At 38.9% G+C, this 144,179-nt stretch overlaps 1 protein-coding gene and 1 long non-coding RNA gene across 6 annotated transcripts; one reads left to right on the forward strand and one right to left on the reverse strand.

Annotated features, from left to right (window-relative positions):
* Positions 1-7,944: 7,944 nt before the first annotated feature.
* pcdh19 (protocadherin 19) lies at positions 7,945-81,931 on the reverse strand. 4 transcript variants are annotated; one of them, XR_008301960.1, is made up of 6 exons: positions 78,727-81,930; positions 74,328-74,673; positions 41,564-41,622; positions 40,182-40,354; positions 11,030-11,139; positions 10,313-10,444 (listed from the first exon to the last, which is right to left on the reverse strand). XR_008301960.1 is itself a non-coding variant. In XM_026917661.3 (5 exons), the coding sequence occupies exons 1-5, from the start codon at positions 80,856-80,858 to the stop codon at positions 9,891-9,893; spliced, it is 3,264 nt and encodes a 1,087-aa protein (XP_026773462.1). In that variant the 5' UTR covers positions 80,859-81,930; the 3' UTR covers positions 7,945-9,890. The 4 variants fall into 4 exon arrangements, 3 of the variants coding, with proteins under 3 accessions (XP_026773462.1, XP_026773464.1, XP_034161996.1); XM_026917661.3 differs by lacking the exon at positions 11,030-11,139 and having other exon boundaries at positions 7,945-10,444; XM_026917663.3 differs by lacking the exon at positions 11,030-11,139 and having other exon boundaries at positions 7,945-10,444; positions 74,328-74,655; positions 78,727-81,929.
* A 27,521-nt stretch (positions 81,932-109,452) lies between these two features.
* On the forward strand, positions 109,453-122,624 carry LOC128318567 (uncharacterized). 2 transcript variants are annotated; one of them, XR_008301962.1, is made up of 3 exons: positions 109,453-115,378; positions 115,944-116,102; positions 116,483-122,624. It is a non-coding gene; the product is annotated as an uncharacterized LOC128318567 (long non-coding RNA). The 2 variants fall into 2 exon arrangements; XR_008301961.1 differs by lacking the exon at positions 115,944-116,102 and having other exon boundaries at positions 116,483-116,525; positions 122,116-122,624.
* The last annotated feature ends 21,555 nt before the right edge of the window (positions 122,625-144,179 follow it).

Consider the following 144,179-nt stretch of genomic DNA (forward strand, 5'->3'; position numbering starts at 1 on the left):
TAACGTAAATCCGACATTAGCCGTTGAAATTCAAAAAAGACCGCCAGCTATCATGCACAGCTCTCACTGCACATGCGTGCAATCAGTCTCCACAAGACCTCAGATTGGGTGTTGCACTGTGTGACTGCATGATACATTTCCATCAAACTTAATTAGAATAATCTTTAGTTGCCTAATCATAACATGAACCTAATATTAAACTTCTTATGAATAAAACAGCTTTGATCCATTTTGAATTTCATCAAGTGTGTAAGTGATAAAAATAAACTTGAGAATAAAAAAAGCAAATTTGAAGTATATGTATTTAAACGTATTGAGATATAAGATACACTGCCTGGCCAAAAAAAAAGGTCACTGAGTTTAAATAAGCAAATACTTAAGAGCCTATGATTGGATCATTACTGCAGTGATTGTTGATATGTTTCAGCTGGCAACAGTTCTTTTAACCTTAACTGATGCAGTGTGTAGCTTCTCATTTCTTAAACAACCATGGCAGATTATGTATCCCATGGTCGTGGAAAAGATGTTACTGAAGGGGAAAATTGTTGGCCTGTAGCAAGCAAGGAAAACAACTAAGGAGATTGCTGAAATTACTGGAACTGGGTTATGAAATGTCCAGTGCATTATTAAAGCCTGGAAGGATATTGGTGAACCGTCAACTTTACAGCAGAAATGTAGTCGGAAAAAAATCTTGAATGATCGTGATCGGAGATCTTTAAAACGTTTGGTGATGTCACAGCGTAAAAAAATTGACAGGAGAACTCACGGCTATGTTTAATAGTGAAAGTAAGAGCATTTCCACATGCACAATGTGATGAGAACTTACAGGATTGGGACTAAACAGCTGTGTGGCCACAAGAAAGCCATTTGTTAGTGAGGCTAATAAAAAAAAAATTACTTCAATTTGCTAGGGAGCATAAAGACTGGACTGTGGAGCAATGGAAAAAGGTCATGTGGTCTGATAAAATCAGATTTACCCTATTCCAAAGCAATGGGCGTGTCAGGGAAAGAAGGGAAATGCATGAAGTGATTCACCCGTCATGCATAGTGCCTACTGTACAAGCCTCTGGAGGCAGTGTTCTGATCTGGGGTTGCATCAATTGGTCAGGTCTAGGCTCAGCCTCATTGTGTGGCAATAAAATGAAGTCAGCTGAGCACCTGAATGTACTGAATGACCAGGTTATCCCGTCAATGGACTTTTTCTTCCCTGACGGCACAGGTGTATTCCAGGATGAAAATGCTAAGATTCATCAGGCTTAACTTGTGAAAGAGTCGTTCAGCGAGCATGAGGAATCATTTTCACACATGAATTGGCCACCACAGAGTCCCGACTTTAAACCCATTGAAAGTCTTGCTGGAGAAGACTTTACAGAGTGGTTAGACTCTCCTTTCCTCAATGCAAGATCTCAGCCAAAAATTAATGCAACTCTGGATGGTAATAAATGTTGTGAAGTTGCATAAGGTTGTTGAAACAATGCCAGGACGAATGCGTGCCGTAATCAAAGCTAAATGCAGTGCAACAAAATATTAGATTCTGCAACTTTTTTTTGGCCAGGCAGTGTATTTAAAACAAATAGTGATAGTTGTTCATGAGTCCCTTGTTTGTCCTGAACAGTTAAACTGCCTGCTGTTCTTCAGAAAAATCCTTCAGGTCCCAACCCTAGGTTATTTTGTCTTCTGGGAAAAATGTAACTATCTTCTGTAGCCTCTGAAGGGCAGTACTAAATGAAAAAATATGATATTTAGGCAAAATAAGAAAAATGTACACATCTCCATTCTGTTCAAAAGTTTTCACCCCCCGACTTTTAATGCATGGTTTTTCCTTCTGGAGCATCAGTCAGCATCTGAACCTTCTGTAATAGTTGCACAGGAGTCCCTCAGTTGTCCTCAGTGTGAAAAGATGGATCTCAAAATCATACAGTCATTGTTGGAAAGGGTTCAAATACACAAAAATGCTGGAAAACCAAAGAATTTGTGGGACCTGAAGGATTTTTCTGAAGAACAGCAGGCAGTTTAACTGTTCAGGACAAACAAGGGACTCATGAACAACCATCACTAAACAAAAAAACACAGCTATGGATCATTCAGGTAACAACACAGTATTAAGAATCAGGTGGATGTAAACTTTTGAACGGGGTCATTTTTATAAATTCAACTATTATTTTCTCTTGTGGACTATATTTAAACATCTTTTATGTGAAATATCTTGTTCAGGTCAGCATTAAATAAACAATAACATGCATTTTGTATGATCCCTCTTATTTTGGTAAAATAATTAACATTTTGCAGATTCTGAAAGGGGGATGTAAACTTTTGACCTCAACTGTAGGTGGAGGTGACCTTCCCTTGGTTGCACATAGGGCAGGCTGCCACAAAGGACTTGACATCATCCTTGATGGTTGGTCACCAAAACCACCTCTGGAGGAACTCAAGGGTGTAGGTGGTGCCTGGATGACAGGTAAGACAGGAAGAGTGACCCCACTGGAGAACCTGGGAATGAACAGACTTGAGCACAAACAAACGATTAGCAGGTTCCCCCTGGGTCAGGCTCTCGGGTTTGAGCCTTTTCTTCAACAGGTGCCTGGGAGCAGGTTGATGGTGCAGTCATATGGACAGTGTCGTGGTAATGTGGTGGACCTCTGTATAGTGAACACTGGTTTGAGATTGTGGTACTAGGTGGAAACTTGAGATAGGTCTAGGAAATCTAGTGACTCGGGAATGGGATCTGGGGAGCTCAGGAAGAGATAGGTGGGGCCCCACTCAAGGATGGTACTAGTGGACCAAACGATATGTGGGCTGTGATGAATGAGCCAAGGGTGGCCAAGGATAACAAGGAACTCAGGATACTGTACTACGTGGAAATTTGGCTTCTCCTGGTGTTGGAGAATGTAGAGACATAGGGAGGAAGTTTGGTGGGTTACATCAAAGGTCTTTCATCCAGGGCTCTTATCACCTGAGGAGAAGAGAGGGGTTCAGAGGGAATTTGGAGGTTCTTGGCTAGAAAGAGTCCATGAAGTTACCAGCCATGCCTGAATCCACCAAGGCCTGTTGTTGGTTGTTCCAGGATAGCATGGCTGTTAAGTACAGCCCTGAGCTGGTGGTTGGGGAGGGCTGGGTAACTCCCATCACAGTCCTCCCCTGGCTGCATGGGCCAGATCTTTTCCTGGAAACTCAGGACAGGCAGAATGAAAGTTCTGCAATATAGGCAGCATCATATTCAGCCAGAGAGATTCAAGTATTCCCAAGCATGGGGCCGGGGTTGCTCAAGACAGTCGTAGGCTATCAGATCTCTCAGCACCTTGGGGCTTGCAGGGGGCATAAAGGTGGACTTGTGACTCTGCTCCCTCTCTCTGTGTTAATTGTCCAGATGAACTGCCAGTTTTATGAGGGACTCGAGGGACTCAGTAGGTTCATGCGTGGCAAGTTCATCTTGGAGGGCCTCCGAGAGCCCATTATGGAAACAAAATGAGGGACTCATCATTCCAGTGACTCCATGCCATAATGGTGTGAAACTGGATGAAACAACACTGTGCCTCACGACTAATGCAAAGGTGGAGTAGCTGGAACAGAAGGGACTCTGAACCTGGGAAACTGAAATTGGATGGGGGTAACTATCTGAGCATCTCCTGGAGGGAAGTTCATTCATCATTTGACAACATGAACATTTAAATGTGAACATTTAAACACCAGGGTCTCATGGCACTGAACAGAGAGCTCATACTGAGCTATGGTGGTGAAGAGCTCTTGAGTGCTGGGCATCTCTGGCTTGGTGTTTCTGTCAGGGCCAGGTCTTGAACTCAGGTCAGCAGCTTGAGAATCAGATGCCCTGTCAGTGAGCCACAGGAGAGTGCAAACACAAGGCACAAAGGCAAAAACAAGATGCAAAGGTTAATCCCAGAGTTCAGTCAAAATCCAAGAAATAATCCAAAACAAATTCCACAAAGAAAAATGTCTCCTCAACAGAGTAATCTAAAATAAAAATCTTATAGGCAAAGGTAAAAATCACAAAAGATTTCAAAATCCAAAAGATTTCAAAATCCAAAAGAAACTTACATGAGACATGAAGGATTGAAGATTGGCCTAGCAACACTAAACACCAAGCAAAGAAACTGCGAAACAGGGCAACTTAAATACGCACAAGGAAACTAGACACAGGTGGCAGTGATGACAATTAATAGACAGTGGGAAAACAATGTGGGGGAACAATGGGGGGGAACAAAGACTTGAGACAAAGTCCAAAGACCTGAGACAGTTAATCGTGACAGTGGCAGTCTTCTACCATTGTAGCCCATCTGCCTCAAGGTTGTGTATTCTGAGATGTTTTTTTTTTTTATCGACTGCAATTGAAAGAGCGGTTATTTGAGTTACCATAGTCTTCCTGTTTGCTCAATTAAAAGTCCTAAAAGTATGTATTTTCACATTAACATTTCATGGTAGTGCAGGTGTTATTTTAAAGATATATCCCTAAATTGTTATCTTTATGTCTTTTATCTCAACTGGTATATGGTATGGTTTTACTTAACAAGTCCATAAAGTCAATTACTCACAAAGTAAAGCTATACTTAAAACAAGTACAAGGTTTGTAGGTCAAGAAAAGAAAGCAGATTATGCTGTCTATCATGAAATAAATGTTAAAATAGCATAGGTAACCTGCACAGACATACTTACTTTGGAGCTAACAACTTATGTTACCTACAGTAGATAGCTAATGATGTAAGTAAAATATAAATATTTACATATTTATTCAAATTGTAGAGCATATTAAAATATCTTAGTCATTGGAATACAGTACCAACTTGATTCTGGGTCTTGATTATGTTGTCAGATATAGAATTTCATTAGCTATGTTGAATGAGTAGTCCAATCAGAGGGGATGCATATAAAAGGATTTTAAAAATTGTGGATTTTCAATGAACTCATGAGAAATATTAAAGAAAATGAAGAGAAACAAGAGTAGAAGCAGAGGCACTCCTGCATGTAAAATAGATAAAGTCTGAACTTTCACAAAACGTGGTATTCAAGAAGCAGGCAAATGAGAAATTCACTTAAAAAGCTACAACTTCCAGCTGAATATGTTGATTGTTGCTCCATTGTCCACAGGCCACTTCTGCAAGCATTACTCAGACAATAGATCACAGGAGGTATTACCTCAGCATCTTAAGACCTCTGGTTTGTATTCTCCCAATGTTCTTCACTTTTAAACGAGTTTGACCTTCTAGTAGAGAGCCTCTCTGCTACTGACCTGCTGTGCACTTCAGGCATCCACACATACCATGCAGATGGTCTGTGTGACTGAATATGAACCTCCACTGCACTGGCTTTAGGTCGATCCGATTACTCTCCTGCAGGGATGATAATGGCCTTGCCTAAAGGTGTGGATCTGCAGGGGAGACCATTATCTGCCTGACATTTCAGCCTTACTCTTCACTCTAAAATTCTAGGGTAGACAGTCATGAGATAAGTGTTAAGAAGTCAGGCTCATGAAACTAAACAACGATATAAGATTTGTAGACATGAAATTCTGAATAAATGTAAAATAGCCTAACTTTGTTTTAGAATTAGAATAAGAATCTGTTGCAAACGGTACAAGTCAGAAATCCATTTGTTCAATAATGATGCATCATTTATTGAGCATTAGTTATGGTTTGAGATCCTGTATGTGCATTCATTACTGTATCTTTTAATGCATTACATAATCGCATAGTCCACTTTCATTTGGGCGAGTACAAGAGGTGATGCAAGTGTTACTGATGAAACATGAATGACTACAGATGTTGGGGGAGTGGAATAGGGTTGTCTCATGCACCCTTTCCCAAGCTGATCACCATGTAGTCGTGATAAACCCAGTCAAAATATTATGCAATGGAATCCATATATGATTACAAAATGTAGTAAATCCTTTCTTCTCAAGGCTTTGTGTTCTATACAGGCAAGACATCTGTAAATCAAAGGCATAAATCAAAGGCACTCATCATTGTTTTTTCTCCTCCTGGTCTTTATGCTGGACTCCAGTATGCTATTCTGGCTCCAGCTGCTTTCAATATATGGAATTAAGCCAAGCTCTAACCCAGCCCTCTTATTTGCATCTCAATACCATGATAGGGTTTTCAATCAGCAACAGAATTAAGGGTGTAAAATAGAACATTAGTCCTAAGATTTACTACTCACTCCCAGAATGATCATCCAAAAAACAAATAGCAGGGTGAATTGTGCCCACTATAAACAGAGCAAGATAGCCCCTGGCGACCACCAAAAGGCTAATATGTCCCTTCTACCGTATACAACAGTTCACCATGAGAGCACAATCAAGAGAACTGGCAAAAATTGTCATTTACTTTTGCCTGATTGCTGTGCTGTTCGTTTCCAACTCATCGCCCAAGAGTTCCCTAAAAATCTGAACACTCAGATCATTACTCATTACCCATCATTACTGAAATTACTTGCTATTACCATACTTAAAAGTATACTTTAAGGCTTTGCCTCTTTTGGTAGACTAATAGTGTCTGCTTCCAGTCATTGATTCTTGAGTTGCTATACTGGAACCAGAGGTTGGCTTATGTGAAAAAAAAAGGTCAGAATGAGGCCTCTCCTTCAGCAGGAACAGCTGCAAGCCATATGAAAGAATGAGGTCAGTGCAAATACTAGAGATGGCTTCAACTGAGGGAGAGAGATAAGGAAGGGGCAATGTATAAATTACATTGTATTGGAAGAGAGTTTAGTTCCCTGCCCCTTCCAACCCTTGTCACTCTATACTTTGTAAGTGTTAAAAATTTATTATTTTAATCATTCTTATATTCTCTCTCTACCTTTTTAAATGATTGGAACATCAGTAGTCTATTGATGGGTCTTATTTTCTTATAACATTTAATATAATGCTCATGGAAAGAGGAATTCACCCTAAACATTTGGGTATGCCTTATATATCAACATATATGGCACGGAAGTAGACCAGTCTACTTCTGTGCCATATATATATTTCAACATATATGGCACAGAAGTAGACTGGTCTCCTGCTAACCACATTTCATGAAAAAGAGATGAGTACACGTATTTGTAATTGAATGCCAACTAACCCTTTTTTAAGTGCCATGTCATGACCTTACAGAGCATAAACACCCATACAGTAACATGAGTCAATAGTGCTTCATTAGAGACAAGGCTAGCAGCTTTGATTAGCAGTAACCAGCTTATTTATCAAATTAGTAATTATAGCTATCATGATTTTGACTATGCTCAATAAGGCTAGGCTTGCCCAGTGATTGTTAAAATACAAAGGAAAATTCTTCCAAGAAATTAAACTGGTCTCAGCCCATTACACTGGCCATTAGTAAAACAGGGGTTTATCTTTCCCTCTGAGCTTTCTCTATTTTTCTTCACAGCATGGATCCCTTTACACATTTACTTGTGCAATATCCTTCATTTATAAAGGACTAAAATAATTAGGTTGTATTAACATATGTATGGTCAACAGGTTATTGTAGTCAATTCATTTTTCTTCTAGTATTTTGGTGAATATTTTATATTGCTCTTATAGTTAGTTTTGGCCAAAAATGGTGTTTTATAAATAGTTAAAAAATCCCTGCCAATAAGCACATAGCCTAGAATCTTAACGCAAACCTTCAGATAGAGCTCCAGGTGCTACGTTTAATCTTAGGTCATGTGCATTATCATATAATTTTCAAGAACGCATTCAGTACATATTCAGAATACATTATAGCGTTCACACTTTTATTTATGACAAATGCTCACTTAAGAACGGATAACTGCAATATGCATAGCTTAGATCATGCTTATTACTTTTCAACAATGCATGTTCACTCACTACATTTCCAGTTAAAGCAGATGAAGCACTCATTATTAGCCATGTGATGCGAAATTAAAAAGAGTGTTACAAAAACACGCAGCACTGATACAATCAGAAAAGGAGACAATAAGGAGACAATATGGACAACATTTAAAAGTTTAATAATAATCTGCAGTGTACATTCAGTGATAATTCAGTTTTTATGTTGCCAGACACTGTTGGTGAGACCAGAAAAAAACATTCAGGTACAGGATCTATATCATTTGCATTTTAACCATCTGACTATCTTAACACAGTCAGTTTTCAAATCTTGAATTATATGACCTTCCATTCCTCATACCAACATTTCCATGTAATCTATGTAGTCCTGTCAACAATATACATACTGACATCACTGTGCTAGTCATAACTGGAATGCTTTTCAAATCTATTCAGACGCATGTAGCTACAGAAAGCTACATAAAGCTATTACCCACAGAATATATCGAGTGCCTCAAACAGTGCTTCACAAACGAGTCGAGTACCTTTCCTTACTTCAGAAACAAGTGTGATCCTTGTCCTGACTTAAATTTTAACCATGAGCAACAATCTGTTAACTTGTGATATTAATGTTTGCCTGGATTATTTATTTCTTTTTAATGTTTCTTTTCCTATATCACTCTAAGCCCCTTGTACTGACACACTACTGTTGGTGCTGACATTTATTTTTTTTGTCTTTTCCCTGCATTTTGCCAACACAGAAACTTAATGGCACAAGAACTGACCAGTAAGAAACTTTTTACAAGAAGACTGAAATAAACAGTTACCAGGGGTAACACATTAAACAGAAATCTAAGATCAGTTGAAAACAAAAGTAATCAGTCATTTAAAAAAGCCTGTTAATTTCAGCTGTATCTTGGCTGATAAAAGAACAACAACAGAATTAAATATTTTCATTATATATTTTTAAATTATTTATAAAATATATTTTCACAATTCTTTCTTTTTTGTGTTTGTGTAACAAATGCTACTGTAGCTTTAGTTGAACACCAGTGTTTGTTTATTTATTTTTTTGTTTTTACTCTTGCAACAAAACATTAAAGGGATTGTCACATAACAACAGGTTATTAAAAATGATCATAGTAAACCCAATACAGAGTTTCACAAGCAAGACATGAGTGACGACCCCTTCTATCCTAGTCCCATAGATAAGTAAAAAAAAAAAAAACAACAACAACAACAACAACAACAACAATTACAACAAATAAAAAAGCAAGGAAAAAAAAAAACAAGACCAAAGCACAATGCTCCATTGGCTACAGTCAAGAATGGGCACAAAAGATTTCAAAGGCAATGAGTCTTTTTTCCATGGAGCATGTTTCATCAACTTCAGAGGATTGTGAGAGTTAGCTTAATTTGTGGTAATAAACACATATATCAGTTTTATTTACTTATTACATTAAACAAAGTCTTGAGGAAACCCGAAGAGCTTTGTCCTATCTGATGAAGAAAGAAATAAGTAAATGAAATGAGATCTGCAGAGCACTCCCACACATTCATGTATAACTAATGTTGGGAAAGCTGAGCTGGGCAGTGTAGAACATGGGAAAGTTCTCCTCCAGAACAATGGATTATTCTCTCTGGGTACAATGGGACCATTCGGCAGCTGAAGCAAACTGCACACTGAAAAAGGCATTATCCAAAAGCAGTCTATTATGAGTCTAAAAGGCAATGCGTGTACTCAGATGGCACCCTGGTCCTCCAAAAGGTCTTTCCCCCTTAAGGATAAAAAAAGATTGAGTGAGACAAGAAGGGGGATGGGATTAGCATGCACACAGCTAACACTGACCTGCTTGTCCACTGTTTTCCAAAAGAGAAACAGAAGAAAAACAAACAAACAAGACAAGAATTCCTGTTACTATGAAGCCCTGGCTTCTGCCTGAGCCTGGCAGACATATTTTTTGTCCAGCATACTCTTCCTTGGTGCCTAACTAAAGTATGCAACTTCTCTCTCTAGAGACAAAGCTGTGTGCCCCTTCTTTCTGTCTCATATAAACACACACTCAGAACAGCACTTGCAGTCTAGGTGGAAGTGTCTGTGAGCTAGTTAAAGCACAATGTCCTTCAAGCGCCTGCTACTAGGGGATTCTTTCTCCCGTCCATCCTGCAGTTGTGTGTTGATCTCACGCATGGCCGGCTCGCTGTCTTTGCCCTCTGGCTGGCGCAGCAGACTACGGTTTGCGATGCGCTCAACATCGCAGCATTTTAATGTATTGTAGCCAGTGGGTGGCTTGGACTGCGGGCTCTTAAGGTGTGCCGGTGATGTGATGGGGCTGATGGCCTCACGCCCGTTTCCGGCCTCACGAATGCCACTGTTAGCTTTAGGGCTGCAGATGCCTGTGGTCATCTCATTTGTCCTCGTGCCTTTAGGCTCCTCATCTGGACCGTCCTTGCCAAAGGTGGCAAAAGTCCTTTTGCTGGTTCCACAGTCCTCATAATGTGGCACATCCATGCCAGTAGCCTCAATAGACAGGGCGATGACGTCACGACTGTGCTCGGGTGACTTGACATGTGCTGACACTGGCACACGTGGCATCCAGCAGCGGTCTGAGTGGCCCAGGATCCGACACTCGTCCTGGCAGTGGAAGCCTTCTGAGGGATCTGAATGGATGAGAAATAGGAAATTAGTTTTGTTTCTTAAATTGATGACAAAACTGTTGTTCTTCTTTGTTTACTATTACATTTTTCACTCTTTCTTCTTACATGTCAACGCAGTCATAAAAATAATGCAAAGAAAGTGGCAAGTTCAGAACATCCACTCTAATTTCATGCAAGTAGCTTCTCTCATAGACAATATCTCAGCATTGTAATTTTCATCACAGCCAATTTATTCCAGTTAAAGCTAAAGCTTAATAAACAGTCTTGTGAAAAAGAAAGTAGATCCTGTTTCAGTTCTTTGTTTTAATTTTTCAGGGCCTAAATAACAGTTGCGTGGTCTGCACAAATGTCTTTATACAAACAAATAACCTCAGGTGACAAAAAAAAACAACAACAACAACAACAACAAAAAAAACAGATTTCAATATGTAGTATTTTTTCCCCCAAAACGTAAACTAACATTCAGAAACCAGGTGGCAAAAAATAAGAACACCCTTCCTACTTCCACACTCATTAAGAGAATAATTCGCAGCCAGATGTTCCTAAAAAAATGCACAAGATTAGTTAATCATCAAAAAGTGTGACTACCTCCATAGAAGCTTTTGGCCGTTTGGTGTTCTGGAGCACTCATGTTATTATTCCAAGAAGAAAGGACATCAGCCATGACCTCAGAGAAGCAACTGTTGCTGCTCATCAATCTGGGAAGGGTAATAAGGACATCTCCAAACAATTGGAAATTCATCATTCTACATTGAGAAGGATTGTTACAAATATAGAGCCTTCAAGACAGCTGCCATTCTTCCCAGGAGTGGGTATCCCAGCAGATTCAGTCCTAGGTCAGACCAACAGGATAATGATCCAAAGCACACCAGCAAATCGACATCTGAATGGCTAAAGAAGAAAAAATCAAGGACTTGGAATGCCCAAGTCAAAGTGCAGATCTCAAACCCATCGAGATGCTGTGGCAGGATCTTAACAGAGCTGTGCATAAATGAATGCCCTCAAACATTAATGAACTGAAGCAATATTGCAAAGAAGAGTGGGGCAAAATTTCTCCAAAATGATGCAAGAGACTGATAAACTCCAACAGAAATGTTTACTTCAAATTATTGTTGCTAAAGGTGGTTCTACATGTTACTGAATTTTAGGGTGTACTTATTTTTTTCCCACCTGGTTTCTGAATGTTGGTTTACTTTTTGGAAAAAAATACTACATATTGAAATCTGTTGTGTCTTAGATCAACTTAGACAAGAACTAATTATTTTTCTGGGAATTAATTCCCACTGCCATAATCCACAGATGTTGTGAGAAGTTACAAAATGTTTTTTAAGGGGTAACTGCATTTCATATTCTTCCAAAGTTAAGGCCTCTAGGAATAAACGGTTCAAGGCGCTAGTAAAAAAGATTCATGATCTAGAACACCAACTGGCCCGGGTTTTTTCTGACAAGCTTTATCAGGAGCTCTCTTTATTGAAAGCAGAATATACTTCTCTATCTATATCTAAAGCTGAGTTTATTATTCACAGAACAAAGCAAAAATACTATTTTAATGCAGATAGGTCTAGTAGATTGCTTGCATTGAAACTCACAGTGCGAATCCAAAGCCAGCACTGATGTAATTAAAACTAGCTCTGGTGAAATTACTACGGACCCAAAGGCTGTTAATAATGAGTTTAACTTATTTTACTCTATGCTGTATTCGTCTGAGGTTTCCCTTGACAGAGGAAAATGCAGTGATTTTCTCAGTGATCTGGATCTCCCCACTTTACCAATATCTGCTCAAGAATCACTAGATGCACCTTTAACACTGGAGGAACTCCACAATGCAGCTAAACTGTTACAGAAAGGTAAATCACCTGGCCCTGATGGAATTCCTCCAGAGTTCTATCTAGCCATCTGGGACATTGTGGGTCCCCTAATTTTGAAGTCCATGAATTATGCCATTGATCACGGTACACTTCATAGAGATCAAAATGTAGCCCTCATTACCCTGTTGCTTAAAAAGGATAAAGATCCATTAAGTTGCTCTAGTTATCGTCCAATATCTTTGATATCAGCCAAAGTTAAGATCCTAGCCAAAGCATTGGTTTTACGATTGGAACCATATATTGACAATTTGATCCATTATGACCAGACTGGCTTTCTGAAGGGCCGTCTAGCATCGGATAATATGCACCGATTGTCACACATTATTGATCATGCGCGCACCAGTAATGTTACCTCTGCCATTTTTTCTTTGGACACTCTCAAAGCGTTTGACAGACTTGAATGGGACTATCTATGGGCTGTTCTGGAGCGATTTGGATTTGGCCCCAAGTTCCTAAATATTACACAACTGTTATATAAATGTCCTTCTGCCTCCGTAATGACAGGTTCCTGTCAATCTCAACCTTTTTCACTTCAAAGGGGTTGCCGGCAAGGCTGTCCCTTATCACCACTTTTATTTGCATTTTCACTAGAGCCTCTTGCATAAGCTCTTAGACAAAGCCAAACAATTACACCTATAACTATCAATAACTCCCATCATCACATCTCATTGTATGCTGATGATATTATGCTTTATCTTTCAGATTTAAATACCTCTCTACCAGAGGATTTGCGATTGTTCAATTTCTTTAGCACTATGTCTGGATACAAAATAAATTGGGATAAGTCATCCTTAATGGCACTTAATAGTATCACTAAAGCAACCTCTCTACCTAGTGGCATTGTCTTTGCTAATTCATGTACTTATCTTGGTATTAAAATTGTTGATTCTCTGTCTAGGGTTGCTCAGACAAATTTTTTTGAAATCAGTCAGAAAATTAAGCGGGATATACAGAGGTGGGACAACTTAAAAATGTCAATGCAAGCTAGAATCAGTACAGTTAAAATGAACATTTTACCTAGAGTTAACTTTTTATTTTTCATGCTCCCTTGTTTTCCTCCCCCTACATTTTTCAAAGAAATTAATTCATTAATTTCTAAATTCATCTGTGGTGGTAAGCGTCCTACAGTCCGTTTTTCAGTATTACAGCGTGCAAAACTGCATGGCGGTCTTGCTCTCCCTAACTTAATGCTTTACTACCTTGCTTTCCAAATTGGGGCCATGCGTGTCTGGGTGAACACCCACTCCAAAGTACCCTGGAGGAGTATTGAGTCTGACTGTGTTCTCCCCTATAGGCTTCAAGATCTGCCTTTTACTGCTGTAGGCTCAAGAAGCTTACATCAGAAGTTCAGAAACATTATTTCAACTACTTTAAAAGCTTGGTTTAATGCAGAAAAGATCATACAGGTAATGTTAAAAAAATCTCATGTCAGTCTCCTCTCTGGAACAATACCCGCCTATTATGTGGTAATCAGCCTTTCAGTTACCCTCCCTGGTCCTTAAAAGGTGTGCTCACATTTGGTGATATATTCAATGGTAGTGGACTGTGCACATTTCAGGATATTCAAGCAGATTATTCCAGGTACCTCCTTTTTTATGTATTTGAAGTTAAGGTCTGCAATGAAAGCATATGGGGTACCCTGGAATTCTAGCTTAGATGATCACCCATTGTTAAAGTGGATCAAAAACACTGGAAACTGTCAGGGCACAGTCTCCTTGATTTATAAGCAACTACTTGAATGCTCATATAAGTCCTTGAAGATACTAGCGGTGTGGGAGAGAGAACTAGCCCAAGCTTTAAAAGAATTGTTTTAAATTGAAGATGCATTATTCTGTGTGGTAATTTGCTGCCGTGGTTTATTTGTATGTTCCTTTTAAATTACCCTGAAATATTATTCACTGTACTTATGTGTGTTTTTTTTTCCTTTTCTTAGTATTTACACTGTCATTCAAGCTCTGCAATGTTATTATTTAAAAAAAAAAAAGAAGTAATTATCATACAGCTTTCATCAATGAAATTGTTCTGATTAACCCCAAATAAAGACCAGCTGTTTCTGTAGGATTTTCTTCACATCTTCTTGGTTTCATCTGACTTCTGAAGCCACGGTCTGCAAAGAGACTACAAACCCCGTACAAAGCCACTGCTGAAAGGTATCAATCAGCAGAGAGGTACAAAAATTTTGCAAAACATTAGATGTATCATGACACACCGTGAAGGCCATCATCACCAAGTCGAGAAAATGGAACACCACAGTGACATCACCAAGAACTCCACACGCATCAATGGACCACTTTTGGTTGGTACTAACCACTGCATACCGGGAACACCCCACAAGACCTTCCATTTTGGAGATGCTCTAACCCAGTTTTCTAGCCATCACAATTTGGCCCTTGTCAAAGTTACTCAGATCCTTATGCCTGTCCATCTTTCCTGCTTCTAACACATCAACTCTGAGAACTGACTGATCACTTGCTGTCTAATCTCTTGACAGGTGCCATTGTAACGAGATAATTACACTTAATCACTTCACCTGTCAGTGGTTTTAATCTTATGGCTGATCAGTGTATACTGTATCCAATTTTTATCTCAGAAAATTAGACTCAGAATATTAGCTAAATTATGGTCTTTTTTATCTTCCATTTGCTTTCACAAAGAATAATAACTAGGAGAATTCCAAACTGTGTGCTGCTGGTATGTTGATTTTCCTGCTAGGCTCTCCTTCTCACTTCGGGTCAACTTCTCTCCATGCGCGCACACACACACAAGCATACACACTCCCTAAAGCACTTTCCGTGCTTTAATGTTTCCCCATAGAGCATATGCATGATTAACGGTTATGTGCAGTGCTTTCTGTACGTTAGGGGTAAAACACAATGCCATTATCTGTATCTATATCTGTTTAGTGCTCCTAATATTCATATCTATTTTCACATTCTGATTTAAATCAGAAGTGGGTGTGGTCTATACCGGAAGCTTTTTTATGTTAACCCTACCACTATGTAATGGAAACTCTGGAAAACACTCAAATAACAGGGCTGCTGGAAAAAAAATCTCATTTTTCATTCACAAAATCTAACAACAAATAGCAATTTGCAGAGCATAACTTAATTTAACTCCTGTGGAACATTCCATAAAAATCTGAAAAATTCACTGGACATACTATCAGAATCTGCTGTAGAGCTGTGACACAGTGCTTCTGTGAGTCAAGCTAGGGTCCTTGAAGTAGCATTTCATTATAATTGTCATCTTAAATGATAGAGAACAATCATTATTATAGAAAATCTTCTTTTAATAACAACGGAGAATGATCATTTAAGAATGATGAAAAACACACAATGAACGTACAAGTTTTAGAATGAATTAAATGATTCTTTTTTGGAGAACCCAGCAGAGATATACTGCTCTGTGCATAGTGCACAGCTATATGTAGTGCCAACTCAATGTATTAAATCATATTTTTTTTACTTGTACAGAAATATGGTAAAAATCTGGCTTTATTTTGTAACTCTTAGAGATACAGGCAAATGGATGCCCACACATGATCATGAGGCAGAGAGTAGAGAGAAATGGGAAAATGGTGAACATCACAGCTATCCTTTGCTTTAACAGCAAAATGAAGATATCAAAAAGGAATGGAAGGTTAGCCTCTAGGCTAAGGTTGGCTCAAGTGACTTACATTAGCTCGTAATAAATAGGCCTGGTGAGCACACACAAGCTTGAAAAGGCTTTTTATTACTAAAAGTCAATGCCATCACCATAGCAACATCTGCGATATCCATATATATATATATATATATATATATATATATATATATATATATATATACACAGCAGCAGTGACTAGCTAGAACACCTGGCAAAGCACAATATCTTTCCCCAAAATGCTCTTCTCATCTGAATATGCTTGGCTTTTTTAGAAACATTGATTTGTTTACATCCTGTACTTCAATATGTAGCACTTTAAAGAGCCTCACAATTTTTATTCATGAATGATCTGAGGATAATGAAAGTCCTTTTTAAATATTTGTTTCCTTTAGTAGGAAGGACACGCTTATGTCATGTGGCAATCTTTTGCCAGGGTCCTTTTTTTGCGGTCTCCGGTGGTGCCGTTGTAAATTACATCTTTCTGAAAAGGATTAACAGCTCTCTCACATCCTGCTACCACTTTATCCTCAAATCACAGATGTTTCTGTCAAAGGTCTGCACTAACAATAACAAATGGCAACAGAACATGCCAGCCTGCCAATCCCAGATAAAACTATATCTCTTGCTTTTTTCGGCATGCAAAAGATAACATGATGTTAAAAGTGAAAGCAATTAAATGCTCAATACAGCTTAACTTCAAGCAAAGCCAGAAAAAGAGCAGCACAGGTAGAATACCACCCAACTACTCCCCCTCACAGAGAAGGTCTATTGAAATTCATCAGGAGAGTAAGCTTGCCAATCACTTGTATTAAAAAAGATGTAAAGAACAGTTCGCTGCTTCAGAGTAGTATGTCAGCTCTGGGGTGGGATATTTTTCACTGCTCTGTAAATAAAGTTGACTTACAGAAATAATACATTAATATCCAAGTCTCACAGCATTGCTGACAAATCAGAAATGTTGCAGTTTAGTACTCTAATGTTTTGGATCATTTGAAATATGTGTACCTAGATATGCATACTACAGAGGCTAAATAATAATACATATTGCCACACATTGCCAAAAAAAAATTCTCTTGATGTTCTCATTTTGTAATCAACAAAATAAATCGATAAAATTTGTTGCCATTTAGACTGCCCTTACAAAAAAGAAGTTTATTCAAGTGTGCTGTTAGTATACATCTTTTAAACTAAAAATAAGATAGTATATTTTCTACATTTTATGTACTTATCAGAGATATACTTAACAAAATTATACTGAAGTATGCTTGGCTTAGAAAAGTCTATTTGGCCTATACTTGTACTTAATCTTTTGATCGAGATATACTTAGAAAAGTATAATTAAGTATTCTAAGTATATGTGGCTTGTAGTTGTGTTTACTCTTTTGATAGAGTAGCCTATAAAATACTTTTTTTTCACACATATTGGCTTCTTTGAGGTAGTACTCCAGCATATGTTTTACATACTATCTTATAAACTTACAAGTTTATAGTAAGAAGTCAGCTTTAGGGCAGAATAGCTTAGAGTAAATAGTACATGGGTGGAACGGAACATAAATGCTAAATCTAAATGCTGCATTTAGAACTTTTGAACACTGGTGTGCTATCACAATTCCAAATTAGCATCAAGATATCTTTTCGAAGAACTCCATTGTCACATAACTTTTGATGTTCTTGCAGAAGTTGCTTAATTAAGTTGCATAATTTTACAGTAGTTTTCAGGGTTTTTTTTTAAATAATATACAAAAACTCTGTAAAATGAAAGACATTATCCGTAAATTAACAACCTAACTGTTATTTTAAGTATTATACAAATAATGATAAATTACATTTATTTCTCTTTTTTTAAATAGAGAAATTACTATATTTTTATACAGTAATTTTTCTGCTTTCTTAAACTACATACAAATTTATGTAAAATGGCAATAATTATGGCACTTGCATTTACATTTACATTTATGGCATTTGGCAGACGGTCTTATCCAGAGCAATATTTTTTAAATTATATTTAATTATCTGTAATTAAATATGTAGCTCATTAAATTGTTAGTATGCTCATAAACCTTTATATAATGTTTTTCTTTCTGTAATTTTAAGGTAAATCTTATTAGTTTTATATTTATGTGTACTTTTACATTCATACTCAGTAATTTTGGATACAAATTTAACAAACATTTTTCATCATCAAACATAGCGCATAGTTTTTTTTTTTAAGGTGTACAAAGCTGGACTGCACTTACATGCCACTGAATCTGAAAAAAGTAAAATGATTAAAGGCAAAGTCAGGAAAACAATGCATTGCAGTAGTCCAAGCAGGAAGTAGTAGGAAGTAGTAGAAGCAAGAATGATAAGCTTTAAGTCCTTTAGAGCAGCAACATGCTTGAAAGTTTCAACCTCGAGAGACCAGTGAAGCAGAAACTTTTTGCCATATGTGATTTGGTGTGGACTTACTATTTAAAGTGTTCACAATAGGCAAGGCTTCAGAACGGAGAATAACAGAAATGATAGTGAACCAAAAAACACCCTTTATTTTTATTCAAACCCAAAGGCATATTACAAAACAAAGCCTTCTTATATGAACATTTCTTGATGTTAACACTCCTGGACAAACCAGGAAAAATCAAGGAACATGTACAAACGTCAATTTCAATTTACATTGTCCCATATCAGGGATGGCTATTGGCTTAACCACCAACACCTTGGATCTGGCTGGCCCAGAGCTATGCAGAAAAATAAAGGCAAGAAGAGGGGGAAATGGCTTTGCAATGGACTGACTCACTCCATGCAGTTAATTAAAAGTCTGAAGACAAATGTAACTTGTATGGAATTATGGCAATGTTAGCAAATGGGTGTTTGCCAACTGTGGGCAGAGGTTTACCCCTAAACTAACAGGTCGTGTAAGACTGTGACACAGTAAAGGGGAAAATGTCACTGTTGTGTGCACAGTTGGCATTGTGGCATAGGAGTGGTTATAAAGGAAAGGTCAAGGATTTGTTAAAATGCAAGAGGGTCATTCTATGGGCCACATGAATGTAACAGTAATGTCACCATGATGTCAATCCAGCCATTAGCTTTTCATATAGGCCTACATACAGTATGTCATATGGATACATATGCAGTGATTGCTCTGTAGCTGTTTTGTAGCAGTGGTGGATGTAGGAGATTTTTGTTGATTGTTCCATCTCTGTTGCTGTCAGTCCTTATTTTGGTTCTTGCGCAAGCAATGGCATGAAGTTTGGGTGCTTGATTTGGGTGCTTGATTTTGTTTAAAGAACCAGTTCTAAACACTTAATAATAATAATAATAATAATAATAATAATAATCCACCACTGCTGATAGGCTAAATGTAGAAAAAACATTGCCTATGGATCAGTGTGTTGGAGTTGTGGTGGATCAACAGACTGAGAGACAGATGGACTGATAGACTGGTAGATCTGCATAGAAGTGGAATGACCAACCGTCTACACTTATTGAGTGTGGAAATATATATATGGTATATACTGTACTCTGTGTGTGTGTGTAAGCCTATAAGTTTTAATAAAAATTTACCATACGTTATTAAATTTTTTATTAATACACTGCATCGAAAACACAGTTTGACCAATTAATTAAATATTACAGCCTACAAATAAAACTAAATACACACATTTCTTTTCTTTCTTTTAAAACAAGTAATCTTTTCCTATAGTTGTTGCTATGTTACCATGTTGAAACAATTGCTATTGGCTGTCTCACCATGTTGCTTTGAGAATGATTGGTTAATCTGACTGTCATCCAGGAAACCGGCCAGTGACAGCTGGTGCGCACCTCTCACTGGTCAAATTTGAAAATGCATCTATTTGAGTGGGTGCTACTCGGATGGTTCACTAGTAACGGCTGTTACCTGGATTATCACCTGGATTATTTTACATCTGCCTGCTAAATCCTTATTTTGAGCAAATTTGAGTTATGGGATGTCAATGGAGAGCAAACAACTATAATATGGACACAGAGGAATAATCAGACGGGATCTATTTGGCCACTTAAGTGAAGTTAAGTGAATTTATATCCTGCAAAAATATTGGCGATATTAGGTAAGAAAACATTTTCCTGTTATTTTCTGTAATAACCTATCGTAACATTATGTTTTGTGTTCATGTCCTCAATTTACGTAGCCCTGTGTGTGTATGTTTTTGTACTGCTTCATCAGGATGTATATGGCTAATCGCCATATATTCCTGCCTAGTTGAGCCACCAACATATATTTGTAATTATATATTTTTAGATATATTTGTAACCCTTGTTAACTTGATATGGTTAGAGACGACCTATTTCACATTAACACCTGGTTTTACCATCCAAAATGTGAACATCCACAAATATGGTGTATACTGTTAGACAACTTAGGCTAATCCTGTCCTTGACTAATGAATATCTTATTCAATTAATGAATACAAAGCAATACACCTAAGTTGGAATGAATCAAAATTTATGTAAAGTTCCATGCACTTATATACATAATATATAAATTCACTGATAGTTCTTATTCTAATTGCAGAGACATGCTCATCAAGGTAAGATGATGACTGTCAGAGGGAAAAGTAGGTAAAAAACATACTACAGGTTGTTCCTCAGAAGATGTATGTCACTTTTAAGAATACAAAAGATGTATGTTTTCTGGGTGTTTATTGTAATATAGTTCATATTATTTGCCCCCTTTTTTAAAAAATCCTGATCAATCCACAGATTGAATGATACTGCTCTTATCATAGCAGCCATCTTCATCTCTCATTTGGTGTTCCTTGAAGTAAGTTACCCACAATGTAAAAAAAAAAAAATCATAATTTTATGGAAAAATAACTAAAGTAGTCTTTTTTTTTAATTGTATACAAAACCCTGTGTGGAGCTGTTGAGTGATATATTGCATGCCCATGTCTCTGTCAGTAAGCCAGTAGTTAATATTGTTTTTTTTTTTTTTTTTTTTTGTGTGTGTGTGTGTGTGTGTGTGTGTGTGTGTGTGTGTGTGCATGTGTTTTCCCCTCATGATCCAGATGTTTTGGGAATGAAAAGTCTCCTGCCGTGAGATCTTCAGAAGCAGTGAGTATTCATGTCATCCTGACATAAAGACAGTGAGTAGATACCATGCACACTAGTGGCCATATTATTGCCAGTTTGTTGGCACATGTTCATTTTATCTGTTTTCCTAAGAATTGACAATTACCTTTTGTGGGAGGAAACACATGTGAACACAGAGGCAGAACATGCAAACTCCACACAGAGGCACCAGTCTGGCTCAAACCCTTCAGACAATATTTTACACATCTATGCTGTTCTTGAGTTTAAAGACATAGCCAACCATCCTGACACAGCTGTACAATGAGTCCAGTGGTGCCAAATCAAAACAAGTGTCAAACCTCTCCTTTCAAATACATAGTGCCTCAAACACACCATGAGCATGTATCTCTATTTTCTAAGACTTTTTCCATCATGCTGGCCGGTAGGATTTGTAACACAATGGGGATGCGCAGTAATGTAAGTTGGCTGGTCATTCCCACAAAATTATCCAGGCAGTAGCTCTGCAATCCGAGGGCCACTATAATATGCATTCTGGATAAAAAACATTTAACTTTGTTTTAAACTTCAAAATATGCATATTTGATTGCTAAATTAAAATGGACCTGATAAAACACTCAGTTAACGTGGCACCAATGGATAATAAAACTATCAGGCTGGTAGTCGTGTCAGTAAAATATTATCTGGTCATCAATAGAAATAAGAACCAGGTTATAAAAAATGAACTTTTTAGTTTGTTTTACAAATTTTTCCTTTAACTACACAGAAATATATGATATAACTTATGCTTGTTTTGGAAAGATGTTAGAGAGATGCTATAGTTGGCCCAAACCAGTTATGTATGTGTAACTGCCTGTTTCTTTCTGAATAATTTTTACATTGCCTTTTCCAACACTGATAACTGCTAATGATAAGAAACTTTTTTTTACTGAGCTGGCACACTGAAAGGGGAAGAGACCCTTTTCGAAGACATATCGTCATCATCATCAACACAGCTGCAGTTTTATTAGATGGTTGATTTGATTTTGGTGTACCAATTGGCAATTTTTTTTTAAGCTACAACTGTGAAAAGTGTCCATTGATGTGAATCCTTGTCTTCCTTCTTTTGATGAGTCACATTTTTCTGACGGGAGTGAGAAGATGTACATTAGGTGCATTAGGTGTTTAAATTGGTAAACTTTTAATAACTAGCACTCTCAATGCTGACAGTACTGTGTTCATAATGGCAAATGTTGGTACAATTTAAACAAAGTTTGTTTTAGCTTGTTTAAAAAAATATGGTATGGTTAAAAAAAAAAAATAAAATAAAATAAAAAGTGAAATCCTACTTTTTAAGGCCTTTTCTGTGAATCTTAGTGTGTCCTTTTTTTTCTTTTCTTTTTTTCTCCCAGATGCACCATCCATCCATGTCCACAAGGATCCAGCTGATTACTGGCCATTTGGAAGTGGATTGTTCTCTATCTGCTATGTTGCACTGTCACTTCTGGTACAGATTCAAATTTACATTACATGGTTCCACACCATGTCATTACTCATGTGGAACCCTGAGTTCCTGAGTTGTTTTACAAACAATAGCTCATACATTGCGTTCTTCCACTGAGTTCTTCCAGGTGCCTATTACTTGACCTTGTATTTCTCTCTCATTGTGAGTGAAAGTGCAAACATCAGTCCATTTTGCTTTATTTCCTTCTCTGAACTTCATGATGACTGCCAAAGATAACATTGTAAGTATGAAATGTGCCACATTAATCTGGGTGACCTCTTTAAGGATGGCTGGGTACATGCCAGCCTGCAAATATGAGAATTTTTACTGCTGCCCTGTCTTTGGCTCAGCCTACTAAACATGCTGCTTTGAATGACTTTTAGGACAGTGACACTACTGTTCTTTAATTGCTTTTCATATTCATTTGCCTGCATAAGCAATGCTGAATGCATGTTTTCTGTGATAGAAGGTAAGCAGCTGACTGGTTTTGTGTACATGATCGGGGTCATACTCAGACCCTGTGTCCATTCCAACCCTGCAAGTTAGAGATGGGCCAGAAAGGAAATGATAGTCCTAGTGGTGCTGTTGACCAAGGCAGGCGATTCAGTCTGTGCGACATAAATCAGCCATGAGCCCTCAGCCCTGAGGGACTGCAAGATGGAGTGTGATGATCTTGGTTTTACAAATAGAGGGGGGAAGGCATCACCAAGCAACAGATGGACAGCTTGGAGCATGGACTTTTCCATCTACAGCAGACCCCCCCCCGCCTTGCTTCTTTCACACTCCTTCCACTCCTCACTGCTCAACTGCACTCTTTCTGTCCCCATACATCTGCTGTGCTCTCTCTTTCCTCTTTCGTCCAGCCCCTTCATCCAAATGACCTTTTATTTTATTCTCCAGTTCAATATTAATTATTGAGGATATTATAATCTGGCCATAAACCTGCTAATACTGCTGCATTGATGGCAGATCAACATTCATATCTTAGCATTAGTACCAGTCAATTTAGTGGGAAGTAAATCAGTGAAAAAGCAGAACCAGCACCAGTAACTGTGCCTTACACACAGTCTCCTCCATGAAGCCACAGTGCAGCTCCTCAGAGCTTAATGTACACTGACAGTTTCATTTATAACTGTGCTGTAGGCTTGTGTGATATAGATTTTTCCCTGTTCACAATATTCCATAAAAAATTGTGATAAACAATTGAATCCTCCAGAACTGAAAAAATACAGGAAAACAAGCATTTCCACAATTTCAAGTTTAAGGAGAAGGGAGGGTTTTTGGGAGGGCATGATCATATTATCAGCTGTGCAGTTGGAACTGTCAGCTGGCAGCTAAAATCATGAAAGCTCAGCTGGATGGTGGATTTTTAAGTGATTCTGCAGTAATGCACAGTAAACAGTAAAAAAATATATATTTTTATATAATCCTTTTACAAATCGGATTGTCTAATGTCCACATGGGTGAGATTTTCACTGTTCTGCAGGTGTTCATAATGAATGTGAAAATGTGATAAGCACACTTAAGATGTATGTAGGGACACAGTGAGGCCTCAGTTCTAGATTTTAGAAGAAGGCTGAGGATTTCCATGCCTCTCAATGCAACTATAATCACTGAGGCACTGAGCTGAGGGGATTTCCCTGGGGAATGCTTTGTTTGGATGTCACTGCATTCCTACTGTGGAGCAAATATCTCTCCTGTATGTGTCTGGCAACGAGACAGTGAACAAATTTGCGCAGGGTCATGCCAACTTTGTGGAAGCCACTGAAACAGACCCGAATTTATGTCACGGTTTCCTCCATGACCCTAGGAAATTGCTGACTCCCCAATAAGAGAAAGACAAGCACAAAAGAAACCCCTGTAACAGTATAAGCCCCAAGTCCTTTTTCTGATGGCTGCAGCTAACAGCCTCTATATCAGGAATGATGATGAATGCCAGGCAGTACATTCAGATGTTATCACATGGACAGATCTCCCCCTCTCCTTCCTTTTTTTTAGTTTGAGGAATTAATTGTGAAGGACCTCTTTAAATACACTGTAAAAAATTATGCATTCTGTGAACTATCTAGCTAATTTACTCAGAAACCCCTGAGTCTATGAAGAACAAAGGGACAAAAGCAGTCAGAAAATTACATCTGTGAGGGAATGAGCTGGGCTTTGGGGGTTGAGGAGGATGGGGGAGGGAAGCTGTGGAGGACCAGAGGATGCAAACTCATTGGCTGATTGGACACAAAGAATGAAATGATCTGTGAAATGTGCATTTCTAAAGAGCCTTTGTGAAATGTCTAGGGGACAGGGCAGCTTTACTTACAACAAACCTATGAGCCTTTTCTCTGTGATGGCTTTTAATTGCTATTTAAGCTGAGACAATGTGACTATTTTCAGGGGATAATTGCCACATATATAGATAGAAGCTTTAAGGATTTATTTATTTTATATTTTATATACTTCATGTCTCTGTGTTGTTAGAATTTTTTACTTTCACTTTCCATGACAAGAATTTTTCTGGGCTTACAATTTAAGATGAAAAACTGAAAAACTTGATGATTAGGACAACCAATATAAGACATCTAATTTAAACACTATTAATAAGTATCTTCAGTTGAATGATCATCACAGTTCTGATCTCAGTCTTGTCATTATTCAGATCTTCATCATTTAAGATGTACTCAACATCAATCATGATCATGCTTTGACATGTTGACTGTTTTCATCTTCTGAGGAAAACTGCCTTGACCACCTCTACATTCTTTCCCACAATGTATTACGGCTTCCTCTCCCAGTACTGTGTTGTTGAAAGTTTTTTTTTTTTTTCTTGTTAAATATGATGGGAATAAAGACAATATGGAAATACCAGTCTAGCTAAGACTGATGTAAACCTACCTGGACATCCTTCAATCACAGGGGCTAAAATCAATGCACTATCCTCACTAGGGCCTCATAAGCTTTTTGGTAGACTAACATCCCCAGTGCACTGTTCCTACTGAGGCTCCTGCAAGAACTCCTGCCTTTGTAGACTGTGATACATAATTAATGCAATATACCATCTCGTTTAGGTTGTATAGTGTGTGTGCCATGCTCAGATACATCTTTTTTTTATTTTATCTTGTTTCTCACACAAACATACTCTCTCTCTCTCTCTCTCTCTCTCTCTCTCTCTCTCTCACACACACACACACATACACACACATAAACACACACACACACATTTACTTCCTCAACTCAGCAATGCAGGGAAATGGGACAATGCCTATTGTACTTATTTTCCCACCTTTGCTGGTTTAGCCGTTCATGCAAAAACAGGTCAAGGCTGCCTTTCCTAAGATACAAATGCTGAGAGATGTGAGTCAGTGCTCCAGTATCAGATATCACACCTTAAACCTGCAATGCTGAGTCTTTCAGCTTCTTCCAGAGGCTAACTTTCAGAGCAAAGGCGTATTTATACTTGCCGTTAACTATGTGTATGTGTGCACAAGATGGCCGCCACATGTATCCTGTGGTAATTTGACACTTCGCTTGCGCACGTTCTCAGAAATTAACGCAATGCATCCCCATGGTACAATATCAGTGTAAATAGTGGTGGCAGTGTAGCACCATGTGATACTGCGTCCACAACTGACTAAACAAACTAACTTTGTGTCTCAAATCGCATACTTGTATACTATTCTATATCATGAACACTAACAGTTTTCTAATCGTTAACACTAATGGTTTTTAAAAGCCTCTTAAACCTACTGAAAGGTCTGTTTTAGTACCCCTCTTCTGGACTTTCTAGATTTGTCTATGTTTTTAAATGTAACCTCAGGGTTTTTTCAATTTGAGATGCAGCCCAATGACAATAATCACGCCCACTGCAGAAAGTTTTAAAGAGAAACAGACTTTCTCAGTGAGTTTAATGTTGCTGTGCATGAAATCACTAAACGTTACACACTAAATGTTACGCTAAATGTAACATTTGACTTGGAAACTAGATGGGCAAAAATGCTTTGGCTCTGACGTGCCATCTAGATGTACGCAAGCGAGTAAGTGAACAATGCAGCTCACATAGCTGCTGCGTGCATGTACGTATGCATGGAGAAAGCGAAGCAAATTTGCAGCTTAAAATAACTATATGACAAACATGAGGATTTCGAAAGAATGTTACATCTAATAACCTAGGAGACAGTACGATATGACAGTCACCAAATCATAATCCTGGATGAGTAGGCAGTAGAGATGGCTACAGCCTAACATAGTCCACATTCAAGTTTAATGTACTGAAAGAAGAGTCAATCCCCAAGATAATTATAATACAAAACAATGGACGACTTATAGCTTCTGTTTTTTTCAGTGTGTTAACTTTATATCATATTAGCGAGCCTATAGCACATTAGAAAGCTAAGTTAGCTAATATGTCTGTAATATTAGTGTTAGATTATTTTAACAGTTACCTATTTCCAACTGCGATTATCTGAAGAGGCTTCAAATGTCTATTGGTGAATAGGTTAAAAACAAGCAAAACGAACCTGTTTAACCATAAATATGTTGGACACCTAGTCAAAAAATTCACTTTCTAAATGAAATGTCAAATCGAAATGTCAAATCAAAAAATTCTTGACCAACATTAAACATGGCAAAATATCTGCCCCTTTCTGTTTCTCTATGCTGCCAGCGCAGCTGAGAAAAAAAAACTTGTAGGAGAAGAGCTGTGACTGGTATAACTTGCTCCAAACATGAGTTGAGACTAATGAAGTTAGTGGGTGAACCAGAATATTCATTTATTTCAAGGTGAGGAACGTGGAGTCTGGTAGTACTTACACTGTGTGTGAGACGGGCAGCAGCAGTTAGGAGTAATTGGATCTCCCTGATGCCTAAGCCCACTCCTAGTCTCATGCTGGGCTGTGACATTAAATGCCCTTATCAGTGGAAGACGGGTAAGAAAGAGCACAGACAAAAATCACCAGTTGTTTAGAATCATCCAGCACTCTGTCGTCACCATTTTGGCCTAACTGTAGAAACTGAATTTAGCCTGATGGATGTGATTATTCAACCTGGCATGGCTCTCTTCCAGTAAGGAAATGTGGGTTTCAATGGAGAGAAGAGGTGAAGTGTAGGCAGGTTTGTGTGGAGTAACAAGAATATTCAAAAACCATAAGAAGACTTAGACATCATTATGGACTCTCAGGTTGCATGTGCTAATAACCTTACATAGCAGGAAATTAAATGAGGTGTCCATTGTCAATGTTAAATGCCAATACCAGCCGAGATAGAGATTTAAAAGTTTATTAAGGTTCCTACTTCAGATCTTTTCTGATGTTAATGCGAGCTGAATAATGACAGAGTATGAACTTCATTATTGTGATGCATATTCCTGACTCTAAAAGGTTTTAAACCTCCCACTGATGTTGAAGAGTGAAAATCCAAGATGGTGGCACGACAATAGCATGCAGCAGCCACACCGAATCCAAAATTGTGCTATTTTTGTTTCTTATCCTGACTTTCTTTTTAATTTTATATGGGACATCGGGGCAACCGGTGCTGGTGTCTACCACAGCAGATACTGCTACAGTATAGAAATCAACCTGCATGATCTTCTGGAGAAGCTGGGGAGGGGACGTCATAAGCGTTGTGTGAGGAAGCGGAAGTGTGGCAAGAGGACGGGGGTCCATGCTAGGCTGAAAACAAACCCCAGACAGCCAGCTCTCCCATCCATTTTGCTCTCCAATGTCTGCTCCCTGGACAATAAATTGGACTACATCTGACTCCAGCAGAGTGGATGGCTGGAGTTTAGAGACTGCTACGTCTTAATTTTCATGAAGATGTGGCTCAGCGACAGAGTACCAGACACCGCCATTTACGTAGATGGGCTTGCCTCGTTTTGTGCAGAGAGAAATGCAGCTCTGTGCGGTCAGGCTCGCGGTGGTGGCTTGTGTGTTTACATCAACACGGAATGGTGCAAGAACTTGGAGCAAGTTTCTAGTTACTGCACATCGCTGGTCGAGTTTGTGACTGTTAGATGCAGACCATTTTATTTACCATGGGAATTCACCATGGTCCTTATAGTTGGAGTGTACATTCCCTCCAGTGCTAATGCTAAGGAGGCACTCTGCTAAATGTGTGGGGCTATTAGTGTACTGCAGAACGCACACCCCAACAGACTGTTTATTGCCAACGGAGATTTCAACCATGCGAATCAATGTTCCCTAAGTCAGTACTCCCTAAATTCCATCAGCATGTGGACTTTGCAATGAGAGGGGCAAACGCGCTGGATCTTATCCTCCCAATGACCAGGTGCTGTGTCTTACCACAGCTGATGTGAGGAATACTCTATGCAGAGTCGACCCACTGAAGCTGCTGGTTCAGACAACATTCCTGGCAGAGTGCTCAGAGGATGTGCAGACCAGCTGGTGAATGTTCTCACTGACATCTTCAACATCACCCTGAGCAGCGCTATTGTTGCTACATGCTTCAAGGCTTCAATTGTCCCCATGCTGAAGAAGTCTTCAATGTCCTGCCTCAATGACTACCGTCCCGTTGCACTCACACCCATCGTCATAAAATGCTTCGAGAGGGCCGTCATCAGGAACATCAAGACCCTGCTACCCCCTCACTGGATCCCTCTGCAATTCACTTATCATCCCAAGCGCTCAACAGATGATGCTATCACCACCACCCTCCATCTGGTCCTCACACACCTGGAAAAAAAATTAGCTTACGTTCGAATGCTGTTCATAGACTTCAGTTCAGCATTCAACACAATCATTCCTCAGCACCTGACTGGAAAGCTAAGCCTGCTGGGACTGATCACCTCCCTCTTCAACTGGATCCTAGATTTTCTGAGTAGGAGAACTCAGTCATTCCAGATCATCTCTAACATGTTGCAGCATCTCCAACACCACCACACTCAGCACTGAGGCCCCCCAGGTCTGTGTGATCACTCCACCGCTGTTCACTCTGCTGACTCACGACTGTGCAGCAATGCACAGCTCGAATCATATCATCAAGTTCGCTGATGACACGACCATGGTGGGTATCATCAGCAAGAACGACAAGTCAGCATACAGCGAGGAGATGCACCGGCTAAAGAACCTGTCCCTGAAAGTGGACAAAAACAAAAGAGATAGTTGTTGACTTCAGTAGCGCACAGAGTGACCACTGTCCACTGAACATCGAGGGCTGCTCTGTGGAGTTCATCAAGAGCACCAAATTCCTTGGTGTTCACCTGGTGGAGAACCTCACCTGGTCCCTCAATTCCACAGCCAAGAAAGTCCAGCATCATCTCTACTTTCTGCAAAGGCTGAGAAAAGCCCATCTCCCACTCCCATCCTCAGCACATTATACATAGGGACTATCAAGAGCATCCTGAGCAGCTGCATCACTGCCTGGTTTGGAAATTGCACTGTTTTGGATCAGAAGACACTGTAGAGGATATTGAAGCCAGCTGTGAAGATCACCGGAGTCTCTCTTCTCTCCATCACAGTCATTTACACCACAAGCTGCATCTGCAAAGCCGCCAGCATTGTGGATGACCCCACGCACCCCTCACACAAACTCTTCACCCTCCTGCCGTCTGCCAAAAGCATTCGGGCCCTCATGGCCAGACTGTGTAACAGTTTCCTCCCCCAAGCCATCAGACTCCTCAATACCCAGGGACTGGACTGACATATATACACACACACACACACACAAAACCATACTTAACTGAACACCATTCCACTACCTCTGCAATTTTTGCACATTTATTTCTTAATTTCTTATTTAATTACCGTAAACAAAATATTGTACTGACCACTTGCATTTTTTATGCTAATTAGTATGTGATGTTTACATTTACAATATTTATTATTATATTGTAATATCTCTTTGCACCTTATTCCACACAAGAACTGTGTACTGGTTGGCACTGCACTGTCCTTTACTGTGAATATTGTCTTGTTTAATAATTGTTGTACGGTCTCGCACTGTTGCACATGTTTGCACACATGCACTTTATGTAGTCCTGTGTATGTCTTTGTAGTCTTATTTACTTCTGTGTAGTCTCATGTAGCTCTGTGTTGTTTATGTTGCACCATGGTCCTGGAGGAATGTTGTTTGGTTTCACTGTGTACTGTACCAGCTGTATATGGTTGAAATGACAATAAAGCCTCTTGAACTTGAACTTGTTTATCCTATAAATGAGTGTGGCTCCCTTTGACCCAACCCGATGTTGTAGTCCATGGCAGTATCTTCTTTAATAGATAGAGCATTAGTGCATGAAAGCAGTGTGTATCACAAGGCTCTCCTCTCTCCCATTAAATTTAGCAGTCAATCAACCCTATTACTTTTATCTTTTTATCCTCCTTTTAGAAGCTTTAAGGTAATGGCCAAAAGGCAGGACGGTTAAATAGCTACCCAGAGGAATGACTGATTTCAGTCATTTATTGTGGAAGGCTTGAAAACAGAAAATGAAAGAGGAACTACAGAGGGGAAAAATATCCATTCCAGTGGCTACCTCAGGTGGTATGCCTCTTTCCTTTCATAGGATTAAGGTTGCATAAAATCAGCAGAGAGAACACTGCTGAGGAGATCATTTGCACATGAAATGTTTTGTGAGTAAGATGGGGTTTAACTCATAAACAGGCTGGATTTATCATCTGCAGTCACAGAGGCCCCTGGGCAAAGGGAAGGGAGGCTCATGCTATATACATCAACAAGAGATAATCTGTTCTTACTGAAAGTTTTTTGGAAGCGACGAAGTTTGGTGGAAAATGACATTCTAACATGCTGCACTCATCCAGGACATTGTGATTGATGCTGAAGAGGAAACAGACATGCAGATCATTGCATGAGATCATTTACTGTGGCATGTCTGTGCATGGTTCTGTCACTCCCCATTTGCGAAGATTTGGTTCACAGGGTTCTACATTGCCTCTTAGATCTTGCATCTTTCTAGCTTGTACACCATTTCTCTTAGGATAGATTTATGTTGCAATGATATTAAGGTGACTTAACAGTTTAAATCACACAGAATATGTATGAGTCCACTAGGTTGTGAAAGGAGGTGCTGCGGACCCCAAACATTAATTTACTGTTGCAATTATCTTATATAAGGAACCACAGATTCACAGATTCAGAGGAGTTTAAAGCGAAGATAAGGGACACATGGAGTGTCAACTTCAGAACTGAGGTCATCATGCAGAACAGAAATTGCAAATGTACTAAAATGCATGCAATGAAAAATAACAACAGATGGGGCTGACAAAAATACTTTTTTTTCTGTCCAGAAAGCTTCTATGTAATAGCAACACACTTTATTTATATACAGAAGGGGTTAAAAGAATATCACACATATGCTGCCACAGTGATAGTATGGTCCTGTCTCCCCCTTTTTCACTTTTTCTTCCCAGCTGCAGTGATAAATGTCTATGCATTCCAAAATAGAAAACTGTGTGCTTTTCCTTTAATCAGTGCAGGATAAGTGTAAAATCATTTGCCTTGAAAGAGAAAGACTGAAAAGTGAAGGGGAGAAATACAATGTGGTAAACAGTCATCTAATGCCAAAGTACATAATGAGCACATCTTAGTAAGCTGTGTTGGTAGAACTGACTCCTCATGCATGGCCTCCTTTTTTGATGTGCGTACTCTTTTGCAGCTGTGTGTCACTTTCTTTTTTGTGGTGATGAGTTTTAGCTAACTCAGCTGAGCAGCTCTGATGAGAGTTAATAGACTCAAGTGAGATTTGGGTGGGTGCTTTGGGCCATCTGCCAGCAGGGATCTTCTCCCACTGCCTATTGTACTTGTCCACTGATAGAGCCTCTGTCCAGTCCAACCACTGTTAAAATGAGGCCAAGGGTCCAGTGTGGGTTAGAGTTAGGTTTAGGTGTAGACATATCACTGGTTAGCTGCATTAATAATGATGTCAGTGGAAGGCCTAGATTTCCTGCCTTCGTACACTATTCTTTCTCCTTAGTCTTTTTCTCCCCACTGGATTACTCTCTATCCATCCCTACATCCATCTCTTACATGTCATGTTCCTTCTTTTGAGTTAGCAGTAAACATACACTTTTTTATTCTCTGGCTTTAAACTGAGGAGGAGCCATACATCCTCCTGGTTAATACTGACTAGCACAATATTATCTTCTAATATCTGTCCAGGCACAAATAATGAGCTCGAGCATCAATCCATGTGGAATTGCATTGCGTTACAGCTGTGATATTGCTTGATTTCTGAAGAGATTTTTAACCGTCCATATGCCAGCATCATGAATAAGCAATAAGAACTAGATCTGTGTTCTACCTCTTGTCTCTTTATTTTTCTCGCCCCCTCTTCCTCTCCTTCTCGCTCCATGTGGCAGTACTCTACGATTGTCTGGAAAATTAGCTGTTAACTGAGGGTTTGCAATGAGATACATCAGCTTCATTTGTGACTCTGGAAAATAATACCTGCCAGTATTTTCATTAGGTGATCAGCTGGCTGAAAATGATAAATCTTCACTGAGACTGAATTTAGGGAAAGGCAGCATAAGTATAATGTGAGAGACAGAGACACAAACTATTAAAATCAATTAGGAGCTGTAGTTGCCTCTGAGGTGTTGAGTAGTGGGAGGGTGGTGTGAAGTGGTCCTAGGGCAGAGGAGGAGATACATACCAATAAGGACAGAGAGACTGATGAATAAAAGACTCCCAGGGCAAGATGTGCCCTGAGTGGAGCAGGCCAGAACCTGGCAGCCGAACACTAGTGAACCTCTCCAGGATCCTTAGAGAGAGGTAAAGAGAAAAACTATGATGACTATTTGGTAACTGTTGGCTTTCAACCAACCACCATGGAACATCAGTTCAGTACCCAGGTTATGTATAAAATTCAGGTATTGTCTTCAAATTTGCAGGAAGAGTCTTTGATCAGACGTGGTCCTCAAGGAAGTCTCTCATAACTGCCACTGTGCATAATTCACTAGAGTCAGACTTTAAACACAGAGCAAGATATGAGTGAACTTATCTGTACTGTCACCCGTTCATCTCATTTTATTTATGTTGTTAGATACTCATTTCTGAATCATCTATACATCCTCAGTGCAGCCACAACCTAGCATTTACACACAGTCTGACAGGGATGAACAGTATTGTCTCTGCAAGGATGAATATTCACAGTGATATAGTGAAGTCTTTATAAACTGTAGAGTTTAGAGATATGGTCAAAGGTTTGTAGACACCTGACCATGACACCTATACGTGGGCCTTCCCCAAACTGTTCCCACAAAGCTGGAAGATGTCTATAATGTCTTTGTATTCTGTAGCATTACAATTTGCCAAATGACAATGCCAATATGCACAATGTGAGGTCCATGAAGACATGGTATGCCAAGATTGGAGTGGAAGAACTTGAGTGGCCTGCACAGAGCTATGACGTCAACCCCACTGAACACTTTTGTGATTAACTGAAATGCCGACTGTGCCCCCAGCCTCCTTGCCCAACATCAGTACCTGACCTCACTAATGCTCTTGTGGCTGAATGGGCAAATCCCCACAGCCACATTCCAAAATCTAGTGGAAAGCCTTCCTGTTAGAATGGAGATTATTATAATAGCAGAGGCGGGGACTAAATCTGGAATGGGACATTCAAAATCACATATGAGTGTTATAGTCGGGGGAAGCACCTCAGAGTGTCCATAAAATCAAAATTGTTGTTTCAGACCCTTGTGACATGGACAACTACATCACTAGAAAAATTTTAAAAATGCTTGTTTTGGGGCATATTCAAGTTATAATTATCACATTAATCACTGCAAATTTGACTAAATTTAACTGGCTTCTATCCTCATTATTTGGAGGTTTATTAAATAGCACTTGATCCAGCACATTCTGTTTTCTTGCACGGTGAATGATTAATTGTGCACACGCAATACAATACAAAATCTAACGTGGCCACAAGATAGTAAATCAAAGTTATGAAACCATAGTGTGTGTGGGAAGTAAGGCTATGTTATCATGCTTTTAATTTCTTATTCTGAGTTGCTGAATTAATAAAATAATGCCAATATTGTTTTTTTGTTGTTGTTAATTCAATGTGCACTCCTATAAAGAAAAGAGTTTAAAGAATAATCTGACCAAGCACTGATCTGCTAAGATTATAGCTCACTTTAAGTAGTTTATAATTTTATCCATATAACATTCAGTCCCCAACATAAGCAATGTCTCCAATTAAGATGCTGCCTCCTCTGTTGTCCTACGTGTGAAAAAACACAGGGATTTACAAGGACAATATAATAATTATTTAATGGTATAAGATGTATGCATTTAATATTGTTCTCAAATGGCCATTTTTGAGTGTATTTACGGCATAACACATAGATTTCAGCATGACATACATATGACATGTATTGTGGCTTCACTATCAAACAGTGGCACTGGTCTTAATACTGCGCCTCACTCAAGCCAATATTGTGTAAGAAAAAAAAAGTCCAAGGTCTTCTGTTTTGTGCAAACTACAACCTGAGTGCACAGCTCTCGTACAACTGTCCAAATAGTGCTGTGGCTAAGCCTGTAGTCTAAGTCTGACTACAGATGAAATTTCCTCACTACAACCATATAAATGAACTCTGAATATGCCCTTTGCAGATACTATATTTTAATCTTACATTTTTGATATTTCCTGGAAGACCGCATAAACATGAATTGTGCTAGTTAGGGGTTCAACCCTATTGTAATTGTTGTAAAAGGATTTTTGTCCTATCTTCACAAAATTGGTGTCAAACTACTCAGCAGACTGAATCTCAATAACGATCAAAATGCTGACGTTTGTAAACAATATGGCTGCCACTTGTCATTTAACACTAACGAGGCAGAGCCTTATTTACTCATACAGTTGTAACTCATGAGTGCTTGCATGGATTCACACGAAACTTGAAAGGCACATACAGGGGGCGATTCTGAGGTCAAAGTTTGGGACGTAGCCACACATAGGGGTCGAGCTAAGGTCAGATAACTGGTCCTAAGTCCGACTGAGTTGAAATTTAGTATGCTGCATCTATGTGCTAATCTGTAAGCAGATTTTTAATGATGACCTAATTAATTAAAAAACATGGCTGCCATTGGCCAATCAGCTTCCAGCAGGCATTTGACAGGGTTAACATTGAGCTATCATCATAAACCTTGAATAGTAGGTTCAGGTGACCTACTACTAACTGATGCAATCTCACTCAGTTTGGCAACTAGGGGTGCTATTCATATTTTTGAACATGAAACAATCATATTTATTGGAAAATAAGGTGTAGAATGAAATTTCATTTTTAACTTGATTCTATTGCTGAATCTATAGAAAACTGCCTTTTGGACCATTTAGCCACACCCACTCAAATTTATGATAATTTGCTTAATATGCAAAACCTACTACGAACTAGTCCTAGGATTTTTGGATTGTCTTCACAAATTTGGTGTCATGCTACTCAGGAGAGTGTGAACCTCAATAATTATCAAAAACATGTTGACATTTGTAAACAATATGGCCACCATTTGTCAATCAATTCAAAGGAGGTGGAGCTGGTTTACTCATATAGCTGTAATTCTTTATTGGCTATATGGATTTGAATCAAACCGGAAATACATGTTCAGTACAAGGTTCTGAGAAGGTCTGCAAAAAGTTGGGGCATGGTCATACATAGGGGGTGGAGTTTAAGTCCAAATACCTTTCTCAAGAACCATAAGGCCATTCAAACTGGATTTAGGTAGGGTGCATTCACGTGCTATCTGTAAGTGGATTTTTCATGCCTCCCCGCCCTGGCTGCTCCCGTTCGGGGTCACCACAGCGGATCACCCATATATTTTGATTGTGGCACAAGTTTCACGATGGATGCCCTTCCTGACACAACCTTTCCCACTTTCCAGGCTTTCTCATTTTCCAGGCCTTTCCCATTTTCCAGGTGCATTGGCTGGGGTTGGTTCTCTGACCAGGAATCGAACCCTGGCCCCAGTGGTGAGAGCACCGCATGCTAGCTACTAGTTCACCAGAGAACCTATTTTTCATGATCCCTAATTACTTTATATAAAAAACAAACAAACAAACAAAAAAAACATGGTCACCACAGGCAAATTGGGTTTTACCAGGCATTTGAAAACTTGAAGTTCCTATTAAGCTATTGTCATAAAACTTTGGTGGTAGTTTCAGGGAAGGACCTACTAGTAGCTAATGTGGCTTCACTCAAATTGGCCACTAGATTCATAGAGGTTGAAGTTCAAATAGCTGTTTCTCTGGAACCAAAGGTCCATTTGAGCTGAAATTCAGTGTGCTGCATCGATATTTTAACCTAGCATTCTGTCACATCACAAAACTTGATAAGTATGTAAGCACTGGCCACTGGGGGCACTATTTGCGAGGAGTGCTTGGACCCTGCTGATTGCCGCTTGAGGATATATTTATGAATTAAATTAGGTGAGAATAATATACATTGCATGACAGAAGGAGGGGGTGTGGGGATTTAAAACTCTGTCTTTCCTACCTCTGTTTCTGGAAAGAGTGGTAGAAAGAAATAAGTACATTAGTAAAAAAAATAAAATAAATAAAATAAAATAAAATAAAATACAAGCAGAGACTTGTATCCAGAGTATCTTTGTGTCCATCAGTGGCTTCAATGTATTAGAACATGTGAACTGTAGATCAGAGCTAGGCCCATCAAAAGTGGCTAAATGGAAGAAAGGGGCATATTTGTAATCCCAATTCTGCCCTGACTGGAAATATGGTCCTGTACTTATTTTCTCTGAATTTATTAGATTTGATTGTCTAAATGCTGATTTTACACACTTTATTTAACACAGAAACGTGGTAAATAATTCTGGGAGTAATAGTGTTGTTAATCTAATTGTTCTTAAACAGCAGCCTGGAGATTTCATCGTTCTTTCTACCAGTGTATGACCAACCCTTTCACACACTTTAGCAATGTAATAAGAGGCCTGAAATTGTAATGGAATGATAATTCCATTTCCAATGCCATTATTTTACTGCACTTGTAAGGACCTTTTGGCCTATTCATTAAAAATTATCTCTCAGCCTTGTTACTATTCTATCTGTGCACCACCAGAAAGAGTCACTAAACCCAATGAAAGTATTGGCAGGAAGTGTAGGCATTTTCTTGATATTAATTAGTAAAAAAGCATGTTCACACCCACTACTGTAACTGGACAAAAGTATGATGCTGTTGTGTTCCCTCCCTGGCTGGTTTAAGTATTGTGCGTTAAAATCTCCTGGGATTTTAGCACACAACAGTCTTTAGAGTTTACTCAGAATGGTGCAATAAAGAAAAAACAGTGAGTGGAAGTTCTACGGACAGAAATGCCTTGTTAATGAGAGAGGTCAACGAAGAATGGCCAGACTGGTTTGAGCTGACAGAAAGTTTAAAGTAACTCCGATAACCACTTCTGTGATGAGCAGAAAAGCATCTCGGAATGCACAACACATCAAACCTTGAGGCAGATGGGCTACAACAGCAGAAGCCCATGTCGGGTTCCACTTCTGTCATCCAAGAACAGAAAGCTGAGGCTGTAGTGGGCACAGGCTCACCAAAACTGAACATCTGAAGACTGGAAAAATGTAGCCTGGTCTGACGTAGGGTCAGAAGTTGGTTCCAACAGCATGAATCCATGGACCCAATCTGCCTTGTATCAAGAGTCCAGGCTGGTGGAGATGGTGTAATGGTGTGGGAATGTTTTCTTGGCACACTTTGGGCCAATCAATCATTGCTTGAATGCCACAGCCTATTTGAGTTGCTGACCATGCGCATCCCTTCATGGTCAAATTTTACCCATCTTCTTATGGCTAATTGCAGCATGATAGTGCACCATGTCACAAAGCAAAAGTCATTTCAATCTGGTTTCATGACCATGACAATGAGTTCCATGTTCTGCAGTGGCCTTCCCAGTCACCGGATCTGAGTCCAATAGAACACCTATGGGATATGGTAGAACGGGAGAATTGCACCATGAAAGTACACCTGAAAAATCTTCAGGAACTGCGTAATGCAATCATGTCAACATGGAACAGAATCAAAAAGGAATGTTTCCAACATCTTGTGGAATCCATGCCATGGAGAATGGAGCTTCTGAGAGCAAAAGGAGGCCCTACCCAAGATTAGTATAGTGTTCCTAATCAAGTGCTCAGTGAGCATACACTTTCTGCACATTTGCCTTTTAAAATAGATTCAAGATAATCTGATCCAAAAAGTAGATGTTCTAGAAAAACATCATCCACTCAGTAGAATCTCCTCTGATGGATTACCGCTTACAGTGAACACTTAATGTAATTAAACACTACTAGCTTTATTTCAATTAACAAAAGTGAATGTGAATTTGAATGTGCATGAGTTGTGAATGTTATTTTTTGATCATTTGTGCAGTTAAAAAAAAAGGAGCCCAGGATGCACACTAACAAAACAATAGTCGTTTGGGTGTGCCTGTGTAATAATTAAAACAAGTAACCAGTAGTCAGTGAGCCCTATAATTATAGATTAATATTGAATGAGGAGGATTATTCACGAGATACCTTCCACCATGGCAACCCAGAGCCTGACAATTCCTTTCAGTCTCCATAGAATTCGCAGAAAACGAGTCACACTATAACACTAGCCACCACAGCAAGTCAAAAATCATTCAAATAAATCTGCTGATCAATCCATCCACCACATTTACATACAGCCTGGTTGCCCAGCAGCCGCCCCATCCTGTGATTAATCTGGAAGAAGACTGGTTAATTAACTATCTCGAATATGACGTATGGCGTGTTATCCAGAACAAACAATAATTTCATTGGTCCTCCTGCTACATGAATCCAAGACCTGACTGGCTGAAAAAAATATACAGGTTGTAAATAATTCTGTGGGTGATTTGTTTTGGAGCACTGTCCTCTCCATCTTCTTTTTCCTCTCTCATTAGCCAAGTCTTCCCCAGGCAAGTCAGTATGACAGCAACGAGTACAGAAGGAAGTCACAGGGAGAGCAGAGCCAGACCTATATTTTTGGCCTGAGTACCGTCTTTACAAACATTTTTAATTCCACCTTCATTTTCCTAACCAAATGTCAAGTAATTTCTATCATTCATGGAACAGCTTAAGCTTGTTGGCTTATGAAAGCAGATATCCTGATGATTCTAGTCACAGAAATCAAAGACATGCTTAGCATGACAATACAAAGGAGTCAAGTAATTAAACAGCTAAGAACCCTGCCTTTGGTATTAAACCCCACTCTTATTCACTGCAGTGCCACTACTTATCACTCTCTAACCTGGGATAAGTGAGTGGCAGGAGCTGAGAGCAAACATGACCCCCTACCAACTCCTGCCAGCCAAGCAGATGTCTTTGTAAATGCGAGTCAAAAAGACATATCAACATTAATTCCCTGCACAATGAGCCATCAGAATAATGCATGATGGTGCGTGAGAAATGTAGATCTCCAATCTTCAGCCTTTGCCAGCCTAATTACTGTCATTCAGGCCAGTCTAGAGCCAGTTTCTACCATCAATAATGCTACTCCTCATGTATTAAAGGCTGGACTGGGTTCAGAGCAAGCTCCTGCTATGTGAACGAAGTGACTTCAAAGAGCAAGCCAGGGTATGATTCAATCTGCCCGTCTGAGGCCCTGATCTAGCATCAGTGTGAGAGAAGTGTAAAAAGGTGTACAGCCTCTTTATTACCCCCCGATCCTCACCAGTCATCTCTTTTTTTTCCTTGCTTGTACTTTATCTCACACAATCATACCTGGATCTGATAGCTGGCAGCTGTTGGGAGGCACAGTCATATTGAGTACATCGTTCACAGCTGTGTCAGCATAGTGGCCCCTCTGTACATCATGCTCACTGTCCGTCTGGTCACTTTCTTCATGACCACTGTCCTTTAGGCTGTTACCCTCCATGTCCTTAAATGTTGATGTACTAAAAGGAAGGAGGTGAGAGACAAAGTTTTCAATTTGCTGTTACATTGTGTTCAATCTGACTCCTCTGTTTTCATTCACTACAATATTTACAGTATTTAAAATAACTGTGATAAGTGTGATAACTGTGATTGCTTTGTGTCAGAGGAATTGATAATCATAAAAATTGCTTTATATCAGAGGAACCGAGTGGCTATTTAAGAAAGGGTGAAAAAAAAATTTCATCTAATTTGATAGCCATCTCTCATCTCACAACGCACACACACACACACACACACACACACGCACACATGCGGGCAGCCTGTGCATTTCTTAGGATTGCCATGAAACCACTGCAGTGGCACTACTGCAGACTCTGATTTTGTCAGTCTAATTGCACCTGTGCCCCACACCCTACACCCACAACCCAGGGGTTTAGTGCGCTGTAGGGACAGGGATTTAATATTTTTTATTTATGAAAACACTTGGTTCTTTTTTGGAAGGAGACAAAATTTTCAAAATGAGCTTTACATAAGTGCCACTGCCTCGATTCAGGCTGAGCTTGAAAGTTAGATTGTAACTAAGATCCTAGTGCAAATTTAGTAGTCAATAAACCCTTGGGTAATGAAGGGGCTTTCATTAAGAATGTCCGTGTGCCCAGCCTTTCTGTCAGTGACTAGTCGGCCAGGTGGACCCAGGAATGCCAGCCAAGTCTTTACAGGACAGCAGGCCCATTGTTCCTTGTTGTTTCTTTCCACAAAAGGAAATGACCTTTCTTCTTACTTCAGTGGCCTTACAATGCCCCTTCTGTCTGTGTGCACTGATTCTGCACCCAATGACCTTCTAGCCACATGTGAGGTTCTTTTAGAGTACACTGATGATCTAAACTGTAGATTAATTTTAATATTCTCTCACAGCCAAAATACATACATGCTTAGGAAATTTGAAAGAATCATTTATAATAGTATGAAAAAACTTCTTAAGGCAGATATTTGTTAAGTGATATGGACACTCAGTTATTAACAAATAAACAAATATACTGTATACATGCTGCTGATAACTGCTCATAGAATACAATATTATTGAGTCAAAATAAAAATGTTTAATTCTGGGTCTTTTATAATCTTACATGTTTTTAATCAGTCAGTTATTACTATGTGACATCACCTGCAAAAATCAACAGATTATCAAACGGAAGTGAAATATATATATTAAAAAAATCAGATCATACCTTTTGATGAGGTGTGCTCTGCTGTTTACATAGCTGGAGTCAATGGAATAATTCTCTGTCTGGAGAGAGAGAAGGGGTGAATTTAATTACACAGCAACTAAAACAATATTATTGCTAACTGCCTTTCAATAGAAATGCTATTTACGCAGACACTTGTGAACTGCCTTAGCTGTCAAAGGCAAGTTCTTATTCTCTTTCCGATCACACATAGTCTGCAATGCTGCAGTGAGCCCACTCCCCCCATCCTCCTCTCCTTATTTCCACACTCTTCTCTTTGTCTCCCCTCACTTCTCCATATTCAGTTTGACCACAATTTTCAAAAACAGAGGACAGTGTGGCTTGAAGAGAATAGAGTTAGTGAAGATAAGAAGAGAACAATGACAGAAGGATCATTTTTGTGTGTTTTTAAACAATATATCAATAATATATAATAATAATTTAATAATAAAACTTAATTTCTTCTTATATTTCAGAGCAGATATTATATAGTAATATTACATAATTGTCTTACTTAAATATTTTAAATGTTTTCTTGTGCACTAGAACAATGGTGGTCCCTTTGAAGCATAAGGGAGTAGCATCTCAAACACAGAACAAGCCATTCTCAGCCTGAGACATATGAAATGTCAAAAGTCATATTCATCTATCTTTAACAGAACCTATACATATTGACCTTCATCATCTTGTTATTATGTCGCATAACAAAAAATCTTCGATCACCAGTAAATATGTAGTAAAAAGTCAAAAAGGTACATGTACTTTACCAAACTTTGCTCTAATTGCTTTTATGAACTGTAATCATGGTGAATGTTGAGCCCGGTATTAATACAGCCTCTGCTTAGGAAGCAAAAATTCCTATGTAGCTGTCAATGCAATCACGCCATTCCACATGAGGCACATAATATGCCAAACTTACTCTTAGATTATAGGCTGCTTCATATGCCAAAATGTATTTGTTGCCTCCACCATCAACCACCATCAATTCACTTACTACAATCTCTTGAGTTTTATGGACCACAGACTCAGGAGACAGAGAGGATAAATCTAACCCTTAAAGCTGTCATGATGATAGACGGAAGTTGAGACATAGAGAAGGGGTAGGAGTAAGGTAAAAATGGATATGCTCTTTAAATCTCAACACCTCTCTCTCATTCTCTCTCTCTGTCTCTCTCCTTCACCCTCAGTCTCTCTCTGCTTCTCCTCCAACCTCTCTTGACCACTTCTAGCAGAGAGGAAAAGCAATTCTCTCACTTACTTGTCATTGTGAGATTTGATTTGCCAGCATGACAACTAGTTCCGTAGTCCAGATGTGAGTGTTTCCCTGGTGTGAGGGCACAGGGACTACAAGAGCAGACTGTGTACCATGAGTTCCTCGGGTGGCAAAGGCGCAGTAAAAATAAACAAACTTGTCACACTACATCCACATATTAACTGTCATCTCTGCTGAGATTGATGCATGATATGGTATGAATTCACTTGCAGTTACACAGAGAAGGATCAATACAAAATGAAGAACCAATACAAGCAGCTTCAGCCTGTTTTCACTGCATAGATAAAATAGCTATTATATCATTTATTGTTATATATTATTTATATATAATAATGTTATTATTATATTATCATTTATATCACATTTATTTCAGGAAACACAATCTTGAATTTAAATACTTTCTTAGAATTTTTAATAGTGGGAATATTAGGTGGCATATAAAAATGTGAGCTGAACAATAAACTGGCTCCGGCTGATTCTGTGTTTTAAAATACTAACTTGAACTGAACAGTTTGACGAGGATGAAAATGATGTAAATCATATGCTATGGCCTTCACACTGATCATATCTCAAGCCAACTGAAAACCTATGGAACTTCTTGGAGTGAAGTGTTAGAGAGTGCTCTCCACAACCATCATCAAAACACAAATATTATACACATCTTTTGGAAGAATGGTTTTCATCCCTTGAGTACAGATCTAGCCACTTGTAGTATCTGTGCCAAGGTGAAGAAAGGAACTGTTCTGGCAGCTTGTGGTGGCCCAATATGTTGTTTATTCCTTTAATTTGTCTCTCATGTGTATACAGTATTCGTTATTTGTGAATGGAGCTAAGCAGCCTGTGTCAGCTGCGGATGGAGAGGAAGCAGGTTCAATCAGTAGGTAATGAATGAATGAATGAATGAATGAACTTTATTGCCAGGTATGTTTACACATACGAGGAATTTGTTTTAGTGACAGAAGCTCCACAGTGCAACAGAATGACAGTGACAAGACAAGATGGACAATAAAAAGAATAGACAATTTTGTATGGACAGATATGTTATGTGCAATTTTGTATGTACAGGTATGTTATGCAAATTTGAAAAGTAAATAAGTATGTGTATTAAGTAAATAAATGTATAATAGTGTTGTGTGTTCCATGTTTTATTGTCAAGTGTTCATGAGATGGATTGCCTGAGGGAAGAAACTGTTCCTGTGCCTGGCCGTTCTGGTGCTCAGTGCTCTTTAGCGTCGACAAGACGGCAACAGTTCAGAGAGGGAGTGCGCTGGATGTGAGGGGTCCAGAGTGATTTTGCCAGCCCTTTTGCTCACTCTGGATAAGTACAGTTCTTGGAGAGTGGGAAGGGGTGTACCAGTGATTCACTCAGCAGTCTGGACTATCCTCTGTAGCCTTCTGAGTTCAGATTTGGTAGCTGAGCTGAACCAGACAGTTATTGAAGTTCAGAAGATGGATTCAATGATGGCAGAGTAGAACTGTTTCAGCAGCTCCTGTGGCAGGTTGAACTTCCTCAGCTGGCAAAGGAAATACATCCTCTGCTGAGCCTTTTTAACAATGGACTCAATGTGAAGGTCCCACTTCAGGTCCTGAGAGATAGTGTTGCCCAGGAACCTGAATGATTCCACTATCGTTACAGTGCTGTCCATAATGGTGAGTGGGGGGTGTGCAGGGGGGTTCCTCCTGAAGTCAACTATCATCTCCACTGTTTTGAGCATGTTGAGCTCCAGGTTGTTAAGACTGCACCAGACAGCCAGCTCTTTTACCTCCTGTCTGTAGGCAGACTCTTTACAGTTCTGAATGAGGCCAATAAGTGTGGTGCCGTCTGCAAACTTTAGGAGCTTGACAGAGGGGTCTTTAGATGTGCAGTCGTTGGTGTACAGGGAGAAGAGCAGTGGGGAAAGGACGCAACCCTGAGGAGCTCCAGTGCTGATTGTACAGGTGCTGGATGAGAGTTTTCCCAGCTTCACTAGCTGCTGCCTGTCTGTCAGGAAGCTGTTGATCCACTGACAGACAGAGGTGGGCTGAGTCAGTTTGGACAGGAGGAGGTTTGGAATAATAGTATTGAAAGCTGAGCTGAAATCCACAAACAGGATCCTCACATAAGTCCCTGCTCTGTCTAGATGCTGCAGGATGTAGTGCAGTCCCGTGCTGACTGCATCATCCACAGACCTGTTTGCTTGGTAAGTAAACTGCAGGGGGTCCAGTGTTGCTGGAGGTGTTAATAATGTTTTTTCAAACCTGCAATAAAACTCATTCAGATCGTCTGCTAGTTGTTGACTCTCCACGGTGCTGGGGGATGGTGTCTTGCAGTTGGTGATGTCTTTCAAGCCTATCCACACTGACGCGGGGTCTCTGGAAGAGAATTGGTGACTTAGCTTTCCAGAATAATTCTTCTTTGCCACTCTGAACACTTTTTCCAGTGTTTTTCCAGTGTTTGGCCTGTTTACACAAGACGCTGTCCCCATTCCTGTAAGCATCTTCTTTGGCCTGATGGAGCTGTCTGAGTTTTGCAGTGAACCATGGTTTGTCATTGTTGTATGTTAGATAGGTCCTGGTAGGAATGCACATGTCTTCACAGAAACTGATATAGGATGTTACAGTTTCTGTGAGATCGTCCAGATCGTTGGCAGCAGTTTCAAAAACACTCCAATCAGTGCATTCGAAGCAGGCTGTAAATCTCACTCTGCTTCATTAGTCCATCTTTTTACAGTCCTTAATACAGGTATATCTGATTTCAGTTTCTGCCTGTAGGTCGGTATAAGATGAACCAAACAGTGATCAGAGAGTCCCAAAGCTGCTCTGGTGATGGAGTGATATGCATTCTTTATTGTGGTGTAATAATGCTCCAATATATTACTGTCTCTGGTAGGACATGTAATGTGCTGTCTGTATTTTGTCAGTTCACGGGAGAGATTTGCTTTATTAAAGTCCCCGAGAATGATTATAGCTGAGTCTGGGGGTTGCTGTTCTGTGTCTGTGATCTGATCAGCGAGTCTGTGTAAAGCCAAGCTCACGTGCGCTTGCGGAGGAATGTAAACACTTACGAGAATGAACGAGCAGAACTCCCGCGGTGAATAGAAAGGCTTACAGTTAATGAAGAGAGCTTCTAGATCGGAACAGCACAGCTTCTTTAATATGTTATATCTGTACACCACCTCTCATTGATGTAAAAACATGTCCCGCCGCCACGCAATTTCCCCGCTGATTCTGCGTCGCGATCTGCTCTGAGCAGCTGGAAGCCAGGCAGATTTAAAGCGCTGTCCAGTATGGCATCATTCAGCCAGGTTTCCGTGAAACACAGAGCAGCAGAGTTACAAAAATCCTTATTTGTCTGGGAGAGCAGAAGAAGTTCATCTGTTTTGTTGGGTAGAGAGCGGAGATTAGCCAGATGAATGCTAGGCAGCGCCGTCCGAAATCCGCGCTGACGAAGCTTCATAAGCACGCCGGCACGCTTCCCCGTCTGCACGTCCTAAAGCGTCTGAACAGCGCCGCTGCTCCACCAACTACAATGTTCAGCAAAACGTCCGAATAGTCGGAAAACTGGTAGAAGATTGTGTGGTGTGTTCTGCCGAATGTTCAGCAGTTCATCCCTGGTAAAACTGATCGTGTTTGAGAAACAAAAAACAGGAAAAACTAACAAAAACAGTACAAACACTGGAGAGTCAAACACTGAGGCGGCTGTTGGCGCCATCTTGGTCCTGATATGATTTTGATAATGCATGATGATTTTCACCTGTGTGTGATCATGACATTACTATGTATGTGTGCTTTGTTTATCCTTTCAGAAACAAAGAGAATACTGTGAACCAGGGAGATAGGGGAACAGAGCTGACAGAGGTCGCACATAACACACATGCACACTGCTGGAACAAGAGCTTGGAAAATGTTGATGAACCCGAGTGAGGCAAAAGCCCCAAGATATTGGGACAGTGTTTTATTTTGGTTTTTCTGTTGAGTGTTGAAAGTGCACTGAAAAGTGCTAGTTGGAAAAATAAAGTGAGCCCGAAGCTCTGTCAAAGAATGACTCCTGAGTCCTCCTTCCCACCTACCTTCATACACACACACACACTGGGTTCTATAGAGTCTCACATTCTTCATACCTCATTCTTTGTTACACCCTGTCAGAATGTAAAAGTCTCTTTCACTCTCACCTTTTCTCTCCCCCTTTCCCCCATTTTCACACCTACATCTGACGTTTTGTTACTGCCATTTCTACAGGTTTGGCTCTGCTCGCCATTCCTTGCTGCAACCATGACATCAGCAAAAGAACATCACACATTCATTCTGCTTTGCTATCATGTTTTTTCCAACTCCCATCATCATGGACAGTGAAAATACTCCTCAGTGGTGTTGGATTGCCTACCCCCCAATTATAGAATTGCCCATAGATGCACTGTCATCTACTAGATAACAGATTTCCCTTTCCTTTCCAGAATGTCCAGGCCCTCAGGAAAGCTTATCAGCAAAAAGGGGTGAAGGACTGCCTGAGGGTTACCCTTAATACTGGATGAGATTATACTTACTTTATCTGCCTTAATACTGGATGAGATTATACTTACTTTATCTGCCTGGTTGCTGAAATCATGATAAATGTATGTACTTGCTGGTATTTAATAGCCACTATCATTGCAGCACTTGCAACAATTTGTCACTTACTTGTCAATATGCAATGAACTTGGTTTAGTTCATTCAGAATCCAGAAAAATTTCCAGGGTCTAAAAGCCTTACAAGATTTTGAGACAAAATTGTAAAATAGTCTTGCCTGTGCAAACTATATATATCGAAAATTGTCACAGGGCGACTTGTGCATGGCCCTGTGCATTGTTCAATTAACTGTAGCAGTGATCTTTTGAGACAAAGGAAACACTATATAACAGATCCGTAAACACAATACTCCTTCCTGCCTTAATCTATTAAAGTTTATTTCCCACCAGACAAAGGAAAAAAACTTTTGTTGACACACATAAAATGAAGAAAGTGAGATTGGGAAGCTCCCCAGTCAACAGCAACATTATAAACAGGGTGCGGAGCTGGAGGTAGTATGCTTTAAACCCATGGAATGTTGTCAACCTGAAATGGAAACCATTTTCTAGAGACTGGTCTCCAGGATTTTAAATGCCAATTTAGATACCAGAGCAAAAAACGTTTCCATGTCCATCATACAAATGTGGATATCCCCTGGAGGTCAGGAACAGGTTTTGGTGAGCAGAAATCCCCACCCTTTTTATTTTAAGCCTTCATCCAGTGCACTAGTATATGCCAAATGAGAACAGTGAGGGAAAGAGAAGAAAAAACTCAACAAAACCTTGTACTAGAATCTTATATATTCTCCTCTCATTCTCTATCCCTGTCTTTCTCCCACTCTATCTAATCAACATACTCACTTTTTCACTTTCTAATTGGCACAGCAGTGCCAGGGAAAGTAGATGAGGGATGTGAACACCTTTACATCAGTGTAATATCCCAGCACTAAGGCTCCGGCAGCAAGCTGGAGCGCATCCATTTTGGATGCTGCTTTAGATATGAGTGTAAATCAAATCCTTGCCTGAGACTTTGACCCAAAGTAATGATACAACACCACGGGTCTGTCCCCTCCAAATATCTTTCAGCAGAGCTGATGTCTATATATACCATCTTCCTACTCCACTTAAACCACTCCAGTGTTTCACATTTACTATGGCACATCTTTCAGACAATTTTTTTAGGCTGGATAGAGGTTTTCAGAGGCTCATTATAGACTCTGAAGCATTTCTCATCTGCTTTCTCCCCTTCTGTCTCTACCACTGTTTCACGGTGTCCCAGACACGCACTCTCTCTTTCTTACTCTCTCCGCAAGATGAATTGACTTTGCCCTATTACCAACATCCCCTTAATCTGATGCTCAGTAGCAGATGACTCAGAGCTCATGTTGCCACTCTAGAATCTCTACACCAGAGCCACTACAGAATCAGTGCTAAGAAATACAGGTGCAGCTTCATCATTGCTCATTAATCACTTCACCCCGGCCTGTTTTACACAAACAACTGATGATTATCACTCACTCAGCTTTTGGCTATGGATTTTTTGAGTCATTCTCTCTGATCATGGGAGATAATGCCATGCACCATATTATTGGGGTTATTTTGTGAGTATTACCTCTGCATGGTAGATTTGCTGATCAGGTTGGGTCTCCCTGTGTCCATGTTTCATGATTGCAAATTTAAATGATTTCACATTACCAACCCTGTATGTGTTTTTGAAGCCATTTATCAGAAACTTTTTAGAATCCCCATGAATTGTGCATAAGACTGGGTTGGTGTTTATACAGAAGATATATCAGCTGCCAACATATGTGGCAAGATTTTATTGAAGGGGGTGCTGTGTAGAGGCCAGAGTCTAACAGACAATTTGGGGTAAAAAGCTCACACAAATCACAATCAGGCCAACCCAATCAGCCCAACTCAGGATCCAGTAATTGAAGGCTAGTTTGCACTATGATTCTTCCATACTAGGTACATCTACAACAGACTTTTTAGGCAGATGTCAGCAGCGGGATTGATAGGAGCGCATTACCTCTCGGCACGTCACTGGCACATCTGTAGACTGAAAAGCAGATTGCAATCAATGAACCAACAGGTCACTAAGAGCATTGCAACATTAATGTCCTTTCATGCTATGATGGTAGGTGCTGCACAGCACAGAGGAATAAAGCTGCCTTAATTACTTGCTATTTTCAGCACGTGTCACACATGCTCCACTACCTCCAGAGTAAAACTAGATTTGAATGCCATTTACTTGCGAGGCTTTTCAAATGTATTATTTGCTCACCACAGTCTGCAAAACAGATCTTCTAGGCCATTAACAAATACAGTCAGGTCCAGAAGTATTTGGACAATGACAAAGTTTTTGTGATTTTGCCTTTACACACCACCACAATGGATTTGAAATAAAACAATCAAGATGTGATCAAAGTGTAGACTTTCAGCTTTATTTTAAGAGGTTCCACAAAAATATGGCATTTACCATTTTAAGCAAATTACTTCCATTTTCAGGGGCTCAAAGGTATTTGGACAATTGACTGACAAGAAGTTAATTGACCAGGTGCGGTCCATTCCCTCGTTACTTCAAGACAAATGAAGCAGATAAAAGGTCTGGAGTTGATATCAGGTTTTGAGTTGGCATTTGGCAGCTGTTCGACTGGAGCTACCAACATGAAGTCCAAGGAGATCTCAATGCAAGTGAAGGAGGCCATTATTAGGCTGAAAAAAACAACATAAATCTATAAGAGAGATAGCAGAAACCTTAGGTGTGGCCAAATCAACAGTTGGGTACATTCTTAAAAAGAAAGAAAGCACTGGTGAGCTCAACAACATCAAAAGGCCTGGAAGACCATGGAAGACAACTAAAGTGGATGATCGCAGAATCCTTTCCTTGGTGAAGAAAAACCCCTCCGCAACATCGCCAGAAGTCATTATTACTCTGGAGAAGGTAGGCGTACCATTGTCAAAATCTACAATCAAGAGACACCTTCATGAATGTAAATACAGAGGGTTTACAACAAGGTGCAAACCACTGGTAACATTCAAGAACAGGAAAGCCAGATTAGACTTTGCCAGAAACATCTAAAAAAGCCTCCCATATTCTGGAATAAGATACTTTGGACTGATGAAACCAAGATTAACTTGTACCAGAATGATGGGAAGAGAAAAGTATGGTGAAAGAAAAAAACAGCTCATGATCCAAAGCATAGCACATCACATGTCAAACATGGTGGAGGAAGTGTTATGGCATGGGCATGTATGGCTGCCAATGGAACGGGCTCACTGGTGTTTATTGATGATGTGACTGCTGACAGAAGTAGCAAAATGAATTCTGAGGTGTATAGGGCTATACTCACATTCAGCCAAATGCTACAAAGCTGATAGGATGCCGCTTCACAGTGCAGGTGGATAATGACCCTAAACATACTGCGAAAGCAACACAAGACTTTTTGAAGGCAAAGAAATGGAATATTCTTCAATCAGTCGCCTGATCTCAACCCATTTGAGCTGCATTCACTTACTGAAGACAAGACTGAAGGCAGAAAGACCCACAAACAAGCAGCAACTGAAGGTGGCTGCAGTGAAGACCTGGCAAAGCATCTCCAGGGAGGAAACTCAGAATCTGAGTTTTGAGAACATGGGCTCCAGACTTCAGGCAGTCATTGACTGCAAAGGGTTTTCATCCAAGTATTAAAATTATGGTTATATTTACAATTATGTCACTTTGTCCAAATACCTTTGAGCCCCTGAAAATGGAAGTACTTTGTTGAAAATGGCTGTAATTTCTAAATGGTAAATGCCATATTTTTGTGGAACCTGAAAGCTGAAAGTCTACACTTCGATCACATCTTGATTGTTTTATTTCAAATCCATTGTGGTGGTGTATAAAGGCAAAACCACAAAAACTCTGTTATTGTCCAAATACTTCCAGACCTGACTGTACATGTTCATAATGTATTGTTAATACACATGCATTCAAGTAAGCACTATGAAATTCTCACACTTTTTCAGAAACTGCTGACAACAGCCTTTAGAGTTTACACAGGAATCTAAGGCCACAGTGGGCAGAGGCTCATCAAAACTACACAGCCGAAGATTGGAAAAATGTCACCTGTCTTTCCTAAACTTCGAGTGCGTTCTGGTGAAACTGTGCCCATTGTAGCCTCTGATTCCTGTGTAAACTCTAGACACTGTTGTGTGTGAAAATCCTAGGAGATCAGCAGTTTCTGAAATACTTGAACCATGCCACAGTCAAAGTCACTGAGACTGCATTTCTTCCCCATTCTGTCAGCTTGAACGATTCTGGCCATTCTCCTCTGACCTCTCTCATCAACAAGGCATTTCTGCCTGCAGAACTGCCACTGAATGCATGTTTTTCATTTCTTGCACCATTCTGTGTAAATTCTAGTGAATATTGTGAGTGAAAATGCTTAGAGATCAGCAGTTTCTGAAATACTGAAACCAGCCCATCTGGCACCATCAAACATGCCATGGTCAAGGTCACTCAGATCACATTTTTCCCCCCCATTCTTATGTTTGATGTGAACATTAGCTGAACCTCTTGACCCATGTTGGAATGATCTTATGCATGACACTGTTGCCACATGATTGGCTGTTTGGACAAATGCGCAAATGTACTAGTGTACTGTCTAATGAAGTGGATAATGAGGGTATAAACTATACTATGGGTATAACGAAGTGCCACTATCTGTATTTATTCAACTCCTGAACTTGTACATTTCCTCAGGTACTTCACTAGAGTTCCTATTTGGTCTCAACCAGATGCCCTGTGGAACTTTCTGGCAAACGTTATATCTAATGTGACTGAGTAAACTAGGAAACTAACTTAACTAACTAAAATAAAACAGTGTTTTTTCCCAAATCACTGAACTGTTGTTTATAGTTGAGAGCAATCACCACCTAATAATATTTTATTTACACCTGGTTTGCATGTGTTTATTCCAAAAATAGTAAAAAAGTTACTTTTTTTTCACAGGACACCCTATCAGAATCTACAAAGCTGAGTTGCAGTGCGCTTGCTAGTCAAAACCAGGGCCTTTATGCAGCATTTCATCATAATACCCATATGACTTTTCCAGGAAGATTTTCTTTTAATAATGATGGAGATCATTCACTTAAGAATGAAGAAAAACATGCACAGTGAATGTCAAATAACTTTAAAATGAATTAAATAATTATTCTTTGGAGACCCCAGCAGAGATATGCCTCTGTGTGCACAGTGCGTGGTCTGCAGGAGTTACATACAGTGGCAGCTCTATACTGTAAATGAGAGCATATTTCTTTTGTGAATTTCAGACCAGTTTGTACAGAAATATGACTTCATTTTGGAGTTTGGTAAGGTAATGTTTAGATCAGGCTACTTGAGCAAACCACTGACGACAGACACAAAAGAAAACAGTGCACTTCCTATTCATATCATGTTAATGAATGTGGTCTTTGTCCCATGAGCTTCATACTCACACCTTTCATACCTGTACCACATGAAAATAAAAACTTCCCATTTGTGTGACCTTTTTGTTGCATCCTGTGGGATCCCATTCCTGATTGACACCTCTAATCTCAATCAAATGCCTTTTGAATCTTTCTGGTTAGCTTTCAGAATAAATAAATAAATAAATAAATAAATAAAAAATAATAAAATAAAGGAATAGTGCAACTCCTATTTGTATCTGTATTTATATTCACAGTATCTGTTCAATCAATGTATGGTATTCCATTACATCCCTAATATATACACATACAGACTTTAAGATTTTATATATCTCATCCAAAGTCCTTACTTTTTTTAATATTCACAACACGCAAGCACATGAGTGCATGCTCCCCAGTGGGCCAGTCAATAGCCTAAACCCCTAGAGAGATTGGGCTTGACCCCATACTACTATATCATTGAGAACAGCATCCAAAATAAACTGAGATAATCTACATGGCCTTCCTTTACTTTAATTTAGCAAACAGGTTCAAAGGCACATAAAGCTAGTCATGGGGTCGGGGGACAGCCGGGTATGGTGGGGGGACAGAAAATGGCTGAGAGGTCATGGTTACCCCAGTGACAGCAACTTCCACATATCTCCAGAGCCACAGATAAAGACCTTTTTTACGGTCTCCAAAGAGTGCATCTAGCTCACTTACAAGTAATGAAGTCTGCTCTTTCATTTAAAAGCAATAACACACCTGGTGTACTTATCTCACCTCACTGACTTCTCTTACATTAAGATCTGAAATCATTTTGTACTGCTGCCATCACCATCTTACCCAAGTCTGGGGGCTTGTGTGTGTTTGTGTCTGTATCTGTGTGTGGTTTTCCATGCAGACAATGGTTTATCAGCTGTAAACATATCTTTTGGCAGGTGTAGATACAGAACAAGAGGTCTGTTCTCTTTTTTTCTGTATAGGTTAGGTCAATGCCCACTGCAATATTATTACAGACTCATATTCTTTTCAGTTTCTCCAGTTCCTTCTAAGGTCTCCAACTGTGGCATTCACAGACCATCCTGGAGATGTTGTTCAAACAAACATAGAGAACCACTCTCCCACCCTCCAAAAAATGGAGCAGTGTGCCAGCAACGTTGCCCTCCTCCTGCGGTGTAATTTGCTGTGACTCTCAGAGGAAATATGGTGTATGAGTAGCCAACAGCTCCAAGAGCATCCTCTGCATTTTGTTCAGCTGACAGGTTCAGTGGGGAGCTAATACTGTTCACTAAGGAATGTAATTGTACTCTTAGAAAGCACAGACAAGACAAGAAAGACAATATTATAAAAAAAGGACAACACATCCATGGCAAATGATATTTCCACACGAGGCTGACAAAGAAGGAAAGGGGAAAATGTAATCTTCCCCTCTGTTTCCTGTAATAATTGGACCTCTCTTAAACCTATTACAGGACAAACATGCAAGTTTAGAGAACACTCCAAAATGCCTATTTTCTAATACTTGAGGTCCCAAATACTAGTTCAACAAGCAATTTAATTTTTTTTAATCATTCATTGTGATGAGGTTGTCATACATCCATAGAAGGAAGTTTGATGAAAATTAATATTGTATACACTTGTTATTACAGGCATAAAGAGCATCTGGTTTGATGTGCATTTTCTTTCTCACTCTTATCTGGCTACATAGATATTGTAATTTTCCCTATATATAATCATGCCTATTGAGTACTATATTATAGTAACACTCATAATGTTTTGCTGATATTTTTGTAGGAATTTTATAATTGTTATTTTCATTAGCAAAATCAGTTGTCTAGTGCCCATATTGAATCTGGATTTGACGACACTGACAAAACAGGTGAATGCTTTATTGTTCATGCTTTATAATAAATTATTATAAATGCATTAGAATTAATGATTAAAATAGTCTCTAATGGAGATAATTAGAGGGACAGTATCAAAGGTCAACACAAACAATACAACAACGATGCTGGCTCTGAGACATGAACAGAAATTATCCTCTCTAATCCATTTGTAGCAGCGTTGAGCAATGATAAATATACAGAAACACAATGGAATATGGTTTGTTTCTTTATAATTTATTTATAATTAAGACTATTTACTTGTTTCATAATGTAACAGCCAGTGTATAAAGCGTATCTTGTAATTAACACAAAGCAATGATGTTGTAGCTAATCTAATCTAGCTGACAGGCTCTTCTAGCAGAGTGTAAATTGATAGAGTGATTCTGTTACCCGGCGAAGATTTTCTTTTTATGCATTTACTTTTTAACTTTTGCTAATGTTAATGTTGCATATGTTTCTCAAATGAGTGGGTAAAAGCTGTCAGAAATTATTTCTCAGGTTAGTGTAGTTTAATGAGAGGAGTTAATAAAAGATCTCACCTTGTAAACAAGTGTTAAGTCTGTATGCTTGGTGTATGCAAGCATACAGACACCACTATTTCTGGCTTGTTCGTTATCTCTCTATTTCCCTACCTCTCACTCCCCTGAAATCCCTTCTCACAATCTTTCCCCACATTTGGGATATACTCACCATCCACTTTATTAGGAACACTTGTACACCTGCACGTTCGTGCATTTATCTAATCAACCAATCATGTCTCAGCAGCACAATGCATAAAATCATGCACATACAGGCCAAGAGCTTCAGGTAATATTCACATCAAGCATCATAATGGGGAAAAGTGTGATCTCTGTGACTTTGATCGTGGTATGGTTGCTGGTGCCAGATGGGCTGGTTTGAGTATTTCAGAATTTCCTGGGATTTTCACAATCAGCAGTCTCTTGAGTTTACGCAGAATGGTGCAAAAAAGAAAAACAAACACTGAGTGACCGAAAGTTCTGTGGGTGGAAACACCTTGCTGATAACAGGGGTCAGAGAAAAATGGCCAGATTGGCTCAAGCTGCCAGGGAGAGTATAGTAACTCATATAATCACTTTTTACAACTGTGGTGAGCAGGAAAGCATCTCAGCGTGCACAAAACATCAAACCTTGAGGTGGATAGGCTACAACAGCAGAAGACCACATTGAGTTCCACACCTGTCAGCCAAGAACAAGAATATGAGGCTATCATGGGCACAGGCTCACCCAAACAGGACAGGTGAAGATAAAAAAAAAAAAAAAAATCACCTCATCTATTTCCAGTCTTCAGCTGTTCAGTTTCAGTAAGTTTGTACCTGTGATAACCTCAGATTCTTGTTCTTGGCTGACAGGAGCAGAACCTGATGTGGTCTTCTGCTGTTGCAGCGCATCCACCTCAAGGTTTTATGTTATGTGCATTCTGAGATGCTCTTCTGCTCACCATGGTTGTAAAGAATGCTTATTTGGAGTTAATATAGACTTCCTGTCAGCTCAGACCAGGCTGGCCATTCTCCTCTGATCTCTCTCACCAACAAGGTGTTTCAGCCTACAGACCCTCCACTCACAGGATTTTTTTGTTTTTCGCACAATTCTGTGTAAACTCCTGTGAAAATCCCAGGAGATCAGCAGTTTCTGAAATACTCAAACCAGCTCATCTGGCACTAACAAACATGCCTCAGTTAAAGTCACAGAGATCACAATTTTCCCCCATTCTGATGTTTGATGTGAACATTAACTGAAGCTCTTGACCTGTATCTGCGTGATTTTATGCATTGTGCTGCTCCGACACAATTGGCTGATTAGATAACTGCATGAATGTACCTAATAAAGTGGATGGTGAGTGTATGACAACCTCTTACTTTTGTGCAATTTCAAACAAATTTTATCAAGTGCTAGATTTGTGTCCATTCACCCATCAGCCTCAAACAAAGAACACAAAAAGCAATTAAAATACTGTATGTCAAACAGGGTTATTGGCGAGAATGTCAATCCCTCCAAAAAAGCCACCTGAATCCCACCATTCATCCAGGCTTATATCACTGTATTTCAACTGCATTGTAATATGTGCAATAAATTATAAATATCTTCAATCATCTCACTGACAACCCACTAAGAAGAAGTTGTGTTTATCTGAAGACCAAAGATATAAGGATCAAAATAAATTCTATCACGTTTCTTTTGATTTGTGAGTAGTTAGATATTCATATGTATGTTTCACTGTTATGGAAGCAGCATGGCACTAATTTCCTTTCCATAGTAGATACATTAAACTCTAACAAATGTTTGTATTTAGGACTTTTAGGTGCATAATGTCAGCGACAGAGACTATTTATCAAGATATTCAGCAACACTGACTATAATGACTGCATGACTTTAACCAGACCTCTTCACTATACCTTTTTGAAGCTGCTTAGAAGTGTTGAGGGAAGCACACATCTATTTAAAGATGACCCTGTTATCCTTCAGATTGAAGCTTCATCTTTAAGGGACTTAGATGGATTACTGCTCATCCTCCAAATTAAACTAAAAGCAAGCTTTCCGTAGTTCCTCATGCAAGCTGGAGCCTGGTGTGGGCCACCACAACACAGTGACTGGATGGTTATAATTAGAATCTCTCTCTGTCTTTGTCTCTCTACAAAACACGCCCTTTCTCCTTCCCTCCGTTACACACAGTCTTTCTCCAACCCAGTAGAGCCCATTAAATGGGGACTTACACATGCAGGTAGCACTGAGGGACAAAGCCGATTTGCTTTTGTCTTTCTCTCCCAGCTGGCATCCTGTAGCCCTTTGCCTGTTGTTTTGTTTTCTACCTACTTGGCACTCTGTGCCATCCAACATCTAAGCCCCAGGCATTCCTCTGTGGCAGGCTTGTTCCTGTTGTTTTAGGCAAAACAAAACATACAGATAGAAAATTTTGAGATAAAGTTACTCCAAACCCCCTCAGCATTGACTGCTTTTCATAGATAAATAAATATTTCTAGCTATATAAAGGTATATAGCGGGATAAAATATTGTCCACTCCTGGGCCAACATACTGCACAATACACAGTTCAATGCAATGTATACAGAATGTGCGCTCCTGGTCAAAAAAACTGGGCCAAGCCCAAAATGGTTAATATTAAGCTTTTAATGGTCTTAACAACAAATCACTGATCAGAAAATTAGCAAGTATTAAACAAATGCATTCCTGATCCAATGCATTTTACTGCAGTGAACTGTTTAGGGAAAAGCTAGAAACAAAGAAATATAGTTTTCTTGCACACAAAGGTAAAATCATAATAATGATTAAAACATTTTATGTAAAATTCAAACTAACACATTGTCTGGGTGTATAATATTTTCCAAAAAATATCTTCTAGGATGTTTTTTTTTTCCTTAAAAGATTAGTCATTATTTGGTTATGTCTGTCCTATGATTTGTTGTTAAGACCAATAAAAGCTTAATATTTTACCATTTTGGGCTTGGACCATTTATTTATTTATTTATTTATTTTGCCCAGGAGTGTACATGTGCAAATTGTGCAACAAGTGTGAGACCAGATACAATTCTGGTCAATGAGTCATGCTAACAGAGCAAACACTCATATTCAACCTCCACCAGAGTGTGCACTGTTACTCTGGCATCTGGAGTAGCTAAATCAACCAGCGCCACAAAATATTAAAATATCATGAAGGAAAAAATGTCAGAGAAAGCTGGAGGCAGCATCATCTACCTTTGCCTGAGCACTTCAGGGTGTGAAATGTACCACAATAACAATTAATCATGCTCTTCAGGGAGAACCTAAGGATCCCTGAGAGAAAGCTGTCTCCCTGCATTTGTTATATGACACACCCAAGACATCATAAACAACATATCTCAGGGAATAATCCTCCTCCCTGTGCTCTCTGAGCATTATTTTTTACCCTGTGGCAGTCTTCTGGGTATATTTTTGCTAAAACGGCCCCTGACACATTGCTTTAGGCTAATGAAGTCTCAGAACCATGAGATGTTGAGACCATTGCTCTATAATGACCTGTTCCCATTCCATGGACCCTTAGGACATATTAAAACTCCTGTCGTTAGGGCAAAGGAACAAGCCTCCTCATCCCTATATAGTGTCTATCTCTCTCTCTCTCTCTCTCTCTCTCTCTCTCTCTAACTCTCTAACTAAACAAAGTCAATATTTTCCATGACAACCTTTTATTTTTGAGAATACATCAGTACACTCCTGGCAAAAAAAACTTGGGCCAAGCTCAAAATAGCTAATATTTAGCTTTTAATGGTCTTAACAACAAATCACTGTTCAGAAAATTAGCAAGAATTAAACAAACGCATTCCTGAGACCTCCTGTGCTACCATTCGCTCGTTTACTTTTGCTGCAGTGAACTGTTTGGGGAAAAGCTAGAAACAAGGAAATTCACTTACATAGGCTTCTTGTACACAAAGGTAAAATCATGATAATGATTAAAATGTTTGATATAAAATTCAAACTAACACATGTCTGGGTGCAGAAAATTTTCCAGAAATATCTTCTTGGATGTTTTTTCTTAACAGATTAGTCATTATTTGGTTATGTGCCACACCTGATGCAGCCCATCAATGGCCACAAGGCTTAAATGTTTAAAGAAATCAAAGGGAAAAGCTATCCCATACTAAGTTCCTTTTTCTACATTCTACTTTTTCTATTTTAATTAAAAAATTGTGCCTAAGACTTTGGCACAGTACTATACATCATTTGTAATTCATTATTCTGAAAAGCCCTCTTTCTGAAGGTTTTAGGGAAGCACATCAATAAAGTAGACCTACTTGAATCACTTTCAGGAGACTGCAGCAATCAAATTGCAAAACAGTATCACTGTGGGATAAAATACAACAAATAGCAAGAGAATATCACCATCTTATGACTAACATCAGCACTTTTCCCCATCCCTGAATTTCAGATTTGTTTATCTACAGCCATTTTACAGAATAGAAAGCGTACCATCAAAATCAGCTTTCATAGAAGCAAAACAAAGAAGAAGAGAAAGAGAATGGCTCTGAGGTGTGGAGATATGAGAGAAGCAGGACAAATGGGAATATTGGAGATATGAGAGAATCAGGACGAATGGGAAGAATGATAGTAGCGGAAAGGGCCCTTAGAAGGCCTGGTGCAAGTCATAGTGTATTAAGCCAGACTTGAGTGAGTGCTGCACGTCATTACATGCTCTGCCTTCTGTTCTGTGAATTAATAATGCACAATTAATTCGGTCTACAATTTTCCTAGCCATGGATTTCCAGCACTACACAAAGCCAACAATCACTCTGTTCATTAAATCTTCTTTCTCCACAAAGCTGTCATGCTCTGCCTATCTTAAGGTGAGAAAAAGACACTACTTTTATTGTTAACATAAATGTGCAACCAAGACAATTTAATATGAGAAAAAATGCAGCCTGTTTTTGCTTTTTTTTAAGGTTGTTTTTTTCAGAGTCACTACTTTTCTATTTCCTATTCATAAAATGCATGATGCCTTGACAAATGCACACTGATAATGAAAATAATTATTGATGAGTTTATATTGTTGACAAAACGCATACCAGAAAAATATCAAAACACTTTATTGAGCTGTATTCAAAATACAAAAAGTACTGGGAGCAAAGGTGCTAGCTACAGATAATGAAACACATTCTGCACAACAGGGAAATATTTAGCCAGCAATTAGGCTATTACAAAAATTGGAATTTTAATATGAATCTCTGAAACACAGAGGGTTGCCTCTTTTCTCTAGACTATTTCTAGATGCACCGAAATGCTATCTAGTCTGTAGCCTGTCAGTTCAAATACAAATAACTTAATTTAAGTTAGGTTAAGTTTTATTTATTTATTACTATAGTGAAAACTCATCTTCTTGTTTCTTTTTTTGTGTTTGTTCTTATTTTTTCTTATTCATTAATCTGACTGAAGCAACAATAAAAGTGTCATTTACTGTAGTTTAATCTGATATACAAAAATCACGAATTATAGCCCTAATTCATAAATATCAAGGGAGCAGAGTCCGGAATCAACAGGCGTTAACATCCCTTGGCAGATACAGACAGGTGACAGATTAAAGAGAAAAATGTTATGCCGTGGTTTGGTTAGAGTGAGAGGTCAAAGCAAATCATTACAAGTTATTCTGAATGGTCACCTTTTGCCTATAATGAAAAATTTCCATATAGAGGGGAATAGTCTCTTCCAGGATGGTAATATACACATCCACAGGGCATTAACTCACTGAATGGTTTACTGAGAAAGAAAATTATATAAATCATACGTTATGGCCTTCACAGTCACTGTATCTCCCACCAGCATCAAAACACCAGCTGAGGGAATATCTTTTGGACATCCCTCTAGTACAGCCATTGAGGCTTTTTAACACTTTTCTCAACTTTGAATCTTTTCTCATCACTTTACTAAGCACTTTAAGTTTTTCTTTTTTCCCCTTAACATGCGGCCCCTGGCAAGCAAAATGCAGTCAAGAGGGGGTCCTGGACAACCAGGCAAAACGTCTCTCCATTTCTAGAGGCCCTCAGATCGAAAAGGTTCACAAGGAGTGATACCCCTGGCGGAACAGGTAGGAGACGTGATGTCTTCCACACAGCTATGGGAAGACATCCTGAAAAAGCCTGCTGCATCCATAGGTCAGTCTAGCTTTCTGTCAGGAATTAGTTGTGGAGGCGGTTGAAAGCGCAGGCCTTTTATTAAATTAACAGGGTGAAACACAAATAACCACAACAAGGCTAAATGCATGAACATAGATTCTAGACAACTGACAGGGAACAAACCATAACATGGGTGGTACACAACAAAAGCTAAACAATGAGTGTTTTATATAAGATGTGACTTATATACTAATGTTAATTAGACAACTATGTGTTTTAGGTGCTCCTGGTCACGGTGCATGCTGTGATCATGTGATGTGCTGTGGCTGATAGCGTAGCTCAGCACCATTATCGGTACTACCATGACACTGCACATGCCACCTAACATCACTGGACTTCCTTCTAGTTCTCACAGAGAGAAGAAGGCAAGGGTGCCTAAGGTTCTACTCTAAAAAATAACATTTGTAGTATCAAAGCACTCCTCTCCATGTTGCAGTATTTGCCTCGCCACTTCTCTGAATAAGCTGGCACATTGGCACATTGGCACCTCTACAACCAAGGTCAAAGAACATCATGACACAAACAGAAATAATTAGAAAGAATTTGTTTTCATTCAACCCAGCATTAAAAAACCTCATATCATCACTGAATGCTCTTAGGATGGCTGAAAGGAACATAATGTGAGTATCTGTTGTCCTCTTTCCATTTGCTTGCTCAAAAGGAGAGATATTCACAGTCTCACCGTTTACAGTTTAACATGCAAACCGAGATGCAAAGTTCCTGTTTCAGTCACCCCAGCATATATTACCACCTTCATTCAACTGAAGTCAATAGGGATTATTCACTCAGCATCATATAGCTTTATTACCCTTCACTCTGCCATTTTTAATTAATATTAATAAGTACCTAGTTTGCAGAATTTGGTAAATTTATTGACATACAGTATACATTTTAAGTTATTGTGAGTACAAATATGATAAAATAATTTGCTTTTCTCTGCTCCTTGTGGCAATAACAACTGGCATGATTTAAAGAAAGGTTTACAGAATGTAGGCAGACCATTCCTATTCTATTAATTTAACCTCAGGCATGTTCAATGCTGGCAGCTAAATCTGTGTTAATGAGAGACAAGGCTAAGAGAGAGGGAGAAAGAGAGAGAAAATAATTTAATGAAGTTATTTTCTGTCTCTGGCTAACTTAGTTTCCATCAGGAATGCTTTCACAGGTTTTGTCTTCCCACTGAAAATCTCAGCAATATCACATATTAAGTGCTGCTTGAGAAAGTGCGAAAAATGTTTTGTTACGTTTAATCTGTTCCAAGTGCTTTTTTTTTTTTTTTAAAGAAAAGCATTTTAAAACCAGCTGGAAAGTGATCCAAGTAGAACAGCAGGCGGTCTTCAAGATCAAATTACAATGCTTTTAGCCATAACAGATTAAGAGGATAATAAGATGGATTTCTATTTTAAAGACATTTTATAACTGCAAAGGCAGTTTATTTGATTTCATATGATGTTTACGTTTATATGTTCCTAAACAGCCATGATGAGACCCTGGATGTGAACTTTAAATGCAACTACATGGTGCTTGCTACAATGGAACACCTGAGATGTTTCAAGTGTGGGGACATTGGACACAAAAAGGTTGTCTGCCTGCAGACAGCCATGCAGCCAGGGAGCTCAGGGGCTTACATAGCCCGGCCACAGCAGCAGCAGTGTGGGGACAGCCAGTGGGAGAGTAGCAGGAAGCCAGAATCTGGACTAAAAAGCTCAAAACAATGGAATGCCAGAGATGGAAGAAGTCAGTAATGAAGACAACAGTCCCGCTAACACAGTCTACTACTTGGGCCAACAACTGCACTGACACGGATGCCACAGCAATTACCATCGCAGACACCAGAGCCAATGATAGCACTGAACCTGAGTCCACTGTGGGTGTTAAGGTTAGCAGTGACCCCAGCCTCAATGTCCACACTGAAGTTGTCACCGACACTGCAAACCAGCAGATGCAGGAGAGACCACATAGCTCACGCAGGAACACATTGACAGAGAAACACGACTGAGCTTAAGGACAATAAAGCAGGAGACAGGGGGAGAGAAGATGAACATGGTTATAGAATTGTCTAAACAGCCACACCTAAGTGAAGCAGTGAATGTTGTGATACAGGAGACTGAAGGTTCCGAGTGCAATGCAAGAGCTACAAAAGGAGAACAGCTCACAGGCATAGAGGAGGCAGAGATCAACTCATAAGTGAAAAGGACTTTGACTGCTCAGAACAGCCTGAGGACCTGTACACCACAGCGCAGATTAACCATTTCTTAGATCTGACCAAGGGAAAAAGGAACTTATCACTGACAAGCTACTTGGTTAACAAGGAAAAAATTGTTAGATTAACACAGCATATCACTAAAAACAAAAACCTGAAAGTTTTCTCTCACCGCACAAATGGTTAAGACCAAGAAAATGGACATAGGCTACATGAAAGGCTCTACTCTAGACCGGACTATGGAATTCCGTATGGACTTAAGGACAAAAAATAAAACATTACAAGTTCAAGGATTAGTTGTCATTCTCTATATCTGACTGTAGGTGTATTTTCCTTCCTTTGTTTAGCTCCCCTTGCTGTAGAGATGGAAGGCACAAGATGCCTCATCAATGCAGCAAAACTCAAGGTAGCTACTCAGGGAGGTGGTAGACTATGATCTTTACCTTATCTTATATGGGTTTTTGAATGATGATGTGGTTAAAAAAAACAAAAAACAAAACAATTACATTGATTAACAGGAGTCAGAAAATTCATCTATAAAAATAGCAAAACATTATGATGGTTGTGAAAGCAGAAAGTCTGTTGTATTTAGGACATATGTGTAATAGACAGCTCTATTAATCAACTACAGATTTAACAGAAACAGTGCACTTTCCATTTATCCAAGAACAGCTTCAGTTTGCCTTGGTATATATTCCACAAGTCTCAACTGTACTTGAGAGATGAACACCATTCTTCTAAAATATGTTGCCTCAATTGGTTTTTTGATGATGGTGGAGAGCGCTGTCTGAAACATACGTTTTCCATAAACGTCTCTTACGTGTTCAATTGGCTTGAGATCTGGTGAGTGGGAAGGCCAGAGCATATGATTTACATCATTTTCATCCTCCTCAAACCATTCAGTTCTAGTTAATATTTTAAAACAGAATCAAAGAGCAAGAAAAAGAGAGAAAAAAAAATAGCTGGGGGGTGGGGGTGGGGGTTGGTGGGGGGGGGGGGGGGGGGGGTGCAGGTGATTGGCAGTAGTGATGGCAGCAGATGCGCAGGGTAGTAATTCACTGCGACACTTGCATTGATATTGTGGCCAAATATTGTAAAGTTGTTGTTTCACACCAGATGTCCTGGCTTTACACCATATAAAAGAACACAAACATACCAGTAACCTGTATATAAAACAAACATATAACATATTACAATTCAAAGGTAACTAACATTACCATATGCACAATAATGTGTTTATAGCATTTCTATAAGCACAAGGTTATTCAAAACTCCATATACGTGATTACTGAGCAGCTAAACTGAGTATATCTGAGACTGAAATGGCTGGGCTTTCTTTCCTCCAGTGAACCACAAGTAGGTTTAACCACCATGCCTTCTCAAAACAATATGCCTAGATCCTCAGGGAAAGCAAGTATAAATCCTTCTCTAGAGAGAGAAAGACAAAATTAGAAGTAGGCAATTAGCCTTAGCCTTGAGATTCCAGATAATGCTATCTTGTACCATAATTCTCAGGGCTGGTATCTGTGAGGTTGGTTCTTGTCCATTGTGAAATCTTTTGGTTCCTATGGCATCTGACTTAGATAGATATTGCCGTCTTTGTGTGCATACATACAAAAGGCTGAATCGGAAACTAGCTCAAAATGTACACTCACCGTCTACTTTATTAGGAATACCTGCACACCTGTACATTCATGCAGTTATCTAATCAGCCAGTCATGTAGCAGAAGCACAATGTATAAAATCATGTAGATACAGGAAAGAGCTTCAGTTCATGTTCAAACAACAATAATCAAACAACAGAATGGGGAAAATATGATCTCAGGGACTTTATCCATGGCATGGTTTTTGGTGCCAGATGGTTTGAGTATTTCAGAGACTGCTGATCTCCTGGGATTTTCACACACAACAGTCTCTAGAGTTTACATAGAATGGTGCAAAAAAAAAAAAAAAAAAACATCCTGTGTGTGGAGGGTCTGTAGGCTGAAACACCTTGTTGATGAGAGAGATCAGAGGAGAATGGCCAGCCTGGTCTGAGCTGACAGATAGTTTATAGTAACTCAAATAAACACTCTTTACAACCATTGTGAGCAGAAGAGCATCTCAGAATTCACAACACATCAAACCTTGAGGTGGATGTGCTACAACAGCAGAAGATCATATCAGGTCCCACTTCTGTCAGCCAAGAACAAGAATCTGAGGCTATCAGGGGCACAGACTCACCGAAACTGGACAGCTGCAGACTGGAAAAAGACCAGGTGATTTTTTTTCTAACCTTCAACTGTCCAGTTTGGGTGAGCCTGTGCCCATGATAGCCTCAGATTCCTGTTCTTGGTTGATATGAGTAGAACCCACTGTGGACTTTTTTGAGCATGTTGAGATGCTTTTCTGCTCACTATGGTTGTAAAGGGTGATTATTTGAGTTACTCTATCCTTCCTGGCAGCATAAACCAATCTGGCCATTTTCTTCTGACCTCTCTTATCAACAATTCCACCTACAGAACTGTCGCTCACTCAAAGTGTTTTTGTTTGTTTGTTTTTCACACAATTCTGTGTAAATTCTAGAGACTGTTTCTGTGTGTAAAATTCCCAGGAGGTCAGCAGTTTATGAAATACTCAAAACAAACCTTCTAGTACAAACATCCATGCCATGTTCAAAGTCACAAAGAGATTACACTTTTCTTCATTTTGATGTTTGACGTGAACATTCACTGAAGCTCTTGACCAGTACCTTCATTATTTTTTTGCATTGCGCTGCTGCCGCATGATGGCTGATTAGATAACTACATGAATGTGCAGGTGTACATGTGTTCTTAATAAAGTGGATGGTGAGTGTACATCAGTATTTATGTGGGGAAAGTTCTCTGTGTTCAGAGTCAGCGTTTAAGTTTTCTCAGCCAGCCATTCAGATTATTAAAGTTCAACAAGGTCTCACAAAAATTCGTACATAGAGTACTAAAAAATTATATTTATCCTTGGCTGTAGTCAGGTGGTACAGAGGTTTTTTATGTACCATTTAGCCACTCATTCATCTTTACTCTTTCACAGCTTTCACTGTATTTGTTTCAAGTGGACTTACTAACACTTCGCTGCCATTATGTCAACAGGCTTATGTTATTTAATGATTATCCTAGCTAAATATATTTTTAGTTTGCTGGTGGTTAGATAGCTGCATGAGAACATATAGACTAAAACTGTCATTGTGTTGGGTTTGAAGATTTTAGTTATTAGAATCAGTAATGTACATTTGCAAAAAGTGTAACCATGAATTTAGAATCATTTGTGCCTTTACCCAGCACACAAAGATAGACAAGAAATGCACCGAACCACAGGTTCACTTGTGGTGTCCCAGATTCAGTGGTTTTAAGTTTGTATAGGGATCACAAGGATTTTCAAAGATCTATCAGAACTTCCCAATTAAAATTAACAGACTAAATTAAGTTGCCATATAGATGGCTGTGATTTTGAATGTGAGCATTTGAAAGAATTCATTTGTCACTTGAAAGGCCATTTACAACAGGGCAGAAAATACACTGTCCTTTCAGAAAGTGTGCTAAAACATTTACTGTAAAGTCCACATTTGTCTCTCATATATCAAAACCACACAGAAAAAAACTCAATTGAGCAGGTGCATGAAACAGTGCAGGTCTCACATGCACTTAATGTGGATGAAAATCTCCTCTTTAAGAATTTGACACTTTTATTTGAGACTTCGGGCAAAGTTGCTGTTGCCTGCATCAATAATTCAAACAATTATTGAAGAATTCCAAGTAATTTATGGCCTTGGACAGTCCCAGGTATTTGCTAAGTTGACTGAGCAATTGACACTACTTGAAATTGATGACACTACTATCAAAAACATTATCAAGAAACTTGAAAAAGATTATCTTCTTAAGAATTGTAACAGGCTTTTACAAACAGATCAGCATTGCAAGACCATGTTCAAAAAAAGCTTGAACTATGTTGATCCACTATATATTTAGGCTTAAATGACTCTGGAAAAGAGTGCTTTGCCCAATATATACCCTTAACAGAAACACTTACCTCTTTATTTGTGTCAGAGTCTGTCAGGAAACACCATGACAAAGTTCACTCTCATAATATCAAACCCTGATATTATGGAAGATATTTGGGATGGACATGTTGTTTCGTGTTGTTTGTTGAATTATTTCAGACTGAAGGATCATCTTTGGCCTTGATACGCTGTCATGATTCATTTGAGGTGATAAATCCATTTTTCTGAGAGGTGGGTTGTGTGCCATAGCTGGAGATAATTTAGGATCTCAATATCAGTGGCTTTGTGAACAATATTAGTGGCTTTGTGGAAAATTTTAGTAGAAGTACATATCGGTTTTGTGATATTGATGGAGAAATGTTTCAGTCAAATCCGTTTTGACAAATCTGATTCAGTATTCAACCAGCTTAAGCACTTTCATATGTGTCAGCCAGGTTTACTCCCTTGTCGGGGTCATGATCTCTTTGAAGGAGTTGTGTCATTTGACTTAGCCATGTTATGTAATCATTTGGTAACTCAGGAAAAGTGTTCTACTTACGCAGAGTTAAACAGATGCATCAGTGAATTTAATTATCTTGGTACCGATGCGAAAGACAAACATCCTGAAATCAGCCCAGGCAGTAAGAAGTTGTCTAGACATGCTGTACAAAACTGGTGTCTTTTGAGAACACTACCTCTTTTAGTTGGGGACAGAAGAGAAAATACACCAGATAGAGCAGTATGGACATTGATATTACATCTGTGACAAACTGTAGGTTGCATATGTGCACCTGTAATTACTTCAGATCAGATGGCCTATTTGATCATTCTCATTAATGAATATATTGATTTCAGAGCTTGTATCTTTCCAGGGCACCTGCTCAAGCCAAAGCACCATTATCAGGTGGTTCATCTAATTTGTGTGGGTGTCTTCACTGAAAGAAGTAGCACAGGATTCTACTTCAATTTGTCTTCGGCAAGTATTCTTCTTGATTATTACCCATTTCCAATGTTTAAGGTGTGTGATTTATCAATGATAAATCTCCATCACTCATTTCCTGCTTTACAGAACCATGTCCATGATTGCAGTGGAAATAAGAGAGTCATTCTTAATAGCTTTACCAAGCTTGCCTGAACAAACCCTGTCATCCATCCTGGAGAAACTTTCAGGCTTAGGAGTGGAATACAAGTCTGACCTGAAGTTGATTAAGGAAGAGGACCTGCAGGAACACCTCCAGCCTATACAGTCTCGCAAACTACCACAGGCTTGGAACACTGAGGGTTGTTGTTGTTCTTTCAGCTGCTCCCGTTAAGAGGTCATTGGTCCACATGTTTGATTTGCCACAGGTTTTACACCGGATGCCCTTCTTGACACAGCCGTCCCATTTTATCTGGGCTTGGGACCGGCAGAGTACACTCTCTGTGGCTGGGTTGGTTCCCTGCGTGGGAATCAAACCCGGGCCGCAGCAGTGAGCATACTGGATCCTTAGATGCTAGACCAACCAGGGAACACTTGGAACACTAAGGGTAATGTACCTAATTGTTGAATTGTTCAAAGAGTGTGCCCAAAAAAGATTGCTGATATTCGTTGTGCAATTTATTTATTTATATTTATAAGTTGTACTTTACAGGGTATCATGTAGAATATAGTTACCATAATTTATTTTATATTTGAGACAACATGTTAAAATTCATGCATTGGTTGGATGTTTTCAGAACATATAATATATATAATATAATATAATGTATGCCACAAATTCAGCATCAGCAAGTACATCAACTACAGATATATCAAGCAGTCCATCTCTTAGGAATGCCTCTTCCACCTCCAGCACACCAAGTCCAGCCAGCATAAACAGCAGGTCCAGAACTGTAGTTCACAATACATGGCCTGACAGATTTCAGGCCCCATGGAGTAAGTTGCACCATGGAGTAAAAATGGCTAGAAATGGCTAAAAATGGTTAAAAAAAAAAAAAAAAAAAGAAATGGCCAGAGAGCAGTGTCCTAATCCTAGAGACTGCTATACTGTTGCCAAAATGGTTGCAAACCAACATATGCAATGCAAAACTCTGAATGATGGTATCAGAATTGGGAATGGTTACGCCTCCCCTGTGAACCAGCAGAAAACCTGTGTTGAACACCTCAACCCAAGACAACATGTTATCACAATACATGAGAGTTAAAGAGATCTTTAGCTCTTCACCTAAAAACAGTGTGAGAGGGTCATCAGACCAGTATGGCTGGGTCAAATGGCAGCCCAATTGTCCTCCAAGGGAAACAGATACAAGTCTAGAAGAAGAGCAAAAGGAAATGAAAGAATTATATTCTCACAGGTCCAGCGGGGGTGGAGAGAGCTCACACAGCTCATGGAGATAACATACTACATTGTTATCTCTATTGTATGCAACGTACTTGCATATTTTGTAAATCTGTTTTTTTTTTTGCATATTGCTATACATATATTTCTTATTTCTTATGTCTTAATATTTCTTATTTTTTTATTAATTTCTGTTTTTTAACTTAGTTATTTAAATGCACAGTCGAAAGAAGAGTAGACCAGGTTTTCATTTCACTGCAAGTTATATGCTGTATGTAACTGTGTATGTGAAAAAATCTTGAATCTTGAAATTGTAAGGTTATTATTTCAGGAGATCAGGTTTTCACATGTTTTTGTTGATACAGGTCTAAGCTAATATATATAAAATGTTTGAATAGTTGGTTTAAGTTTTTGACAAATATTCAATGCCATTTTATTCAGAGTAAAATTGACTAAAATTAATATATAGTAAGTTTTACAGTCGAGTTTCTCATGTGTTTTTGATGTTTTAATGAAGGTTCACTTGTATAATGAGGATTACATTGAGTTGTTTCCAAGATCAAGATTTCATGCATTTAATTTTAAGAATAAGTACTTTAGGAATGGTGTTCTTGTAGTTGTGTTTTATATTTTGACACTAATGTTTAACATGTGCCACTTTATAGGCAATGTTTAGTTATGGAGAATATTTAGTTTTTAGTTAAAAAAATATCAGTCTGTTACAATAGACTTTTATGCCAGTGATGGTCAAATGCAGTCCAAAAACAGACATGTAGGGTTAATCACAACTGTGTCCTACTTAGTAGGTCCTGTCTAGACCTTTGGGAAACCTTGCCTTGTGGAGTCAAGCACTTTCAAGTCCAGACTTGCAAAGCATGATAGTGCTGTTATTGGCCATTTCACAGTAATTTGTTTGTGCTTCACATAAATGGGTATGTAATTATTCTGACAACAGTTCTCTTAAAGAATACCTAGGAAATAAGCCACTATATTTTCACAATGGAGGAGACATGACTCTGGCCACAGTACTGATCTAAAGGAAAGGAAGAAAATATCTGTCTCACTAAGATACATGAATAAGGACCAGAAATATTACCAATCATGCCAATGCCCTTTAATTTGCCCAGTAATTTCTGGGCTTGGAGGAGCAACATTCAGGCCTGTGGTCACAGAGATGTTTTTCAATGTCAGATGGAGCGCAGTGCATTATCTGACCAGCACACAAACAAGCAGTGTTTATCAGGGTGAACACTGGCCAAGAGAAAGCTGGAAAATACCCAGACATTGGATATTAACACACACACAAAATCTATTTTTAGGGGTTCAAGCAAGAAGTGCTGAAACCCTATTGTTTTTGTAAGGATTTTTATTATTAGGGGTTTAAGCATGAAGTGCTGAAACTCTATTGTTTTTGTAAGAATTGTTATTATTATTATTATTATTATTATTATTATTCTGCCCTGAAACCGATCACGCAGACCAAACCATAAGTCCTAGAGATCTGAAACTTTGAGGGATGGTAGTACACCATTGGTCTACAACAGCGCAAAGTCTCGCCCCAGTCAGCCGCACGGTGAATACACTACAGTGAGCAAAACAAAAAAAAAATTTACAAAAAAGACCATAACTTTTGAACTGTTCATCACAGACTCAAATGTCTTATATCATTGGAATACTTGGGTCAAGACAACAAAACGTATATCTCCAATTCCCACCAAAACTTTCCGCCATATTGGATTTTTTTTGCAAAAGCTACTTTTGCAAGTTCTAGGCCATTTGTCCGATTGGAACCAAACCAGTGCAGAAAGATTCTCTGGAGTCCCCTTATCAATAATTATAAAAAAATGTTGAACTTTTGATTAACTTTGTGACAGCATGTCAAAAAGTTTGAAGTGGTCATGGCCACTTTCACTTAAATGGCTATAACTCTTGAATGGAATGAGATATTTTCACCAAAACTGACACACTTATGCATGGGCACAATCTCAGAACACGTAAAAAATTACTGAGCGTGACCAGTTGGTGGTGTTATAACAGGAAAATTGGAAAACATGAAATTGGCTCTAATTACAGAACCACTGGTCCAATCGACTTGAAATCTTGTACAAAGTGTCTTTTTCCAAGGTCTCATCAGTGTTTATGAGGACAGTTGTCCTCACTGATGAACAATACCATGGGCCAATCAATGTTCAGCAGCTATTAGACAAGGTTAATGAAGGCAGATATTTCTTTAAATTATCTTGCATTTTCTCTGCTTACAGGTTTGCACAATATTAAGTAATATCTTTTTACGCATGTCCTTACAAGGCCTAAAGTGTTGGACCCCGATAATTGCTGCTTGCAGCTATATTCACTTTTATTTTTCTCTTCTTTAATATGTATATAACACAACCTTGAATTAGAGATCACCACCTTCAATCAGCAGCCTTATTTTTCTTTTCTACATTTTTTATGTTCATCACCTGAGACAAATAGAGGTATCATAAACCTGCTTCCAAGGTGCTTTTATATGAGAGATTTAAGGCAATATGCTACTACATTTGCTTTTACAATACTCCATAATACTCCTTTGTCAATTTGGTTACCAGAGTAAAACCTGACCTGCCTCCTCTTGCTACTACAAACAAGGTTCCAGCAATACCACATTGTGATTCTCCAATCCCTGGAATTTAAACAGCATTACAAGTTCTACCTAGGACAATATATTTGCATGATTTAAATGTTCTCAGATGTTCGCATTCTTGTAATCCTAAAGGCAAACAATTCTTTGAATTTCATTCCACGGTTCAGTGTATTTTTTTTCTTGTACTATCTGTCCAAACACATACGCATGGATACAGCATAGGTAATGTATAAGCTCAACTACAGTCCTACCTACTAACACTTCCCTCTCTAACGTACATTCAGTGGACACCACAACTAGATCATAAATCTACAAATCTAATAAATCCATAAAAAATATATATATCTGCATTCCCTGAAGGTGGGCTCCTGCGCCATCACAATCCCATCACAAAGCATAATGCAAAAGAAAGAAGTATAAGAGCCAGACTAGGAAGGAAGGAAGGAAGGACAGAACGAAGAAAGAAAGAATGATTTGCATTGGTGATGTAAGATCACAACCAACCACAATGTTGTAAATGTTTTGGTTTGTAGTTATTGTACTAATATACCTACTGTAATTGAATAGTCATTTCAATTGGTCTCTTTGGCTGATTTTCAATAACATAAAATCAAGAATTTTTTTTTCAGAAACTGCACCCCTTTTACTAGATACTTACTTATTTTTATTCTAGTAATCACTTAAATGACCAATTTAATCCTCCTTTAGTTACTATTTTAAAGGAACAATACTTTAAAAAACGTTTACTTGAGCACAGTTGAGTACAACCCTGTGGACCTTTCTAGAAAGCTTTCTATCTTCTGTCTATTGTGACTGAGGAAGCAAGCCACCTATGTTTCAAAACAGTTTTTTTTGGTTTGTTAAATTTCATAAAGATCGGAAAAGTTCACTGGACACATTATCAGAATCTGTTATAAAACTGAGATGCACTTACAATCCTGCTGTGAGTCAAAATGGGATCCTTTAAGCAGTATTTCATTATAATGCCTGTAAGATTTTTTGAGAACTCTTTCTTTTAATAACATTATAGAACAATAATTTAAGATTGCAGCTCTGTGCACAGCGTGTGGTCAGCGTGAGCTATATGGAGCTGTGGCTCAATAAATGAAAGCACATTTCTTTTGTACAAAAAGTATGGTAGAAATGTGATTTTATTTTGTAGCTCAGTAAGGAAGTCAGGCTAAAACCGAATAGTTCATCTACCATTAGTATCATGTTAATGAACATGCTGTTTTTTAAGTGCCGTGAGCAGGTTTGCCAGATTTCCTGTGTATAATGTCCATGTACTGCAGATACTGTATATACTGCAAATCAGAAATGCAGACCACTGTTAATTTGTTTCCCCTAAAAAGATGGAGAAAAAAGAATTGCCCATGGGCAGTTTTTGAGTTGCAGTTAGGGGTGGGAAATGTGATGAAAACCTAGCAACCCTCCCCACAAGCTCCATCAAGCTGTCCTTTAATGCTCAAGATCAAAATAACCTATTTTTTTGTTTTGTCCAGTGGAATCCCAGTCCTTGAAGCTGGCAAGTAAAAAATTAAAAAATTAAAATACACCACCTATTCTTTGTATTTGCTTAGGACTCATCACCTGTTCAATCCGAATAATGTATTGATAATCGGTTACACCCCAACGTACATGCAACAAACCTTTGCTGCAAAAATAACGCGTCTCTGTTCAATGGCCAAGTAGTGGAACTCACAACCCTATTGTAGCTAGAACAGATCCTTAAATGTTTGGCCCTTATGTGCTTCACCTCCACTGCAAACTTAGTCCCATTTTGACCAAAGGTACCCTAAAATCCCATGCAGGACTCTAAGACTGATTTAGAGTGGCTCTCACCTCTGGCAGTGGCATGCCGTTGATGATGAGGTCGGGCTGTTGTGGGCCCTGCCCAGTGAAGGTGTGGTGGTAGCCATGGATCGGTGCGGCATTTCTTGAGTTCTGGCTTTCCACGTTGAGGAAGGTGCTCTCAGAGCGTCTGCAGCCCAGTGGCAGTGTCTGCTGGTGGTAGTCAAAGTAGTTAAGTGAGGAAGTGAGGGATGAGCAGCTCACCACATTCATCTTGTCTGTCTCCTCCACGTCACGTGGCACCAGGCGGATATCATTCTTGCTCAATTTCTTTTTCTTGCTCGACTTCTTCTGGTTGCCATATGAGTACTCCGCCACCCTGCGCAGGTAAAAAAAACTGAACAGACTCAATAAAGCAGTGCTCTGTCTTTCCCGCAAAACGCAGGGCCCTATTTTCATGATCATAATGCAAACAAAAATAAAGCATATGATTGCATTGCTAAAGTGTGTGGGTATGGCAGATATTTTTGTCCCCACTGGACCATAATGTGGAAAAGAGTGGCATAATTGTAAAGAAGGGGATGTTATGATGAATACGTTATCAAAAGGTATAGTTAGGGCAGGCATACTGCTGCAATATCAAAACAAATAACCTTTTCTCTTTCCCTTTAAAATGTGTGCAGTGACTTTCTTAGTAAAACATGATCAGATTTCACTTATAGACTTTACATTGATGCTGCTGACTTATAAATTTATTGAGTATGGTATTTTATTGGGCTTGTTATTCTTTTATTCTAATCAAAGGACATGTGTAATGATGTTACTTTTCTGATTTACATTTATAATTTACATTTAGGAGTTGAGTTATTGGCTCTTATTTGTTATGGATAAAAACTCAAGTCAATTACATTCAACTGGTAGTTGTAACCTATTTATGTTTTTAAGTGGGTGACAAAAAGCGCAAAACTGTAAATTGGGTTGTGAGAAACAGGATGTGAGTTTTAAGGCTTTACTTAAAGTCAGGCAAATGCATCTGCAGTAAGAAGGGGAACCATTTTGGCTAAGCACCATTTTGGATTAAAAAAAATATATATATATATATATATATATATATATATATTACTGTTGTATATAATTTTGAATGTCACACCTCCTGTTGCACCACTCCACCTCCACCCACATCACTGCAGGTCTGTTTGTTTCTGAGTACAAAAATATCAACCATGAGAGAACAAGAAAAAATGGTCTATGCTGAACAATGCTAGCAAACCATCAGTTTTATATCAATAATTTATTCTTGCATCGGCATGAAAATAGAGCCCTCACAGCCACAATGTCAACTCTGCTACCAGACCTGGACTCATTGGCAATGTATGAGACTCACTGGCAAAGCCACAGTCAAGTTACCTCCGGCCACCAATGGAGCCATCATTCCTGATTTGTTTGCAGTCCCATGCATTGCAGGTTTACTTGTCACAAACAAGCTGCACAATGCAAACATGCTAGACCACAGCAGCACACAAAGTGACAAACGACACTGAACACCATCAGGAGAGTAAGCAACATTATTCAAATTCCAATTCACACTTATGTCTTTTAAAATTAAAATTTTCAGCACATGTCTCTATGGCTGTTCCTAATTCATGCACAATAATTTGATTGCAATGACATTATATGAGTGACAACAGAACATGCTTTGTCTGCACTGCTTTCACACTGGACATGAACTTATGAGCTCGTAAGCGAGGCTTGTGTTGTAAACATCTCTCCCAGCTGACTTTCCCTACTTTCCCAAGAGGATCATTATTCCCATGAAATACTACTACTCTCATAAATGTTCAGATTTCTCTGAAATATTTTTTTAAACTTTTTTCTACTTTTTCCTTTGGATGCTGGCTGCATTCACACATTTATTAATTTTTTTGTATGTGCTTGCCATGTTTCCTGTTAAAGTCCCTTGCAACCTTGCAACACTTCCCAATCCAGCCATGAGAATGATTTCAATAAGTTCTTTTGTCAAAGGCATTATTTATTTTTATATTTATATATATATATATATATATATATATTTTAGCGCTGGGAAACGATTAAAATTTTAATCGCAATTAATCGCATAATTTTTCTGCGATTAATCATGATTAATCGCATTGTTAAGCGTAAAATTAAATAATGAATTCAAAAGTAGTGTATTGTGCACTTTTATTTTAAAAGTACTGCTCTATGAGCAAAAGTGCAATAACATTTGGTTTGCAAACACTTTAAACAGATAAGGTGCTTTTTACAGCAATATTCCCTTTACATAGTAGCAGTTAAAATTTTTAATTTAAAATATTTCTTGTAAATCTCAACTTAAACATTAATGTAATCAAATTAAATATAAAACCAAAGCTATCTGCCACTGCCAGGGCATTAACATTTAGTCTAGTTTGTTATAGAAAAACAAGTTATGCTCAGAGCCCAGAGCCCCGATCATACCTTCAGAGCAACAGCAAGTTAACATTTATAAATGAACATGTTCTGAACATGTCAAGGAAGAGAATTAAACTGAAAATGTTTGAAAAGTTCGGCACCTTTCTCCATTTTTCTGTTCCGGTTTTCCTGGTTCATGTGCGCGCTTCAGCAGTCTTAGGCCCACCCCATGCTCTCATTGGTTGAGATGCGTGATGACGCCCATCCCAAGCCAGTACTGATCAACATCCCACCCCTCTTGTGACCCATTGTTTGTCTGTATGTGTATTCAGAGCCAGTGAGCAACGGACTTTCGAAATAAAGTAGTAATTTAAAAAACTGCGTTAATGCACGATAAAATAATTGTCGACGTTAATTAATTAATGCGTTAACGCGATAATAACGCGTTAACTTGCCCAGCCCTAATATATATATATATATATGTGTGTGTGTGTGTGTGTGTATGTATGTGTATGTGTATGTATGTATGTATATATATTTTGCTAAAAAATGTTAATTTCCCCTATGTATGGAGACTTTTGGGACACCCTGTAGTGTAAGACCTTATCTAATGGACGCCCTCTGAAACCTCTTCTAATTCAAAGCAAGCAAACAGTGGAAGCAATCTTTCCTTTTATTTTTCCTTTTATAAACAGTGTTTTTTTTTTTTCCTTTTATTTTTGCTAAATTATTTGTGTCTAATGCCAAAATCATATATCTGAAAACTGTAATCGTTTAAATCCAATATTCCTAATATTTATGTTTTCCCCATATTGTAACTGCTTTGCATCTGCATTGTCATATTTTTGTAATAAAAAGCAAATGTATTATGTATTTGTCTCACTTTAAATGGAGGCAATCCCATCTTGGATGGGCCAGTAAATACGAGTCACATGAAAAACACATCAAGCACTTTCACTAACCCCCCACTTGGGAAATGGATAGATGCAATCAGTTCTATCTGCAGAGCAAAAATAAATGTGAACCACAGCAACGCACATATAGCCAGTTTGAGTCCCTAAAAAAGGCTTGTAAATGTAAGCAGCTCTAAGCTGAAACCTTGATCTGTCATGCTTGACAATATTCTTTCCTTCAAAACACCCCTGTTAATATGGTTGGTAACACATGATAATGCATTCCATGATGGGAATGTCAACAAAAATTATGTTCAGTGTAGAAGTACTGATGAAACAGTATGAAATGGAATTTGAAATTTGCAAATGCAATTTACTGCATGGTAATGTGGTGATGGGAAATCAACTTGCAGAAGATAGACATAATATTTTGGTCTAAACAACACAGTTGTTTATAATGTTATAAATGTATAATTTTTAATGTTTTTTTTCCAAATAAATCGCCTTTTAAAGTATCTGCTAGATTTACATGCATATATTAACATATGCTGTATCATGGCATCATCTTTATAAAATCTATTGATTTACATACCCAATTTAATAAATGAGTTCTATGTAAATCACTGGATAACTTAATTCTCATCACTCTATTCATTTTCTGGAAATTAGCTTAATCTTTCTGTTTATGAAACAAGCATCTTTCTACTTCAATAGGCATCATTTACAGGTCAGAATAGTATTTGGCACTTGCAATCCCATTTACAAGAGCATTTATGTTTAAAATTTTCAAAGATTTACCTGAGCCTTAGAAATTACATTAAAACTGAATTATTGTAGTTACATCAATCACTATTAAAATAGAGTAGTTATACAAACCTACATATCCCTGTTCTGCATGTTTTATTTGACTTGGACCTTTTGGATGTGCAATACTGCTTGGCCGCATTCCAGTAAGGCCTTGTCATATGCACACAAAACCACAGAAAATTACACAGCCACTGTCAAGTTAAACTAAAACTCAAACATGCATCAAATTCTACATGAACATAACTCACATGCACATTTCACCATGAAAATCACTCAGTAACAACAGGAATAATGCTGTGTTAGTAAAGAAAAAGGTGGTGCTTTAAAAATAGCTAAGATACCTGCAGTTGTATGTGCGAATTTCCTTGTTATCCCTTTTGCACTTCACGGCTACAAAGATCATTGTGACAAACAAAATAGCAGCAATGGAACCCAGAGCGATAATGAAGATGAGGGACAGGTTTACTGGTCCAATCTGTTCCTGTGTATTAAGGTCTGGAGAGAGGTAGACAATGATGTACGCAGAAGCAGATAAAGATGTCTGGCCATGATCATGGGCCACAACAGTGATCTGATAGGAGGGCTTGGCGTTTTCTCCAAACATTTTTGTGGTCCGCACTTCACCGTTAATCTGGTCAATTTCAAAGTATGCCATGTCTCCCTCCGAGATGGAATATGTCAGTCTTCCATTTTCTCCCTCATCATAGTCATCAGCCTTGATTTGAGTAACCAAATAACCAACTCCAGCATTTTTGGGGATGGAAACCTCTGCAGTGCCATTAACGAGTGGTGGGGTCGTCATCACAGGCGTGTTGTCATTTACATCCAGAACAACAATGCGCACTGTGGCATTACTTGTTAATGAAGGATCTCCTCCATCTTTGGCAGAGACTTTAAATTCAAATGTCCGTGTGTCTTCATGATTAAAAGCCCTGACCCCATAAATTTCGCCATTTGAGTTTACAGTAACATAAGACTCCACTGACATTCCTCGAACTTCTGACTTGATGATTTCATAAGACACTGTGCCATTCATTCCCAGGTCAGGATCTCTGGCAGACACCGCGAGTAGGAACGCACCTGGGACATTGTTTTCCAACACCATTGCTTGATAATGTGGCTTTGTGAAATAAGGGGGATTGTCATTTTCATCTGTTACTTTAACCGCAAAAGATTTTGAACTTCTCAGTGGGGGATAACCACTATCCTCAGCCAAGATGGTAAGATTGTACATGTCTCTCTGCTCCCTGTCTAGTCGGCCATCAACAAGTAAGGTGGAGAAGCTCTCAAACTCATTGAGTCTGAAAGGCACGTTGCCCTGCAGTCTGCACTGCACTTTCCCGTTTGCACCTGAATCATTGTCTGAAACTCTAACCAGTGCGATGACATATCCAAGAGGTGCATTCTCACTGACCTCTACCATCTCACTGTTTTCAGACAAAAGCTTAATTTCTGGTGCATTGTCGTTGACGTCTATTACATTGACAATCACTTTGCAGTGAGCTGGAATGGAATTTGGACCCAGATCTTTGGCTTGAACATCTATTTCATGCACACGCAGTTCTTCATGGTCTAAAATTCCATTAACACTTATGATACCAGTTTTGGGATCAATTTTGAACATTTGTTTAGTCAGATTGGACACAAAATTAATAAATGAGTATACAACTTCACCGTTTGTTCCTTCATCTGGATCAGTGGCATTCAAGTCTATTACTAATGTATTTATAGGAGAATTCTCCATCACATTAACAGTATAAACGGGCTCATCAAACACAGGGTTATTATCATTGGAGTCGATTACTTTGATGTTAAGTTGTACACTCCCAGTCTTTGGTGGTTCTCCTCCGTCCTCAGCCGTGATTTCAAACGTATAATGAGACTGCGTCTCCCTGTCCAGAGTCTTTTCTACTATGAGCTCGGCTATTTTAGATCCATCTCCCCTGGTCTTGATCTCCAGGCCGAAAATATCGTTGGGGGTGATCGTGTAAGTCTGAACACCATTGCTTCCTGAGTCCGGATCGCTTGCCCCCTCTAGGGGAAACCGCGTGCCTGGAGCGGCGTTTTCCGATATCTCAATGTCGATATGGCTGGTGGGGAATCGGGGCGCGTTATCGTTCACGTCCAGTATCTCGATTTTAATCACGCATATCTCCATCGAGTTGGACATTACCTCCAGAGAAATGATGCACTTCGGCGTCTGCCGGCAAACAGCGTCGCGATCGATTTTCTGCTTAGTGAGGAGCAGTCCTGCCGGGCTTAGGTTTACCCATCGCGGTTCGGAATTGGAGATTACTCGCAAAAAAGGTTGCCGATTCCCGAGCGCGAATCCAGCCACTTTCGCGTCCGCCGTGACATTGGCGATTTTCGTTCCCGCACGCAATTCTTCTTCCACTGTGTATTTCAGACTGAAAACGGCCCCGGCGCCGCTCCAGCACGCCAGAAAGCACAGAATCACTTGCACGAAATCCATATCCTTAGAGCGATGAAAACCTGTTGATGTCCTCCTCTTCTCACTTATTAGTCGACTAGGCTACAGCCACGAACCGCATGACGGACATCCCAGCGGGTTTCTGTTTATATATAGGTCTATAAAATCGATGTCGGAAACACGGCCTTAAAAAAGCCTAACTGATTTCATCGGAATGGCTGAGACTGAGGGACAACTTCCAGTCACTCCATCGCTCCTTTCTTGCTGGCCATTTTTTACGTCATCGAAAAATATATATTAGAGCATCGCAAGAAATGCGAATATATCGTGAACGACAACAAGACTGCGTAAAACAGAAGCCATAAAAATACACTGACCGCATTCGCAAACATCAAATTCAATATTATATTACAGAACGCTACCGCGAGCCGACCATTTTGTGACAGTGAGGAAAAACAGTCGCCACGGATAGACAGGTCTACAAATTGGGCTATGAGTGATACAGAAATTATTTTAAACGTTCCAGTTCGAACGCATCACCTCGTGTCCTAGAACATACACGATTTTTTTTTAATGAATTGGCTTTCTGACCATCTGCTGTGCCCAGAAAACTTAACATGTTAAAATGAACATGCCTCTCCTCTTCAGTCCGTGATTGGCCTATATGTCGAAGCCCAAATCCACTGAACCGATGAAGAATCCAGATATTAGCACGGCGAAAAAATCGGTGGGACTCAGGAACAAGAACAGCGATGACAATGCTGGTAATGACGATGATCATGCACGAATCAGTGATCAGTGATAACTGTGCAAGTCAGATTCACGGTACTCCAGTATTCCCAAACGAGCCAGCTCCGGGCGCTTCAGCCTTAAGCGACTGCCAGATCTCTCGCAACCAATTTCTTCAAAAAAAATGTGCCATATTAGCAGGTTTTAGTCCAGTCACGGGGGAAATCCGTATTTAACATAATGATTTAGGAGTAAGTTCAGTGTTGACTTGGCCTATGTGGTAGTCCATGCAGCTGCTTAAAAAAGAAAACATCCAGTATGTGGACGAGGCTGGTTAATTCCAAATGAGACTGTAGCTGCAGCTCACTCCGCGCACCCTCAGTGTTCACTAGTGAACGCGGAGCTCAGCGCGCCGCTCGCAGGACCCGCAAGCCCCTCAGCCAATCAGAGCTTACACTGACGAGTGGGCGTAGCTAAACATTGCACTGAAACCGGGCCAACGAGATTCTGCTCCAGCACGGCGAAGTGGATCTTACTGGAGAGAGAGCGGAGCGGCTCGTTATCCCTCACGACTACAGGCATCTAACTAATCCTAAATGTAATTCGTACAACAGTGTTAAAACGTTTCGTTTTCGTATTAGTCCCCTCAGGTGAACCAGTGGTCAGCTCCTTGCCTGTTGAAACGGTTTTCTTTTGATTGTTAAATATGACTTGGTTGTAGCCTTTATGTGTAAAAGCATGGTTATTGATATTAATATTCGTACATTTTAGGATTCTGAAAACCGTTCGGCTCTAACAACAAGCGTATACATGCAAGCGCGCTAAGAGAAAATACAGGCAGCAGGTTGGGTCACGTGTTGCTCTGCAGAGCAGACCTCTTTGAAGTAAAAGTATATAGTAGGTTATAAAATCCGAAAGCATAAAATATATATACTATGGTAGATATTTGTGATGTCACAATATGAATGTGGTTGATAAGGTGTGAATAGAAAATATGGTTCTTTCCTACAGATGCATTTTTGCCCCAGGGATGGCGCGGGGGGCGTTTGTCTGGCTCCTCCGTCTGCGTGTACAAACACGTGACCTCCATACGACTGCTGGGATTGAATCTATCTATCTATCTATCTATCTATCTTGTACTCGGTGATTCTAGTGATTAGACTTTTGGATTTTTTTAAATTTTATTTTCCTTTATCTAAACGTTTTCTTTGCATTATATTGCTTCGTCTGCTGCTATTTTGACGCTGGCTTCGTGTTCGCAGCATTACGTTTACATGCAGTCAGGTGAATAATGAAGCGAAGAAATATTTGGTTGCACTGTAACCTATTTCACATATATGTAGATCAGACATTTGTGCTTACATTTGGTAGATCTAATATATTTGTAAGATCTAAGATGGTTTAAGCGGTTGTTCGTGTCAGATTATTTTGGGTTACTGTCGTCACTGTTTATCCCCCTGTTTCCCTCATGCACCCTGAAGCAGAACGTATAAAATGACGCAGAAAAAGGAGACCATTTGGAAGGTGAAAAGTGCATTTAGAGTCACAAGGGTGACACCTAGCGTCCTTTCACTCTTTCTTTCCCATGGATAACGTAGGCTTAGCAGAGCCGTTTATTCCACCTGGTTATTAAACAGCGATCGGCTTTGTAAAATATAGGCTTCGTTGATATCTTCGTACTACCATTTAAAAAGTTGTTTGCGTACCATTTGACAGTTACTTAGTATGCTAGCAGGTAGTACGCTTGGGGGAAAGTATAGCTCCAATACGTCCTATTAAATTTAGGTTAAGATTGAAAGTTTATCCTATTCTGTTCTGCTCTGTTGTTCTATCTATTCTAAAACCAAGGCTGTACCATTAGTGACTAGAGAACTTGTGGGTGTGATAGTGGAATACCTGAAATCTCCAACCAATTCCAGGCCTCCAACAAAATTCTGAAAAGATCAAAGATACTACACTGTGTCCCACAATGTGAGGGAAGATATTACTCCCAGTAGTAGGAAACATGAAATATTTTATGTTTTATAAAATAAATAAAAAAACAAATGAACAAATTATTCTAACTCTATTGTTTCCTGCACTACTTTTGCCAAAAAAAAGGTTTGTATTCTGGGGTAAAACTCCAAAACTCTGTGAATACCAGAATAACTTTGTTCAGGTTGACAGATTGTCAAGGTATTGTTCCTGAGTTTGCTTACCAAGATTCTGTATGAAGTCTTGCACATTATTACACCATGACCAAACACATATTTCACTGGCCTTGAGCATTTCCTTTCTGCTCATGTGTATTGAGCCAAAAGGTTGAAATGCTTTTGAGGTAAGGCTGTCAGACCACCTTGCCTCTGCCTGCGGCTGAAGTCTCCATGGTGTTTAGCATGAGATTTTAGCCTTGTAATGAAAAAGGAGAATGCTGAAGGTGTGCTCCATTGCGGGTTTACATTAATAAATTCTTAATGGCGAGGTGAGATTAAACTGTGGGCGAGACGTTTTCCTCAAGCCTTTTTATAATTCATGTTTAAAATAGAGCATGTGGTACAGCCCATCAATAAACATCTGAAAGGGGGAATTTTATGTGCCCAACAGATTTCTTCTAAATAAGCTTCGCTTGGTATCTCCTTTTCTCTGAATCACTTAAATTGAGCTCACATCTATTAAATTTCACTCAGCCATTAATTTCCAGGATGATTTCATCTGCAGTTCAGCAGCCTCTGTCAGTGCCATTCATACTCACTGTACGTTATGTTTAAATAATAGCTAAGTGTATGTTATGTATATTAATATGAATTATTAAATAATCACTTATTAAATTAATCAAGTTCCATATGTGTTGAATGAATTAGTCTGGAATATATATTCTGTACAAGATCATTAATATCAACACAGTAGCTTACTCAGTGACATAGCATTTGTTCTGCTATGGCATACTGGGTAGGTTTTGATCTTGAAATTTTGAGTGATGCATTTGAGCGGGGGATTGTAATCTAGTGGGCCTCCATTCATTTTAATGGAAGAGAAATGACCATCAAAGGCAGAGTGAATTCAGCTATGTGTTGAAAGGCATGCTGAAATGACGGCTGCAACAGCACAATCTAGAAAAAGATGGGTTGGTGATAACCCACAAACACAGGGTGATGCATAGAAGCTTTGAAGTCTTTTGAATTGAAACAAAAATTAAAAAAAAAAAAAAAAAAAAGCAAGAGATGGTAGAAAAGACTCTACAACTAATTACAAGTCACAAAAGCTGATATGTGGTTAACACATATTAGCCAAAAGAGTTTGCGGACAGCTGTGTATCAATCTGTTTTAGCTTTTAATCATGGCTTTCTTGATATCAGAAATTCAGTTTCCATATGTGAACATTTCATTCCCACTAGTAATTAGTAATTCACAATAGTAACTATTTTTACCAGTAAGAATTCCAATTTCACTAGTGAATATAAATTTTTACTAGTAAAATTTCAATTTTCACTAGTAAAAATTCAATATTTATTTACTAGTTAAAAATGACATTTGCACTAGTAAATAATATATTTTTACTAGTGAAAATTGAATTTTTTGATATTGTGAATTAAATATCCACATGTACAAATTTAATTTTCACTAGTAAATATTGAATCAAAATTGAATTTTACTAGTAACAATTCATGAATTTTCCTCATTCATTTTAATTCATTCTTGATATCAGAAATAAAATTTTGACTAATAAAAATTGAATTCTTGACAGCACAAGCATAATTTTCACTGGTAAACATTTTTGATATTAGGAATTCCATTTCCACTAGTGATAATTGAATTCTTTCTAGTGCAAATTCAATTTTAACTAGTATGAACATGATTTACTAGTAAGAATTCAATTCAATCACTAGTAAAATTGTGTTTTGTACAAGTAAAAATATAATTTGCACATGTGGGATTTAAAGTTCAAAATGTGATTTTTACTAGTAAATATATAAAGTTGGCAAAGAATTATTTTTTTTATATCATGAATTTTATTTCTGATATCAGGAACAAATGTTTTTTTTCTAGTGTAACTTTGATATCGATATCAAGAATTGTATTTTTGATACCAAAATTGAATATTTACCAGTGAAAAATTCATTCTTAATATCAAGAAATGAATTTTTACATGTGAAAATAAATTTTCCACTAGTAAAACTGTGATCTTTACAAGTAAAAAAAAATAATTCTTACTAGTTTAAATTTATTTAAATAAATTAGTAAATTGTCTGGGTAAATCTGTCCAATAGTGGCCAATTGTGACTGACTGTGGGAGTGTCTCCTGTCTCACACACATTCACACACCACGGACAATTTGGAAATGCCAGTTAGCCTACAACGCATGTCTTTGGACTAGGGGAGGAAACTCCAGAAGCATAGGGAGAACATGCACACAGGGCGGAAGCAGGATTCAAACTCCCAAACTCGGAGGTGCGAGGCAAACATGCTAGCCCCCAAGACTCCATGTCCCTGAGAACATGATTATTTATCATGATTTTTGATTATTTTTATTGTACTTTTAATATTGCTATACTTCCACAAATTCATGGTAGCTTATGCTTTTTTGAGTCTTGGTTCTTGAAGTGCTACTACGCTGGGCAGAGTATGAAGCATACAGTTATGGAAGTCTGTAATGCAGTCAGTCTCTCAAACAATTCGTTGAACATTTCCAGGCTCAAATAACGCTTAATACGACATAGATTAACAATGAGAGAACTAATAATACCAACATTGCGCAGGCCTCCATTGCTGCCATGCCAGAAATTTCTTTCAATTATTCTGACTTGCCTCAAGAACTAAGTCCATCATTGCCAAAGTGTTTTGCTACAAATTTGAAGCACTTTCTTTCAAACAGTTGCAAAACTTTTTAACAATTTTGAAAACAATTTAAAATGCTTGCATGTGCCTCATAATGTGTTAACATGTACTTTCTTTTGAAAATGACTTAAAAAGGAAAAAAAAAAGTCAAAACATAATAATAATAATAATAATAATATAATAATAATAATAAACATACCCTCACCGTCCACTTTAATAGGAACACCTGTACACCTGTTATGCTGTAATCCAATCATTCAATTATGTGGTATAAAAACATGCAGATACAGGTTGAGAAAACAAAAAACATCCTGTGAGTTTAGTGTCTGCAGCCTGAAACACCTTGTTGATAAGAGAGATTAGAGGATCAGACTGGTCTGAGCTGACAGAAAGTCTACAGTAACTCAAATAAGCACTCTTTACAACCATGATGAGCAGAAATGCATCTCAGAATGCACAACACCTCAAACCTACAACAGCAGAAGACCACAGATGACCACCTAGTCATAATTTAATTTTCAGTGCCAAAAATCAAAATGTTCACAAATTTCAACTTGTAAAAAATTAATTTTTGATATCAAGAATTGTACATTTTATATGTGATAATTAATTTCTTATTAGTAAAAATTTTAATTTTGATATCAAGAATTAAATTTTACTAGCGGAAATAAAATTTTCATGTGTGGAAATAGCTATCTTATTTTTCTCCTTTTCCCCCTTTTTCTTTTTTTAATTCTTGTGTTTGTTTCAGTCTATTGCCTCTGCCCCTCATTCTAACTGGCAATGTGAATTCCTAAATAAAGAAGCTCAAAGGTACATTCAGCTCTGTAGCCCAAGTTTTTTTTTTGGAGCCTCTCAATCAAGGCAGTTTTGACATTATTCTGAAACCTTCAGCCAATGATTTCTGCAGAACAAAGAGAATAGGTGATTTTATATTGTATTTTATTCTGCTAAGGCATCATAAACCTCCCTGATGCTCAAATCTAAAGAAGCCTTGAGCTTCTCTGACATGTTGCAGTTTGGTTATACTGAAATTAGCACTTTGTGTTCCATCTCTCTTCTCTTCACTTCTCTATCACTCTCTCTGTTTCTGTGCATACATGTGTGTGTGTTTGTGTGTGTGTGTTTGTGTGTGTGTGTGTGTGTGTGTGTGTCTACATATGAGCACCACTGCATTGATTCAGACTTGAACAAGATGGCAGTGCTTACTTTGGCTGTGTTTGCAGCAATCTATCACATTATGATTTATATCCTCTTCCTTCTGCCAAGTGCTGTGTTTGCTAGGAAATACACATAAAACATCATGGTGAATTATTTAATCCACAAAATCCTTATATGCATTCCTCCAGGAATTGCTTGTTTAATGTTTATGCAATCTGTCAAGATTACATTTTGGTACAGTTGACCTTCATGTTGCTCTACATTAACTTTGATTGCTGTATTATGCATTATAATGTAAGCAGTTTAGATCACCCATTCTAGATTTTTTATATCTACAAAGGACTTAAATACCTTACCAGGACTATTGTAAGTTACTGTTAACACTCAACCACAAAGACTAAAATCACTTAAAATAAAAATTAAAGATAACTGAATTACATTCCTTACCTTAATATCTCAGATTCTGTTTCAATAAGAATAACTGTACAGAGGGTTAAATATAAAGAAAATATTAAATTATATATTATGACTTAGGAATGGATCAGGAATAAAAGAACCCTTTCAAAGATTCAGTGTTAAAGAAAATGTTGCTGTCTTTGTGTGTATATGTGAACATTCAGAAATTAATTAACACAGTGTAGGTTCCATTATGATTAACGTAATTCTTGTGAGAGTGATGTACTAATTAATAACTACTCACCCTAGTCTGATGGTAGGTTTAATGAGAGTTGTAGTGTTATTATACTGATTTATATTGATCTTTTTTTTTGAGTTACTCCTCCACCCTTGCTGCAATATGTAGCAACCATATGTTTAGTAGTGTTGTGGTACTCGAGATCGGTCTAGGCCTCGAGAGCAGTCTTGTGATCACAAATCAATGGTCTCAATCTTGCCATAAACTTGGGTGAAATTTTAGTCAGTCTTGTCTTGGTCTCTGCCTAGAGACTCAGAATATTTTTTTTTTGACACCACCTGAGACCATAACATAATTTCCATAAAAATTCTTTGCAATGTTCCCATTACAGTACAAAATGTAATTGTCTATTTCTTTATATCTCTCTATATCTTCACATTTCTATATTTCTCTGGAGTTATATAGCACCTATAAATTTCAAGTGACTATGTTTCAAATTGCTTCATCCTCTTATGTTCAAATATAACATATAGTACTTAAGTTAGTCTTATAGTACTAACATAAGCACAAGTACTTGTAATGCACGTCTGTATTTGGTCTCAGAAAGTTGTATGAACCAAAACAAATTCCAGTTTTTAATGTATTTTATTTACCTGCTGCATGGTTAAATCAAAGGAAGTGTGCTCTGATTTGCAAAACTTTACATGTGCTGTACTGGTTTATGTTGCATTTCTTTAAACAATTGATTATTTTGTATAATGAGCAAACTCTGTCATTTTATTTATTTAATTACACTAGGTTATAATAGAAAAACTATAATAATTATAAAAAAAATATGTAAGAGATATGTACATTGTATATAGGATTATATACAGATAATATACAGATAACCTAGGATATATACTATGAATCTTTGAATTTTATAGAGATAAAACAGAATATACAGTACAATATAGAATAGAATGGCAGGATGATTTCAGGTAGTAAAACATCAGTGGCCTAACGGTGTAGTGTAGAGTTCAGCAGGGTAATGGTTGTGGAGAAGAAGCTGGCCCTGAGCCTGCTGGTCTTGGTGTGAATGACTGGGATGGGACAAGTCCCTGCTGATGTGGAGTCTCTGTGGTGAAGATGTTCAATAGCTGGAATTGCAATAGCACCATTGATGTGTTGGGCGGTTTTCACCACCCTTTGCAGGGCTTTTTTTTTTTTTTTCAGACACCATGGGGCTACCATACCACACTGTGATGCAGTTGGTAAGGATGCACTCAGCAGAGATAGAACTTCTTAAGGTCTGGGGAGACAGATGTACCTTCTTCAGTCTCCTCATGAAGTAAAGATTCTGTTGTGCCTTTCTAACCAGAATTGAAGTATTATGGTGCCAGGAAAGATCCTCAGAGATGTGGACACCCAGGAATTTGAAGTTGGAGACACACTCTACTTCAGTCCCAATGATGTAGAAGGGAGAGTGTCTCCTGCTTTTACATGTGATTGATTGGTGATCAGTTGGTGGGGATTGCAGTGTTAAATGCAGAACTAAAGTCAACGAACATCATCCTTTGGTATTGTGTTGTACAGGTGGGTATGGGCCAAATGAAGAGCAGTGGAAGTGGCACCCTCTGTTGACCTGTTCGGGCGGAAGGCAAACTGGTGAGAGTCCAGTGTAGGTGGTAAGCACGCTATGAGGTGACTAAAAACCAGTTTATCAAAGCATTTCATTACAGTGGGGGTGAGTGCAACAGGGCGGAAGTCATTCAAGCACTCTGCAGCAGAATGCTTAGGCACCAATATGATGGTTGTTGTCTTCAGGCATGTGGGGAGAGTAGCCTGGGCCAGTAACAGGTTGAAGATATCAGTCAAGACCTGTGCCAACTGTACAGCACATGCCCTGAGCACTTGCCCGGGGATGCCATCAGGGCCAGAGGCCTTACATGCGGCCATTCTGCTCAGTGCTGAATGCACGTCTGTCATGGAGAGTGAGAGGGGATGGTCAACAGTGGGAGGGTCACCATGTGTAGTGTGGTGCCTGCTGCCTTGGTCAAAGAGAGTGTAGAAATGATTGAGCTCATCAGGGAGGAAGGCACTGCTGGTCGGGAGAGTCTTTGGGGTTCGTTTAGTGTCAGTGATGGTCTGGATGCCCTGACACATGTGTCTGTGGTCAGAGTTGGGGAAGTGCTCCTCAATGCTAGGTTTGTAAGAATGTTTAGCTTTTCTAATGCCCCTTTTCAGGTTGACCCTGGCTGTGCTATAGGCGTCTACATCACCAGATCTAAAAGCGGCATCTCTTGCTTTCAGCAGGAGGCATACCTCAGAGTTCATTCACGGTTTCTGATTAGGTAAAGTTTTCAAATTTTTGAGGGTTGTGACATTGTCTATACAAGTGTTAATATGATCCAGGACATAAGATGTTTAAGTGTTCAAATCTGTGTGTGAGCCCATGGTGGCCTGTGAGGCAAACATACTCCAGTCAGTATCTTGAAACTGGTGTTGTAGTGAAAAGAATGCCCTCTCTGGCCATACTTTCACTGTCCTCACTTATGGTTTCCTATGTTTGATGAGTGGCATGTACTTGGGTAGCATAAACAGAGAGGTAATCAGACTGACGCTAATGGGCCTGCATCGCATGCTAAAATTTTTTTCACAAATTTTTAGTTTGACTAACATGTTTGCTCTGTGTGCTCCACTTGGAAGTACCACCTGTTCAATGGCGAGGAAGTTCTCTTTTCTCTGGTTCTTTGAGTTTCTGTTTGGTTTCACTTTTTCGCAGTCTGAGCTGTCTCATACAGTTTGGTGCCACTGTGTGCGTGGCTCATTATGATTATGATTTATTTTGTTTTTCTTTAAGATAATAAGCAACATTGCTTGATTTAAAACCCTGGTCCATAGTATTTCATATTTCTTTTTTATTTTTTTTGGAAGAGACTATCAATGACCCAAGTGGGGCTGACCTCCAAACCAGTTTTCATCAATATATTGGTGAATACTGCATGAAACAATGTTTTTTGTCCACCCCCTCCATTCCCGTTTTTTTGTATTATAACAAATCTGTTTAGCTATAATTCTTCACAATTCACACATAGAATTATCTTACATTATTTTGCTATGGTATAAGGCCATGAAAATGCTGTGGTAAAGCTTCAGCCCAGGCTCAGTGCAGAATTTTTCTTTGGCCAATGGTACGAACAAAAATTTTAAGTCCAGTCCTTCATTTGAATGTACAGTATGATTTCTAAAGAGATTCCTCCTCTGACATTTTAGATTCCAGACATGTCCCAAAATGCACCTTCTGAGACTGACCTTCTAAGACCTTCAAGGCTGGATTTGAAGGGAAGCAGGTTAAAGAAAGAAATTTGTATGGAAATTGACCTTCTATAATGCCTTGTGTGATTAGAGGTGTTTAAAGGAACAATGAGGGGGTGGCAGGTTCCAGAGGATACAATGTCTCTGTTTATGAAGAGAGATGGCTTGGGAGACTTATTTTCCTTCTTGCTGTAAGTATTAAGGAAATAGCATCTGAGAGGCATTGCATGCTGTTAAGTATAAATTAATTGAACAACCAATATTGAAATATCTGCTTTGAGCTGATTGAGCTGATTTTCCCTTTTGGATGTCCTTCCTTTTCTGTTCCATTTCAAACAATGACTGCTAGTCAGTTCAGTGTGATTGCACTCTTTCCTCTTATCCCCAGATTTTAAAGAGGTAGATGTGTCCTGCTGTGATATCTCCTCTGGGCATACTACATACCAAAACAGTGCCTCTCCCAAGTTTATTGTCTTAGGTAAGTGCAGTAGTAATTGCTGCTGATTTTATTATCTGCCTTGCAGATATTCTGCAATAGAGTGCATAGGTGGGGGAGTGGAGTACTGCCTCAGGTTATAGGAATTCATCCTTTGCTGGTGTCAGCTCATGTTTACTTAGCCCTTGGGGACAGAGGAGCATCACAGAGTTTCACCAGCCTCAGGCCCCAGCGTGGGCAAGGAGAAGCATAACAATTCCCTCTGTGTCCACACTGGATTCATTCATAAGTAAATTCCCTAGAGTCTCTCTCTCTCTCTCTCTCACTCACTCAAACTCACATACACACACACCAGTAATAAGTAGCAGTATCCACATAGTCAGTTTACAATGTAATTATTATTTAATATTCTATGATGTATGAGAGATGCTTTTATTGTAAGATAACAATGTCCAGAAATCTTACTCAACAGCCAAGCATAAAATGCCACTGCAACAATGATGTAATAATCACTAGGAAATGTATATTTTATTTTTATAACAGCTTTTTAGAATATACTATTAAAAGTGACAGTACAACTATACCATAAAATAGGTCAAATTATCATGCTTGAAAGCTAGATACTGTCAATACATTTTTTTTTTCTTGAATTCATGTTTTTATTGTTTTTTTTGGAAGGTTTGTTACAGGTATAGACAGCAACACAATCAGTCATAGAAATATGTATAACAAGGTGACCCAGTCACCAGTATTGTTACATTTATTCAGAACAATCTTTCATTTTAATATGAATCTAGAAATGATCCTACAAGGACAACCCCTCCTCCCTATCACCATTTACTCTACTGAGCATAAATTCATCTGATGCAATTTCCAGCATTGCACAAAGCCATTCTCTCAGTTCTGGAGCCTTGGTTGTCTTCGAGTGCCTTAAAATAACTCTACTGGTTGTTGTTATGCCCACCTTAATAACAGACAATTCACCTTTTGATACTTTCAGTATTTGTGAGTGGTCCCCTACCAAAGATAAATTAGGTGTTACAGGAATTGGAGAACCCAACCAGCTACTCAAAACCTGCATCAGAAGTGGATTGACCAGACTACATTCCAGTATACAGTGTAGAAAAGTTCATATTTCCAATAGATATTATTTTTCATCAATTTCATGTTGTGGAGTCTTGATGGGGTATGTTGATGGGGTATGGTAATATCTCTGCATTTTTTGTAAAACTGCCCCCTTGCCTCTTTCACATATTTTCTACATCCAGACAAAATCTTAGACCACTTGTCAGGTTCAATTTCCTCACAAAGGTCAATCTGCCATATCAGTCTGATGCTTCCAGTGTCATCACTAATAAGAAAATTAGAAACTCTATAAAAATTGTGAAGATTTTTTGTTTCATATATTCCACAATAAAGTTTCCCTAGCCACTGCAAAAGATACAGTAAGTGGTATAATCTGAAATTAGGAAGACACATCCCTCCTTTCTCGGGGCACACAACTTATTTAATTTAATCCTTGGTCTTTTCCCATCCCACAGAAAGTGTTTTATTATATCATTAAATTGTTTGAATATTATGGATGGTATTTAATTAGCAGCATCATGGCAATGTAATTAAACTGGGGAGATAGTATCATCTTTATAATGTTAATTTTCCCCATAGAGAGGGTTTAATTTTCTCCCACTTCCTCCAGGTTAGTTTTAGTCTTCTGTAGCAATGGATAAAAATTTAGTATTGGTATGTCCACCATATCCTGAGTAAGTTTGATTCCAAGATATTTCATTGCTGTAGGAACCCACTTAAATTTAAGTTTTAAACAAAATTTAGAAAGAGACATGGGTTCAGACTTATTTCAATTTGTAGTATAACCTGACAGTTTTGAAAATGATTCTACAGTGTCCATCAAATGTGGTAATGAGGTCAAGGGATCAGTCACCACTGCTAAGATGTCATCTGCATAACTTGTGTTCTTTATCCCTTCCCTCGACCTCTCTAATACCTGAATGTGCTTGACCTATGATCGCCAAAATCTCCAAAAAAATTCACAAATAATAATGGGCTTAAGGAACACCACTGTCGTGTCTGACTAGAAAGACCAAAAAAGGGTGATGCCAGTCCATTTCTAATCACTGCAGCTTTTACCTCTTTGTATAGCATTTTAACCCATGAAATGAAGTTTTATCCGAAATGTGATAAGGTGGAGAACAAAAACTGCCTCTCCACCTTATCAAACGCCTTCTTCGCATCCAAAGAATTAGCAGATACCAGAGTGTTTTGGTATTCACACGTCCACATCAGGTGAAACAACAATCTCATATTATCGCTTGAGGATCTATTTTTCTTGAATCTCACTTCATTAGGGTGATTAATATTAGTCAAGACCCTTTGCAGACACATTTTTTTTGTCAAAAATCTTTGTCAGGATTTTACAGTCAGTGTTAAGCAAATGAATGGGTTTAAAATTAGAGGGGTCCATTGTGTCGCCACCAGAATTTGGAATGACTGTAATTAAAGCTTCATTAAAAGTTAGGGGTACATTGTCCCTTACTGAGCATCTCCTGATAAACTTCTAAAAGTATTGGTGCCAGAATACAGTATGTATAAATTCCTTATAATACTCTACTGGGAGTCCGTCATAACCGGATGAGTTCCCATTTTTCAGTGAGGAAACTGCTTCTTTTATTTCGACCTCCGTTATGGGTATTTCTCTTGCAGTTATCTACAGTAGCCAATAATTTCTCTGATTTTCCTCCCCTTCATAAAAATTTGTTTTCTATACAGTGCATATTCTAGCTTTCTGTTATATATCTCATGCAACTGAACTTTTAACCCACAAAGCTCCTGATACAGACTCTCAGAAAAATAACTGGATTACATTAGCTCATTCTCTTTAATTTCCTTTCCTAGTTCTTGGATCTGTTTCTCTCTTTTCTTTTTGTGGCATGTGCTATGAATTTCCCCTGTACACATGCTTTCGAGGCTTCCCAAACAGTAAATATGTCCTCAGTAGTGCCAACATTAATTTAAAAAAGGATTTCAAATCTTCCTTCAACACACCTCTGAAGGGAGAATCCTGCATTGACATTCTATTTAATCTCAACCTCCCTCTTTTCTCTGTATCAAAGCTTGTATTCATAAGTAGTTGTACTTGTGCGTAATCTGAAATTTCATTGATATTACAACCCATTACCCTAACTATCAGAGAGGTTTCTATTAGGAAGAAATCATTCCTTGAGTATGTTATATGACAAAGGGAGTAAAAAGTAAAAGAAAACGTTTACTTGGATTAGTCAGTCTCCATATATCAATAAGCCCCACATCTCTACTCATCATCTTGAATAGCTTGTCTCTCCATAGTCTGTATATGTGGTCCACATGAGCTTTTGTCTAAAATGGGATCCATCACATCGTTGAAGTCCTCTGCTAGTACAATTTGGCCCTCTGTACTTCCCAGGTTATTACTTACCTGAAAAAAGGAAGGGTCTCCCTTATTAGGAGCATAAATATTACAAAGCACCATTCACACTCCTTCAACTATGGCTTCGACACATTAAAATCCATCCCTCCGCATCTTTCTTTGCTTCATGAGTACAAAACTTACATTTTTATAAACCAAAATTATCACACCATTGCATTTACTGGTAAAGGAACTATGATAAATATGGCCAACCCAACGGACATTAAATTTCTCTGCTTCATTGCCCTGCATGTGAGATTCCTGTATGAATGCAATATCAGTCTGATTGTTTTTCAAATATGCTAAAATTTTCCTTTTTTTGACTGGGCTTCCACACCCATTAATGTTCCATGAAATAAATTTCATGTTCTGTCTACTTGGTCATTTTTAGTCATCCTATGTGCTGAATACGTGCTCACCATCAATCACACAGTGCTGTGTACATTAGGATAAACATTTGCCAAAACCAAATACTTTCTGTTTGTTTGAACATGAAAAATCAAACAATACCATTCCAACTCAATCAACCTGTGGAACATGTGAACATAAATGAAGGGAAAGGTGAAATGGAAAACGAAAAAACAGTGAAATGAAAAATACTTCTTCACTCCACGGTATTATCACAGCTACCTCCCTATTTCCATCTGCCACTCTTCTCTTTGGTCCACCCTGGAGTTAAAGTCAGAGTCAATCAGTTCTCAATGCACCCGTAATAAAATCTAGGTACCCAGCTGCTACATTAGCTCACCTTAGTGTAACATCATTCAACATCCTCTCCCCAGTGACAGTGTTTGTTAACAAATCTCTCAGCCGCTGCTTCAGTGGTGAAGGTTTCCTTTTTCCCGCTCCATTTGAAATGCAGTATGGCTGAAAAATCCGGTACATATCTCACTTTCAGTTATGCATTTTCTGCTTCTAGGGGTAAAGGTTTTCCTTTTCTCAGTCAGCTCTTTAGGCATATCTGGAAACAGGGAAAGTCGGCATCCCTCCCAAGTAACTCCTCACTTTGTTTTGGCCGCATAAATCACGTTGTCTCTTGCAGACTGCCTCAGGAAATGAATCAGCACTGGTCTGGGAGGCTGGCCCAGGTTTGGCATTGCTGCAAATTGCCAGTGCGCCCTTTCAATCTCAAACTCGCCCCTGTCCATTTCGACATCAAATCCCTCTTTCAGGAATTTATGAAAGCAAACTAATAGTGTCCCATTAGTACCATAAGTCTCTTTCAAACTCATTATGTTATTTCTCTTACTGTGGTTTTAGCGGGCCTGCACCCTATTCCACAGTTCTGATGCTTTGTTTGTTCCTGTTCCCACAGTCTTCTACTAACCGCGCCAATGACTCCTCTAGACGGACAATGCGTGCCTCAGCTTCCTCCAATCTCTCCTGCATAACCGTCACGGTTGCTTTCAGCTCAGAGATCTTTTGTTTAATAGTGGAGACATACGTTGCAACGCTGAACAGTGTGGAACTCATTTTAGTCTTTTCAGCAAACAGTTTGTCAGAGTTAGCGGAAGATTCTATAGAGTTAGGGAACTCCTCTAAACTTCATCAACCTGTTCATGTGGCAGGGTTTTCTGTGTGGACAGAAGGCTTGGATTTTTAAAAAATGATGATGATGCCATTTTCTTTTATTTCCACTTAACACTAGGTGCCCTGGAGGTTTATCAGATCTGGGCGAGATAATAATTACTTACAATTACTTATAAATATGGGTTTTTCATTAATAAAAGGTTAATTTAACTCCCGGGCAGTGCCTTGCCATCTAAACAGCAGCCATCTTCTTTGCTGCACCCAAGTGACTCTCTTACAATAAAATTTCTTTAAAATACAGCTGTATACTGGCATACAAAAGTCCATTTGATTAAATTCTGGATGTGTGGCTTTTTTATACTATATATATATATATATATATATATATATATATATATATATATATATATATATATATATATGTATGTATATATATCTGTGGGATCAGACCAGATGGGCTTTTTAACATCAGTGCTCTGACAGCTCTTGTGGCTGAAAGGCAAATCCCCGCAGACAGAAAAAAAGTTGCCATTTAGTTACTGTTTTACTGTTGCCAAAATCTATAGTTAATAAACAGTTAATGACAGTTAATAAAATATACAATATGGACCTGTTTTTTTTTAAATTTCACAGAATTTTACAGTTAACTTACATATTTAAAAATACATCCCATAACTGTTTTTCTTTGACCTTTTACAGTATTTACAGTATTAAAAATTACATTATTTAGTTGTTTATAGATATAGTGACAAGTTATTATTGTAAATGTGTATTGGAATACACACAGTGCCTAAGATTACTTTTGTTAAGTAAATATCTGCTTTATATTAACAATAATACTTAAAATCTGGACACACACACAGACCCACAAACCATCAGAAAATGTGCTTTGTATATTATGTACAGGGCTAAACAACTGCCTTTGCATTGATGTTAGTTAAAATATGTGACAAATTTCAGACAGTTCTTAGAACATTTTACTTTTTATATATTTTAATGTAAAGTAACAGAAATTTGGCTTCATCGCTAAACATGAAGAAAATTTGCTCGCTAAACTGTTACAAAAAAGAAACAAAAAGAAATGTACACATGCCTTTTCTCTTCTATCAAGAAATTATAACTAAACTCTGTAGTTAATTACAACAATGAACATCTTGCCCCAGTATATGAGTTATACTGAAATCCCAGCCTTAAGATATGCCCGTGGTGCAAATGCAAAAATAAATAAATAAATAAAATTTTAAAATAACTCTTAATAATTTTCAAAATCTGCTCTCTGTCTCAAACAATCAAAATCAAAAATCTATGTATTGATATTCTGAGCACTGTTCCAATGATTACATGGGTATGGGTATGTGTGTAAGTGCAATAGATTGAGATGGATAAAGAAACAAGGATCAAGCTCACTTAAGCAATTTTGGTCAGATGGCTATTTTTTTTCTTCACTTAAGGCATTTGGGTTAGAAATACTGCAAAATACTATTATTTGTGATAGTTTGGATGGTGAATTAGCAGTAAAGTGCTATTTTTGAGGAAAACATGATGGTTTTCTAAAATAACTATCATTTACACATAATTTAACAGTAATGGGACACAGTGCAACACAGTGAAGTGTGAATCTTGCTGTAAATAAATGGGAAAAAGGAAAAATTCTTTCTATTGTTCATTAAAAAAATAAGTATAAAATATATTTTCTGTAGCTGCAGGGTGGGTCCCTTTGAGAGAGCAGCACTATTTTGTTTGTTCAGCTTTTTTTATCAGGCTAACTGAATAAAAGACCTAGACACAGGAACACACACACACACACACACACTCCAGGCACAGGACCAGACGGCCATTTTGTGTTGGCTTTAAGGCCTAGAGCTATTGTGTTATTTTGCAATAACAAGTGTTTCGGAAAAGTTCTTTTTGTATTTGTCAGTCAGTTGTATGGTCTGTGTGTGCCAAAGCTAGTTAAATAGTCACACTAGAGGCTGCCAGTTCAGTCTTTATAAAGATGGACATGGAGTTCTACTTTGGGTTTGAGTGGTTTAAGGTGTTACAGGTCATTTAACCATTATAATAATAAACTATTTGCAAAGTCAGATGTTTCCAAATGGAAACAGGAAATTACATTTAGATATCATGTACTATATTTACAGTGCTTTCTGACTAATAAAATTAGAAATAGTTAGATATATGTTATTTAATGGAGCAAAAGTTTTTACTTGTTCATTGTGCAATATTTAACCATTTAAATCAAGTAGATTGTACTTGATTTTGCTTAGAAATTAGATTAGGTTAATCTGACTTAAAAAGCAAATGCAGATAGTTGCCAACATTTTTATTTTATTTTTTTCCCCCCAATGTTTTTTTTTTTTTGGTCTTTGACATTTTAAATTATAATTTCGCAAGACAATTGAATATACTTTTTGCTTATGTATGTTTCAGTATGTAAAAAGTGCATTCACTGAAGTGTACTTTGAATGTTGTATTACAGCATCGTTTGAAAGGAATTGCTTTAACATATACCTTTTAAATAATACATTTAAAATGACATGACAATTATATATACTTTGATTTAAACATTCTTCACTATGTTAAGAAATATATTTATTCATGTGTACTTCTTTAAAACATACTAAAGTATAATTTAAAAGGTATATTACTTTAAAAATACATTTTGAAAAATGCAGAAAAGTATATTTCAGGTGTATTTCCAGCCATTCATGTACAGATGGGAATGAAATATGAATACAGCTACAATCCCCTCTGAAAGTATCGCAACAGGAAGGCCAATTCTTTTCTTTTTGCTATACACTGATGACATTTGGGTTTGAGATCAAAAGATGAATATGAGACAACAGATCAGAATTTCCACTTTCATTTCCTGATATATACATCTAGATGTATTGAACAGCTTAGAACAAGGCACCTTTTGTTTGAACCCACCCATTTTTCAAGTGATCAAAAATATTGGAACATGACTGACGGGTGTTTCCTGTTACACAGGTGTGTAAATGATTGTTTAAAAAATTAATAGCTCTGAATGTCTACTCTTGGTTTGAGCCCTGGGTTTACCAACATGGTTTTACCAACACGAAGACCAGAGAGCTGTCTATGGGAGAAAAGCAAGCCATTTTGAAGCTGAGAAAAGAGGGAAAATCGATCAGAGCCACTGCACAAGCATTGGGCATAGCCAATACAACAATTTGAAATGCCCTGAAAAAGAAAGAAAACACTAGTGTATTAACAACCAGACATCAAACTGGTCTGCCAAGGAAAACAACAGTAATTGATGACAGAAACACTGTGACAGCATTGGAGAAAAACCAAAAACACTAGCCAGTATCATCACCAACAACCTCCACAGGGCAGGGGTGATGGTTTCACAGTCAACCATTTGAAGAAGACTTTGAGAGTGGAAATATAGATGCCATACCACAAGATGCAAACCACTCATCAGCAGTAAGAATCAGAAGGCCAGACTGAAGGGAGAAACCCCCCAAAACAAACAACAAGCCTGGAAATGCTTCACAAAAGAAGAATGCAACATACTACCACCAAACCAACTTAAACATATGAATACACATGTACCGTATATGAAGCATTACACAACATAGGATATACCTCTGTTCTGTTGTTCTGGTTTAGTAAGGTTGAGTTTGTTTAGATTCCATGGGAAATATAGCATATCTCAAACACTATTGGCCAGACATCTGTCATGCCCTTTAACATTTTCCTTCACATACATCAACATATGGAAGCAAATCATTGTGATGACTTTTTAATGAAAACTTATGAGACCTGTAGTTTAGATCTTAGCATGTTGAAGGATACTGCCTATAAGTAGCTTGCCACTGTTAGCCTTGTGCACTGTGATTTAGAGCTGCATAAAGCACTGGGCGCTATAACACTTACTTTGAGGCATCCATGAACAGCTAACCCTATCACATTCAACACACATTTGTGTTTTAGCTACCTAGCTAACATTAGCTAATTACTGCACTGTGCCTCTCTGTTTGTGCATCACCTCCCTGACAATAATTGCTTAGTCTGTGGCTCTAAATTCTCTTTAACTATTTATGTTCAACTTATTTTCACAAACTTTGCTTTATTAAAAAGAACTCAGTTTCTTCATATCGGTATGTTTTCAGACAATATAACTGTAAATAAATGTGCACTGTTGATAATTTAATTTGGACTAACTGCCAGCAAAGCATTGTGATGTAATCTCTTTTTTTGACAGGAATGATCATAGAGAGTTTTACTGCTATTGATATATTTTAAATCTTCTACAACACTTAATTATAATAATAGCCTAAAAATAATACATCTGAGACAAGAAAGTACATTGAGATACTGTGGCGGGATCTGTGGTGGGATCTTAAATGAGCTGTGCAAAAAAAATTGCCCTTAATATGAACTGAAGCAATGTTGTAAAGAAGAATGGGCCAAAATTTCTCCAAAACGATGTGAGAGACTTCAAGTTATTGTTGCTGGTTCTACATGTTAATGAATTATAGGATGTACTTATTTTTCCCACCTGGTTTCTGAATGCTGGTTTACTTTTAGGGAAAAAACACATATTGAAATCTTTTGTGTTTTTTTGTTGTCACCTGAGGTTACTTGTTTGTTTATAGAAGTTGGTGAGAAGTTGGTGGTAACAATTGTTATTTAGGCCTTAATAAATAAAAATATATATTATATTTAAGGAGGATGTACTTTTTCCCATGAGTGTATTCTAAAACTAGGACTTTGCCCTCCTGTTTTTCATATAATCAGTACACATTCTTGAGATATTATGTTCCTATTATGGGCTCCTCAACTACTTTGAAGCAAATGGTCCTTATAAGGAACCTTTAAAATTATTATTGTAATTATAACATTGTTAGTAGTATCATTACTTTCTTTATTATTTAGCAGCATTGTTAGTTGGCATTTTCTTTTTCTTTTTTGTCTTTTTCTTTTTCCTCCATCATAATATGTCTTCTGGGGCCTGACAGCATGTAAATCTACTGAACTAGATAAAAACATCATGATACCACCCAGCCATAAAAACAGAAACACACAATAGTGGATCATAAACCTTAACATTCATATTATGACCAAATCAGTCCAGGTCCCTAGAGCATTCCAGGTATTAAAAAAATTGTGTTTGTTGGACAAGGATGATCTGTTTGAATGTACGGCAGTGCAGTGTAAGATAACAAGCAGAATGAGAATGTGTTGCCTCGTAAGCAGAACCTGTTTGTAGGCATGAAGTTTGTGAAATATTATTATTCTATAGAAGCAGAGATGGTTGCATGACGAATGGTCATGGGCTTCAACAGGACCATATTTGTATTTGAGATGAAAAGGTTCACTGAGTATAATAACCGCGACTGCAAAAGATATGCTCAAATATATGCGCAGAGATGCTGCAGTTGTTTGGGCTGCATTGGAAACCCATACATAAAAACAGGGAGCACAGAAGACTGTTAAGGCCAAAACTACAAACCCTTGAAAAAGGGGCGTTCATATGGGACAGCTGGTGGAGCCATTTGAGTGGTCTTTGTTTTTATTAGGTAATTTATTTCTCTTTGTCAAAACAGCCAAAGCTGCTACACTGTTATATATATTGATTTAAAAGTGGCAGGTATTAACAAATCAGCAAGGCCAGGGGTGTCCAATCTTATCCACAAAGGGCCAGTGTGGGTGCAGGTTTTCACTCCAATCAAGCAGGAGCCACACCTGATTCCACCTGTTTAATCAGTTGACCTTGGCTTTCTATAGACTCAGGAGTGGCTTTTGCTTGGTTGGAATGAAAACCTGCACCTACACCAGCCCTTTCCGGATTGGACACCCCTGAAAAGAATTTCTTTCTTGCAAATCATATGACAGTAGTAGAATGAACCTACAGTCAGGGCTTTTACTAGTTTCTGTCTGAGCATAATTCATATTTTAATATTTCCTTTTCTTGTGCTCCACTTCCATCAAAACATAAACAAGCAAGAGCAAAATAAAACCAGGTGCTCATCAGGTGCTGGATCAAATGTGAAATTCTGCTAAATTGTTTTTTCCTTATGTGTCTAAACAAATGTTATAGCTCAAAGAAACATCATTAGCCTGATGTTAACTTTAATGCTACACTTGGTAGTCTAATGAGTGCATTGCATCAACAAATAGGCCTGTATTCAGAGCAATAAACTCCATAAACTCCAATAAACTGCATGTAAACCTTTCTAGTCTCTGCATCTTATCTGAAACAGACAAGCATTGGCTTTTCCAAAGCAGGTTACCATACAACCCCCCGCCATATGTATATATATGGCGGGGGGTTGTATGGTAACCTGCTTTGGAAAAGCCGATGCTTGTCTGTTTTGTCTGTTATGATTTTAATAAGGAAAAAGATGTTCATTAGGTTACATAAAGTTTCATGGTGGAACAATACTTTTTAATATTATCTGTCTAGTAAAAATCTAAAATTGGTCAAATAATATGAATATTTAAAAGTCCTTTTTATTAAAAACATATGCTACTCCAACCCTCACTATGTATTTTAAAACTAGGACTTTGTGTTCCTGTCCTTCATATAATCAGTACACATTGCTGAGATATTATGTTCCTATTACGGGTTCCTCAACTACTTTGAATCAAATGTAAACGTCCCTTATAAGGAACATTTACAATTATAATTGTAATTATAACATTGTTAGTAGTATCATTAGATGCTTTATTATTTAGCAGCTCATGAGAGTAAACAACAAATTGCACTATTTGTCCATATAGTACACAATAATAGAAGGGATTTATTTATAATTGCACTATCCATTGCGCCCAGATTGAATTGAATTAAATAGTGTTTTAATCGCTTTCTAATCATTTCTATTAAAATTATTTCAAAAATCTTTGATTTTTTTTTTTTTTTTTAATCAGAAAAGATGCACTGCTTTGGATTAATTTTGGCCATATTTTTTTGGCTGGCATTCCTAATAAATATAATTAATTGAACTTAACTATAGTTCCCTCCAAAAGTATTGGAATGGCAAGGCAAATTATTTTATTTTTGCTAAACATTGAAGGCATTTGGGTTTGATGAGATCAAAAGATGAATGAAATGATTGATCAGAATTTCAGCTCCCCCCCCCCTGATATTTACATCAAGACATGTTAAACAACTTCTGTAAAGACAACTGGATAGTGCAAAAAAGTAGCTATTTTTATACTGTTGACTGCCAGTTGTGTTTGTTTTTATTTTTGCTGTTCCTAAAGACCATTTGGGTATAACATGCCAAAAATTTCTTATAGGAGCAATATTATTGTTTTTGCCCTCACCCTACCACACAAATGAATGATAGAATTGGATTCAGGAATCTGCTGTGCTTGACAGCAGATGAATTTGATTTCCTCTTGGGATCTCTTTGGCTGTTTCTAATATATATTATTGCTAGGACTTTGCTTTTGCATTCATACTTTTGCATTCATTCAATTATCTATTTTTAAATCTGAAATCTAATTTGGGAAAAGGTTTCTGTTTGATTTTCTTATTCATAAGAATAAATACAACAACCATTAATGGCTTTACTTTGCTTTCAGAAAAAAGCTAATTTTTTTATTTTATTTTTTATTTTCGAAACGGCTTGAAGGATGTGGTATGGGTGCTGCAGCACCCCAAATTTTCAGGATTCCTTTAACTGCAGTAACAGCTGCTTACGTAATAATAATATATGGGTAAACAAATAAGGAAATAAACCAAATACACTGCATTAAAATGAAGTATTTTAATTACCTCTTACCTGCAGCCAAATCATAGCTGTGCCAATATTTAGTACCATGCCAACATTCAACCACACTCTTGCTAGTGTGATATTGCTTAAATGAACAACATATTGCTATTATTAACTCTTTAATGTTATGGATCATCCACAAGACTCGAGTCTTCAGGACAGGGGAGTTTACACTTTCTGGTTTCTCAGTAATGACAAGGACAGAATGGTGTGAAAAACAAAAAAACATTGCGAAAAACATTGAGCGACAGTTCTGTGGGTGTCACAGGATATGGCCAGATTGGTTCAAGCTGCCTGGAAGGATACAGTAACTCAAATAATTACTTTGTACAACTGTAGTCACAGCCTGGGTTAGATTCCAGGCCAGGGAACCAACTGTGGATCCACTGTGGCGACCCCTAACTGGAGAAGCCGAAAGAAGAAGAGGAAGAGAACTATAGTGAGCAGAAAAGCATCTAACCATGCTTCTGACCGATGAGGCGGTCTCCCCTCCCAAGCTCCAGCCTGAGACCGATGTGGCGAACTCAACACCAGAGCTCCAGCCTGAGACCGACAAGATGGTCTCACCTGCTGAGCTTCAGCTGAGACCAGTGTGGTGACCTGAACCCCAGAGCTCCAGCCTGAGGTCAACGAGGCAGTCTCCCCTGCCATGCTCCATCCCAACACCGAAGTGGCAACCTCAACCCCGGAGCTCCAGCCTGAGACCAAGGCTTGGCCTCCCAAGTTCTGTTCTGTCCAGATGCCGATGACGCGGCCGCCCAAGTTTTGTTCTGGCCAGAGGCTGACACCGCGGCCTCCCAACTTCTGTTCTGGCGTAGATGGCTTCCCAAGCCATACTACTGCCTGCGGCCAACGGCATGGCCATCCATGCCATGCTCACACTTGAGGACACTGAGACAGCCTCACATGCCACGTTCCTGTCTGCAAGGCCCCCCAAGACCAGTTCACTTCTGTGGCTGAAGACACAGCCTCCCAAGCCTGGTTCCCGCCAAATAACCCCAGCAATCACATCCCAGCCCAGCCATTGGACTCCCGTGAGCCTATCGTCGACCCACCGCCTGCTTCCTGCCAGTATGCCCCATGTCTGCTTCCCGGCATCTCTAGAAGAAGCCCACACCAAAGACAATGCCTGCCTCGGGACTTTGGATCTTGTGTGGACATTTTGCCTGGGGGGCAGGAACGCCAGTGAGGGGAGAAGTGTTGGGCGATTCAGGAGAAGCACCCTTCAGGAGAAGCACCCTTGGGGAGGAACCCTGTCAGGTATTTCCCCCTCTTGCTGAGTATCAGAGCGCTCAGCGTATTTAATCTATCTATGTTAAAAATTCATATGAAAATGTAACTTCTGTCACATGCTCACATGGGTTGGGTTATTTTTCTAGGTTATTTCATATTATGTTATCTAGGGTCCCTAGAGGACCAGTGGCTAGGCCACGGCACTCTCACCACCGTGGTCCGGGTTTGATTCCCAGCCACTGGGGTTGCACGTGACAGTGAACAGCCGGTCCCAAGCCCAGATAAAATTGGGGAGGGCTGGATCAGGAAGGGCATCCAGTGTAAAAAAAAAAAACTGTGCCAAATCAAATATATGTGGACCAATGATCTGCTGTGGCAACCCCTAACAGGAACAGCCAAAAGAAGAAGAAGAACATTTCATTTTATGTTAATCCTAATTTTGGGTAATTAACAAAACATAATCGTCAAGTTGTCATGAGAACCCGGTGTTTGGTTTCATTTATTCATCCAATGAAAAGTGAAAACAATCAACCATCTGGGTCAGTTTTGCTGCTGTACCATCACTGGATAGAACACAAAGCCATTGAGTTTGTGTTTAGAGATTTAATGTGTGGCTTAATTTGGTCCCAGAATACACAAATATAGATAGCTACCATGGTGTGAAAAGAAATAAGCGTAGGGTGAACTTAGCTACCACCATCAGCTAGCTAACATTAGTTTAATCCTTTATTTATTTATTGTTAGCTCATGACATTACTTGAATTTACTTAGGTTTTGTGTCTATTGTTATTTAGCTAGCATCAAGCTAATTATTATAATAAAAGAAGCCTGCCAATTAGCTAGCTTGCTAATACAACTTCGCTTATGGTTTAAAACCTTGCAAACTATAAATCCTGTCTGGCCAAATTTCATGTCCACTAAAATATAAGGATTAAGGTTTAATTGTAACATCATTGTCCTTCTGAACATGATACCTTGAACCGAACTCCTTGTTTTGAAAGGTTAACTGTACATTTTTGGATCATGCCTCTATCCAAGAGGAAATAATCTTCTTGGATCAGAGTGGCAACATTTTCAAGATCTGAAATTGGTGAGGCTTGAGACCTGAGAAAGTTCTGGTGTCAATGTTGAAACTGGAGTTTGCACCCTTGCAGCATGGTCATCAGGCTTCACTGATGTGATGTAGTCACTGTGCAATGGGTGGTGTTTTTGGTCATGAAGCATCCCACCAGCAACCCCTGCCCTTCACTGGTGGGATCCATATGTTTTTTTTGAGGTGGGGGCACCGCTTCGGGCCCAACCCATGGGGGGACCAGAGGCATGATTTCATATGCTTGCAGCTCTGATGAGGCCTGTGGACCTTCAGAGGATGTTTGAGCATTGGTCCAGCTCTGGGTAACCTATTGGTGCTGTGATTCTACCACCCCTATATTATCCAGACTGCGTTGGCTCCCAGAAAAATTTTGCATTGAATATACGATAATATTAATGGCCTTTAAAGCATTGAATGGTCTCGCCCACAGTACTTGAGCGAACTTTTGGTCTTTTATGATCCACCATGACTGCTTCGATAAAAAGGTGCAGGCTATTTCTTGGTACCTATAAAAAAGAAGACTACAGCAGGGGCCAAAACTTTTTCTTATAAAGCCCCACAGTTATGGAACAGCCTTCCAATTAGCTTTGAGGACTCAGACACAGTCTCAGTCTTTAAGACTAGGATGAAAACCTATTCGTTAGTCAAGCCTTTTGTTAATAGATTTTCTCTTAAATAAAGGTACAGATCAGGTATGGAAGTAAAAAAGTGACAAAGATTTGAATTTTAAAAAAGATTTGAATTTTAAAATATGAATCTTTGAATACTGGAAAAAAAAGATGAATTTCAAGAATGTTGATTCAAAATAAATAAGTACGTATGTGTGGTTTTCAACCTTATACTGAAATATATTATGAATGTAATGGTATTTAATTTTCAATATTAAGAATTCAATGGCTTTTAAAATTCAAATCTTTTTTTTTTTTTATTAAAATCTTTGTCACATTATTACCTCCATAATCTGGAGGATTCATGGGCAGTGGGTTTTGGTAAACTGGGATCTTTGAATGCTGTCTTATTTATTATACAGCTATACATATATTAAAATGCTGAAGTCTCATTTATTATACAGTGGATAACTTCACCTGGATATTTTAGACTTAAAGCTAAAACACTATTGAAATTTAAAAAATGTCCTGGGGTTTACAGGTGGCATGAGGATCAGGCTGATCCTGTCAACACCTTACATACTAGCCAAGACTTGCACCAAAGGGCCTTGGTCTTTGTTTATAGCTGATGGTCTCAGAAACATAGCTGTCAATATAATCCTTGTCTTGAGGTATACTGAATTCAGTGGCAAAGAACATGTTCGGTTTTATGGGTTGAATCGCAGTGTTTCACCCTATTTCAGGTAGACAATGATCATTAGTGGGGTTTTCTGTGAATAACATCCTCCTTGGCTTGGTTGAACCTCCTTCAGGGGTTACAGAACACATTCTGTAACCCTATGCCTCTCAACATCATCCAGTATGGTAAACCTCATCAGTGACTTTATCACCACTCTTTGCTCCAAAACAGAAGAGAAAGACCTGTTCTATGAGCCGCTGCATGAAGCTTTTTCCAAGCTCCCAAGCACTGAAGGTTTTTACCTACTTGGTGACTACTTCAATGCTAGAGTTGGAGCTGACAATGAGGCCTGGCCCAGAACTTAGCTGTCTCTGATTTTGGGAAGCAAAAGCACAAAAATGGCAACTGATATGAAGTAAACTGAGAGGAAATACAACCATTGACAGATGCCAAGAGAAAAGCATTGATCACTTACAAGAATAACCCCAACCCAAACTCATGTAAGGCTCTCAGGTCAGCAAGAAGAAAAGCCCAGCAGACTGCATTATACAAACAGATATTGGGAGAATCTATACAACTCCATCCAGAAAGCTGCAGACAGGGGACACTAAACGAATGTATGAGGGCATAAATAATGTCACCAGCCCCATAATCAAAAAAACAGCCCCACTGAAATCCAAAACTGGCCATCTCTGACCGAGGCAAACAGCTGAAACGCTGGGTCGAGCACTACTTGGAGTTGTGTGCAACCCAGAGCATGGTCACAATTGCTGCCCTAGATGACATCCCAGATATGCCAGTCCTGGAGGAGCTAGACTTTTTGCCATGCCTGTTACTTATTTTCATTTTGTTTCATATTGTTTCCACATATTAAATGAAAACAGAATGGATGAAATGAGTAATAAGGTACTTTTGGTTTATCTGTTCACTTTCTCCTCTCCCCTGTCAGTTAAGAATTCTCAACAGCTTTGTGTTCTAGTTAGTGACCTAAATGTTTGGTTATTATCACATTCCAGCAGAAGAATGAATACAAATCCTGGGTTGTATTGGCATGGGGAAGAATGGCCGCATCTACATTTTCTGCTCTATCAATCAGTCTGAACTAGTCACTAAATCAGTGGCTGGGTTATACAAAAACTAACAAAAACTTTGAAAATAATCCAATAACCCAGGGTTTGGGTAAGGATTGTACTAGTGTAGTGGGTAGATGTTGACGTGCCTGTGTCTTTAAGCCACAGCAATGGTGCTGTGCCGCACCTGTATGACGTCACTAGATGCGACTGATTTGTAGCAATTGTTAGCCTCGGAGCTCCTTTAAAAGCACGGCGCTGACGATGCTAAGGTAAGTGGCAGTTTTTGTTGGTTTGCTCGTCTACCGCGTGTTTTCGTCCTGTTTGGGTTTTCTCCTGTGAGTCGGAGCCTGTAGAGGTCTGTGCCTTGACTGTAAAGGGTGCAGTTGTTGGAGTCCTGCTCCAGGAGTTTGTTGCTGCTTGTTTGCGCTTATAGTGCGTATATCTCAACTGTGAGTGTTGTAAGCCTGAGGCTGTCTTGCATAGGTTCCTGTGTTCCGGCTGTGTGGTCGGTTGACTGGAAGGTTTCCCCCTTTTTTTTAAAGAAGTTTCTCTGCATCGCTGCTTGCGCAGGTGACTTCTGCTGCTGATTTGCTGCTGTTGACTTCAAACCATTGGGGCCGTCTGCTGACGGCGAGCTGCTGTTTTGTTTCTAGCGATTTTCTTTAGTGTTTTGTTTCTTTGGCACTGTGTACTCAGTTTTTTTGCAATTGTTGCGCGGTGTGTACGATTAGATCATCAGCGCGCTAGAATCATCAGAGCGGTAATGTTTGTGCGAGTGCGTGTTTTTGTGGGTAGCTGGTAGTGTGCTTGTGTGTGCGTGTTTGTGTCTGGTGCCAGCGTGTGTTTGTGTGTGCATGTGAGCATGTTGGTTTAATTTTGTTGGTATATGTTGTTTTTTTATTTTTATTTTTTATTTTTTTTTGTTCCTGTATTTTTGTTCATTTCTTTTTGTGTGTTCTGTTTCAGGAGTTGGGGGATGCCAGCAGGGAGGCTTGGCACCTGGTGGCTGGGTACCTGTGTCTGTGTGTGTTTCACCTTTCTGGCAGTGTAGTGTCACCTGGGTGTGCTGTGCAGTGTATATGTGTGCGCTTCACGTGTGGTCTACAGAATAACTGAACCCTGGTTGTATTTACAGTGTTTGCTACTCTCTTTTTTTATGAATTGTACTTTTTTTTGAACTCCCCTAGGTGGCGTGGTCGGCAATCTAAATTCTTATTGGTACCTTGGTCTCGCTACACTAGCAAGACCAAATCAAATCATGTTCAAATCAGTTTTTCCAAACAAAACTCCTTCAGACATTGTGCTGAACATCAGAGCAATACTAGGCAATTATGGGCATCTGTATGCTTATGTATGCTCATGTAAGATGACAGTTAGCATCTCCTCTCAGTGTGTTCAACAGCCCTGTGATATAGCATGAGCAGCAGTGCCTGGGTTCTCCTGGATTGGAGGAAGAATGTGTTAGTCCTCACTCTCCCTGATTGGTAGCTATTTTGGGAGAAAGCGCGGTGAATCATATGGTAATAATCTGTCCATCTCACTACAGTCTAAATGTAAACCAGTAAAAGTTATTTTTATACTGAACAATATTATATTGAATAATGACAGGCTTTGGATGTGGAATCAAAAGAGCATCAGCATTTTTCATTGCCAAGCCTTAATGTAAGAATAGAGAATAGCAAAAGCAGCAGTGTATGCTTCATAGAAGAGGTTTATGTGTGTGTGTGTGTGTGTGTGTGTGTGTGTGTGGTGGGGGGTCTGTCCTCCTCACCCTGCGAGGTTCTGTGTCCTTGCCAATGTCAAGCACTTGTTTAGAGATTTGATCCACCACCCAATGTTGGATGATCAGCAATGCCGGGCCTGATCAGCTTTTTATGTTAGCTTAATCTTGTCAGTGAAACCTGATATATTCTGTTCTTTTCAGCAACAGAAATGACCTGCTTCTCAGCCTATTCAAACAACTGTGATTCTTGCAGAATCCATAATCATTTCTATTAAGAATTTGAACGTGTGGGATATTCTGAAGTGAAGGCACAATTCTGCATTCATCCCAACATAAGCTGGCCCATATGAATACAGAATGGCCCCATTACATTCCAGCAGCTTCTTTTTTAGCTGACTGAGAAATGCATAAGGAATAGAATGAGAGAGAGAGAATCTTTTACAATTTGAAAGAGAGAGCAGAGACTATTGGTCTGAGGGGGAGACAAAGCAGTAGGATCTCATATTAGCGCAAAGTCACAAAGACTGCTCTGCAGAGAGCACTTAATGAAACCATTTGTAAAAGAGTATATATCTCTCTCAACACTGTCTGCATTAGAGGGCATTCATGCAGAAATTAAAAAAAAAATTGAATGGAGACTTTGAGCTTAAATGCATTTAAGGTACAATTTTGTCAACATAAGTTGCACTTATAATTAGGCTGTCACAAATAGTAATTACTTCCAATTATTTTAAGCTGGTAAATAAGAGCAGAAAAAATACTGTAATGATTAAACCTTGCTGTTTTTTGGTTGAGATCCATGCAGACAATATGTTTGCATGTACAGTATATGCAGAAATTTTCAGGTAAAAGGAAACTTTATTGCATGGCAACCAAATGATTAAGGACCAATGCATGTATGTGACTTGAATGCCTATATCTGTTTGCCTGTCAATAGTGCACACTTTTTTTATATACGGTATATATAAAAAAATTCCCCTTAGCGCTACAGACTAAGCGAGTACTTGTAAATCTTTGACTACAAAGCACACATTTCAGCACAGAGTCTCTTTGGAGACCATAAGTCTGCAGGTTTAGAAGAGTACACTTGAATGCTATAAATCTGGATCAGTACATTTGTTCTCTCCCAGATGTACCGCTCTCGTTCAAATTGCTAGACTGCAGAGTGGATTTTTTTTCCACTGAAATTATCATGAAAATCCACTTAAATGTCCCCCTATACCTAGTCCCTATAAATGGGGACTGTTTTATTACTTTCAGTCATTACAGTATTGGAGAAATACTGCAAAAATGACATCTTAGCATGTGAAAATATCTTGAATAGATCTAGTATTTCCTATTATAAGATTACTATAAACTAAATATAAGACTATTAAAACTATTTCTAGATATTTTTACTGATTTCAAGTTTTAAATTTTCATATTTTATTGGCAGAAACTGTTGCTTCTTTTAAGAAATAAATGCTTAAAATTAGCCATATTATCACAAATGCAAAATGTCTCAAAAGGTTTAATAATCTTATATTTGGGATATTGACAGCCATCCATCCATCCATCCATTTTCTGGACCGCTTATCCTACACTGGGTCGTGGGGAGCCTCGAGCCTATCCCAGGAGACTCGGGATACAAGGCGGGGACACCCTGGATGGAGTGCCAACCCATCGCAGGGCACAATCACACGGCACAATCACACACAGACATTTACACACCCATTCAAACACTACAGACAATTTAGAGATGCCAATCAGTCTACTCTTTGGACTAGGCAGGAACCCGGAGTACCCAGGGAAAATCCCCAAAGCACGGGGAGAACAGGCAAACTCCACAGAGTGGAGGCAAACGTGCCTCCCTGGTATTGACATATTTGGAATATTTTCTTTAAAAATATTATGGCTATATAACCAAGCAATTTACATGTTTATTTGCATGATTATTGGCATTGTGCCCAAGTTTCATAGAGTGATACCACTGACACCAAAACTCCAGAACACTACCAGTTGGGAAAGTAACTGATTCCTCAACATGGACAGCACCCTGTGATAAAGAAGACAAAACAAATGCATATGCAGCTGAGCCATGCTGGAATCAAGTGTGCATCCTTGGAGACTTCTCATCAGTGTAATCACACATGGCAAGTGGCTCATGAGAAGGAGGACAAAAACAATTATTGGAGAAGACAGCTGAGAAGAAAGATTGAGCAATGACATTTATTGTTTACATCTAGCTCTCCTCTTTGTTTGCTTCTCTGAAATTCTGCTGACTAAGTTTGGACTCCAGCCCGGTTATAAGCTCTGACCCACTGACAGCCAGACCCAGAAGGGATGGATGGAAACCCCAGTGTAAGGCAAGTTCCAAGGGGTGCCTTATGCCCCCACAGGAAGATGACCATGCATCTGTTGTTCCACAGAGACACAGCTGTTATGCATGGTAAGTGTGGAGGGATAGCCAGTCTGGGAGTTAGTTGCTTTAGGTAGCATGATCATGCTGCTGCATCCCTCCATGCAGGACATATGCTTTATCTCTCTGGCAAATCTCTAGTCCAAAATCCAAAGCAGAAACACAGGCAAAGGTAGGCACACAATAAATCAATACATTCGAGGAAAAGGGCAAATGCAGAAACTCAGAAACAAGATAAACAAGACAAGGGTTATACACAGAATATCAGTCAAGGCACAAACCTCTCAGATCTTACAATAATGAACATCCTGGAAGGAACATCTGTCCCCTGCAAAATGCTCAAGACTATCTCTCAAGACCAAAAAAACAAGTATTACTGCCCATTCTTTAAAAAAAAAAACACATCGAATGATGGCAGCTAATGAGCGATATCACTTTTTCTTTTCATAATTTGAACAATTAGTTGTCTCTCAACAGGATATTCTCAGTTAAGCAGTTCGTTTGAGACAGACTGTTATGGAGAAGTGTAGACACCACTAGATCAGTCAACACTGCAAAAGAATTACATCTTAGTAAGTGGAAATACCTTAGTAAGTGGAAATACCTTAGTAATATAGTCATATTTAGCTAGTATTTCCTATTATAAGATTTTAATAAAGCAAATATGAGATTATTAAGCTTATTTCTAGTCATGTTTACTCATTTTAAACTTGAAATGGTCTACTGGCAGATGATTTTGCTAATTTTGGGGCATTTATTTACAAAAAGAAGCAAAATTCTCTGACAAAAAAATAAGAAAATTTGAAATTTGTAAAAAAAAAAATCTAGAAATAGGTTTAATAATCTTTGATGTATGATAATAATAATTGATAATAATAATGTTAAGTTACTGTATGGCAGGAATTCTCTCAGGTTGCTGGAAGGATGGTGAAGGAAGCATGAAAGCAGGAAACCCATTTATAGTGCTATCTTGTTTAAGACGTGGAGGTAGGGCTGCCAACCCTGGAGGTAAGATAGGTAGGGTTGCCAATCCTCACAGACTGGCAGAAAGAAATCAATAATTAGCCTCTGTTTTCTGTGATGGAAAAAAAGGATTCTTGGATACATACATACATACATACATGGTCCATGTACTTTTGCGTCCATTCCTTTTTCCTTTTTTAACCATGACGATAAAAATAAAAATATTTATTTTGTATATAAAATAATAAATTAAACATTTAACATTTATAATATGTATTTTGCTGAATATCAACATTGAAATTAAAACTGTACACACAAAATGCTCCACACAAAATAAAATATTGACTTCTTTTAAGATTTTTGTTTATGACTTTTTGCACCTTTATTAAACATTTTAAAAAAACACACAAATTTATATTGAAAAAATTTCGATTTTACAAGTTTTCTTTGCCCAAATTTGACACCCATAAATTATGGTTCTCCCGCATTTTCAAATGAGCACTTAGAGCCATGTCTCTGGAACTATACACAGAGGTAATTTGTGACATGATTTTAAAACAAAAAACACACACGGACATTGCAGATCACCTGTTTCAACTAGGTCAATCAACCACTGCTCTAAAACGTAGGTGTTTAAACTTTAAAGTTTAAACTTTGCCGGTTACATGCTGCAACAATCCGATTGAAATAATGGGAGAAGCGCATACATAAATTGAAGGGGGTGAAATAGTTGGTCATTTGCATATTTTTTATTATTATTTGTTATTACTGTTGTGTCCTTGAGCAAGGCACTCAACCCCAGGTTCCAGTGGAATTGTCCCTGTGTACTTGAATTTGCTTTAGATAAAAGCATCTGCCAAATGTATACATGTGATATGTAATATTTCACTGAATTTGTTCCATCATTCTAGGACCAACCTACGGTCGTAAGTTGACGACAGATTATTTGGTGGCAAAAGGAATTCGAGCTGCTGAAAGTCAGGTACCATGAAATGCAATGCAATGTATGCCAGTGTTGTCTTGTATATTTATTATTTTTTTTTTTTTTAAAGCTTATTACTCCTTGTTATAGCCATCAAAGCAACAGCGAATTGCCCCAGGCATTATTATTTAATATTATTATTAATACACACCACCTAATTACTGCTACCACAGTATCAGCTATAGCAACCATTACAGTTGCTATTACTACCTCTGCTACTTCTACCAGGCCTACTATTAACAATACTGGACAAAAGATTCAAACTTGACAAGATTCAAACTTGTAAGTCTTGCAGTAATTTTTTTTTTCTGCTCTTGTCATAGGGTGTGCGGAATCTTAATTCTATACCCTACCGTACTGCTTATATAACGCACAAACTCCATTTATACCAAAGGCGAAAAGCTGGGCATATTTGGAGTTACACATGTCCTGGCAATTGTTGGCTATAGCAGCAATGTCATGGCTAATGCATGTATACCAGTAAAGAATATCCTCACTATTTATGTAGAAGTGTACAGGTTTGTATTTCAATTGGAAATATTGAGGACTGCAATTCTCATCACAGCATATCATTTAACGCCTGCTGTAATCAACAATGGAATGTGGGATGGGCCACAGAAAAGAGTTCTTTGTCTCAGAACTTCTTGACTGTTTATTCAAGAAATCCTTGCTGAGCACAGACTGAATACAGAAACACCACCATATCGTCAGACCCAATCAAAAAGTAGGTGTTCCCTGGTGTTGTGGTTTAGACTTAAACTATTGGTCTGCTGAAGGCTCAAAACTTTTAAAAAGATAAGAACAAAGTAGTACTATATGTATAGATTACAAAAGATAAAACCAAATCATTCATTAGCTGTTTAAATTAGTCACTTGTCACCTGCCTTTTCAAAAAGTATATTCATAAATCTTAAAAAAATAAAATATAATTACAAAAGTTAGTTTTTTTTTTTTTCAAAAATAAAATAAAAACAAAAAACACACGAAAATCACCAGAAACATGGTCAGTATCCATAGTACATAGTTGCATCCATCTATCTTTGGACCCAAATACCGTTGTAACTGATACATTTCCTTATATTTATTACCTCTTTTTATACCCAGATCAAACCTTGAGGTGGATGGGCTACAACAGCAGAAGACCACAGTGAGTTCCACTCCTGTTTTACAAGAACAGGAATCTGAGGCTATCATGGGCACAGACTCATCAAAACTGGATGGTTGAATATTTAAAAAAAAAAAAAAATCACCTTGGTCTTTGTCCAGTGTTGAACTGTCCAGTTTGGGTTCATTTGTTTTATATTTTGAAGTCTAATATGAAATTTAAGATAACTGAAATGACCTTTACTACTTCATTTAATATTGTCATACTGTAATTAATCTTGCAAAAAGTAGTTCAAAACATTATCATTTAATAGTCATTTAATGGGACTAGGCATAATATAAACAGGGATTACATTAAGGAGAGTTTAGAGGTAATAATTTGTGTTATGTTGCACCACTTACTTTAAAAGATGACTTAACTAATCAGCAATTGAAATCTTAACCTGTGATTAATACCTTGTCCTGAAATTAATTTTGATTGCCCACCATGATGGATTCAAGTTGACAGTAATGGTGTTATTCTTGAGACTAATCATCACACTTTTTCCCCTTCCCTTTTAAGTAAATGTAACATAGGCCTACAGAAATGCAAATGAATGTACAATGTGCTTCCATTCTGCAAATTTAAACTATAACTGCAGGTTTATGGTTGGATCATGTCCGTTATTTTTCTGTGTGGAATTCACTGTTGATGCTTTAACTACTGAGGGCTATGATCTTCACATATGAAACCACCACATGGCAGTTCAGAATTAATACTTGATTAGGTTAAATCTGACTCTGTGGTGTTCTTGCACCACAGGTTTAACAGCTAAACCTTGGTTTTAACTAATTTAGGACTACATCACTGTTGGTGCAAACCAAATCTTGATTAGTTTTTCAAGGCCTAGGGGTCCTGGAGACCCATTGTCCTGCATAGTTTTAACTATTCCTTGCAACATACCTGATTCACCTCACACCGTAATTATCCAGCCCTTCATGAGGGGTTTAGGTGTGTTTAGAAAATTGTAAACTAAGCAGTGCTGCATATCACCAGGAGCTGGATTAAAACACTAAATAACAAACATATATACAATGCTATATGTTTTACTACCTCATAAAAGGTATTGGCAGGTATTTGAAGTACAGGAGAATCAAGTCATACAATAATAGCAAATTCTGCTGCAATTATTAGCAAATAAAATAAACCAACAGTTTTCATTAAAGTTACACAATTAACATTTTAATGAACTTTGTGAAAGTTCTTTCTGTTTGAGAGGTGCTGAGTTAATGTTACCTAAATTTCCTAGCTAGTTAGGATCATTGCATCCTGGAATTACCCCTAAATTACCTCAGTTAATTGGTATTCTTTCTAATTACATTTATTTTAAAATAAATTTAGCCAAACCAAACAATACCAGACTAAACAAATTACTTGTACACTTTTACATCACATTAAATTTTGAGTTAGGCTAGCTCGCTAAAGCAGGTCAGTTCATCCAGTTAGCTAGCTAGACATAAACTGAGTTAATTAATTGGCTATCCATATCCATACCATTTAAGTCACATGTGTCAAACACAACCCCCTCAGACCAGCACCTTTTCATTTGGCCCATGTGAACCTGGAAAAAAAAAATAGTGAAATGGCCCGCAGTTGGCCTATGCTACTGCTCAACATTTTCACACAATCCAGAATTCACAGCAGATTGATGGCGTATCGAACGCAATTGTACAGCGCACAAACCCATCTCATGCTGCTTAATTAAAACCGATGATTGAAAGCCTTTTTTTCTGCTCTTTAAAATATCCGAAGGGTAGTTACCATAAACTACCCTGTGTTGTGCTGGCAGTGGCGTATCCAGAAATTAATTTCAGTGGTATGAGGAAATATACAAAATACAATCACAGTTGTCTTCCTGATCTGTACAATTAAATTTTTACCACCAAACAGTCTTCCCATATTAATAATATTGCCATAAAATACCTTTATGGCCATTCCACTGAAACGGCACTCTCAGGCACTGAATCCAAATACCTTCACCTGAGAGTCTTGCCAACATAGTCTGGTTTGATGTGCAGCTGCATATGGGATGCAGAGCAAAAGAGGGCAACCGCCAACTGAAGCCAGAATCATATATCATTTAATTTTTGTTACAGTGCAGCTTGGTTGCTCTACACTGTAACAAAAATGATATTGCTGGCAAGTGAAAACAGCTAGGGGAAAGTGAGCATAATAGTTGCTGATGGTAGATACACATGTGGCTACAATGTAACTGCAACATGATTAGAACAATTTTTTTCTTTCTCCTAAGGTTAGGTATACTAGAGAGGCCATGGGGATGAACATCCTTGTGAATCGTCCCTGCAATCTTACTGGTGCCCAAACTACAATGAGAGAAGTTGCTGGAGCAATATCCTTGCTTCTGGCACTGCATTAGTAAAAGGCAACTGTCTAGAGTCAAATAGTACTGTACCAGTAAAAAGTTACTTTAACACGTACCACGTTGTTGCGGACCAAGTACACCCCTTCATGGCAACGGTATTCCCTAATGGCAGTGGCCTCTTTCAGCAGGATAATGCGCCCTGCCACATTGCAAAAATTGTTCAGGAATGGTTTGAGAAACAGGACAAAGAGTTCAAGGTGTTGACTTGGCCTCAAATTCCCCAATCCGATTGCATCTCTCAAATCGCTCTTCAATGGCCATTAGTAGGCATTCCTATCTTTACTTACCACCAGTTGCCATGGTTTCATAGGTAGCCTGAGGCTAGTGGTCACACAAATGATAGTGCTATCTACAGACTATAGGTGATCCTGCCCATTTGAGCACAAATCAAAGTCAAAACATGTCTTCAAGCTAAAACTGACAAGTCTCCATTTTGTCTGCAAAATACCAATACTCAGGGGAAATGCTCATGTATAAATCATGTGCATTACTATACTTGTTGGACAGTTCCATGCTGCATCACATGACCACAGCTCATTCCTTCAACTCAAATGAGGCTAAATGGAAATGTGATCATTGGACATTTTAAAACTTGAAGTTAATCCAAAGAAAGATTCTTAAACTGTTAAGGGGAGAAGATAATTTTCGAAACAGATGCAAAATTGTGCAATGGATGCAAAAAAAAAAAAAAAAAATAGATTTTGTGCAAAGTAATGAAGTGCAACTCATGCAAAAAACAGCTCCAGGGAGATGGGTAACCATGGTGAAAATAATAATTGCACTGTGTTTAAAATTCTGTTTCAGCTTCCGTCTGGAAGGGGTCTATGCTTTTTACCCCCGTTTATCTCTTCAGCAGCACCTGGACATAAGGTTTTTGTTTTGTGTCAAATATAGGATTGTATAAATCGAATAGGATCAGAAATTAATGAAATGATTTAACTAATACTAATGCTGGTTACTAAAGCAACAGCTAGCATTCAAGATAAAATATAAATAGTAACTATAAAATCTTCAGATTTTCTCAGGGACTGATAGTAAAACAAACTCATCTTATTTAGCATTGCTGGCATTGCTGGCAGCAGGATGACTAACTATGATGACATTGAGAAAAGTAAAGGCATTTTCAATAAGTGATTTCATTTTTTAACTCAAAAATTAAGTTTACCTAGCAGCTACAAAATTATTTTTATTTAACTTAAAGCTTAATAAGTTACTTAATAAGCTTAAAACTTTAAGGGAAGCTGGGTTTTTTTTAAAAGATATACAGCTGTAAAATGAACAGAAAATGCAGTCAAAACATTGACAAGGATAGAAATGATAATTTTTGCTTGAAATAAGAATTTTTTCCTTCAAATTTTGCTTTTGTCAAAGAATCCTTTGCCTTGCAGACCTTTGGCATTCTTGCTGTCAATGTTTTGAGGTAATCTGAGGAAATTTCACCCCATGCTTCGTCACACACCACCCACAAGTTGGATTGGCTTGATGGGCACTTTTTTACAAACCATACATTCAAACTGCTCCCACAACAGCTCTATAGGGTTGAGATCAGGAGACTGTGCAGACCAGTCCGTTACAGAATATCAGCTGACTGCTTCTTCTCTAAATAGTTATTACATAGATTGGAGCTGTGCTTTGGGTCACTGTCCTGTTGTAGGAAGAAATTGGTTCCAGTCAAGCACCATCCACAGGGTATGGCATGACATTGCAAAATGCAGTGATAGCCTTCCTTGTTCAAGATGCCTTTTATCATATATAACTCTCCCATTTTAGCACCACCAAAGCACCCCATACCATCACCTTTCCTCCACCATGCTTCACAGATAGTGTCAAGCACTCCTTCAGCATATTTTCATTTATTCTGCATCCCCAAATGTTCTTCTTTGTATGACTGATGAGTTTCAGAAGGGAGTTCTTTTTTATGGCCATTTTGAAATAAATTGAAGATATAATCAAACCCAAAAATGCTGATGCTCCAGATACTCAACTAGCCTAAAGAAGGCCACTTTTATTGCTTCTTTAATCAGCATAACGGTTTTCAGCTGTGCTAACATAATTGCAAAAGGGTTTTCTAGTGCACAATTAGCCCTTTAACATGATAAACCTGGATTAGCTCTCACAGTGTGCTGCTGGAACACAGGAGCGATGGTTGCTGAAAATAATCCTATTTACACCTATGTAGATATTCCATTAAAAATCAGTTTCCTGCTATAATAGTTATTTACAACATTGACAATGTCTTAGACTGTATTTGTGATCAATTTAATGTTGCATATTTGACACTAGTAATATAAAATATATAATGGTCCATCTATGTTTATCTGAATATTTCAACAGAATACACAATAAACTGAATTGCCTGTTTATTAGGTGCCCTGTCTTGTAACTAGACTTGCTGCATGCCCTGCATAAGACAATACAGTGTTTTCACAGAGGAAAAACACTCGGTTGGCAGTTTATTACCCTTTACCATATAGCATATAGCTACACTCACTGGCCAATTTATTAGGTACACCAAACCATATAAGTGCACTTTTATGTTTAAAATTACTGACTGTAGCCTGTCTGTTACTGCACAATATATCTGCCCTCTTCTACCTTGACCATCAGTGCAAAGGCACCACCAGTAACAAGATATCATTTGGGTGGTGGGGGCATGAAAGTGTGTATGGTGCTGGTGCAAGTGTATCAGACACAGCCATGTTGCTGGGGTTTTAACACAAATCAGTATCACTGCTGTGGTGTGAGTGATCCATTACCCAAAAATATCCAACAAAAAGTGTCTCTGTGGTCAGAAACTGACCCCTGATGAAGGACTAGAGGGTGGCACAAGTTGGGCATCAGCAGGCTGCAGTTTCTAACTGAACACCAGCAATGTGGAGCTACTAGGGATGGGTTCTAATAACATGACTATTGAGTGTACACAGTGATTAATAATCCTAACAGTATTGATGTGCCTGATAAATGTGTTCTAATGCAACATCCACTTTCATGCCACTACCATGTCAGTGCCACTGCTCTACTGATTGTGCTGAGAATGGTTCACTACCCAGCAACAGTCATTAAGTGAAACCTATAAAGTGCACTCTTAAAACAGGTGTGTTAAGTACAATGCAGGTGCACCTAAAAAAAAGGTAACTATGCGTATATTTAACCTTTGTTAAAACCTTGCACTGTGTTATGCAAAGCATGTATGTTTCATCATTTTTACAGTACAACTGTGGACGAGTATGTTCTGCCTGGTGATGGAACAAGAAGTAGGTGCTAGGAATTCTGGAAGTGAGCGCTACCACTCAGAAGCCCATACAGAAAATTGTCTCAGGCAGGTCAAGTGAGCAACTCCTACTTATTGTGAGATGCTATGTGAGGAGAGGTACCAGTGTCATAAATGATGAGTAGCAAGCATATAGAGGTCTTTCAGATCTTTGCTCTGACCACTATACTGTTTGCCACAAAAGAAGTTTTGTGCATCCTCTCAGCAGGGCCCACACTCAGCACCTAGAGAAGGCATGGCAAAAATTTAAGGCTCATGTGTGGTGACACCAAACACACACAAAATTAAAACACAAAGCTTCTAAAAGAATACTTAAAGGTTACAGAATGGGAACCTCTAAATTTTCTCAGACTTTATTTAAAAATATATTTGAATAGTGTTTTTGTCAAGCTGTTAAAAAACATGTAAAACATTCTTTTGAGTATGTATTTTTCCTAAACTGAATGAAATTCTACAGACAAGCACTCTGACTCGTATTAGGTTATTGATTTAAAAAAGAACCATTACTAATTGCTTGTCAAATGTTTGTGCAAAATTTATGCTTGGATAGAGTGTACCTTTTGTGGATTTACAAATCTAAATGCTTGTGAGTTTTATTCAGTTTATTATTTGTAAACTTGTATAGTATTATTTTCCAAGTAGCAGGACTATGCCTGCTTTTTGATATACAAGTGTATTTTGTAACAGTTTGGAGTACAAACTAGGGATTGAGGGATTCCTTTCTTTTGGTATTCTTACATAATCAAGATGATCTCACTTTACTTAAAGTCTGTAAAGAGCATTTATTGTGCTTTATGAGTTTTTATGTGTTGATATACTGTTTCACAGAGCTGAAATACCATCACTTTACCCAAAGTCTGTAAAGAGAGTGTGGCAGCGGGGGTGTGGTTGAGCATCAGCTGTGGATGGACAGGAGTCGGGTTGAACTGGCAGGTAACGTGATGATTCTCACTTGTATGTAATCATGTTGAGGTTACATATGTTCTTTGTTTGTCTTTTAGGGAAAAAAATGCCATGAACCTGAGAGAGCAGGACTGACCTGACAGAATTTGATCCATCAAACACACACACACGTGTGTAGTTGGAGCAACAGACCATGAAGAAGGCAGTGCTGCAATGCGTAGGCTAGACCCCGGAGGAACATTGACAATGATTCCGGGTCCTGAAACTCACTGAGGTTGGCTGCCTGTTCATCTTCGCACAGCAGCTCAAGGACTCTTGTCTGTGGAGGATGCTGGCTGAGGAGTGGGATACCTAGGGTGGGTCCAGTGCCATCTAACCAGATTCCCTGGACGAAGCTATTCAGCTAGCGGAGGATCGCCTGGCAGTGGCAGGTGGCTCTCCTTTGTCTCTTCTCCTCTTCTTTGTCTCTTTTCCCTCTCCCCATGACTGATGTGCCAGGAACTTGGAACCACCCCCCACCCTGAACCTGGTTTCCTACTTTTCTTCCCCTCCCATTCCTCCTTTGTGATGTATCCCCCCAGCTCCCTCTCTCTTCACACAGGTAAAAACTTCCATGCCCACCAGGACCAGGGAAAAGCCTGGACAGTTTTGCTGGCATGGCAGGGAAGGCAGACATTTCCAGGACCAGCGTTTCCTCATGGAAGTGGGAACACTGATCCGGATCCCTGACGTGCCTCAGGCCTCCACCGATTGAGCAGGAATGTACCGCATGTCAATGAGTATACAAGGGACTACACATCAGACCTTGGTAGTCTTGTTAGTCCTTGCCTCACTCATCCACTAATTTTTGGGACAAATTGGCCAGGGTTCCAGGCATTCCAATGAGAAACATTTGCAGGTGGGTCCTGCAGTAGTGAGGCACTGTGCAAATGTGCACAGAGTTGGCTGGGGAGGCAATGCTGGGACTGCTGGTTTCACCTCTGCATCATCACTTTGAGCTAGTTTTAGTGTACTATGTAGTGTGTTACCTGAAACCAGTGGCTCTTCACAACGTCTCAGCACACAGCATTGCGGAGGCACTCTTTTGAGTTATCTCCCAAGTAGGGTTCGTGGAAGAGATCCTGACTGACCAGGGCAATTCTTTCATGTTGTGCACTCTTCAAAATGTATGAATTATTAGGGATTAAATTGATTTGTAGCAATGTTTACCATTGGCAAACAGATGGGCTGGGTGAATGGTTCAATCAAACCCTAGAAAACATGATTTGTAAGTTCGTTCTTGTTCGTTCTTATTTGGGATAAGTGGCTCAAACCCCTGTTATTTGCAGTATGAGAGGTCCCACAAACCTCCATGGGGTCCTCACCATTCGAATTACCCTAAAATTCAAAATTCAGTATGTTCTGGACCTGAGATGCTACGACATGCTGAGGGAAGAGGATTATATGCGTGCTGTGGATTATACCCCACTAACAGGGTGGCAGAACTCCACAAATGTGTTCAGCAGAACTCCACAAAAAAAGTTCAGCAGCCCTAATTACATAAGATACACCCAAAACTTTTCAGGTAGCAAAATATTTGTTGTCTAGTGTAATGACACTAGAGTACATGACAAAATGGAAATGCTAAATTGCTTTAATAAGCAATTGTGTCTCATTAGCTCTTGCCAAAACACTAGAACTTTCAAAGGAATTTAAAAAAAATTAAACAATTAAAGGAACATTTATATAACAATAATATTTTATATGTCTGGCTTTAGAAAATACCATAGCTAACTACTGCTGCTATAAAATTAGTTAATAATATTAAACTTCAAAAATCCTTACATAGAACCCCAACTTAAATCATTAAAATTGTAATGTCATTGTCGGAAACGGTGTCCAACTACAATACTCAGAACACAACACGGCCTATATCTGTGGCTGCCACGGACTACAACACCCAACAACCACAGAAACTGTTCTCTGCCCATTCTTTGACCTTGTTTTTGTCACTCATTATGGATCTGTCTGCAAGCTTGATAAATAAAGCTTTTGTTTACTGCCACATGCATCCGTATCTGCCACCTTACAGAATATTTCGCCATCACATGGATGCAGCAAGTGCTCTGGAGTGGGGTCAGTGTTGGCGGCACAGGGCTGCATTGTCAGAGAATATCAACAGCAGATATCCATGCTTAGTGCCCAGCTAGCACAGCTCCGCACCACCATGTCATCTCTGCTAGCAGCTTCAGCAGCAACCACCCCTCTGCTTCTGGAGCACACCCATAGCACCATAGCACACTCGGAGAAATATGCTGGTGATCCTTCAGGATGCAAAGGTTTCCTACTCCAGTGTTCACTCTACTTCTCAGGCCAGGAAGGAGTTCCCAAGCACACCAAGATTGCCCAGTTCATCAACTTACTGACTGATAAAGCGCCAGCATGGGCAACAGCTGTATGGTCCCAAGGAAGTGAGCACACAGCTTCATACGAACGCTTCCTTCAGCTCTTCCAGAGGGTATTTGATCACCCTCCTGAGGGCAAGGAGATTGGTGAGCTGAACTTTACCCTGAAGCAGGGGAGCCTAGGCACTGCTGAATATGCTTTGAACCTCCGTACGTTAGCCACTGGAAGCTGCTGGAATGAACCGGCTCTCAAAGCAATGTATCATCAGGGGCTCAACTCTGATATCCTCACCAAGCTGGCCTGCCGGGATGACCAAGCCACCCTTGATTCCCTTATCGAAACTTCTATTCATTTTGATGTCATGCTTTCGAACTGGAAGAATCAAAGCCACAACCATCCTGATTGCTGAAATCCACACCACAGAACCCATGTAACTTGGCCAATCTAACCCCTATGGAACGTCCAAGTTGTCAGAACAAGAAATTGTGCTTTTACTGTGGCAGCCCTCACAGTCAAGTAGCACACAGCGATCTACCAAGGTACCACAGCTGAATCATGAGTGAGCACCCTCCACTTCTCGCTCCCACACGGTGAGTCACTCCAAAATCAGAATTTTGAACTCCCCATTCAGATCACACACTCAGAGAAAGTCATGTTACAGCTCAGATTGACTCTGGAAACTTCATATACAGAAATTGTCATGTCCATGTTCATCAGTTTACTGATCACACACACATAAACTCGATCACTAATCACAGCCACACAGTATATAAGGACTCTCACACCAACCAGTCATTGCGAATTATATGCTCTGTGTTCTTGTACCAGTTGTTACCAAGCCTTGTATTTAGTTATAGTCTCTTCTGGTTTTGATCTCGTTTCTGGTTTTCACATTTTTGCTCAATGTCTAGCCCTGATCGTACCTCACCTGATCTTTGCCTGTTCTCTGACCTTGTTTTTGTCACACGTTTATGAGACATAATGTACATCTCTCGATTCTCCCACTATTAAGACCCCCAAGTTACTAGTATTGAAATTGTACTTTTAAATACCTTCGCTTTTTACTTGATAATAATTTAAATTTTAATAACCATAGTGAGATATTAACTAAAAAGCTTAAAGTGATACTGGGATTTTGCTTCTGAAATAAATGTTTGTTTGTTTTAATGCACGCAAAAAAGTCACCAAACTTTTTTTTTTTTTTACCCCATATAGATTACGGCAATATTTTGTACAGTACTGCTATCATCTCCTCTCTGCATATTTTAGATACTGTCTACCATGGGGTATTTCCATTTATAACAGGCTGCAGATCGCAAACTCATCACTGCACACTATGCTAAAGTGAACTGGACCTCTCTAACCGTACACCAGATAATCCTCTGGTATATTTTTATCTATAAAGATATAATTGGCATACTGCCTATGTATTTATCATCTTATTTTAACTTCACTGACAATTTAAAATATACTCTGCGCTCGCAGGACCTCTTAACTATCTCAACGTGAAGAATCCCTCTGAATTTAGGAGGAAAGCTTTCACTGTTGGTGCACCTTGTAACGAATCCGGCCTCTGTGGTTCCCCCTGATCTTCACCAGAGGTCACCATCACCCGAGTATTGACTTTCTCCTCTAAACTACATTTCCCATCACCCCGCGCCCAGCACTGACTACGAGCTCACCTGCAGCTTATTACTGGGACTACTTAAGCCTCTGTCTCACACTTTGTAAAGTCTTTGTAAAGTCTTGTTTTGCCCTGGCTGACATTTCTGAGCATTTCTACCTTCTTTGTTGGATTACTGTGTTTGACCTTGGACTGTTTTCTCTCGTTTCTGGATTGTTTGCTGTCTGCCCTGTACGACTGTGTTTGCCTTTTATTAAATGCTGCAAATGGATCCTCACTCTGTTGACTCCTCGTTACAGAAGACATCGCCAGTTCTCGATCCAGCAGTGGTCTACAGACTCTCTACCAACGTCTCTGCCCAGGCAAACGTGCTAGCTGCCCATCAACAACAGCTAGCACGCCTCACGTCTCTCATGGAGGAATTAGTAAAAACTTTGCAAGCAATACGGCTACCTTCTTCTGAATCTGCCTCACCATAGCTAGACCCAGCACCCCAAGCACCTCCTCCGAGTCACGCTACGGCCAGCCCTCGCTTAGCTTACCCGGAAAAGTTTGATGGCACACCGGCGAAATGTAAGGGTTTTTTGCTTCAATGCTCCTTGTTTGTCTCGCAACAGCCGGCGTTATATCCCACGGAGGAGAGTTGCATCGCTTTTGTTTGCTCTCTCCTGACTGACAAGGCATTAGACTGGGCCACCTCCGTGTGGAATTTCACTTGACCAGCCTTTTCCTCGTTTGAGGCGCTTTTGCAGCGATTCTGAGAGGTGTTTGGGAGGAGACGGAGTGGGTGAACAAATTCTCACGCTGTGACAGGGGGAGAAAACGGCGATGGATTTTGCCTTATCATTTCGCACACTGGCTGCACAAACCGGCTGGTCTGATGATCCCTTAAAGCTGCTTTTCCGCAAGGGTCTGAACCTGGAGTTACAGGCTGAGCTCGCCTGTCGAGATGAGGGAAAAACTTTGGATCAGCTGATTAATCTTGCCATTCGCATCGACAATCTAATTCGCTCTAGGAGGCCCAGCAGGGGTTCAGCGCTTCGTTCACCGAGCCCTCCGTTAATGCCCGAGCAAGAAGCGATGCAGGTGGGACACGCTCGTATCGAGGAAAGAGATCATCGTTATCGTAGAAACCTCTGCCTCTACTGCGGCCAAGCTGGTCATGTGAAAGTTTCCTGCCCCACAAAGACCCAAGCAACATGCTCCCTCTGCAGTGAGTCAATCATCTCATATTTCAAAGTGTATTAAGGTACCTGTTAAACTAGCCTTTAGTGATGGGGTGGTAGAGACAATGGCTCTAATCGATTCTGGAGCGGCAGGACATTTTATTGATGCTGGCTTCGCTAAAGTTCATGACCTCCCTCTCATACCCTGTAAATCTCCTTTGGCAGTGGCAGCGTTAGACGGAAGACCTCTGGGCACCGATCAGGTCCAATACACCACCAATGACATCTGCCTGACTACTGGTGCCATGCACTCAGAAACCATCCATTTCTACATCATACAAGCTCTAAATAACCCAGTTATTCTTAGACTGGCTTCAGCTCCACGAACCACAGATCTCATGGACTGAGGGTCAAATCACTCACGGGTCGGCCAAGTGTTTTGCACAGTGTCTTCAGACCCTGGAACCGATGTCACTTGAAGCAGCCACCATCAAAATGGACCCCCTGCTCTCAGCCAATTTTCTTTCAGAGTATGCTGATCTAGCTGAGGCATTCAGCAGGTCCAATGCCGCCCAACTACCGCCACATTGACCTAGCGACTGTGCCATCGAGCTGCTCCCTGGTTCCACACCGCCCAGAGGCAGAATCTTTCCTCTTTCACAACCAGAGACTGAAGCCATGAAAGCCTACATAGAAGAAGAACTGGCTAAGGGCCAGAAAATATAAATAGTACATTCAATTTAAACTAAATTTAAAGTTAAAATTTAAATTTGAACTTTATTAGCCTTTCTGATTAGCTTGTTAGAGGTCTGTTTCAAATGTGTCTAATATACCATTACTTCACAGATAACACAGTTACAATGTTTATTATAGACTACAAAATATGTAAAAGAATAAAAGAATAAGTAAATGTGGAAAATTACAATAGAATGAATGGATGGACCCATGTTCACTAGCAAACGATGCAGATGAAATCGCATCAGAAAGAGAGCAGACTGAAGATTCTCCCTTGAGATTGGGCAGTAAAAGTCTCCACTCAAATCCCCTCTCCAAGCACCACTAATTATACCCCTGAACCTCTGTGAAGTTAATAGTTACATTCAAAGACCAGTTTTTAAAGTGGTACCCACATTTAACACCAGGACTGGTTTGCATATTTTACAACATGATGAGTTTGCCCCCTGATCTAATCACTCCAGGGTTCTGGTTTGGAATATAAACACAAGACCCCCAGACCTAACAGAGTGATAAGAATTATCAGTTGACTGGAGGGGAGCTTTGAGCTGTCCAGATGGCTTTGATATTTGTGAGGATGTAACACACAGCATAATATAAAATTGGAAGAATATAAAAACATTCCGAAATTGTTATTTAGATTAGATATAATGACCAGATTTAATTCATGTAGTTTCTCTGACCCACATTTCTGCAGCCAGGGGTGTGACCCCACCAGTCTCCACCTCTGTCTTTCAAAGTAAAAAAAAAAAATTGAATGTAAGGTTGGCATCTACATCACCTTATCTGTAATTAACAAATGATTTAAAGAGGATTATTTTGGATTTTTGTAAGAACAAGTGCAACAGCACTTACAAAAGTGAATAGCCATACGAAAACACACAGAATGTATGAAGTGACACTGGGCTTGGTGTAATGAGCCCACCACCCCAGATTCATGCAGCCTATCAGTGACAGTAGTATCAGGTGATACATTTGATCTCCATTTGGGCTAATACCTTTCAGCCCGATGAAGTAACTAAAGGTTAGACTCAGCACACGTTGTCTAATTGTATGTAGTTGTATGTGTGCAGCTCCATGTCTGCCTTTGCTTATGTGTATATGTGTAATAATTTGCCCCAATCTCGTATACATTTAACAATCGCCCTTATCCAGAGTGATTTACAGATTCTTCTTCTTCTTCATCTTATTATTATTATCATTCATGAATGACACCTAATTGTTAAAAAGTTCTTTGAACAATTTAGTGTGTTTTTACATACTATTTCTTAGATGCATGGATGACACCATTGGCATTAGTAACTGTTAGTTACTAACAGTTAGTAATTTCTTCCTTCTCCCCATTTCAGTATTGCTCAACTCAACTGATTCCACTTTCCATTATCACTGAATAATTACATCCATTACAAAATGACAAACTCTCATTCCTATTTGTAGTACAACTCTTCACATTCCAAGCACTGCAAAAATTCCATTCCATGTTCACAGCAAATGAGACTTAAACACATCTGCATTGAGAATGAAGACTTTCTCCAGAAAAATAAGAAAATGTGCAATAATTTTTTACAACTATGGATTCCGTAAGTGCATAGTCATAGATAATGCCATGGCTTGTGCTAGCACCACTGAGAGAATAGATGCACTGTCCTCTACACAATCCATTGCTAGAACAGAAATAATGCTTTTGGTGCTTATGTATCATCCCACTAATAAAACAGTTATGAAAATTATACTTAAAACTTCTAAATCGTCCAGAATGATCCTGAGACAAAAACACCAACAACCTGCTTTTCAGGAGTGAATTAAGTGATCTGGCTAATAGAAGTTGTGGCACTCTTGCATGCAAATATATTGGTACAGGCACTAAAATTACGGGCTCTAAATAATTTTATATTACCCAACACTACATATCATTGTTAAAGTTGCTTATTGTCTTTCCTGTAACAGATATAATCAGCAATACACTGGAGAAACCAAGTGGAAACTGGCTGATTGTTTTGTTGAGCACCTTTGTAGCATCAGAATGGAAAATTTCTCCACACGTAACTCTGTTTCCCCAAACAAGTATGGCACAGCTTCAACCTACAATGCATGCCTTGAACTAGGGAATGAAATGCTGGGGGGGGACATGCAAACTCCCACAGGGACGGGAATCAAACCCCAAACCGTGGAGATGCATGGCAAGAGTGCTAACCACTATGCCACCGAGCTTCCTACAAGAGAATATATACGCTCACTGTCCACATGGGAACACCTGTACACCTATATATATATATATATATATATATATATATATATATATATATATATATATATATATATATATATATATATATATATATATATATATGTATATACACACTATATTGCCAAACGTTTTGGGACACCCCTCCAAATCATTGAATTCAGGTGTTCTAATCACTTCCATGGCCACAGGTGTATAAAATCAAGCACCTAGGCATGCAGACTGCTTCTACGAACATTTGTGAAAGAATGGGTTGCTCTCAGGAGCTCAGTGAATTCAAGCGTGGTACCGTGATAGGTTGCCACTTGTGCAATAAGTCCATTCGTAAAATTTCCTCACTACTAAATATTCCACGGTCAACTGGTAGTGGTATTATAACAAAGTGGAAGCAATTGGGAACAACAGCAACTCAGCCATGAAGTAGTAGGCCACGTAAAATCACAGAGCAGGGTCAGCGCATGCTGAGGCGCACAGTGCGCAGAAGTCGCCAATAGCTACAGACCTCCAAACTTCGTGTGGCCTTCAGATTAGCTCAAGAACAGTGCGTAGAGAGCTTCATGGAATGGGTTTCCATGGCCGAGCAGCTGCATCCAAACCTTACATCACCAAGTGCAATGCAAAGCGTCGGATGCAGTGGTGTAAAGCATGCCGCCACTGGACTCTAGAGCAGTGGAGACGTGTCTTCTGGAGTGATGAATCATGCTTCTCTGTCTGGCAATCCGATGGACAAGTCTGGGTTTGGCAGTTGCCAGGAGAACGGTACTTGCCTGACTGCATTGTGCCAAGTGTAAAATTTGGTGGTTGGAGGATTATGGTGTGGGGTTGTTTTTCAGGGGTTGGGCTTGGCCCCTTAGTTCCAGTGAAAGGAACTCTTAATGCTTCAGCATACCAAGAGATTTTGGACAGTTTCATGCTCCCAACTTTGTGGGAACAGTTTGGAGATGGCCCCTTCCTGTTACAACATGACTGCGCACCAGTGCACAAAGCAAGGTCCGTAAAGACATGGATGAGCAAGTTTGGTGTGGAGGAACTTGACTGGCCTGTACAGAGTCCTGACCTCAACCCGATAGAACACCTTTGGGATGAATTAGAGTAGAGACTGCGAGCCAGGCCTTCTCGTCCAACATCAGTGCCTCACCTCACAAATGTGCTTCTAGAAGAATGGTAAAAAATTCCCATAAACACACTCCTAAACCTTGTGGAAAGCCTTTCCAGAAGAGTTGAACCTGTTATAGCTGCAAAGGGTGGGCCAACTCCATATTAAACCCTGCGGATTAAGAATGGAATGTCATTAAAGTTCATGTGCATGTAAAGGCAGACGTCCCAAAACTTTTGGCAATATAGTGTATATACAGTCAGGTCTGGAAGTATTTGGTCCGGAATTTTCGTGATTATGCCTTTATACACCACCACAATGGATTTGAAATAAAACAATCAAGATGTGACCAAAGTGTAGACTTTCAGCTTTATTTTAAGAGGTTCCACAAAAATATGGCATTTACCATTTAGGAATTACAGCCATTTTCAACAAAGTACCTCCATTTTCAGGGGCTCAAAGGTATTTGGACAAAGTGACATAATTGTAAATATAACCATAATTTTAAAGTCTTGAGTTGCTTTCACAGTATGTTTAGGGTCATTATCCACCTGCACTGTGAAGCGGCATCCTATCAGTTTTGTAGCATTTGGCTGAATGTGAGCAGAGAGTATAGCCCTATACACCTCAGAATTCATCTTGCTACTTCTGTCAGCAGTTGCATCATCAATAAACACCAGTGAGCCCGTTCCACTGGCAGACATACATGCCCATGCCATAACACTTCCTCCACCATATTTGACACATGATGTGGTATACTTTGAATCATGAGCTGTTCCTTTCTTTCACCATACTTTTCTCTTCCCATCATTCTGGTACAAGTTAATCTTGGTTTCATCAGTCCAAAGAATCTTATTCCAGAACATGGGAGGCTATTTTAGATGTTTTCTGGCAAAGTCTAATCTGGCTTTCCTGTTCTTGAATGTTACCAGTGGTTTGCACCTTGTTGTAAACCCTCTGTATTTACATTCATGAAGGCGTCTCTTGATTGTAGATTTGATGACAGACCTAATGATGACCTAATGATGACAGAACTCTCACAGAACTGCAGCTTGCTGGATGTTTTTTTATTTTTCGCACTATTCTGTGTAAACTCTATAGATGATTGTGCACAAAAATCTCTACACATGAAATATTTAAAACCTGCTCCTCTGGCACCAACATGGTCAAAGTCACTGATATCACATTTTTCACCATTCTCATGGTTGATGTGAACTGACGCTCTTGACCAGTATCTGCATGATTTTATGTACTGCACTACTACCACATGATTGGCTGATTGGATAATTAGTGAAGTGAAGTGACTTGTGGCCAAGTATGGTGACCTATACTTGGAATTTGTGTTCTGCATTTAACCCACCCAAGTGCGCATGCACACACGCACTGTGAACACACACCCAGAGCAGTGGGCAGCCTTTTTTGCCGCAGTGCCTGGGGAGCAGTTGGGGATTCAGTGCCTTGCTCAAGGGTCTCACCTCAGTTGTGGTATTGAGGGTGGAAGAGAGCGCTGGTCATTCACTCCCCCCCACCTACAATCCCTGCCGGACCTGAGACTCGAACCCACAACCTTCAGGTTCACCTTCGGGTTGCAAGTCTGACTCTCTATCCATTAGGCCACGACTGCGTGAATGTGCAGGTGTTCCTAAAAAAGTAGTCAGTGAGTGTAAATATTTTAATTAATATGCATCCTACTTCCCATTTCTCAATCTCTAAACAGCTTTTTGACCCCCTCAGTTGATGATACAGCACGTCCTATAGCCCACCCACCACACATTCTTCCAGACCTTTCTGCTCTAACTACGCAAGCTTGCTTGGCCAATCATTTTCCATTCTTCTTCAGACACATTCTCTAACCAGATAACACACACTGCTGTCTTCAAATCAGGTCTGGAGACAAAGGAAGTCATGGCAAAATCTCTTTTCACAACACTTCCACTTTTTAGTAGTTTACTAGCTTGAGACTGTAGATGAGAAGAACTTGCTGGAATCATTTTATACACCCTTTTTTTCCTCTCAAGCAATGCTGCAGTGGGCTTTTGATGACATCTGACCACCAGGGCAACAACTCACAAAGAAAAGTTCTTTGATGTGCATTAATTTCAATCCATTAGCCCTGGCCCAAGTTGAGCCCTATAGGCAGCAAAGCTTTTTACAAGCTAGTGGTGGGTCTCCAACATTTGTAACATATCGTGTGGCTCAATAGGCTACACACAATAGGGCTTTGATCATTTGAGGTCATCACAGAAAACTATTAATGTGATGAGACACATCCTACTTCTGCATCATTGCTCCACCATGTCACTTGAGAGATGTGATTAAATCAATGTTTTCAGGATAACTTGCTTATCATCAGATCACTTAGGGATATTTTATATATATACACACTGTATATACATACACACATATGAAAATCAAAAGTCTTCAATGATAATGAAGTCCTCAACAGTATAATACAGAGTTTGGAGATAAGATCATTAGTTGTGCTATGTCATATAAGAATCCCAGTACTCAGAACCTAGTAGCAACAGATGCTGCGTAGGAGTGTAAAAGAAACACACGTTTCTACTAAGAGCTAGACTACTTTGCAGAGCAGTTTCCTTCAGAAAGCAGGTTTATGGACAAACATATGGATCACTCTGATGACACTGTGCTATCGTTTTAAGCTTTGTAGTGACTTCTCACATAAATTAAAGGCCAGGACATCCCTGCATTCTCCCCATGGCATCTACAACTGATTAGTGTGTGGACACAGATTCTCAGAGACAGGGATTAGGCTTGTCAGCCTCTGGTCTGGACTTGACCTTCAGAAAAAACTTAGGCACATCTCAGTTGAAACAAGTTTTGTTCTTCTGAAACTTCCATAGAAAACCTTGAATAAAATATTCATGTCAGTTCATTTTGCTGATGGTATTCATGCTGAGATTATTTAAGTAACATTAGGTGGCTCATCAAAGCAAATATTGTTCTTGTGTGTAACAGCCTGGTAAAACCTTTCACATACATTTTGTATGTCTTTACAGTGTACGCGACAGTGTATGTGACATATTTATACCATTTACTATCTGAACCTATTAGGGTAATCACCATTTGGTCCTATGACACCAACAACACCATGGTACATAACCAACAACTTTGAACAATTACATTTGTGTGAGGAAAGCACATTTAGCTAGTGAACTAGCAATTAAGGAACTACTATCCTTATTAAACTAGGCAAACTGCTTTTTTAAGAATGTATTTTTTAAACTGGTTCCTTGTCTACCTAATGTAAGCCATGCAAGCCTAGGCAAATTTAGAAAATTAATAAGACCATTTCTACATAGTTTTAGGTAAATATATTTGTGTTTTCTTAAAGAAAGTAGGAGGTGTCAAAGTATGTTATAGGCAGAAAAACCCAAAGTGGGCCTTCCCCAAACTGTTGCCACAAAATTTAAAGCACACAGTTGTGTGGAATGTCTTTGTTTGCTGTAGCATTATGATTCCCTTCACTGGAACGATGTGGCCTACCCCAAACCTGTCCCAGCAAGACAGTGCCGCTGTGCACAAAGCAATGTCCATAAAGACATGGTGTGCCAAGGTGGGTGTGAAAGAACTAAAGTGGCCTGCACAGATCATTGAGCTTAACCCCACTGATCACTTTTGGGATGAATTGGAATACTGACTGCCCACCAGACCTCCTTACCCTACATCAGAGCCCAACCTCACTAATGTTCTTTTGGCTGAATGGACACAAATCCCCACACACTCCAATATCTAGTGGAAAGCCTTCCCAAAAGAGTGGCCATATAGTGTAGGTCAGGGTCCAAGAATATCATTAAGCTATACCAGTAATAGCACCATAATTTTTTATTTCAGTCCAATCCTTGACATGTATTGCCTGTGATATCCCATTTTTCAAAACCTAGGTTTTTACTTGCTGAAGAACTTAGCTAGTGTGAATATCAATGTGCCATGGGCCAGCCATTTTGGTCTTGAGGTGTGAATGGCTGTAGGGGTATTTAGCTTCCTTTCTCATTTTACAGTACTTTACCAAACTAACATACTTGTGTTAATGGTTGTAAGAATTCATTGTATTTTTTTGATGTTCAAAAGCTGTTGTCTATTTGTAAATAAAGAAATATTGTAGTCTCACAGTTTTTTGTTTTTTTTTTTTTTTTGAGGGGGGGGGGGGGGGGGTAAGTTGCAGTGATTGTAGGAATGTGTCAGATAAAGGCATATTCATTTTTGTTACTTTTGTTACTCAAAACTTTACCCATTGAGGTTATTTTTCATTGCATATTTTTCATACTATGAAGTTAATACAATAAGAAAAATAACCTTTTTGACAGTTAATAATCAATTGTTTCTAGTAAAGACACTGGAAGTATTGCAAGTATTTAGGCAATGGCACAGGGAAAACAGTGAATGACTGATGACCTTGGAAGGATACTCTCTAGTCTATGTAGTAAAGAAACTCAGTTATAGACACCCACAATCACTTCTTTGTATTAAATTTGGGATGGAATTTTCTTTGTCTTCTCAATCAATTCTGTCATTACGTCTCTCTTTTGCTCTCTTGCTCTTGATCTGAATGCTTTAAGTGGTATTTCCCCCTAAAACGACATCAGACACAGTAACGCTCTAAATAAAAATTATTTTGATTTCTTCAACTGAAATCACAGTTGTCTGAAATGATTGTCACACTGTCTGCAGTTCTGTCTGCAGTTCAGTTTCTTTTACTTGACAGTAAGGCAGGGAGTGAATATTTCTTATGTGTCCAGATGATTCTTTGAATTTATACTTTATTAACAAACAAAATATAAAGTCAAAGAATACAAACTTACAAAAAAAACCTTCACTCATGAAAATAAATAAGCAAAGCTTCAGTCCTTAACTTTTCTAGCACCTATTAAAGGACAATTTAGCAGAGAGATGGTAAAAAAAACATTATCCTTACCCTGCCAAGCACTTTAAATTACACAACTTAAAATGGCAGGAGTAACTAAGTAAGGAAGTCTACAACCAATTACAATTTTGAACCAATTACAAAATAAAAGGACAAAGAAATCTTACACACTGCCCCTAATTGCTTTTGTATTCCACAAAACTACTACAAATATAAAAGAGTGTTTGTGCTAGTTTTCACTAGGACCTACCTCACAAGACCTCTGTTGTCTGTAAAAGTTTGTAAAACTTGACCCATAATCAAAGAGTTTCGTACTCTTCTGGTGGGTACTCTTTGACCCAAAGTCTCCAAAATAAGTCTGCCATACACTGAGCTTTGCGCCACCTACGGAGTACAAATCTGCTTTACCAAAAACCCAAGTTAGTACAGATGGTTTGACCTTTAGCAGCAACAAGTGATTAGTGAGGGCCTCCAAGTCATTTGGGCCATTCAAAACCTTAGTGATGTGGCGGCTGTTGATTATTGCCTGCACCTCAAATATTGAAAACTCTCCTCATCCAAATACTGCTGTTTTACATAGAGTTGAGAACTTTCCTTACAGTCCTTATCTGTCATTCCCAAACTCCTCCATGGTGAGATGCAGTTGGGGGATTAAACAACCACTGAATACCTTTTGCCAGCACTGTGCTTGGAATCTTGTCATTGTCTAAGCTCTGTATGGCCTCTCTTATCTCTCTTTCTGATCCAATGAAATTAGCTCCATTATCAGACCTAAATATCTGAACTTGACCTCTCCTAGAAATGAATCTGTGCAACGCATCAATGCATGAGTCTGTATCCAGTGAGCTGGCAACCTCAATGTGAACAGCTCTTGATATAAGGCAAGTGAAGATTACACCAAGTCCTTCCTCTTTTGATTTCAAATGGATCAAAATAATCTATGCCAACATTTGTGAAGGGTAACATCTGGCAGAAGTCTGTCACGGGGGAGGTCAGCCATGAACTGATTGCCTGTAGTGCCACTGTGCATTGAGAGAGAACTTTTCTTATGGCAATCTGTGCCTTGGGTATAAAGTATTTTTGCCGTAATTTTGACAAAATGTGGTTATGGCCACTGTGACCCAGTTCCTCATGTATCTTAATATTACATGTGAGATGTGATAGTCTTTTGCTAAAATAGCAGGGTGCTTGGACTCCTCAGGCATGGCTGATTTGGTTAGCCTGCCACCCACTCGTAAAATGTCGTTGTGCAAAACTGGTGACAACCTGTAGAGAGAGCTATTGCATCGTAATACTTTGCCCTGTTGAAGGGCTTTGATTTCCTCAGGAAACATAACTGTTTGGCTATAGCGTATAATCTCTGTCTCAGCCTCTTTAATATCATACACAGATAACGAATTAACTGACAGTGAAGCTTTGAAGTCTTTCATATTTTTGTCAAGCTCAGTGTTTACTTTTGTAGTATCCATGTGCTTTTGTCTGAGGAAGTTTGTCAACTCTTTTCTTTTTTCCACCCACACTTTCAACATGCCTTTAATTTTGAGATGATCTAGCATTCTGGTGCCTATGCTTTTGGCTTTGACAGAAAGGATGGGCCAGTAATCCATGATTTTACCTTAAAAAAAAGTATCTACAGCAAATCCTCTAGAGGCACTGTCAGCTGAGGTGTTGTGGAGCTCACGTACCTCTCTTGTGATACTTTTGAATGCTCTCTGATAACAGAGATCCCGTTGGCTAAAAATGTGAGAAATATTGTAGTTTCTTTGTTTAGATACGTCCATACTGAAGTCCTGTCTGTCCAGAAGACAGTCTCCTGAAGTGTCTCCTGAAGTCGGTAAATTCAGATGTCAGCATACTGTCCATTCTAGCAGCCATTGTAGCAGCAGTGAGCTCAAGTCGTGGAATAGTAACTGTTTTTTTGGAGCTACTCTAGCTTTGCCAATAATGGAAGCACAGTGTTTTGTTGCCTCTCTGGTTCTCCATGAGCAAGTATGATACTGTGCCGTAACCTTGTTCACTAGCATATGCAAATGATGGAGTTGTGCTGAGGTAACTTCACCAAAGTTTAGTGGCTTAATGCATCTGTCAATTTGGAAGTCATTTAACTGATGCAAACTAGGTAACCATAAGTTCCAGTGTCGTGTGAGAGTTTCTGGAATACTGTCATCCAATCCATGTTTTGTTCTACACAGCTCTTGCAGTATTTGCTTTACAGGAAGAATGACTGGAGATAGTATTTCAAGGGGATCATAAATGGAGCTAGTCATACACAAAATCCCTCTACTTGTCAGAGGCCTTTCCTGTAGGACCACTTTGAACCTCCGGGTGTCTGTCTTCACACACCACTGAACTTCTAAGGCTCTTTCCATTGGTAACCTGTCCTTTTCCAGGTCCATATCTTTGACTGGCTTAGCCCTGTCCTCCTCAGATACAGATGCAAGCACAGAGCAACTGCTGGAAATCCACTTAGCCAAGGTGAACCCTCCTGATGCCCACACAGCCTTTAGGTCATGCATCAGAGCAATAGCCTGTTGTTCAGTAGATACAGACTTTACACAATCGCCTACATAGAAGTTTTTCAGAATTGTTTTGATCACATCTGTTTCGTAGTGTGCACTGTTATTGTGTGCACATTATTGTAGTGCATAAATTGCACAACTTGGACACAATGTGGCACCAAATAAGTGCAGAGTCTCCTATATTCCTCCATCTGTAGTGTCCCCTTTTGGCTACCAGAGAAATCTTAGCAGGTCTGAATCTTTTGCTGGAACTTTAACCTGATGATACATCCATTCCATACCTCAGCAGTACTCCAATAAGATAGTTATTCAGATCTTTGTAAAAGCTTGGTGTTGAGTGACATGTCTTGATAGGTAGCTGCACAGTCGAACACCTCATGAATTTTGTGCTTTTGTGGGTGGTACACCCCATGGTGTGGTATGTACCAAGTTCTGCCAGGGATTCCTTTAATTTCACCTGGAGGATTTTTTTCAGCATGGCCTTTCTGTAGCATGTCCTCCATGAATCCTCCAATAATCCTGCTGAAATTCTGAGTTCCTTCTGAATTTTCTTTTCAAAAATTGACCACACTGGACAGCAACATTACGGTTGTTGGGAAACACTACATCTTTTTTCCTCAAAGGAAGGTCAACGCTGTAATGTCCATCAGCGAGCTTCAAAGATAGTGATACAGAGTTTATGAGCTGTCTGTACTCTATAGACATTTCCAATTTCTCAGCTTTCTGACTCTCAGGAAAGTCACATCTCATTTGCTGCTGGATAAAGTTTTCTAAGCTCACTACAGAGATCCTATTTGCAGTTACCAGGTGCCACTCACTGTCGCCATTTTCTTGAGAATTCTCTCTCTACAAAGATCCACTAACAATCCAACCAAGATGGTCTTGAAGGCTTATGGCCCTTTCCTTTGCTATTGATGACTTTCCATGGTTCAAGTGTTTCAGGTACATTTGTTCCTATTAATAAACATCTTTGTTGTGGAATGTTTTCTCTTTTGACTAGAATCTCTTTTTGAGAGAACACTTGAGGGAGTTCAACAAAATTGTCATCATTCAGTCCACTAACCTCAAGTTCAGTGACCACATGTGTACTCACAGGCCTTTCCTGTCCCATAGTACAGGGTAAGCTGTTAGCTTTCCTGCCAGTTTCCTGCCAAAAAAAACCCCATATAGTTATAGTTTACACAGTAGTTTACTGCTGTGCAAGTTCTTAAGGTCTAGAGAAGAAAAAACAAAGACTGACTACTGTAGGAACAAATGACTTTATTTTATTTGGCGAATGATGAGCTCATATCTTAGTTAGGTTTGAATGAAAAAGAAAATGACAAAAACATTACTGGATAAGGCTGTTTTTTTTCTATGTAGCTCTAATACATGTATGATGAAATGGTTTTGTATATCATACTTCACACAATTTTTCACTCAAATCTACTTCCTCTTCTCACATCTTGTACAAAGATGAGACACAGTGAGTTAGTGCTCTGCAGTCATTATAAGGATCAGCTGGACCATAACTGTCAATGTGTATAAGCTGCAAAGGAGTAGGAGTGCAGCTGAGAAGGTGAGAAGTGCAAAGCTTTAGAGAGGAAACTAAGATGGTCCATGCTTTAGTATGTTTGCTCTCATTTCTTGCGACAGCTGTGGACATCTCTTCACCAGGCCAATCAGATTGGGACATTCATCAAACCAAACAGCCTGCATATAATTGGTGCACATCCTCCACTTGCTGTCACTCACCTTAGCAGCATATGGGCAAAAAAAATACAGATGTAATGCCATGAATGCACACCTCACAATAGCAAACTGGGTATAGACAGAGCCATCTGAATTGCAGATATGGAAAGAGAATGACAGAACCTTGCACCCTCTTTCTCTCTTTGTCTGTTTCTCTCGCTCCCTCTCTTTCCACAGTGTTGTATGCAGGGATGGTAATGATGTTGCCTATCAGTCTATCTGCAGTAGTCACCCTTGGCATCTCAAAATACCCTGAGGCGTATGGCAGAAGAGCAGCCCACTTGCAATCCCCCACCCTCACCCTGACTCACAGTGCTACTTTAGCATCTAGTTCCTCAGCTACTTAAAAAAGTTTTGTGGTGCCAGCTTTATAGCTCTGCGACTTGCTTCTTAGCATAATAACCCCCATCTTATTTGAGCTGCAAGTGCAATGTAAGACAGGAACTGAATATGCTCTTTAGTGGGCCCAGCTGGCAGGCACCTAATAAGCCTTTGACCTTTAACAGTTCTTGTAAAACTTGCACAAATTTCATGGCTTCAACATTTTTGGAACTAATAAGTTGAAGCAAAATGTGGCATTTTATTCATTCCAATCATATAAATAAATAAAAGACAAACCTCTTTTGTCTAAGCGCAGATTAGGTTGGATATTTAGATGCAGCTGTCTGAGAAATTTAGATGTAGTGGTTAACTACATCAGATTTGAATCTCTTCTCTTTATTCACCCTATCTGAGCTACACTAGGTAACAATCTGGCTCTGACAGCAAACACAGCTGTCCATATTCATTACTACTTGATAGAATTTAGCCTGACACAATCCATTCAAATAGCAGAATACTAATAGAAGAGACAGAAGCTGACTTTGGAAGGAGCTTCAACTTTTTAGACTGAGGAGCTACAACCAACTGTAAAAGTAGGGACTAAACTACTGCATCCTATCAAATATTTATCTGTGATTTCCTCTACATATCACTGCAATATTGTTAAAATGCTGTGTAATACCTTTCACAGAACAACACACCCACATATATGGAAAGTATTAAATGATCTATAAACCTGATACACAATCTTACAGAAAACTATTGGCTATTGAATTTGATCTTTCAAATGTGGCTTCTTGCAGTAAATTCAATCTGGTTTTATTGACTTGGGCAATTTAAAGGTAAGATGAGCTGGGAATCACACAATATTCTGAAAGTCTTGCTTGGCCAAACTGGGCCCCAGTGTGAACCACAATGAGCCAATGAACAAGAAATGACAAGAAGTGGGCTAAGAAAGACAAGAACTGATATTCTGAAGCAATGTGCTAAAACAATGAACCTGATAACACTAGGCTAGAATTAGTGACAGCATAATAATTACATATTAGTTTGTGTAAGTGTGATTCAGGTGTTTTACTTTGCATATTGATTTTAAATGGATTTTAGAATACTTCCTAGTATAGCACTCAGCATGTATTCAAGAAACAAGGATCATATTTCATTTAGAGATTGTCTCTGCCCTGGAACAGTATCAGTGTGGATACTCTACAGAGCCCTGTAAAATTCATAGCAGATGAAAACACTGAACATGTCAGGTTCAGGCAAACTCACATAAAGGCAGCCTGTGCAGTAAGACAGATTGTAGTGTTGTTTCACAGAAAAGCTAATGTGGTACCTCTACATTATTTGAATATCACGACAGACTGCAATGGCTCTGATGAGATTAGTTAGTCAGCCGCTGACTGAATGATCCAACTAAACAAATGCTTACCCCATGAAATAAACAGTAATTAAATAAAAGTAAAGAATCATAGCTGGATTAACCCATCTTAATAAAACTGGGACAAGCCTAAATATAGCATGTAATACTGAAGTACCCTACCTTCAAATGTGCTACAATAATTATGTGTCAGTTAAAAACAAGTGTCAGTTAACAACTTACTGTACAATCACTATCCACTTTATTAGGAACACCTGTACAACTGCACATTTATGCAGTTATCCAAACAGCCAATCATGTGGCAGCAGCAGAATGCATAAAATCATTCAGATACAGGTCAAGAGCCTCAGTTAATGTTAACGTCAAACATTAGAATGGGGAAAAAAATGTGATCTCAGTGACTTTAACCATGTCATGGTTGTTGCCATGGTGCCAGATGGGCTCGTTTGAGTATTTCAGAAACTGCTGAGCTCCTGGGATTTTACACACAACAGTCTCTAGATTGGTGTGAAAAGCAAAAAACATTCTGTGTGCAGACTATCTGCAGGCTGAGACACCTTGTTGATGAGAGAGATCAGAGGAGAATGACCAGACTGGTCTGAGCTGACAGGAAGTCTATAGTAACTCAAATAGGCACTCTTTACAACTGTGGTGAGCATGGATAGAACATCAAACCTTGAGGTGGATGGGCTACAACAGGAGAAGACCATGTTAGATTCCACTCCTGCCAGCTAAGAACAAGAATCTGAGGCTTTCATGGGCACAGACTCACTGAACCTGCACATTAACTGAAGCTTTTGACCTATATCTGAATGATTATATTCATTGCGCTGCTGCAACATGTTTGGCTGATTTGCATATTTGCGTGAATGTGCAGGTGTGCACGTGTTCCTAATAAAGTGGACAGTCAGTGTATATTTCTTATGTGCTTGTGCTTTAGTGTATCTATTTTGTAGATTTCCATTCATGGCTTATAGATTATAATGCTGAGGAGGCAATTATCAAATCAGCT

Source organism: Pangasianodon hypophthalmus, chromosome 7 (assembly GCF_027358585.1).
Source record: "Pangasianodon hypophthalmus isolate fPanHyp1 chromosome 7, fPanHyp1.pri, whole genome shotgun sequence".
Classification (NCBI taxonomy): Eukaryota; Metazoa; Chordata; class Actinopteri; order Siluriformes; family Pangasiidae; genus Pangasianodon; species Pangasianodon hypophthalmus.

What these genes read in the sequence shown, in the direction of transcription:
- pcdh19 (XM_026917661.3), bottom strand. Translation starts at nt 80,858, where the DNA reads ATGGATTTCGTGCAAGTGATTCTGTGCTTTCTGGCGTGCTGGAGCGGC. An exon ending in ATTCGCACATACAACTGCAG is followed by an intron (nt 74,674 to 78,726) that starts GTATCTTAGCTA and finishes GAGTCTGTTCAG; the next exon opens with TTTTTTTTACCTGCGCAGGG. An exon ending in ACGGCATGCCACTGCCAGAG is followed by an intron (nt 41,623 to 74,327) that starts GTGAGAGCCACT and finishes CTCTCTCTCCAG; the next exon opens with ACAGAGAATTATTCCATTGA.